This window comes from Poecile atricapillus, chromosome 2 (genome assembly GCF_030490865.1).
Source record: "Poecile atricapillus isolate bPoeAtr1 chromosome 2, bPoeAtr1.hap1, whole genome shotgun sequence".
Classification (NCBI taxonomy): Eukaryota; Metazoa; Chordata; class Aves; order Passeriformes; family Paridae; genus Poecile; species Poecile atricapillus.
Genome location: NC_081250.1, coordinates 18036430 through 18178785, shown reverse-complemented (window position 1 = coordinate 18178785; position 142356 = coordinate 18036430). Strand labels below are relative to the sequence as shown.

At 42.0% G+C, this 142356-nt stretch overlaps 4 protein-coding genes across 8 annotated transcripts; 3 read left to right on the top strand and 1 right to left on the bottom strand.

Moving 5' to 3' along the window:
- The first annotated feature begins 31819 nt into the window (after window positions 1-31819).
- On the top strand, window positions 31820-83300 carry ARMC3 (armadillo repeat containing 3). The gene is made up of 18 exons (XM_058831048.1): window positions 31820-31867; window positions 39223-39340; window positions 41349-41474; window positions 42544-42612; window positions 42941-43116; window positions 44446-44640; window positions 45086-45269; window positions 50511-50663; window positions 50790-50895; window positions 63381-63630; window positions 64789-64925; window positions 68273-68441; window positions 69316-69416; window positions 73596-73664; window positions 75028-75177; window positions 78833-79036; window positions 81447-81609; window positions 83100-83300. The coding sequence occupies exons 1-18, from the start codon at window positions 31820-31822 to the stop codon at window positions 83298-83300; spliced, it is 2619 nt and encodes an 872-aa protein (XP_058687031.1).
- Window positions 83301-95493: 12193 nt separating this feature from the next.
- On the top strand, window positions 95494-110454 carry MSRB2 (methionine sulfoxide reductase B2). Of its 5 annotated transcripts, none has more exons than XR_009277027.1 (8): window positions 95494-95716; window positions 95795-95972; window positions 96954-97060; window positions 98008-98084; window positions 101997-102144; window positions 104624-104679; window positions 106721-106888; window positions 110102-110454. XR_009277027.1 is itself a non-coding variant. In XM_058833565.1 (7 exons), exons 2-7 carry the CDS (start codon window positions 95864-95866, stop codon window positions 106737-106739), a joined length of 516 nt encoding a protein of 171 aa, XP_058689548.1. In that variant the 5' UTR covers window positions 95494-95716; window positions 95795-95863; the 3' UTR covers window positions 106740-107540. The 5 variants fall into 5 exon arrangements, 2 of the variants coding, with proteins under 2 accessions (XP_058689548.1, XP_058689547.1); XR_009277026.1 differs by lacking the exon at window positions 110102-110454 and adding an exon at window positions 108321-109426; XR_009277025.1 differs by lacking the exon at window positions 110102-110454 and adding an exon at window positions 108316-109426.
- Window positions 110455-127435: 16981 nt separating this feature from the next.
- On the bottom strand, window positions 127436-128071 carry LOC131575274 (cuticle collagen 2C-like). The gene has a single exon (XM_058830466.1). It carries the CDS (start codon window positions 128069-128071, stop codon window positions 127436-127438), a length of 636 nt encoding a protein of 211 aa, XP_058686449.1.
- PTF1A (pancreas associated transcription factor 1a) lies at window positions 127934-129948 on the top strand. The gene is made up of 2 exons (XM_058832386.1): window positions 127934-128694; window positions 128810-129948. Exons 1-2 carry the CDS (start codon window positions 128070-128072, stop codon window positions 129010-129012), a joined length of 828 nt encoding a protein of 275 aa, XP_058688369.1. The 5' UTR covers window positions 127934-128069; the 3' UTR covers window positions 129013-129948.
- Window positions 129949-142356: the final 12408 nt, after the last annotated feature.

The window sequence follows — 142356 nt, the reverse complement described above, 5'->3', positions numbered from 1 at the left end:
TATTTTCAGGCATATTTGCACCACATTTGTAGTGGTTTAGACTCCACCAGCCTCCCACTTGCCTCTTGGTTGTTCTTGTTGGATTTTTTTGGTTCATACTTTCCTATTCCACCATGCTTTTCTGGCTCATTTTCTTTGTTCTCAAATGGGATACATGCCTGGGAAATCATACTAGCACAGGGCAAGCTTGCAGTCACTCTACAAGTTCCCTAGTAAAATGCTCTCAGCTCTCAGTACTTCTTAACCCAGAACTACGTGTTTCATTATTTATTGTGTGTATCAATGGATTTCACATGGGAAAGGATCAGCTTCAAGTTCAGCTTCACTTCTTCTGAAGTATATCTCAATATAAAGAAAGTTCAGCCTCGTCTCTGAGTTCTCAGGTAGTAAAGATGTTCTTGTGAAGTCTTGGCAATCCTGGGAGCTGTCAGACACGTGATTACCCTAAGGAAAGTGGAATCTGCACATTTTTCAAAATGCAAATTTCTCTACTGAACATGAGCAATCTGTGAGTTTATAAGAATTTACAAATCTTATAAGAAGGGAGAATTGACTGGCTGAGTCTTTTTTTTCTATGCAAGATGGACCTTTTTAGCCAAAATTGCTGGGGATGTGCAAAGCTACAAGTAATAGGGGAGAAAAAATCTATGACAGAAAAAAAATAACTGTAACAGAAAGTATCAGCTGACCATGACAACTGTGCTGCTCTGCCCTGCCTCACAGTCATCTGCTGACCTATTGGGCACAACACTCATAGCACAATGAATTAAGTATTTGAAATGTTTTTTACACATTTGCTATAGACAAAACTAACATTGTACCACCATACTAGGAACACATATTACCCTACTTCCTTCTCTTAACACTAAGTGTTGGATATATGCAACAGCTTGACTTTCCCTGCCCTCCCCTGTGATCTCTGCTCTTTCTGCCCTAGTCACTCAAAGCTCAGGAATGATGCAGGTCTCATTCACTGGGGACTTCAAGCTCTTGCCTCGAGCTCATCCTTCAGCTTGAAATGTGAGAGGCACGCTCGAGTCTTAGATCTGGTCATAGCAGTTTTTGTATCTTGGCCACTTCGGTTGATGTTTCATGCATGAGAGGCTGCATCTCACTCTGCATTCCTACAAAGTATCATTTGCTGAGCCTGGGGCTAATATGAAATCAGCCTTGAAAGCAAGGAGGAGCAGATCCAGCAATCCTCATCTCCATCAGGAGACACTTTATGTACTGCCACTGTAGACCAGAAAAGTAGACAGGGACAGAGATGTGTTTTGATGCTGATGTCATGAAGCAGCATAATATTTGGGAAAAGTATCACAGATAATAACTTTTAACTTTAATAGTACATTTTTGGTAAGGGGGGAGTTTCAATAATGGTTTTCATTACAAATTTTGCAATCTGTTCTTCCGTCATTTTGAAGATCTTTTTTTGGGCACCACAGTATAAAGCTATTAAAAAGTATCCAAAGGAGAGCCATGGTGAAGGGTCTGTAGGGGAAGCTTTATGAGGAGTGGCTGAGATCCCTTGGTCTGTTCAGCCTGGAGATGAGGAGACTGAGGGGAGACCTCATTGTGGTCTTCAACTTCCTCACAAGAAGAGGAGGGCCAGACACTCATCTCTTCACTCTTGTGACCAGTGACAGAATGTGAAGGAGTGGCCTGAAGCTGAGTCAGGGGAGGCTTAGGTTGGATATCAGGAAATGTTCTTCACCCAGAGGGTGGCTGAGCACTGGAACAGCTCCCCAGGGAAGTGGTCACAGCACCAGCCTGACAGAGTTGCAAAAGTCTTTGGACGTTGCTCTCAGGTCCATGGTGTGATACTTTGACTGCCCTGTGCAGGGCCAGAAGTTGGACTCAATAATCCTAATAGCTCTCTTCCAACTCAGCATATTCTATGATTCTGTGATTCTATGTTCTCATCCGTCACATCCCTGCAATATCTTAATCTTTTTGTAAAGCCTTGTCATTTCAACAAGGTCTACTTCCATGAGTATACCCCTTATTGCTCTTTATTGCAACATGCATATCAAAGCCAGGCAGCTAACAGAACACTGTACTTGCTTTTAGCCTTCCTCCTATACACACAATTGCATGTAGAGAAACAATCATCTAAGGTGTCTACTTCTATAGAAGCCTGTACAGCCAACTAGTACACAGAAAGCTTTAAGCTATGTTAATGTCTCTGACAGTCTTCAGGATGTATGGTTATTACAATGGAAAATCAAAATATACTAAATTAGTACCAGTGTGAAATACTGTTTTTCATCCATGGTCTGATAATATTTTATTTCACTAAAAAAAAAAAATAAATAATAAAACCACACCAAAGATTAAGCCAAATTCAACCAACAGCTTAGTGGATCTCAACTTCAAACTTACAGTCACTAGTGTTCTACTGAGGTAGCATATGGCCCATAGCTTTAATCTTGTTTGATATTAGCAGTTAGCTAATACAATTCTCCATATGAAAATATTTTGCTTACATTAATACAAATATGTTAAGTAAAGAGAAAGACAAATGGTAATGCAAGTAAGTTAGCAGAATTTGGTAAAAATATTAAGCAGAACATTTGTTCCTCAGATTTGAACAGTGATAACTTACCACATTTATGAATAATTCTTTACATTTTTTATCACTTTCTGCCCCAGCAGCTAAATTAGTTTTACAACTATTAATTGAATTGTCTAACTTCACTATGCACTGGGTGATAGAAAGGATTATTAGCTCCACTTTACAGATAAGGAAACTGAGACAGGGAGAGGAAACAATTAACTGGAGATCACACAGGGAATCAGTCAGATAAATCCCAGATCTCTCCATCCAATGCATTAAGCACCGAACATTGCTACTTTTCTGCACAAACAGCCATCAGAAATGAGACACATTTCAAAGAGAAACAATTAAAGCAACATTTCATCAAAGATAAAAGCTTCTGAAATTCATCCTATGCTGGTGATCCCAAATGTTGTTCTCTTTTGTCTCTGTCACATTGTTTTAAGTGCAGCTTATCCCCTCCTTCCTTGCTCCCTGCACCATCAGGTCAGGATGTGCAGCACATGCACTCCCATCTCTCCTGTAGCCCCCCTGCAAATATCTGCCCTACCTACATACTGCACACTGCTGTGTATGCACATAAACACTATTTCTGCTGTACAAAAGCTGTTTCCAAGTACAAAAGCTGATCATTCCTTAGCACTCTGGTACATGAAACACGTCCACCTCTCCAAAAAGACAGTCTCTATGCAGATAGGACATTTTTTCTATTAAGACATTAATGGGCAAGTTTAAAAGCAAGTTGTGCCAGTTTAAATTCTCTGAGAGGCTGAGGAGTGAGGGGTAACAAACAAACAAGCAAACAAATAAATAACAATATACCTTATATGTCAGAGATTTGCTTGGCCTGACCTCACTCACACTCTGGGTGTCCAGGAGAGCTCTGGCATTGTGCAGCACTAGACAATTTCAGCTATCACTACTCTGAAAAAGGTACCTGATTAAATTAATTAAAGTGGTGTTTATTAGCTGACAGACATTAATAAGCAAGCTGGTTAAACACTTGCCACAATGTATCAATCAACAGATTAGAATTTTCTTTGTTTACTGTAAGACTACTTGTCTTTGTTATAATTACCTTAGTACTTAGGCCTAATCCTGAAATTCCATAAAACAACAGATATGTTGCCATTAATTTACACAGGAAAAACACCTGGACCTCTATAAAAACTATTTATAAAGCACTGTATGTAAGCAAATCAGGTGTCTATATGGTTATGCTTTTGAAGAACTTCACTTTCTGGCTTTAGCATTTCTATGCATACTCTTGTCCCAAATTAATACTTGTACAAAAATTCTTTGCTCCATTCCTAACAGACTGAATGAGGTATAATGACTTTCTTTTAATGGCTCAGGTCTATGCCACTATAGAAGAAAACAGAATTATTACATAGCAAACATTAGGGCAGGTATGTAGATTTAGATCAAACAAAACAAAATACTTCAAGAGATAGAATTAAGTATTCAAAAAATCTTGTTTGAGCTACAGCATTTTTGAAAACCATACTTAAGTTTTGTTGTGCAAGGTTGTAAAATAAAGCTTCCAAATAGCAGCACTGATCAAAAATCATTGTGTTTTTAAAACAGTTCTTAATGACTGCTAATTTAGTGTGGAAATAGCCTTCTAAAATGTTCAAAATTAAAATAAAAATATGTTTGTCTGGATTGGTTTCAGTGGAATCACTGGGAATATGATCTGATGAACAACTTTCTTAGTACTTGAAGATTAAGCTTCAAAAAACTATCTGGAAATAAAGAAAATGCAATTAGATAAAATTAGAATGACTTACTAATCATTACTGACACTACAGCAGTTGTCTTTGCCTATCACTTCCCATAATTATAAATAGTTTTCTACTGGATTGTCCTAATGTCTCATACAAGGCTCAGAACATGAACACATTCTAATTTACCTATGACATTACTTAGCTAAAAAGTATAATGCATTACATTTTAATATTTGGTCTAGATACATAAAAAAGTCTTTATTTTGCTTGTGAGGTGAGTATTACACTTATTGACTCATAATTATTCTTGGGACTGGTTATATTTTGTTGGAACAAACTATATGATGTGTAAAGAATGCTAGATGAATACTTAAAGCCAAAGTGAGTGTGGTTTATAGTAAGACTTTTTCAGTCTATCTAAGAAAAAGAATTTGTACTTAAAGACTTTAAAGACCTTTGTCTTCTTCATAACAGCTATAATAGTCCTTATACTCAAAGCCACCTGTTTAGACTTCAGCTGTAGGCCATTACACACCTGTGACCTTCTCCCACCAGGAGGCACTGACCCTGTTCTTTCAGGGTAGAAGGGGCTCAGAAACCCAGGAAGTTCTTCTACTTCCAGTTATTGTACAGAGGGAAAAATTTATGGTGTATGATCTCATTAAATGCCTAGGGCATTTAGTGTCAAGGCACTGGCTTGTCACGTCTGCACACAGATTAATTTTCAGACCCATCTTCAGAAATACTTCTTATCCTTGCCTCCCAAGTCCCAGTGCAGAGGCTTGGTCTGCTTCAGTTCCATTTTAGATGCCAAGAAGAATTGAATGTTCTGCCACAAAATCCAGGCTTCAGCTGCATCTCTATTAGTGCTGTGTTTTGAGGCATTTCAATTACTGCATACTGGTGCAGTTGACAGAACAGTGTTTACACTACCTCGGTTTTCTTTCAGGGATGTCTAACCTGATGGTGGTGCCCCACATGGCCACCAGTTTCACTTCAGCTGTGATGGGGACACTTGTAACAGTTCTTGCTGCTTCAGAGCACGATGACATTGCAGTGAGTCAGTTCCATCACAAGTGTGTGTTTGAAGCAGACCTTCTGGCTGCCCCACTCTTTGACTGCACTACAGAGGAGTCTCAGAGAGACTAAAATGGATTCCTTGTAGGTGAAACTAAACTAGAGAATGTAACTCAGTTTCACCTAGGGCACTGCAGCTATTAATGGACATTCAGTGTATAAGATCAGATGAGATCGAATTTGAAATACACTCTCTGAAACACACAGACTGTGGTCCTCAGCAGCAGCTACCTCCCTCTGCAGGCCTACTCTTCTTGCAGTACACAATCTGCTAACCTAAACACAGCCTCAGAGTTTCAAATCATCATGTGTGGCCATGATGACTGTGGGGGTTTGGCAGTCCAACTTCAAACTGCTGCACAGTAAAACCCCTGGTCTGCACATCATGTAGATGTACAGGCCTCAGAACTGTTCAACTCTTCCTTTTATTGCACCAAATTACTTGATGTGGACATCATAGAGAGCTCTTTGCCATTTGGCAGTAGCCTCTGTCATGCCAAGCAGAGGACAGGTATTTTAGGTCTGTGAAAAAAATATATGCAGTTTTATCACAATTTTTGCACCTGAAAATTTACGCTTATCTCTCTGTTGCTTTAACAATATGGCACTACTGACAGTAAGGTTGCAAGTAGGGAGAGGTGGGAGACCTGCCATCATAGAGACCTGAAACGGGTTGACGAGATTGGTTTTCATATCTCTGCTTAGTTAAGACTAAAATTCCATCATGCAGCTTTTACTGATGGTTTATTTAAATCCTGCAAATGCAGTTTTATTTTATTAATGTACTGTATATCAGATTAAATTTTGCATGTTTTTTTTTTTTTAGCTTTGTATATCACCCAGAATTAAAAGTAGGAGCCATTGAAATATAAATAAATACATAAGTGAAGTCAAATCTACCATAATTCTGCTGGTCTGATTCTGACTTTATGCTAGCGTTAATCAGAACTAAAACAACTGAAAAAAAATTCAGAGTGATGTACTTCCAGAGCTGGTACTAGTGCACAGAATCACAGAATCAGAAGGTTGTCATCTAGCAACACAGCAACTTCTGCTGTTGCAGATTGCAAATACTAAACTAAGAAGGAAATCATGATGAAGCCTAAAATTACTCTGATGCAAAACCCAAGAGAGATGCTCCATGATATTTGTCAAAAGGGAACATGAAAGATTCAACCAAGTATTATTGGTCAGTATTTAAAAAGTGGAAATGAAGGTTTCCACATACCTCTGACTTCTGCCTTGTAATTTCAGTCTGCAATAGAAACAATGTACAATAGAAAATAAATTCTGACAGAACTACAGACAAAGACCAAGGCTGCTTTTGATTAAGTTACATCAGGGATCTGCACCATCTGTTTTGTATTGAAAAAGAATAATATTTTAAGGCACATTTATTTCAATATACTAAGCATCTTAAGAGCTCACATAGTCCTTTAAAATACATATTGAAAATAAAGTCCAACAGTGGAAACTGAGGGTCCTCAGCACCTTTCAAGAGACATTCAACAATATCACAATAGCACTGTAAATGGAAAACAAGCCTAATATATATGATTCTTTCCTGAATCCTGTAAAAATAAACACCATTAGGTATACTGTGCTACTTACATATTTTACATTCATATACTGTAAGTTACAAAGAATAATCTCCAGTCATAATATTTACAGATAAAGTTGTTATACCATTATATGGAGAACTTTATAAAACAAAATGGACCTACTGAATTTTCATACACTAAACTTCAGATAAACTGGATTTAAAATACATAAGGATTTCTATTTTTTCACTGGATATGAAATTCACTGTTTTTGGTTTGCATAACTTTTCTCTTATTATTCCGATTTTACAAAGTCCCTGCATTGTATGCCTTGGTGAATTCCCTAACTTCAGGTTTGTTAGCAAAAAAAAAAAAATTTATGAACCACCACATATTATCCTTGAGCACTAGAGTTACAGATTCCCTTGTACAATTTTGGCAACTCACCCATGCTAGGACAACTCTCTGCTGTCTTTTTAAATGAGTTATCCAACATCATGGTAGATATCAAAAGGCCCTAATGGGATCTGGGGTTTTTTTAATGCCTCTCAGAAACTGGAGTTACAAAGACCACTTGTCTGCAGCTTCCCTGTTTCCAGGCTCTGGCTGTCAGGGCAGCGGCAGGGCTGATGCCGTAGGGGCTGCATGAGCAGCAGCACAGCCGCCTGGCTCACAGAATGGAGTGGGCCCCTCTGTTTGACATTCATGTCCAGTTTTGGCAACCACAGTACAAGAACAGCACAAGCACACTGGACCAAGTCCTGCAGACAGGCACCACGATATTTAAGGGACCACAAACGCAACATACAAGAAGATGCTGAGGTATCTGTGTTTCTTTCAGACTGGAGAAGAGATGACTAAGTGGGAATCCTGTTTCTGCTTTCAACTGCCTAACTGGGTTTACAGAAAAGATGAAACCAGACTCTTTTCAGAGCTGAACAAGGAAAAGGCGACAGTCAGGTTGCAATAAAGGGAATTCTGAGTTGATACAGAAAAAAATTCCTCTGTGAGAGTACTCAAGGACTGGAACAGGTTGCCCAGAAAGAACAGGAGTCCATCCTTGAAGATACCTAGACTTCAGCAGGACTACCCACCGCAACTTGAAAGCCAATTCTCCTTTGAGCAAGGGGCTGTATGTGGTGACCTCCAGTAGTCCTCTCCAACTGAATTCTAAGCCTATGTGCATGGTTTGCTACTCCTACCACAGTAATACATCTCATATCTAGCTTCTATATCTGCATCTATACACTAAATCTGTCATCTAGATCCTCATAATCCTGCATCCTGATTAATTCAAAACTGCTGCTTTCAGGCCATCTGTTATACATATTCCTTCCTCCCCACCCCCTCCTTTGAGTATAGGCAAGATACAGTGGTTATGATATTCCCTAACCACAACTCTGACATTGCTGCATTTTTGTGTCTCATCACAGCATTGCTTATCTCCCCCCACAGTACAGCAGATTTGCTTGCCCATTTGTCAGATTCTGCCACTGGGTTCTGCCTATGCTGGCAGATCTGCATGGCAAATCGTAGGCTGTGCCAGTCCACTGAACTGGTGCATGAATGCCTTCCAGCCTTCCACATTCTTCTGCACAGAGTTCAATTCCTGTGATTTTTTTGAGAAGCTGCTAGATGATGCGTAACTAGAAGGGTCGCAGTGTTTGCCAGTATCTTTCTTTAAAATGATGTGATATAGATCAGAAGATTAGGAAATATGCAGAATGTGCTATGTTAGAAATTAAATTCAATTAAATAATTACATGGGTCTAGATAACAATATAAATAATCACAGCAGTTTTTCAAAATATCTGAGTTCCCACAGATATGGGTCCTGTTCGGCAAGAGTCTAGGTAACAACAATAAAAATACTGCAAAAGCTCTTAATTAATCTAACTTCATTTTCAGTCCAGTATTATTTAGGCATTTTGATGGCTGGGTTCTTGGAGAAGACCGTAGGATGTTATGCTCTATATAAATACATAATTCTGCAAAATAAAGTCCATCACAAAGGTCTGATCCACATACTTGTACATAGGCTCCTGGTGATCTCTGAGATGTCTTAGTTTCTTGCAAACCCACCATAGCCTCTGCCTGGGTACTATAGAGAGAGAACTAATCATACACTACATGTGACAGCTACCTGAGGACTCCTGAGATCCTCTGGGATGTCTGAAAAGATATGGAGTACCTTCAAGTAAAGGTAACTAAATTGGAGGCCCTAGTCCCCAGTTCGTATGTAACTTGTAAAATAATAGAATAACAACGGAAACAATTCTACAAAATACACTAAAATTATTAAAAGAAAATTGTAAGAACTCAAATGGAAAAAAAAAATCACCATCAGGTATTCAGTTTCAAATGTTGGGTGCATCAGCACTTGGCATGCTGGAATGGAAAGTACTTTTAGAGCTGATGAGTCTGGTCCCTGCCATCATTGACACAACCCATAATCCTCTCCAGACCCACAGGTTTTATCCTTGAGCACGTATCACCTGCTCTGCCAACTAACAGCCAAAGCTGGTAATCAGTTATAAACCCTAGATACATGTGATACAAATAAGGGTTATATTTTCCTGGAAAGATCTACATTTTGATGGTTTCTCACACTCTTTCCATTCTTTTGGAGTGAGTTTAGACCATGATTTTAAAGAACTGCCAAGATGGTTATTAAGCTGCAAGTTATAGAATACCTGTCTCCAACTATCTGGCTACAATGTTCTTAGACAAAGTGGAAGTACTTGCTAGAGAACAGCCCTGCATTTTTCATGTCTTTAGGATAAAAACTACAAATAATGATATCTCCTTTTGTACAGTCTTTGTCCATTTTGGACAGACAATCAGCTGTCTAAAAACTGATGTTTGGTTTATATTATTCCATATAAAAAGAGAAGAAATAAATTCAGGACAGATCAACACAGAAAAACAAAATCCTTATTTTCAAAATGGTCTGGCAAACAACCTTCAGTAAGGAAAGATTAATAATGCAACTAATAAATTAGGATTTTACCAAACTCTCTGCCTAATGGGAAGTCAGAAATGTTTGTGGCTGGACCTCAAACTACACAGTCAACAGAGCACAAACCGGACTGGGCAGTCCAGACTGAAGAGAGCACTGACTGGAACTGAGATGTGGATTTGATACTCTTCACAAAGGAAGGGAGCACTGCTAACTTCCCATATTTTTGGTCATGTTTTTGCTTGAAACTCTTCACTGGAAAGTTCAAAATAATGTAGAGGAGGAGGACTACAAACTTAGCATTTCAAAAAATTAAAGGTAGTGTTCATCAAAACTATAGAAAGCATTGTCCACTACGAGGTCCTAGACCATAAATAACTGCATGACTCTGTGACTATAACTATGGGAAAAATCTTTAATAGTACTGTCTACATTGGTCAAAATATTTGCATAATAAATTCACTGAAATACTCCTGAATGCATCCACATAATCATTATTCAGCACAATATATTAATTACAGATTGAATTTGACAGCTATGACCAGTAACATAAAAGCATTCTGACATGAAGTGTAACCTCTCATTTTACTTATAGTAAAGGATTCTTTTCTGGATATAGGTAACTTGTTATAACAGTCTCTATCTTTTTTGGGGATATTATTAACATATTCTCTCCTTCCTTAGCAGAGAAATTGAAAATATCTCATGGTATTCATTTTCTTGCTGTATGTTTCTTCTGGTATAATAAGCACAATGTGGCTACAGCCTTCTATCTCTTTTATCTAAAAGATGTGAGTGAATGTACAAGATGCTAGACTGTGGTAATCACATCCATTACATAACTGAACTTAGGCTTCAGACCTGCCAAGTATTTCACACTGCTTGCAGGGCTTCTGCAGTTGGCTCCTGCCTGGCCTTCTCTTGCAGCTGGGGATCCAACACACACATGTATTCAGCACTTACACAGATCCTTTGATTGGCTACATGAGATCATGGAGCAAGAATGAAGCTGTCGCAAGCCCATGCCATCTTAATGGAGACCTTCTACTCACAGAGGTCCTGCTAGGGGATGTGGTCTCTGGGTGCATCTCAGTTTTCCAGCTGCATGTTAGCCCATCACTCAGTGCTGCCTCTGTGCCCTGGCCTCACAAAGCATTCTCACAGGTACTGAAATAAGTAGTACTGAAAGCACCGATATCTGATACCATGCAGTGCACAGAACTTGCAGTTTGTTATGAAGCAGACAGTGCAATAAATCCCTCTGTATTATATTTAGTAATGGTATCATTTGTGTCATTCAGGAAAGTGATCTGGATAGTTTTGTAAAACCCCATGGCTTTGAATAAATCACTTCCAGAGTGAAGTATTTGACTGATGAGACACTAACTGTCCTACAGCGAGAAAATTATTCAGGCTGGGAAGATGACAGGTTCAGAGCCTGAAAAACAATAAGCCATAGAGAGGCTGGAAAGAACAACGTACAAAAGACCAAAGGGCAATTGTCACTATCCCTGAGTAATGACCATAACAACAGGTGCTAAAACATACAATACAACTATGTAGTACTAGCCAATTTCTAAACTGGCAGAAAGCTCAATAGCCAAGTGAAACCCTTTTATAAGCAAGAGAGTCTCATTAGCACAATGAAAAGGACAAATGAAAATGACTAGGTTTTGTCTGCAATACGCATTACAGTTGCCTGCAACATGAAAGAGCTTCCTGTTTTCTGCTTATATTTGATCATCCTAAGCCATGGCTAATATAATGGTTGCTAAATGGAAAATAAGTAGAATCTGTTGTTAAAATTGTCTATGACCTTAAAATGGTTATATTTTCCCCCCATCTTTCTTTCCAATGAGATCTCTGTCTTACCAAATACAATATATAACTAGTCCAATTTTCCTTCTCGAAGATGTTTATTCTTTCTTATCTAGCCTGCCTGTCATATCTTATTATAATTTACAGAAATCTGAAATACACTGTTCTGATAAACCTGTCAGAATAATAAGGGGAACACATATAGTTAATCATTGTGATAGGGTCTCCATATTATTCTGGGAAAGATAGAACTGAATATTATGAATAATGTTAAATGTAATTTATATGAATATATAAACCCTTACCAGTGGTTTCAACTTTCTAATAAGCTTGAAATTTATCAGATACTAATTGCTGATAAGCATGACTCATTATGATTTACTATCACAGATTTACTATTTGTGACAGTGAAGTAAGATAACAGACATAGGCACAGAGTATTCTTGAAAACTTAAAAAAAGTTGTAGCTATCTATAAGTCTGCCTTATATAATATAAAATACTTGTTCTAAAGGATGTCAGTATGTCTGTGTTGGTCTTCAGTAAATATGTTACTCTCAGCTTTTTTTTTAATATAGCATGCAACCAGGCTGAGGTAGCTAGAGATAAGGATTGGCATCAAGTTGTCATTTGGGGAAATACTGCATCTAGATTCTTCAGGTCCAGTCAGGGAGAACTGAAGGGAGATTTATCTTCTCCCGTAAATTGCTAATGACTTCAACATTGAATTCACGAGTTCTGGGAACAGAAAATATAAACCCCAGAGAATGACTTTTTTTGTTTGAAAGGCACATTAGCTGTAATCCTAAGCATATGACCCTTCCCCCTGCACAAATATAGGAAAATCCAACAGAACAAGCAAAACCATTCTTTGATTTATTTCTCTGACTGCTCATGCTCTAGCTTTGTCATCAAGCAATCCATTTCAGCCTCCTCTGTGCACCTCACATCTCTTCTCATTTTGCTGTTTTTCACTGCAGCTCTTCTTGCTGCTACTCCCTCCTAAGTCACACACAAATAGATTTAGTCATGAACATTTAATGGCAAAGGCCTTTGAAAATGATAGAACTAAATTATTTTTGTCTAGTTGATAGCTTGCAGCACCAAACGAAACAGAATCATTAAATGGTTCAATGGACTAAGATCAAAGGGAAACACCTGTAAGCAAAATCTTCCATTATCCTTTCACTGTCAAAAGTAATTGTTGCTAATTGAACAAGTTTGTTTAATTGTAATATAGCTCAAGAGACCATATCCTGAGCTGCTGGAAACAGATCTGGTTCTGCTGAAGTCAGCTCTGCTAATCTATAGCAACAGAGGAACTGTCACAAGGAAACAGTTAACCCATTGCTTAACTGCGTGGGCTGCATTTGCAATCAAAAATGTCTCAAAAGTTGGGCTGAACAAGAAAAAAATGATCACGTTATCAAATGATCAATTTGATGTGAGAAGCTATTTAATACACACTGGTATCAGTAGAATAAAAAATGTCCAATAGAATTTTATGCAGGCCAGATTTAAGATATGCCAGCAGGTCTGCAAGCAGACATCAGCCACCATTTGGTAAACGCTTTTAAAATGTGATTTCTCTTTGCAAGCAAGCAAGCTTCTCTCCTACCTGCTCAGTTTAACACACTGCCACAATAAACCAGGAAGCAATGAAAAGCAGTGCTAGTGTACAGATTTAGAAGTTAAGAAAGCAAATAATCGTAAATCCAGCACATCTTCAAATCAGTCATCTTTATAAAAAGAACTCAAAAAAAAATTTAAAAAGGGGAATGCTTCTGAGTACCCTGGTTTGAGCGTGCTCAGCTTCATGTGTCTTGTGTCAGGAACTAAAACCCACAAACTCTCTGACTTGCATCTTTCCCCTTCTCACTCCTGCTTTAATTCTGCAAGACAGTTCCTGAATGTGAATGGTGTAAAGAACAAGATTCTGGGGTACCACAAAGACAGACCTTGCTCCATCTGGGTACACTAATCATAAGGAAGGCAACAAAACACAATTATATATCTAAAAGCCTTTTCCAATACCATTACTCTCTGCAGTAGAAACCATATCTTCAAGACTGAACTTCCCAAGCTCTTTAGATAGTTTCTGCTCTGCTCTATAAATGAGCCATGTAAGGCAACTTACTTTGAATTATTGCTGTTCTAGACAACAGTGATTTTGCAAAACCACACAGCGTTTAGCCCTAGTCCAATTTATGCACAGGAAAAGGTGCATTAATACGTATTTACTCAGAAATTAGGAACGGGCGAGTACGAAAACTGTAATTCTTCTTGCAAAAAAGAAACTCCCTTGAAAAGGGAGTGCAAGATCCAATGACACCTAACTGAACACAGGAAAAGCAGAAGACAAAGGAGGGCTGTGTTGCATGAAATGTTACTTAGTATATTATTCAATATTCTAAACTAAATGCAGCTCTGAAACAATTCTGTGCAGAAATCCTTCCAAAACCCCTAAATGCACCCTAACAAACACCTAAAATGACTGGACTGACGACCAGCTCTTTAACATCCAGAAATATGGAGCATTTTGGTAGTCTGGCAATATGCCAAGGTAATTTTCAACACAAAAAATGCCAAACCAAGAACTGGATAGTAACCGACATGGGAAATGTGTGAAATTCAAATTAATTTTAAGTAGAAATAAAAGTCTCATTTATTTCCATGCGGTTCAAAATCTCTGACTAAAGCACGGTTTATTTTGGTTTTTGTGCTCCACTTAGTCTAGCATTTTTAGGAGCAAAAATATAAGAAGACTGTGGCTGATAGATCTAGACCTATAACTAGATCTAACTGAAAATGTGAACGACACTATTCTGACAGTAAGGCCTGGCACTGCAACCAGGCCTCAGAGACAGCAGTGCTGGCTCCTTCCACGTTACCATGGGTTCATTAAGCAGTTGGCCAGCGAGATGCTGGATTCTCATGTCTGGTGTGAGACTGGCAAAAGCAATCCAAAACAAGCGTTTGTAGGGTGTGGGAACAAATAGGTATGCTGAATCTTATGAAAGTTCCCCTAACTGACTGTGGTGAGAAAAGGGAAGAAACAAGCTTGAAGAAATTAAGATATCCCTAAATACATGTATCTGACTTTTTGCAATAGTAACAGGCTATTGACGTACTCTCACAATTTAACATCAGAAATGACAACAGAGAGACATATCCTAGGTAAAAGTAAAGAATGTAATAAATAATAATTTAAAGTAATATATACACTGACAACTTAAAATATTTTAAATAATATTGGGTTCATTTCTGAACCCATTTTCTAGACATAAAGGGAATTTCCAGTTAAAAAACCAAAACAACACAATGGGACTTTCATCCAAACTAGCATCTTTCTCAGGAAAATTTATTTTTATGACTCATGTGCATAACCTCAAGCTTTAAAATGTTTGTTTCTTTTCTGTTTTCCAAACTGAAAAAAGCAAACCCTATACAGGGAATTTTCTTCCTCTCAGCTGCAGCAATATTTTGCCTTAAGATTTTAAAAGTTGCACAGTAAGAAAAAGTGAAGTGCAGCTGTAATTGTGTACTTTGTGCTGTTTTTTGAGTTTGAGAGAGTTATGTAAATTACAGAGTAGATTAATAAGAGGAACTGAAGAAAAGTAAAAAAATTGCTCAATTTCCCCTATGAATCTGAAAGAAATGGAGAAAAAGAAAGGGGCCAAACCCTGAAATTCTGATATTCTATATCAATAATTATAAGAGCAAAGACTTTCATAAAAAATAATTTTTATTTTGAATGCTGCAGTATTGAATCAACTTAAAAATATTCATTAAACTATCTTCTATATTTTGTGACTCTAGCCTTCAAATGCAAGATAAGAACAGAGTTATCATTCCTTGCTGAAACATAGCCTTTGGCAAGGCTTCAGAGGATTGGTGCTGCTACAATAATGGAAACAATGCAGCACAATTTGTCCTGGGGACACTACAGAATATTTCTTCTTTGAAGAATGAAGCTGTACATTGAAATTTGGGCAAGAAAAGTCTTGGGTTTTTTAAACACAATCTGTATATTTCTTCATTGGCACAGGAGATTGTGGTCCCTGAGAACAGCTGATATCAAACAATCTGTCCAGGATGACACTTAACAGTATCCCTGAGAAATGATTCAGTTTAGCCTTTAAAAGGATCTATGTCTTGGGAAAACAAGTTTAAAATATATTTGCTAAGAGATGTGAAAATATTTAGGCAGAATTATCTGATCTATGTTAGATATGAGGTCAAAATTTTCTTCAGTTTCTTCCCTTCCTTCAGTCATTCCTTGCAGTCATCCTGCAAGTCTGATAATATCTACAGTTTTCAAATACCACTTTAGATAAAAACCATACTTACATATGTTCATTTATTTTAGTTGACAGTGGTCTCTGCTGACCTACATTTTTTTTAAAAAACAAAAAATGTGACAGTTATGGTGATATAAAACACAATCTCATTTTCTTGGGATACATATGCCCAGAGAAACAAGTGTGCCACATATTGATTTCCCAGGTACTACTCAAGCAACCCCTTTCTGATTTTGTAATGTTTACATGCTACAGCAAAAATTTTTGAGGACCTTAATGAATTTAATATCAAAACACTGTCTGTGATGAGAACTTCAGAAGTCCCCAGTCTCATAGGCAGAAATTCACCCATAGAAATACTAAAGTATTTGGTAATTTCTGTTAAATAACTAAATTGGTTAGATTTTCTGCAGTTTATTCAGGATTACACAGAATGTGTCTGTATTGAGACTGCGGTCTCAACTCCTGCAGTGAAGTGAAAGCTTAAAGCTTTCACTGCTGAGCCACCTGTCCCCTTCTGAGAGTCTCAAGCTATTAAGTACACACATACACAGGCACTGACATGACCAGCACTAGGTACAAGCTGTGGCTGCAGGTCATCAGTTTCTAAATGATAGTGCTACTATCCTTAGCTAGGTGCTAAAAGTGATAATTCATTAATTGCATTTTATTGTTTTATTGAAAAGAATACAACTACATTGGGGGAACATTTTTCAATAATCCTATACCATACACTTGTTCTGGCAGAGTGCCTATGAAAATTGAAGACTTACAAATCTCACTTGCAAATCAAAAGAAGGAAAGGTTTGTTCTCCATTGTGATTTTTTTTTCCCTCTAGAGAAAGAGGTCCATTTACATTGAGTATTTTAATGTGTGAAGTAATACAGAAAACTGAAATGCCAAGATGATGTGTTGTAAATTCATCACTCCTTAAGCCAGCTGCTTCTTGTCAGAAAAGAAAAGTTCCTTTTAAGTGTCTTTTGAGACTGATATAAAACAAGTTATATGACAACACTGTTTGTACTGTATGTCATCAGGTATTTCTTAAAGCATAAATTACGAATGATATTTTTTTAAAAAAAGAATTATTTCCTACAAGCAATCCAGCAAATAGTAATTCTGCTTCTGATGTTTCAGGAAATGAGAAATTACTCCCCCAGTGGCACTTCCAGTAAAAGCAGAAAGATAATTTCCAACACTTCAACATGCAAATTTCCAACACTTAAATTCAACAAGTGCTTTGATTTGGCAGTAGCTTATTCATTTAAATCCCTTTTGAAATTAAATATTTAAAATGTTTTAAAATGTTGTTCCCCAAAATTCTTTCAAATATGTTTCTAATTCCTACTTGATTATTTTTTTTAAAAAAAGCTTTAAATTAATAAAACTGATTGGTCTCTTCATAGGACAGCATACAAATTCTACAGTGGCTTTATCAACAATTTAGTCACAAAATTTCATTAAATTGTGTAGTTAATTAGTTCTTGTAGTTATAAGTCTTTTTTCACTTTATTAGGTATTGAGTCTCTAGGAAGTTATTTTATTTCATAATCTCCTGTCTTTAATACAATATGTATTATTTTGGTTTGTGTATTTTTTAGTGTTAGAATAAATTATATTTCAATTAAACATTGAGTTCAAGAAGTGTTTGGACAATGCTCTTAGGCCCATGTTGTTTTTCTTGGGGCTGTCTTGTGCAGGGCCAAGAGTTGGACTTAATGATCCTTGTGAATACCTTCCAACTCAGAATATTCTGTTATTCAGTGGATTCTGTCATTTCTGACCATTTGTCTGTTGTGAGTTTTCATGACATTTTGTAGCTGTTCTCATTTGTTCTCTCCCTTTGCTTCCTTATTAGTAAGCTGTCACTGACACATTCAGAATATTTTCACAAAATTAAATTTAAAAATATTTTTCTGGATATATTTGTATAATTTTTCCGAATTACAGGTAAAAATGCTGCAATTCTGTGTCTGTATTTGATTGCCAGTTCTTATGGCAAATACAGATGAAAGTAAAGAGTCTTCATTCTGTCTCTGCAAGCTCTACTTTCTCCTGGTCATCTGCTGTAGTCCATCTTCCTTTCTGTTTCACAAAACAGATTCACACTCTTCACAAAATTTGTGAAAAGTCATGGCTACCAGTCTGAGACTACCTATGTGTTTCCTACCTGTAGAAGACACTTTAGTCTTTAAGGACAACTGGGCCCATTGTTCCATGTGAGTGTATTGAAATGCAGGGTGAACACGTCCCTCTTCTTTCACATGGACTCTGCATCATTGTATATCTGTGATCGTTCATATGAAATAAGGAAAATATCTAACCAACTAGCAGTTGGCCAGAATTATGTTTGAAATAGCAGTAAGAAATACCATTATTGATGACAAGAAAAAGACAAGCTTTCCCAGTAATGGATATTGTTGTGTTTGGGATAAGGAGATTCCAAGCAGCAACTAAATGGGGTGCTTGATCACCGTAGCTCCACACCCTCAGCAGGATGCAGGACAGAATTAGAAAAAGAGAAGTGAGAAAAAAACAAATGGCTCAAGATAAAGACTGCTTAATAATAAAGAAAAAGTTTTAAAAACCCCCAATGATCTGCAAAGACTTAGCACCTCCCACCAGCAGGTAAGTGCCCAGCCAGTTCCCAAGCAACAACTACCTCGAGAAGACCACCCTCCAGCTTTATTGCTGAGCCTAATGTGATCAGGCATAAAATCACCCTTCGGTCAGTCGGGGTCAGCTCTCCCAGCTGTGTTCCTGTCCCAAACTCCTGCTCACCCCCTGCCAACCCCTGGCAGGGCAGCGTGAGAAACAGAGGTAGCCTTGACAAGCGCTGACTAGCAAGAGTGTTATTAACACAGTTCTGGTTACAAACCTACAACATGGCAACACACAAGCTGCTATGAAGAAAAGTATCTGCAGCCCAGCCACACCCAGCACAGAGTTAAACGCAGATTTTTGCCTTTATATTAATTTACATTAATCTCTTACATTTATAGCACCTACCCGTCACTGTGGTGTCTGACTGTTTAAAGTCCATGAAGAAGTTAGGGAAGCTGGTGACTTCACCAAAAGTTTTGTCCTTCCTTTCCTGCCTGGGTGAGACTCTACTAACCATTGCAAGCTTGAGAAATCCACTGGTCAGGCTTTATGGAAAGTCAGTCAGTCAGTCAGTCTCAAAGTTTGTGAAAACAAACTGTGATTTCTTCTGTCTCTAGTGGTACCAGTCAATATAAACTGTTCTTGACTTGTCATCGCAGTCACTTTCCAGGGAAGATGATTATAAATCTCCATGGATTTTCTATAGGAGTTATGATGTTAAAAATGGAGGAAGATGCCTTCACATGTCTTACCTATGGCTGAAAATTGCGCACTGGCTCTTCTGTTATGATGGTATTCATTTGTTATAGTGTGAGGCCAGGACATGTTTCTGTCATGATCTCAACAGAATAACATGGCTTATAAAAATAGAATTAAATTCATACTTGCAATGTAACATTGTGAGAAATCTGAGGACAAAGCAATGATATTTGTGATTAAAAGGAATCACAGGAGAGAGAAGATAGAAGCTGTTATTTCTTTACCTATTACTACCTGACTTTGAGGCCCCAAAATGATTATATTTGCCTGTTTTCTGTTACTCCTGCAGCTACTGATAGCAATTATGCTGCATTTCAAGTAGAAAATGTTATTTGATTTCAGAATTCAGTTTAGGGTTCCTTCCAAAACAGCCCTGGCTGGCAAAAGAGAACATTGGAATGAATTATTATTCAGATGTTAATACAATTCTCCACATGGCGCCTCTTCCTCCATCACCAGCCCAGAGCTGAGAAGAGAAGAGGTTGCTCCTCGGGCCCTGGTGTGCCTCTGTGCTGATGTTCTGCGCACAGGGCTCTGACAGAGGTTTGCCTGTGCTGTGGAGAGGCATGGGAGAGTTTTTATCTATTTTACCCATTTCTCCTGAAAACTGTTGGCTTCCACTTTTTTGTTGTTTTTTGTTCGGGTTTTTTGTTTTGTTGGGTTGGTTTTGGTTTTTTTTTTTTCCCCTTAATGCTCTGAACACAGTGAAACATGATTGAGAAAAATCACAGAAGGAAGGTGTTGAACATAGCAAGTTGCAATTTTCAGACAGACTGTACGCTTTTGTTAATTTTCAGAAACTGAGTCTTTGGGTGAGGAAGTAGCCTTTTCCTTTAGTCTGCAGAGGTAACTGATTCCTTTTCCCGTCATTACCCATCAACATTCCCGTCAGGGCCCATCAACATTAACCACTTGAAATTTCCCTCAAAGCAGCGTCACCAGCACTTCGGGAGTCGGCATGCACTGTGCAGAAATGGATTATACGCGTGTATCACGGAGAAACGCTCCCCCGAAGACTTCTGGGAATTCACATGAAACGCTCGAAGCCGTTGCCCAGGGACAACTGGGAGGGGGGAGGGAAGGAGGCGCGGGGGCGGCGGGCGCGGCCTCCCTCAGGCGCGGCCTCCCTCAGGCGCGGCCGCCGCCGTCTCCCGGCAACGGCGAAACAGCGGCGCGGGCGGCGCTGCGCGATCGCCCCCGGGCGGCGCGGGGGCTGCGCTCCGCCTGCTGCGGGGCAAGGGCGGGGGGCGACGGCGGATCTGAGGGAAACTGGGCCCGGGGCAGTGAGCACAAATCGCCGGGTACGGCCCCGGGTCGCGGCGGTGCTGGGGCGGCATCGGCGGTATCGGGCGGGTGGTGCGTTAGCGGCCGGAGCCCTCGGGCCGTGCCCCGGCTCCCGGTGGGTCTGGCTCCTCGGCGCTTGTCAGCGAACTGAGGGCCACGTGTCTGTAGACTTTCAAAGTAAGTTAAAGTTTTAAAAGAATGGTTTTTTTTAGCTGTATCGTCCTTCCAGGTACAAGAAGAGAACTTAGAGCAAGCGTGGAGCAAGACTACTTAAGATGGCATGTAGTGACAGAAGCAGGGGGAATGGGTTTCAATTGGAAGAGTAGGTTTAGATTAGATATTGGGAAAAAAAAAACCTTTTACTGTGAGGGTGGTGAGGCACTGGCACAAATTGCCCAGGAAAGTTGTGGATGCCCCATCCCTGGAGTTGTTCAAGGCCGGTTTGAGTGGAGCTCTGAGAAACCTGGCCTAGTTGAAAGTGTGCCCTGCCCATGGCAGCGGGATTGGAACTAGATGATTTTCAAGATCACCTTCCAACCATCATTCTAAGGTTCTATAATTTTTAAAGGCATACCTTGAAGATTCCTCCAACCACAACGAAAAAGCTCACTAAAAACCTACTGTCTGTGTGGTACGGGTAGCTACCCCTTTAAGAAAAGCAGTGACAATCGCAAGATTTATATTAAAATTGCAGTGTTTAGTAACAGCTGAAGTGTATCACTGTGAACTTGAATAAAATTTAAACCCAGACAGAGAGTATCCTGCACTGAAGGGCTCCTCACACTATTTCATACTATAAACTGAGAGTTTAGGAATTGGTGTCAGCAATAGGTGGACATATTCAGCAGATAACTGTACCAGTATTTTTAGATGTAAACTGGGAAACAAGAATCTGCAGTAAGGAAAGACCTGCCATAAGGAAACTTAGATGGTAGAGAAAAAATAATTTTATTTAAAAATCTAGAGATAATATGGAAAAAGAAAAAAAAGTTCACTTTGTTGAGATGTGGAATTTTTGTGTGACAGTAACATGAAAGGTATGAAATCTAAAATTCTATGGATTGGAGATAAGAATAAGAAGAAATCCAACTGGACACAGATTTTTTTTTCTGAAAGAACATTAACTGGTGATTAGGCTTTTAGGGGGAAAACTTTACCTTATTTATTAATATTTCAAGGGTTTTGGGACTTTTGTAGACAGGAATTTCAAAGCAAAATATAGATCAGCTGGTAGAGAAGCACTGTCTGTAGTACAGGACTCTTAAAATCTTTTTGGTTATCTGAAATTATCATCTATAAGAGATAGTCTGATACTTCTGCAGAGTAAAGCCTTCTGCTTTCTATTGTTCATTGACAGTGAGCAAGATCACTTTCACATTTATTGATGGAAGCAACATTTCTTTTTTTTAACTTCCTTTCACTTTTGTGATTTTTATCATGTTGCCATTTTCTGATTGTCTAATATTCCTCTAACACAATGAATGCCAATATGGGCTTATATGTCCACTGGTGTCCTTACATTTGCAAATCTACTACCTGCATATTTGTCTTAAACAGCAACAAATGTATTTTTTTTTACTTTTTTTTTTTTTTTTTACTGTTAGCATAATAAAACCTGGTAAATGAGCAGTTAAAATTAAACAATAGGCTACCCTTGCAGACATAATCATCAAAATCATGAACGTGATAGTAACACATCTGAGATATTTCCCGTGTTGACAAAGAAGATATATAACTTTGTACAATACAGGAGAGGCTTCATCTGGGATGTTCAGCAGAGGTCATCCATGTTTTCAAAAGGATTTAAAAAACGCTTATGAGGATAATCTTTCTGAAGCAAAAATTCAGAAAAGGAAACAGCCAATACATGTCTTTGAAGAGAAAATTATTAATAGAAGCAGTTTCCATATTCTTATATTCTTACCGGGTCTTGGAAAAGTAAGGGCTAAACTTAGAGTTTATCTCATTTCCTGGGGTTCTACTTATGTTGTCGTGTTCTTTACTCATAATTCATGTGTGTGTGTGTGTGTGTTTTGTGGTTGCTGTCTTTTTTTTTGAAATTGAGTCCCCTTTACAGCCTGCAGAAACTCTTTCGTTGCCTTTGCTATGTCGCATCATAGCTGTTTTTCAGAACCTATTTATACGGTTTAAAATATCTTCATTTTCTGAAAAATACTTCATACTTTTCAACGATACTTTAGTTAGCCAGACAGTGACATATGGCCGTGTCTTCTTGCTCTTTTGCTTGTATATGCATAAACTACATATTTGCAGTGGTAAACTTTTTTACCAAGAAAGGAAAGAAAAAAGGATTTCAGTATGTGCAGTGTGAGAAATTCTTTGACTGAGGTTGCAGTTTTGCATCCTTACAATAGACAGACTATTATATATGTAATATAAATATATATGAAAAATATATTATTACAGATAATATATTATATATATATCATGAATTGAAATAGATATGAGGCTAAACATTCATTTAGTGTTCCATTTAGGATTTTTATTTGTTAAAAGCCTGACTATTCTACAAAATTTTACTGTAAGATATAACAATTACAATGTTTTACAATTTTTATTGAAACATTGTTCAATGAATAACGTGCTTCTTTCTAAAGCAATCTGAACACTTCAGTCAACATCATGTGTCTTCAGAAAGTTTGTGAGTCCCCTTTTTTGAACATCTTTTTATGTAGATAAGTCTTTAAACATTCTGGTTCCATTTAGATACATATTTCTGTAGTTATTTAAATTAAAAGAGGCCCTGCAGAAAGATTGTGACTACTTAGAGGACTGGATAATTAGCAGACATGTGAAATTTAACAAGGTCAAGTGTCAGGGATGGGACAGCTCTGGATGTATGCACAGGAAGGGACGTGGGGATCCTGCTCCATGGCAAGTTGAACATGAGCCAGCAGTGCTCTGGCAGCCAGGAGGGCCAGCCCTGTCCTGGGGGTCATCAGGCACAGCTGGGCAAAGGAGGGGATTGTCCCTCTCTGCTCTGAGCTGGGACAGCCTCACCTTGAGTGCTGGGGGCGGTTCTGGGTGCTACAATATAAAAAAGACATTAAACTGTTAGTGTCCAAAGGAGGGCCATGAAGATGGTGAAGGGTCTGGAGTGGAAGCCATGTGAGAAGCAGCTGAGGTCACTGCTCTAATTCAGCCTGAAGGAGACCAAGAGAAACAGCACCCCAACCACCCCTGCCACGGAGAAGTGGAGGGTCAGACACTGATCTCTTCTCTGTGCTGACCAGTGACAAGACCTGAGGAAATGGCATCAAGGTGTGTCAAGGAAGACTTAGATTGGATATTAGGAAAAGTTTTGTCACCCAGAGGGTGGTTGGGCACTGGAACAGCTCCCCAGGGAAGTGGTCATAGCACCAAGCCTGATAGAGTTCAAGAAGCATTTGAACAACACTCTCAGGCACAGGATGCGACTTTTGGGGATGGTCCTGTGCAGGGCCAGGAGTTGGACTGAATGATCCCGATGGGTCCCTTCCAACTCAGAATATTCTGTGAGTCTATGTGGAAAATAAGGAATAATTTTCTGGAGGAAAGTAGAATTCTTTAGGTTGACAAATTGAAAACTGAGGGGGATACATTTGTTTACCTTCAGATAGAGGAAGGACATGATCAGAGGGCTGGAACACCTGTTCTATGCAATCAGGCTGAGAGAGTTGTTGGTTTTCAGCCTGGAGAAGAGAAGGCTCTGGGGAGACCTTAGGGCACTTTCCTGTACCTAAAATGGGCTCACAAGAGAGCTGGAGAGGGACTTTTAATGAGGGCGTGTAGGGATAGGGCATGGGGGAATGGCTTTAAACTATAAAAGGGTTTATGTTAGACAGTCACTCAGAGGGTGGTGAGGCATTTGAACAAGTTGTGGATCCATCACTGGAAGTGTTCAAGGCCTGGCTGGATGGGGGTTTGAGCAGCTTTGTCTAGTGGAAGATGTCCTTGCCCATGGCAGTGGGGTTGGAATTAGATGATCTTTAAGGGCCCTTCCAACCAAACCATTCTAGGATTCTAAACGTACTCTGATTCTATATATGTAAATATATGTGGAATTTATGTACTATACAGCATGTATAAAATATGGTAAATATATGTTGTATAGTATAAATATGTGCTATAAAGAGTGTTTTCATACATGCCAGCAAAGAAAGTAATTTAACTAATTGAACAACTTTTTTTAAACAACTTTTTAATGAGAAAGGTGGGAAAAAATATCTGTGGTTTTTAAGACATATGCGATAGGTGGGATTAACATGATGCAGTGGCTGTGATGGGGAGGGGGATAAATCTACTCATTCAGAATGTCCCTTTCCCCCTATGTCCCTGTGAAACTGACAGGAGGAAGCATTCATTTTAATTCATGTAAATTTTCACAGCTGGCTACAATCTTAGGAGTGTCTTTAATTTTTTACTAGTACTTCTTCCTAAGTCAGACCATCTTTGCCTTCTGAATGGGAAGTGTCCTGCTATTATAGCTCAGATAATGGTTGTGTAATTACTATCTCTCATTTGGTTTAGATAAAGTCAATTTTTCTTTAGTCTGTTTGTCATGAGAGAAGGGATTTCACTATGCATCTCAGACATTTAGAATGATACATGAAAACCTCCTCGATTCAGCTTGTCACAGTTTGGGTTCTCCAAGGATAGATCTGGTCTCCAAGGTCTGATGTTATTTAATATGTTCATTATAATTTAGAAATTAGCAATAACGTAGAGAAATAAAATATTCTGGTGAGATTAAAATAATTTTGTTACAACCAAAGAAAACTTGTAGAAACTTCTGAGAGCTCTTCTGGAGTTGGGTGAACAGGTAACACCATGACAAATAAAATTCATTGTTGATGAAAGCAGTATAATTTATACTGTCAGGAATACTTGGAACATTATACTCCTCAGTAGTAAATCTAAATTAATTGTGATCGACTGAGAAAATGAACTGTTTACCATATGTGGATAACTTAGTGAAAATCTTCACTGAGGAAACTGGGTAAAAATAAATACCCTGAAAGTTACAATGTCACTCGAGTAAGTCAGTAGTCTTCTAGAATTGATTACGGTATTTCTCGTTAGGTACGTCATATCTGAGATGGCTTTAACAGTCACAGACGGACTCTGAGACAGGAAACATTCATGTCTGGAAAAGCTGTATGGAAAAAGATAATTAAGACAGCTTAGAAAGGAGGTAAATCAGAATGTACAGTCACTTATAAAAGAAGGTGAAAAAGATCACGTCAAGGCATCTGTTAACTAAAGTTGTAATATAAGAACGAAGGATTATTGCATTGAATTGAATAACATACTTAAACTATTCACATATTTTTAAATCTAACTAGTTCTTTATATAGTACACTTGACAATTGGACCTGTGCTGTAGCAGCCTGACTACGAATGAAGAGTAAAAGGATTAGGCATTTACATGGACAGTAAAAATAGCTACTATTGTTAGGAAGAACATAAAAACTTTAGGAGATCTAAACCTTGGTACTTTAGGGAAATAGGGACCCTGTAACAGATGGAAGAAATCTGACTTTTGGGATTAGTTTCATGCATTTATCAGAAACATTTGTCTGTTGTCATTCTGGAGGCTGGACACTGATCAACCATGTGGAAGACTGTTCTTATTCACAGAATCACAGAGTGGGACAGGTTGGAAGAGACCACAGTGGTCATCTTGTCCAACCTCCCTGCTGAAGCAGTGCCATCCCAGAGCACACGGTACAGGATTGCATCCAGATGGTTCTTGAATCTCTCCAATGAGGGAGTCTCCACACCCTCTCTGGACAATCTGTCCCAGTACTTGATCAGCTGCAGAGTAAAGAAGTTATTCAGGTGGAACTTCCTCATCATTTTTTTGACAAATATACACATGCACACAGATAAAACAGTGAGCAAATTCAAAGGCCTTGGCTTAATTGTTCTCTCATATAATGTATTATTTTCATATGGCACATTTATCTGTATCTGTAGGAACTGAATATTAAATTGGACCTGCTATCTCATTTTAACTCTCTTATTATATGAAGCCAAGTTTTTTAATAGTGTAGTAAATAGTCACTGTCATGACAACACAGGGAAAGAGGAGTCTGTTGATCCATATTTAAGGAGTTGAGCAGAAAAAAAGATGAAAGAAGAATTTAGGAGAATGAAAGCAGTTTCAAGACTCTTCCACATTGTTCTCTTAATTAAGATGAAGCTATCTGAGAATGATGAGGATATTTAAGCTGGTATACAGAGGACATATCGGTTTATGGACTCAAGAAAGGAGTGAGATTGTATGCTGATGATATGATTATCTTTTGATTCCATTGGAAGGCAGCAGTACTAGAATGTCCATACAAAAATCAATTTAAATAATCAGTGATAATGACTGATTTATAGGCAATTTTCACTGTTATCACAAGAAAAAAATAGTTTCTCTGAGACAAAAATAAACAGCTAGACTTCACTTAAACATGCTCAACTAAATTGACATATGTAATTATCACCTGTAAGGCAAAAAGAATCTCACTTGTGCTTAATTTTCAGTAACAACCTGAAAATCGTGGCTAGGTTTAGTAATACGGATTGAGACTGTCTTAAAGTATTGGACTATTAATTTGAAAAGTGGATCATATAATAAAAAACTGGTTAGAAGCTATTTCTAAATCCTTCTCTTTGCACTGCTTTTCCACAGGGGTAATTGCTCTCAGAAGAGACCTTTGATTCCTTGACTAAGAGGTAAGTTCCACAGCTGGCTGTGCCTTTGACTTAGTTCTGTTCTTCAGAGTCTCAGCTCTCGCAGTATATGCAGGGTCCTAGCTTATTGCATCTTTTATTTAAGGATTTAGAAAACAGAAGATGCAAATGGAACAGGTAGTGTTTTCTAAATGCATTGTCTGATTTAAACCCAGGAAATACTATATTTTTTAAATGTATGCAATAGGACTCTAATAGGTTAAAGGAAGTATTTGTAAGATTTCAGTATTTCAAATAGAAGAACAATCAGAAAGCTTTCCTCATATTTCAAAGTACGATTTATAGATTCTTTCTTTGTTAAAGCTCACTTGCTAGCCATCATCTCATTTTTTTAAAAAAAAAGTGTAGTGACTAGAAATAAGTGGGTATCTCAGATTTGCAATCTAAGAAGCTATTCACACTGAGAAAAGCAACTATTCACATTAAAGCATGACAGTAAAAATAAGTACAGGGATCAGGGCCATCATTATCTTATGATCTAGTACTTAGAGTCTGCTCCTCTGAGCAGGCGTCTGCAGCAACTCTTTCAAAAACTAAATAAATTTCCCATATTTTATTAGACATGGCAGAGATGGCAGTTCCTGATAAAATAGTTAAGAAGTTTGAGGTTTCCACTTTCAACCAAAAAATCCGCATTTGTGACCTTGCGCGAAATAGTTTTCCATTCACAGGCAGAATGTTCTGGTCATAGAGATATTTATTACTGGAGATGTGCCTGTTCCTGCAACCATTGCAAAAAAGACAAGGTGGCCGTGGTTTTTTTGTATGCCTGGTTCTCCTAGTTCAGTCTGCTATGATAGTGTCTGCCAGACCTAGCCTGGCACATGGATTCATGTGGAGAAATGGGGTAATAAACTTAGCTCACAAAATTTGATATCAATGTAAATACATAAGCTAACAACTCCAGACTCTGGTCTTGGTCCAAGGAAAATGTAGTTATTTTCAAGGTGCTCTTCCATCTAAGATACCTCCTTTAGGATGCATCTGCCTTAAGAGCTATTGAATATGCTGACTAGATCTCCATCAATTATCAAGCAGAGTGATTAACTTTAGTGCTGATACTTACTTTAGTTTAATGGACACTACTCATAGATTCCGGATGTGGGTTTAATTTAGGATGCTCACACTAGAGTGGTTCTGGTCCTGTGGGAAAGCTGGAGGTCCTAATGAATTTCAGAGTGAAACAAGGAAGTGCCTACTGAGCTAAGGCACTAAGAATAGCCAGAGCAGAGGGAGAGCTTTGGGGATTGTGGTTTTGGAATGAGGATTTAGTTAGACATAATGACTGTCCTGCTGCTTGAGAGACAACACCTGATTGCACCACTGCACTAAAACTGGGTTGGAGGAAAGTAAAGCAGGCTAGTTTGTCTACCACTGAGGCAATAAATTCCAGATGAAGGACAGGAAGTAGCAAAGAATGATAACTTCATGGATTGCTTGGCTATGTATTGGCTACATCTGTTAGGTCAAAGTACTTTATTACCTCTACCTCTACATGATTTAAAACAATCAACCCTTTAATCTCAAAAAAACATATGTAGGAAAGACATGCTCCTATGATTCTAGAAATGTGCAGGACTTGAAGTAGAGGATATTACTCAAATAAGAATATTATTTTGTCTTAAAGATTTAGAAACATAGAAGCATTTAGTTTGGAAAAGACCTTTAAGATCAACAAGTCCAACTGTTAACCTAACACTGCCCAGCCCACTACTAAGCCATGTCCCTAAGCACCAAATATCTTAAATATCTATAGGACTAGTGGCTTAAGCAGTTCCCTGAGCAGCTTATTCCAATGCTTGACAACCCTTTTGATGAAGAAATATTTCCTAATATCCAATCTAAACCTCCCCTGGCACAACTTGAGGCGATTTCCTCTTGCTGTATTGCTTGTTATGTGGAAGAAGAGACCAGACTCCACCTCGGTACACCCTCCTTTCAGGCAGTTGCAAAGAGCAGTAAGGTCTCCCTGAGTCTCCTCCAGTCTCCTCCTTAACCCATTCAAGCCATGAGCAGCCAGTTTGTCCAGGAATTAATTAATCTAATTATGTGTAATTACTGGTGAATGATTTTAATTTTTAATATAAGTTTTTCAGTTTGACATTAAGCCAGTATTTGATAGATCCAAAAATCTAAGCCCTGCTACAATTATTTTCCAAATTCTAAATATTTAGATTGGTAAACTAGGAGTCAGAAATGGGCATACTGTAAGCCTACTGAGAAAAAGACAGCATGCAGTTATCTGGGAGAGAAAGGGATTTGAATAAAGCTCTTTTATGGGTCAGCAGCTTTTCAATACCTGTACACATTGATTATCTGTGATAATTACAGTTCAATGCAGAAGACACATTTTTAATTATCTGTAAGCCAAAGAATTCCATGTTCATAATTCCCTCAAGTCAGAGAATGACCACTGAATACAGAGAGCTTTATGGAAACAAAGCTTGCACCAACAGTTGATGGCAGAATATTTTGAAATCTAGATTAGTAACTGCAACAAAGAAATAGACTGAGGGGCATAACCCACGGTAAAGTAATTGACCCATTCTCTCTGCTTGTTGCTACAAGTCACGCTGCTTTTTTAATGAAATTTTTTAAGGAACCAAATATTTCTGAACAATTAGAAATATGTAAAAGTTTCTTAAAAATATGCTAAGAAGTTGAATGTATTTGTACCAAGTGAAGAAATATTTGCCATTAAAAAAAAGCCTTAGTTATTCTTGGTGATGAAATATATATAATTTGAATCTGAGAACATTAATTATATAACTTTATAAATAATTTTACATTAATTAACTTTTAAAATTAGTTGGTTTAAACCTAATTAAACTCACTCAGAATTAAAATTGCCTTTTATGACTGCAGCTTAATTTATATCTGAAATGAATTGAGCTGAACTGAATGATTCTGAATAAGTGTCTGTATCTCTATACCAGGATTTAGCATAGTTTAAATAATCCAGATTTCCTGAATGTCCATCTAAATCTGATTCTTGCATGTGCGCATGATTCTTACTTTGTACAATGACTGCATAAATCAGACGGTAGTATGTCCGTCACACTTGTTGAATATACTGTCAGTAATTTGTCCTTATGCTTTTTCTTATATAAATTAATTTGTCTCTGGCCAAAGCTGTGCTTTCTGAAACACTGAATTTGTGTGTGTGAGATTCATATGTGTGTGTGTACAGATGCACAAGGGTAAAGCAGGTTGGAGCTGAAAAATTTTTGGCTGTATGGATCTCCCTCTCAAAACTGTAATTAGTGACCTGCCTATAAAGTTTTAAATTTCAAATCTGTTTTTGGGATGTGCTTATCAACTACTTTCATTAGTGCTGTGTTACAATTTATTTGTAGAGACTGGTAGAGGAGTAGTACCTAGAAAATTCAAGGAAAAGATCCAAATTTTTGTTGAACACAACAAGCAATAGCCTTGACTTTTGTAACCAGCCAGGCTACAGCCCATGTTGCACTAGGAAATAATCTCTTATACCAGAGGTAGGTTCTCAGTAAACTCTGGTTGAGGGTGAATGTGTGGTCTCCTTTTGAGAACTAACCAAGGAATTAACAAGAGGTCCTCACAGTGCACGTTTCAGTTTTACACAGTGTTAAAACAAACATAAGCTTGGCATAACTTGGGTTATATTCTATGCATAACTAGTGCTAGTGGCTCATGTTGCCCTTTACTTTTGTCTGTACCTTAACTGGAAGACTCTGCTGAAGTTTTGCAAGCCACATGAAATTAGGTCCACATGAGGTATTATATCCATATGCTTCAGAAGCTGCTCTTAGATGCAGCTGAGGAGGTCTTCTTGGTTATGTGCATGTGTGCTAATACAAAAAAGAAAAAGTAGTAAGACAAGCTGGACTTTGTCTAAATGAATGTAACTATTTTAAATCAATGGAATTTATACTGTGCAGAACCATTTCTTAATACTTGCAGACCTGAATTTGTCTCCTGTGAAATATGCACAGAGAATTCAAATTGTATTTGAACAATGTTTTCAAGGTAGAACTCATTTGTACATTCTGCAGTTGTATGGAATGTTTGCCAACATAGAATGTATAGACAAACATGGGGAAATACCCTAAAAGGACTTTCAAGTTCATATATGATTTATAGATGCAGATAAAACTAATTTACAGAAAGATATGTTCTATGTATTTGTACCACATTACAATCCGAGCTTGTGATGTCTCAGACCATTTTAGCTGTGTATGTTGCTGACATATGTATTTTACCAAATGTGTACAAATGTTAGAAAGAGGGACTACTTTCTGTATAGAATTCCCACGTCAAAAGAAATTTTCAGACTGATTAGGTGGGTCAAATGAATAAGAAACTCTGCCTTACAAGCTTTGCTAAGTCACTAGTAAACTGGTTCCTAAAAGAGAAGGGAGTTTGTTTGCCTGCTTTTATTTTTTGTTTGTTTGTTTGTTTTTAGAATGGGTAAAAAAGTAAAGAAGGAAGCAGAGCCTCCACCCAAGGATGTGGTAAGTTTATAAACTGCTATGTGCTATAAAATAAACATTACACAATTGCAGGCCCAGCTCTACCATCCTAACATAGTTCCTCATTCTCCTGGTTTACCCGCATTATTCTAAAAATGGCTTTTAAAGATGACTCTGTTTCTGCTTTTCTTGGACAGCATACAAACCAGAGTGACTGGGCATGTGTAGTTCTTTGTGGAGATTGTTGTCTTTGGCAAGCATTGCAAACAGTTATGTATGAAACAATCCAGGCTTCTTTTTATTTGAAGAACAGTGTTAGCTTTCTCTTCGTAAAAATCAAAGGAGAAAGAAGAACAACCTGAAATCTGCCTGTCTTTTCAACTGTGAAGACATTCTCTTTCCTTAAGGATGGAGAGTCAAAAGCCTAGATGGATTTGCAGTTTTTTACTGAATACAAAATTTGACAAATATTGTGAATAGTACTACATACTCTGTCTCTTTTGCAAATATATACAGTCTTAAGAGGCAGTTTTGGCTTTTCTGTTATCATTTGGAAGTACAGTGAAAAGTACAAGAGCTGAAGCCAAATATAGAATAATGGTGATAGTGAGATTTTTTTTTTCAAAAGTTGGAGGTTAAAGGTCTGACCCTAGCACACTTTTGAAGAGTTTCTATAAATTCCCAAGGTATGAAGAGGCCCCCAAAAAGATAATTGTTCAAAACTTCTTTAAAGTTTGTTTTCTTCAGAAAGAAGTAGAGGAAATACAGGAACATTGAAAAGAGTACAGTATAAATTCTGTGTCAAATAATAACCACATTAATAAAAATGAGGACCTCAATGAGTCTCACAGAGGAAGTCCCACTCCCTCAATGAGTCCCACTAAATTCAAAGTTCAGTACGCTGTTTTAAAATAAAACCAATGGAATTGTGTGTAAAAAGTTGCAGTACTGTAAGAGCTTTTTCACAGGTCACAGAAAAGTTAATAAGCAAAAACTACATTGCAATTTCAATATTAAATAAGCATAAATAGTTTTGATTAAGACAGTAATATCCAATAGCCATGATGTCACTGAGACATAGCTGTTGACATCAGTTTTACCCAACTGTTCTGTGGAAAGATGAATATTACAAATATAATTCATAACCTTCAATCAATAATAAATTCTTATGAAAGGAAATTACAGAAACCCTCATCTTCTATCTGTATTAAATAACCTAGAAAACCAGGAGTCACAAAGAAAGTGTATGTGGATAAACCTAATTAAAACAGGCCTGAAGAATTAAAACTAAGTATATTTGCAGCCTAAGAAAAAGTTTGAAAGGCATGACATCACATTTTAGTCATACAGATGAGCTTGAACTAATAAAAGTTGACTTCTTCAGTAACTAGCTAGAAAATCAGTTGATGCAGCGCCACAATTTCAATATGGAAAATATATAGTTAAACTTTCTAGAGAAAATGGTGGTACAGCATACTAGGTACTACAGTAACCTGTGAATACACAGAAAATGTTAGTAAAACTATCAAAAAGAAAGAATTGGAAAGAGTGAATTCCAGATGGCATCTATAGCTTTTGGCTTAGTTTTTACCCTTATTGTACTTCAGGCTAGCATTTCTATTCTGACAGTCATAGCAGGAGAAATGTTACATATCAAGACAGTATTAAACATGAAAATAGATCATTGTAACTATTAATGAAGAAAATCTTACCATAATGAGAATTTTGTTAATAATGATTGTGTAAAGTTAAATCTGAAAACTTCACATTTCACCTGGGTATTTCAGATGGCAGGAAATGAGATGCAGACAAAATAAAAGATATATTAGCTATTATCTTGTGATTGATAATCTGTTTATGAAAATGTCAAGTCCAAGAAAAGAAGCCTTGAGATAATGTAGGCAGGGGTTATAAAAGAAGGCCTTTGTGCATGTGGAATGCTCTGAGAATATATGGTACTGCAGATGACCACTAATTTTTTATAGATTTCTAGGAACAGGTGGGAAACACATCTCTTAGCCTAGCAACTGCTTATATGTTTCAGAAAGTATTCCTGAGGACTCTGTTTTCACCGCCTTTCATAATTTGTCTTTTACTATTCTCTGTTCAGAGAACTGGTCTCCAAGAGGAAAAACATTGGTTTGAGCCTCTATCTCTATCATATGAATGACCTAAGACAGTAATTCAGGCAGATAAAATATGCTAGCTTTGACATAGATTGATAGGAACTTTTCACATGATATCTGCATTAAGTTTGGTCTAGACATCATTATTATTTGATTATCAGCTAGGTCATGGACATTGAAAGGGGAGCCTAAGATTATCCCTAGAGAAAATACTGAAGTGTTATCACTTAAGGAAAGCTGTGGATACCTCAGTATTTTTGAAAATGGCTTCATTCACAAGACTTATGTTAAAAAAAAAGTGTCATATATTAATTGGCACTGTCAGCTCCTGAAATCATCTCCACATAAATGCCTTCTTTTGATTAATGCCTATATATTAATTTACTTGACTTTAGTGAGGCTTTTAATACTGCCTCTTGGAACATCCTCATAGGTAAACTGGTTAAGTACAGACAAGATAAACAGACAATGTAAATGAACCAAAAGGTAGCTGAACTGACAGGCTCAGAGGGTTGTGATCAGCAGCATGAGATCCTGTTAGAGATCAGGCACTGGTGTTGTGTGTGCTTCGTGGGTTGATCCTGGAGCAGATACTGTTCAACCTCTTCCTCAGTGACCTGAATGATGGGACAGAGTGTACCCCCAGCAAGTTTCCAGAAGATATGAAATTAAGAGGGGTGAATGACAGTCCAGATGGTTGTGCAGCCATTCAGGGGGATCTCAACAATTTCCTAGAGAAATAGGAAATTGGGAATTTAATTAAGTTCAATAAAGGGAAATGGCGAAGTCCTGCACCTGGGGGAAGAATATCCGGTACAGACTGGGGGATGGCCAGCTGGAAAGCAGCTTTACAGGAAAGAACCTGGTGATTCTGGTGGATATGCTCCAGCAATGTGAACTTGGGACACAGAAAGCTAACAAAATCCGGGGCATTAGGCAGAGTGTTGCCAGCAACTTGAGAGGGGGGACTCTTGCCTTTCACACAGTGTTGGTGAAGTGTGAACTCCACACTTGGAGTGCAGTGTCCTGTTCTGCATTCTCTGGTGCAACAGAGACAAGGCCTTACTGGAACAAAGTCTTGGAGCATTTGTCGTAGGAGGAGAGACTGACAGTTGGGACTGCTTAGTCTTGAGAGAAGGCTTGGAGGGGTCTTATCAGTGCAAAAATTGCTGATGGGAAGAAGTAAAGAAATCAGGCCAGGCTCTTCTCAGTGGTACTCCGTGAAAAGATGAGAGGCATTTGGCACAAATGGAAATGCAGGAGATTTCCATTTAAGCATAAGAAAAAGAAATCCTCTTTTACTGTAACAATGATAGAACATGGCATAGGTTGTCCAGGGAGTTTGTGGGGTCTCCATCCTTGGGGATACTCAAAATCAGACTGTGCAGTAGCCCTGAGCTCTAGATCACCCTGCTCTGAACAGAGAAGTTGGACCAGATCGTCTTTGGAGGTGCCTTCTAATATCAACTATTTGTGATTCAGTGGAATATCTTGGGTTTTATTGTTAATACAGGAGATCAGACACTCACAGAACTGAAATAATGAGCATTTCCAGTTATCTACTGAATCTATTTTTCTAGGTAAAGTAAAAGAGATTAAGAATAGCAAAGATTAGGAAAAGCAAAGATTAGGAAAAGCAAAGATATCTGTAGTGCTTCTGAAGACTCTATGAGAGATGAAAGATTAAAACTGACCTTAAAATTTAAAGGATTAAAAAAACCCCCAGCATGATTAAACAATGGAATAATAGCAGATAAATGCATCCTTCAAAAGGAGGGATTTTCATCCAAATGGGAAAACAAAAAAATGGTTCCACTCCTAAATGAGACATAAAAGCACCATGCCACCCTGCATCAAAATATTTTGGGAGAGAACTAGCAAAAATAAAAAAAAAAACTAGCAGTAAAGCTTTTTCAAATTGACTACCTGCAAGAAGCTTCTTAGGGGGGACACTATTAGGTGATTGCAGGCATGAAAGAAAAGTGAAATTACTTATTTTTATGTCAAAAGACAAAGCAATGTGATAATCACTAAAATAAATGTGATAAAATTGCCCAAGTAGGAATAATGTTTGCCCAGGTCCTGTGCTAAATGAAAAATAGCTAACATCTGAAAATGTGGTACTGGAAGAATAGATTGTAGAAAATTTCATTTTCAAAAGGAAATATAGCAGTAATTACATGAAGTTTATCTTCTGTGCTGTGCTAATTGGTAGAAATAGTTCTTGAAAAAAACTGAATCAATCCCATGGATAAATATGATAGTAATGGGGAAGAATCAATAGTGCCTGTATAGAAGGAAGTTTGAGCTATGAAACCTACTTAAGTTCTCTGGAGGAGTCAGTGAGCAAGTGGGTAGTAGTGTTCTGATTGATACAGTTACTTAGCTTTTTCAAAAGTTTTCAGAACAGGCTTTTCACTCACGTAAACATGACCAGGCAAAAATAAATTCCTCTCCTAGCAGTAATGTCTGGTTATAAAATAGGAAGCAAAGATGAGAAAACAAGTTAGTGTTCAGATTTCATAATGGAGAGAAGTTGCCAGTCATGGGGTTTTTATTCTGCATACAGTGTATCAGAATTATTCATCCAGTGTATCAGAATTAATGTGGATATTTTAATGAAAATGGCATCCAGTTCCTAAGTAGGAGAAAGTGAATAAGTGAAAAATTTCAAATTCCAAAAATAAAAGACAAAACATCATGTTACTAGCAAATGCTTTATACATGCATATGAATGCCATTAACAGTTCTGGTGTTTCCATCTCAAAAAAGTACAACTGAACTATAGAAAGAACGAAGAATGAACTAAGAAAGACAGGAAGAACAGACAGGATGGCCTCTATTCTAGGAAAGATCAAAGGGAATAGATTCTTCATTCCCAGAAGGAATCACTGTGAAGAGGAATATCATAGAAACTTATGAAATTATGAATATACAGGGAAGGCAAATGAGTGTCATTTATTTCACTTTTTCTTATAGTGGATGAACTGTGGAGGATAAATAAAATTATCACGTGGTATTCTTAAAAAGAAGAAAAAGCACAGTTATTTTATGACTCTAACTGTGAGACTTGTGTCTCAGATTATTAAGGGTGTTAAAATACAGATGGCTTCAAAAATTAGGTAGCAAGTTTTTCTTGGACTTTTTGAACACAGAGATAAAATCACCAGGCTCTCCAGTTCTCTAGGTTACAGAGCTGATATCTGAGAGGGAACATAAGTAAAATTTTATGGGATAAATACAATTACTTGTAAACATGGGAAATGCAGAAAATGGAGCCATGTAATTGTGACTTTGGTATTACAACAATGTATAAATAACTGAGATTTGAAACTCTTATTTCATCTTTCATTTCTTATTGAACTTCGTCTGATATCAGTATTGGTGTTTATTTTTCTTTGAAGAACTATTAGCCTTTTCTAAAACTTGGAGATTTATCCCATCACCAAGTGGATCAAACTCAGGAGCTATGTCTATGTTTAAATAATAGCACTTACTTGAGGATCATGTTCTGTCTATGCAAAGACCCAAATGTGCAAAAGTAGAGAAGTGTGAAAAAGCTAAAGGGACTTTCAGTCACCTCTAAATTCTCCCCTAGGCAGAATGAGCTGTGATAAGCTGAATTGTTTTGCCTCATTACAATCCAAAAATAAAATACCTATAAATAATTCCATTATTTTAGGTCCATCCTTAAGACGTAACTTGCACCTCTATGCTATTATCTGATTTAATTCCTGTTGCGGAATCATTATCAGGCAAAATGATTTATGGTACAGTAAGGTGATTGTATTTTTTTAGAAAGGGGCTTTGTTCCATAACTTGGCCCATGCCTTTGGTTTGTCACAGCAAGCATGAAATTGGACAGTTTTTTTCAGATTTTAGACTTGATAGAAGCTAGGTACACCAGTTAAGCACATTAAGCTGGCTACTTCTTAATGGAACTTGTATGTTGACCTTGCTGCCTGCTAAATTGTGTGATCTCTCTCATGGAATGTCACTTAGATTTAAAAACCTATCAAAAACATGAGTTTAAAAGTGTTGGTACTAGTATCATATTTAGCCTTATTTTCGAGCAAGTCAGAGAAGGGAGAAGAAAAAAATCCTTCTCTGTGTTCATTTTTCTTCTAGCACACTCATAATGTTTTTTAAGATTTGCTCCCCATAATTTTTTTGCTTGACAACTGATTTGTATGTATCTTCATACCTTGATTGTTACATGTGCCTGTGATGTAGCTATTAGAAGTTTCTTAAATGAAGTAAAACAAATAATTGACATTTGTAATTATATATGTATATACATTGCAATAATTTTTCAATTAATTTGTATTGCTATCTTATAATTTGCTATATTTTAAAGATTAATATGTTGTTTTTGAGAAACTGCATAACTCCAGTATGCAGTAGTTTCTGTATGTAACACAGATACTGTATAGGCCTGAAGTGTGAGGATTTGAGACAGTTTTTCCATACTAACCAATTACTTTAAATCCAAGGAAGCTTAAACCTTTTTAATGAGTAGAATTTTCAGAATACCTTGAGTCTTCTTAAGAAACAAAAGGCTGTTTTAGAATATTCCCATGCTCAAGTGATGTTAGTCCTAAGGAGTCTATTAAGAGGGTGAAAACTGTCTGATTTGTTGGAAGATTTCTTTCCGCATGAAAGAGCTCAGAAATGGAAATGAAACCTTTGTATCATTTCTAGCTGGGTGAGCCGGAATTATATCTTGGAAATACTTCATCTAGTACAGGATCATGGTGAGCTGGTGACCTGAGTTGACAAAGACACAGAAAATGTTCTTTTATTTTTAAAGCAGCCACAAAGTGATATTGCTACAGAATAACCAAATCCTCTTCCTTGTGCACCCCCTGAGTCCATGGATTCTGTGTGCAGCTGTTCAAAAGAAACTTCTCATGTCTGGTTCTGAAGTCTCAGAACGCTCTTACATGTATAACAACTACATAGTTTGTTACCTTCAAAAGTTTCTAGATTTGCAGGGAAGCATGAAGATTTTCCCAAAATCTTTGTATGTGATGATATCATGGTTATATTTGTTTGGAAGTCAATTATTCTTTCTAATTTTTAAACAAAGTCTCTAATTGTTATTAAAAAATTGGACTTTTACAAGGAAACAGCAATTCATTAATATTTCTAATTCAGTGTAGATATCAAACAAGATTTTATTTTTAATGAAATGTGGGAGTAGCTCACAGGAAGAGTCAGTATAAATTAAACTTTTCTTTCCCTTTTTTTTTTTTTTTGTTTTGTTTTTAGTTTGATCCTTTATTGATTGAAAGCAAAACACCAGCAACAGTTGTGCTAATGCTTAGTTCTCCTGAAAATGAAGTTTTGGCCAAAGCATGTGATGCCCTATATAAATTTGCATCAAAAGGTTAGTCCTTCTGCAATGTAATATATAATATGTATAATGTTTTGCATTGCTTAGATTTTGATGGTAGTCCACAATTCTTTAGTTTCCAAGCATTGAAATTTTAGTTTCTCCTCAAAGGTGTCTGTTGAAGTTTTGGGGGATTTTCTGAAATATCTGTCTAACCTGTACATGTAGTAATAAATAAGTCTTGTAATTTGCATGAAGGAAACTCTTATCATTTTGTTGGAGAATTTTATATTCACTGTTTAATAGAGTTTGTTTTAATATAACATAGATATGGTTTTTTATGAGCAACAGATCTACCATTGGGAAAGAATTCTTTTTTATGTTACAGTTTGAAACTTCTGTACCAGTGTAGTTATTTAAAGCTTCAGTTTTTGATTAAAAGAACTTAGCTTTATTCTGTTATTTTTATACAAAGTAGTTGTGTCGGTATTTCTGTGCAGGTGATTCATTGGAGACTGCTCAGCCTCCTTTATCAAGCTTATTTCTGTATGAGTTGGGAATCTAACAAGTCTCCAAGATTCCAAATCTTCCAGAAGTCTCTGTGTAATCTATAGCTAAACATCATGTTCAAGGTACTCAGGAGACAAACAACTGTATAACAAAGGCTTGAATTTATGTAGGACATAATTTCCTAAGTTGTCTCCTACTTATTCCATGTTATTTGATATTGGTCACTCAAATTGGTATACACTTGTAGTATTCTTGCTCTGATTAATCTGGTTTAATTTTAATTTACATTTAATTTATGTTTTCTTTAAAAATGATGCATTTATATGCTGATTATTTTGCTGATGTAAATTACCACATTGCTGAAGTTGTGAGAGAAGAGCTGAAGTCTTTGATGGTTGGCTAGGGGTCACTGGGTTCTGAAAGATGTTTAGGTTCTGCTTAATATGGCAAGCTTGGCTGAGGGCATGAGATCAAGCTCTGAATATGTGAAGAGAGACTGTGGACTGCTGGGAGACAGCTATGAACCATAAGCTCTTGCTGGCTCTTTCACTCATGTCCACAGTAAAATAAAATAGAAAAATCCTCCACACTGCAGGAAGATAGACGTTTATGTCTTTTATGTTTATACTTAAAGAATTATCTTTTAAATTATTGCAGGTAGGTATTCCTGTAATCTTCCAGAAGACTAGACTGTAACTTTGCAGTGTGGCACAAGAGGAGTTGTCTTCAGTTAATTAATTGCAGTTAATCTGTGTTTTTGAAGTGCTGCTAGTAAATTAAGTCCCATCCCTGAATAAAAAATACTTCCTCCCTTTTAATAATGTCTTTGCCTGAAAATTAGCATAGATCTCCAGTTTCCTCTCACATAGCTCATTTTTAGCTGGGAAGGGCAGGCATGGTTCATTAGAAAATGAATTATAAAGTTGTTGTGGGAACTGAGAATGGGAGTAGGACTGGGATTTTGTTGCTTGGGGTTTGTGTGTGTTTTGTGTGGGCAGGAACAGAAGGCTGTAGTCACACTAAACTCCTCTGTTCTTTGCGTGCCCAGCACCTATTCAGCTACAAAGCTCTTCATTCTTAGGTGGTAGAAATCTCAGGTAGGAATTAATGATACAAATCCTGGTAGTTGCTTCCCTTGAGGGATAGTAAAGATCCACAGAATTAGTGGACTGTTATTTTGAGGAAAATTAAATTGGGAGGCAAAAAAAGAGGAAAAAAAAATCATTCATCTGATACTGTTCACCTATACTTTGCTAAGGAGAAAGCATTCCTTTTTACTTCCACTGCAGTCTCCAACAAATGAGTGGAGTGTCCAACAGACAGATGTGTCCTTTGCTTTAAAAATGTGAATTAATCTGAGATACTATTAATCCTTGAAACTATTTGACACATATTTATTCAGGGTGTAAATTAGATGATCTCCTAAGGGCCTGTCAGGCCTCTGCTCTTTGATTCTACTGTCCAATGAAAGATTGGTAGTGGTTTTACCTTGATTCATTAGAACTGTGAAGTTGCTCCTTTTTCTTGGGCTTTTAACCCAGTTCCTTTTCAGGTGATGAAAACAAAGTGACACTTCTTGGTCTTGGAGCACTGGAACAGCTGTATAAACTCCTCTCACACGAAGATCCACTTGTACGCAGAAATGCCGTCATGGTATTTGGCATCATGGCTTCTAATCGTAAGAGTCTCAAGGTTTTACTATTTTTCAGTGTGTGGTCATCAAAACAATAGGTTGATCATGTGAAAAAATCCTATATTAATGGCCCAGAATACAGAGTAAGTGATGTAAGGTTGAGTTTCAGTGGCTGTTATTTACAGTTCTTTATAGACCTATATCTGATTAATGTAATTAAACTGGCCTTAATTTGGTGAATGCTTTACCCAGTTGTCTTCCATGAGGATATCCAAACCACACTCTCTTTTCATTGACTCCTACCTTCTTGTCATGCTGCACTGGACCTTACCCTCTTAGATTACTTTTAATTTGGCATTAGCATATCATCAGTGGTCCTGAACAAACATGGATTTGAATTAACAAATATCTCCCATTTATATTCATATTTAATTGTTTTTTTTTTAAAGTAAATTAAACTCATACCTTTTTTTTCTTACATTTCAACATATTGAATATGTTGATAATAACAACGCAGCCCTGTAGGATTGCGTGAAGTCTGCCCCAAAGAATATTACTTGATTTTTCTATCCAAGGGTTGAGGTTTAGCTGGTTTGCCATTGACAACATTAAAAATGCAATCTGAATGTCTTTACTGTGATTTTTGTAAGACCTGTGTAATTCATGTTTTCCATTTGCTGTGTGGGCTGGCATTAGCATAAAATTGCAAAGTGATGGCTTGAAAACTAAATAACAGAAGGATTGCTTCTAATTTGATAATTTTAAACACAAATACTTTTAACTATTGGGGTATGACTTCTTTGGCAACCAAAGTAGTGCAATATTTAATCAAAACCTGCTAGATGCAAGTATTTTTAGTAAAGTTTCAATGAAATATAGAGGAACTTCACATGTATCAAATGTCAAATAAAGTCATCTGCTACTTGAAAGTCTCTGCTTTTTTTTCTGGGCCCATTATGATCTTGGTCTAACTTTAGTTGTGTGTCTTTCCCAGTCATCTTTTTGTCACTCAGGGAGTAACCATAAGTACATTTTGCTTGGAGCAGATTCTGTTTCTTTACCAAACCAATATTGCCAAACAAAATACTTCATATTTGTGTTTACTTCATTGTAGATGATGTCAAGAAATTACTGAGGGAACTGGATGTCACAAATTCACTTATATCACATCTAGCGCCAGAAGGTACCTTACAGTGTTCATTCCTTGTGCAGAAGTACAGTCAGAAATAATTTATAATTGCCATTTTATCAGACAGTTTAATAAAATCTACGCTGTAATATGTGATTTTTCCTAGTGCCTGTTAAATAGGTAAATGGTTTTATAGGTAGCTCTGTAGCTCATTGAGTAGTGTTTTATGTTGTACAGATGGAACAAGATGTTTATGGGCACATCCAGTATGGTTAACAGCTATTATTTATTGACTTCAAATAATGCTTTAAACTACTGGATTAGTGAAAATATTCTGTGCTGAATAAAACTTATTCAAAATGTTTCTTTTTTTTCCCCACAGAAGATGTAGTTATCCATGAGTTTGCAACTCTTTGTCTAGCATATATGGCTGTTGAATATACTACTAAAGTAAAAATATTTGAGCAAGGTGGGTTAGAACCACTTATCAGACTTCTAGGTAGCCTTGATCCTGATGTTAAGAAGAATTCGCTTGAGTGTATCTACCTTTTGGTACAGGTAAAGTTTGCTCTTGTTTGCTGTCTTAAATTACAGAGGCAGATAAGCATTTGCACCTCCACCCCTGACATTTTGTGTGGGGTTAGTAATTTTCAAATATTTGTTTCCTTTACTCCACAGTGTTCATCAATGTTCTAGAAACAGAGTCCTTGCATCTGAGTCCCTGAATGTTAAATTAGTTATGAATGTAGCTGTTTTTTAATTCTGTTGAACTTAATGCAGTGGTTTGTGCTGTACTGCAGTAAAAGTAAAATCAGTATGAGCTTCAGATTTCTAAAACTAAATAGTAATTTGCCTTCTTAGTTGAAAAATGTTAATCTTAGTAATGAGAGTTGTAATCTGTCTATCCAAAAGGTTGGAATTATCCTGTAAATTAAAGAACTAGCAATTGCATTGTTTCTTGTTTTGACCAGCAAGTCCATAGCACAATTTTGAACATCTTTTTAATGATAGGTGAATGCTGTCAACAGCTACTTTCCATACTGGGAGGAATAGATTCGTTGTTGGCTACTCTCACTAATGTCATCCATATGCTGCTTAGCAAAAGAATGGTGCATTTGTATGGCAGTTCTCTCCCATGGCTTAAGCGAATCAATTCAGTAATGAATTTAGTTTATAACTCTATCTCTTTTGGGGCATCAGAGCATGTCTATTCAGAATCACATTTTACTCTTTCTCCTTTTTTACTATCTCGCTGTCTTTGTTGCAGGGTATATCTGGATAACTGCACCTGGTGCTTGCTTATATTGATAAGGATAATTGCATGCTGCACATGTGCAATAGGCTATTTAAAAGCAAATTGTAATTTATTTATTTATTTTCTTTTTTAATATAATCAACTACTGTCTTTTTATTAAGCTTCACATTCACTGTTTAAAGTTGAAATTTTAAATTGTCATTTTATAATTACTGAAACAAAAGAAGGTATAACCAGGCAACCAGAGCAGAGTGCAAAAAACTGTTTTCCTCCCACTGATATAAATAAAAATGGTGAAACTAAATTTAAAAAACTTTCTCAAAGAAACACTTATGTTGAGGCAAACATGGTAAAATCAAGAGTGAATAGGCTTCTTTATACAGATTTTGTAGTGTGTACTTCAGTCATGCAAAAAAATCCCTAGAATTTAAGGTTCCTGGGGCTTGATTATATTCAGTTAAATTCTTAGTTTAAAAGAAAGAAATCTGCAGAACTGGAAGCTCTGGAATATTGACTAATTTTTTAATGTCTGAAATAATGTCTGATATTTTATGTTCTTTCACTGAAGTGAGAAATTGATATATTGTTATATTTTCTACCACTAACATCTTTCTTTGAATATTTTACTGCAGGATTTTCAAAACCGTGCTGCAGTTTGTGAACTGAATATAATTCCACCCTTGCTGGGACTACTGGAATCTGAATATCCTGTCATTCAGTTGTTGGCCCTTCAAACCTTAGAAGTAATTAGCAAAGAGAGAGAAACCAGGATATTACTGGGAGAAAATAAGGGATTAGATTGCCTTCTGAAGATACTGGAAAACAATGTACGGTTTACTTGCCTTAAAATTTTTTTTGTTCTTGGTGCTGATGTTTGTATGACTAATGAAAAATACTATTTATTTTATGGAAGAGACATGTAAGAACAAAGAGTTACTTGGAGGGAACTATGATAGAAATAGGATAAGCTAGGATATCTAGCTTACTAAGAAAAGAAGCAAAGACATTTCCCAAAGTGTCTATTATTCAGTTTTTGAATTGAGTTTACTTTATATAATGGCTTTAGACACAATTTCCTATCATTGTTTATGTTACTATGAGACTCAGTTTAGTGCTTTTTGAGTTCAAGTATCAAAATGAGAAGTAGAATGCATAGAGATATCAGTGAAGTTTTTAAGTTTTAAGGTCACAGGCCCTTTCTGAGTACCTGACTAACCCGCTTTGATGTAAATTAAAGACTTTTTTGGCTTTTTTATTTTTAATTTTTATTAGGAACTCAGTGATCTACATGTTGAAGCTCTTGCTGTGTTGGGAAATTGCCTCGAAGATGTGCATATTCTGCAACAGATTCAGCTGACAGGAGGCCTTAAAAAACTACTTTCATTTTTAGAAGTCTCTACTGTTCCTGATATTCAGAAGAATGCAGCAAAGGCAATTACCAAGGCAGCTTATGACTGTATGTGACTCTTCAATAATCCATGGCCATGTGTGGTGGTTTTACCATGAAATTGTTTATGAAGTAAATTTTTATCCAGAATGAGGCCATCTTCTCTGGTTGATGGTAGTACTTGTGCTGAGGAAAGCACTAGCAAGAATTAATTACAGTGATGAGTCTTGCCAATCAGAGCAGCAATTGGAGATTATATATATATATTTGAAAATGTTACAGTTTTATGTCAGTTTGTTTTTAATTTATTTTTATTGTTTGAATATATTCTTGAAAAATGCTGTCCTCAAAGGAAAATGGAGCTTTGAAAATATTATCCTTGTCTTTTGTTTAGCGATGCCAGCTGACTGCCATCTTAAGCCACCTTTGCTGGCACTGTTTCTGCCTCTATCTGTTAAGACTTCATTGCAAGCTGACTTCCTTTTGCATTCAACTGCTTGTCTAAATGTCAGGCAATTTCAAATACAAATTCCTTTAACAGAAGCATGAAAGGAAACCTTTCAAATGGCTTGCAGATTAATATTCCCAGGGGAGTTAAATAGTTTCATTGTAATCTTTTTATAATTATTCATCCTATAGTTCTTTTTTATATACTTTTTTTTTAATTCACCAAGGAATTCTGAATTAGGCAGAACATGCTCATCATTTATGCCCACAAGGATCCTCTTTTAATCAAACTACATTTGAAATTCCTTCCATACATTGGCTACTGAGTTGCAACATGTGCCAAGTAGTGTTGTGTCGCAAAATGCAATGTAACTAATAATGTACTTCTGACTATATATTTTTGTTCTGTCAAGGGATTTTCATGACAGTAGAATTCAAATATTTCATTCATAATTCTGGCACCTTGTAGTTGAATCATGGCTTTATGTGTATTTTTAAAATAATGTCATTTCATTTAATCCACGGGTAAAATAATATCTCCTTTCTGTCATATTTCAGACCTCCTTTCATCTCTCCCTGTGTTATCTTTCTGATTATTTTCTCACCTAGTTTGATTTTCTGAATATTTGTAATTATTTGGATTGAAAATGATACACAGTGTCCGAGTATTCTGTGGGGTTTTCTGTGCTTTTGTCATTATCTGTTGGAAGCTTGGCAAGTCACTGAAAATTGTTTTCATTAATGTTCAGGTATCAAAGACAGGAAGGGACCTTCTTATGTCAGTATTTTCTTTCTGTATTTTCATGTGTTGTTATTTTATTATGCTACTTAGGACTGTCAGTATCATTTTTATAGTCCTGTGACAGGCTTGTAAGTTGTATGCTAAGCAGATTTATATTTGCTCCTACTGCTTTCTACTGCATCTTACTCCTTTATCATATTTATTTTCTAATAAGCATAGCCTTCTTTTCCTCTTTCACACTTTTTTTCAGTTTTTGTGGCCTAATATTTTAGCAGCTGTTAGTAGAAGCATGTCTGATCGCATTTTTAAAGCACAGTTGCAAGAACCACACATAATATATTACAGTACTGCCTATGATCTTATATCATGGGATGTTACCGTCAGTGAAGATGCATCTTCTTGTCATGCTTCTTTACAAATGGAGTCAATGAGGTTTCATTATAAAGGTTTGCTCTCTTCTTCAGTCTATGACAGTTAGTATGGATGCAGCAAGCTGGGAAAATACATCAAAAGAAGATTTAAAATATTTGCTTTCAAGCTGTAGAATTTTGGTGACACCCAGTTAGACAAAAGGAAACTTGTCCTGGTGCAGTGGAGAACACAGTCCAGTAAACTTGCTGCTCAATGTACCCCCCAAAATACTGAAATTTTCAGCTACATAAAGATACTGGAATAAAGTCAGCCTTGCAGTGCAAAGAAAAGGGTACACTATAAGAAATAACTCAAGTGCAAAAATAAAACAGAAATATTTTCAGTTTTTGTTCGTTTGATTAGATTTTTGTTGTAAGCATACTAAGCAGCCTATCCAAAATGCAACACTGTATACTATACTAGTACTTGCCTTTATGTGAATCCAGTATAATACAACACAGCTCTTAGTTCTGTAGTGGCTTTTTCATTAAATTTGCAATAGCTAATTTTTCAGGTTTGATAATCATGGTTGCAATTTACCAACATTTCCTGTATACTTGGGGAAAAAAAATACTGCTTTTCATTGGAATGGAAAACCTACTTCTGCTATGACAGAGCATGTATCTAGCTGTTTTTTTAATCCTGGCAGCTGAGTATACAGCAGTATCTGGTTTTGAAATTATTATTTTTGACAGATGGAATTTGGTTTTGGATTGTTTTTTTTTTCCTGATAGATGTGATCATAGCAAGCAGTTTTGTTTTATGTCCCTTTCAACCCTTTGGAAAGGGACTCCTGTAACTTGGTGTTGTTGTTATAAGATATATTTATCCCTTAAGAGTTATTCTCAGTATCAGAATAAATTACATGGTATAAACATGATATTCAACTTTAAATAGCATCTCTAGGATGCTGCTCTGCTTAAGTGCATTAAAATGGATCATATTTCTATACATTATCATTATGCTTTTGTCCCTGAATTTATTTTTTTTTGTTCTGTAACATAATTTTAAATTTAATATATGAATTTATTGATGATTTTGTTTTGTATGCTCAGAATTGCAGTGGTGAATTATACTGTGATTCCTGCCTTGTCCACCCAATAATGCAGTCATTTCAGAATGCTAAATATAATCTAGTGCTATAAATTATTGAATGTCTATGAGTGGATTATCTGGACTGTTGATTAAAGAGAGCCTGATTTTCCCCTGACAATGCCAGAAATACCAGCAACAACAAAATGCTGTGGGGTTTATGTGGAGAAAGTGATGATCACACTTGCTCTGCCAAACTTCTGGTTTGAAGCTCTCCACATTCTTTCTGTGTATCTCAATGCATCTCATGCTCAAAGGGAAGCACACTAAACATGCTCTGTAGCCTGATTAACAAATGCACTTAGTAATACAGGTCTTTGTTTATCTGCATTATCTCAAGATCAGTGGGAGATAGTGATACTATTTAACATTAACTTTTTTCATTTGAAATTGGTATAAATAATTCCATAAGGTGCTGATAGTGCAAATAGTAATCAGTAGAATTCAGATTATGATTTTGGGGTAAGAAGGGGAAATAGGAATATACATTGAAAAATAAAGGTTGTCTCACCATGAGGTCAGTGCATGAAAATCTGGACAGAATGGTTGATACTCCAAACTCTTTTAGTCATGTGTGCTTGATTTTCCTTCATATTAAATCAATGTATTCAAATTACTTAGGGGTCAAGAAATTAATCACTATAAAAATGGTGTTGGCACTGACATATGAAGTACTTCAGTATAAATTATGCTTTTCAGTTGTGCAGTCTTTCTAGTCTGTAGTAAAGCACATAAAGGAAACAACTCATGCACATTAGAGAGAGGATCAGCAGAACATGTTCATCCCTTAAATAGAACTGGCACCTGGATATTGAAATATTAATAATTTTCATTGATCTGGCTACCTAAATATACATGCATACTCTTTATCATAAGTTCAAATTCAAGATCTGTTTTTCCACATTATTATAAAATTATTTTTCTGTTTAAAGTATTTTCAATTACTATTTTCAGTCATTAAAATTATTTATTTATATTATTATTTCATATAGGCATACTTTATCTTTAAAATAAGTGCTTACCCATCATCATAGCTGCTTTTAAAAGCAAAAATAATTTTTAAGAACATCTGTAAACAAATAACTTGCTGTACAATAAACAAGTTACTGAGGCATGAAGAACCTCTAGAGGTCATTATTAGGGATTATGGGCTCCCTTGACAAGCAACAGGCCAGCAAAATACTTGATAACTTGTCAAAATAGTCTCTCATTCCATCTGAGGCCTTCGCTTGAGAGCTGGCTGATTGCATCAAGGTTGTGGCCAAAGTTCTGCTGACACTTAAAATCTTCTCTGTTTTATTTATTGCATCTTTGTTTTGTGATTTCGTTTGCATATCTGAGGATTCTAAAAAAGTTTAAAACTGAGCTGAAGAGGAGAAATTGACTGCACTTGTCTCACCTCCGTGCTTTGAGTCATTGCTGCTTTTTTACATTTTTGATCAAACGTGCTTTTCATTGACTTTGCAGACTTGTATTTTTTTACTTTCATTCACTACGGATTCAGATTTATCTAAAAGAATACTTAAAATATTTTTCCCTTTAATTTTTTTTTATTTTATTTGAGGGACAACAATCCAAACAAGGGAATGATCCCTTAGAACAGTAGCAAACACTGGTAAAATTTCTAAATATTTTGAAGTCCCACTGACTTCTCAGTTCCTAAAATTCTTTAATACATTTCAAAATTCTACTATGTAGATATAACTTCCAGCATTTAATTAGTCTGGTTTAAATTATGCATATGGTTAAATGTTTATTGACTCTCATCGTTGTAGAGTTTCTGTGCTGTCCAGTGCCCTTCTGCATGAGAAAGTTTCTTTCAGAGATCTTTGTAAGAAGCCCCTGCATTTTGGATCTCACCAGTTTTGGGCTGAGGGAGTTTATCAGTTTATTGGTATCTACATACAGATGTCTGTAGATACTTTGTGGGTGCTGTGTGTTACCTGTGCAGAGGAAGGAGCATCTCTGTCCTTCTGCAGCTGCTGCCAGTGCAGTGTAGGCCAGCAGTGAACATTGTGCTAGACAACAAAATTCAAATTCTCTGCAAAGTGGGTGTTAATGAAGAACTGCAAGCTGTGCAGAATTTAAAACTTTATTTGTAATGCTCCTTGACTTTTTTTGGCTATTGTAATACGTTGGGTGATACTTCACCAAGTTCAATTGTACATTTACTTCAATTTTATGCATTTGGACTTCGTTAGCAGAAACTGAAGTTCAGCATGATCCTCAGTAAGTATGATCTATTCCATTTGAAAAGCTGTTTCCATCAAGCCTGTAAGCATTCTGTGGTTTTAAAGTCTTGCAGAGAACAAACTTTGCATTCTGTTGGGCTATGTATGTTTATACTGTGTTTAATAGTCATTATTTGGGCTTGGTTCGGAGTTCAATGAAGCCTAATCCAGGAGTTGGATTTGGATGATCCTTGTGGGTCCTTTCCAACTCAGGATGTTCTATAATGGGATTTGGCTCAGGTCCTTTGTGCACATTTCTTAATGGCTGGTGTTTCTTAAATGCTGTTACCAAAATATTTCCAACAACTAAATGAAATCAAATTCATGTCCTTTCACTGATTTGGAAAACAAATGCAGATTAATGCTATTGTTATTTCTCATTTAAAGCTGAAATACGAAAAATCTTACATTGGGAAGAGGTCGAGAAATTTCTCCTAAGCCTTTTGGATACTAACAATGATGAAGTTAAAGTTGCTGCTTCCCAAGCCATTTCTGCCATGTGTGATAATATAGACAGTAAATGTGTCCTTGGATTCCAGGGTAAGTAAGATGGGAAAAGATGAAATGTGAATTTGTGTTTTTTTCTGTTTATAAGGAGAATGTTACAATTTTGCAGACTGCCATGGTTTATTTAAATGTTCATATATACAATTATTTCTTTCAAAGGGATTCCCCAGCTAGTACAGTTGCTAAGCAGTGATAATGAAGAGGTAAAAGAAGCTGCAGTGACAGCATTAACTAATTTGACAACAGCCAGTCCTAGAAATGCAAGGTGAGTCTACAATAATGAAATTATTATTTAAAATTCTAATCCGAAGTGATAATATTTTGATTTTTAAAGAATACCTCATCTTTTCCGTATCCTGCAAGTGAGGGCTGTTTCAATTTGACTATAAGGCACCTCTTGGTGCTTATGAGTCACCTGGAATAGCTTAGTTCTCATCAGTGTTACAAGAGTTGTGCTGTCTCTAGTAAGGTTAGCTTCATCAAGGAAAGCTATGAAGCAGATGTAATGAAAGCAGAGGTATAAATCATGTTTTGAAGAGAACATATGAACAAAATATGCCTTATAATCTAAAGCATTTGATGGGGAGTTCTTTTTTTAAATCCAAAATCATTGATATATTTTAAAACTTGATGGTTCATAAAACCTTTTTGACTTATCTAAATTCATTCTTTGATGGAGATTGATCTCCTGAATATTGACATTGTTTTGCTCTTCCTTTTTTTTCTATTATTTCCCAAGCAATAACGAATGCTTATAGTGCATTCTCTGAAAGAAGTGTACCTTCAGAATCCAAAATTTCTAACAAGGGTAACGATTATTAGCTCATTGTATGTTCCAAAAGAATTGTATCAACTAAATTCTACTGTCAGCTGCAGCATTCTTTTATGTTGACTCTATTAGAAGGTCCTGTTCAGGGACAAGTAACAGAGTATGTGATGTATACAAGCAATCACATGTAACTTACAAACAAACAAACAAAAAATCCTTAAAAGTTTCCTGGAATATACTTAAAGAAGTTGTAATCAAGTCACAGGCATTCTTTGAAGTGAAAAAGTAAAATAGTTCACAAAATAAATTGTTTCAATTTCTTGATTCAGCTCTAATAGTCACTAGTATTCACTTAATGTTACCAGATGGAGCAATAATTTGACACAAGAGAATAATACTCTGTTCATAGATTCACATAGTACATTTTTTTTTGTCTGATATTCTGCTCTCCTCATGTGCTGGACTCTTCAGTTAGTGTCAGTGGGATTCACACACACATAAAACGAGCACAGTGCTGGAGTCCAGAGGTCAAACTTTCAGCTCCACTACAGCTGGTTTTCGTAGTGCAGCCCTTTGAGGTTTCACATTGTGAATAGGAGATCTCTGGAGAGTTTTGAGTTGGTATAGCAGCTTATGCCAACTCATTCCATTTCTTTTGCTAAGGAGATAGTCAGGACATTGTTTAACTCAACTGCTGGAACAATTCTCTGAGACCTCAGGCAGGGAAATAGCTGTCTCTGTTCCTCTGCGTTATAATGAAGTCCGTATTTGTTTCTTGCTGGGTAGAGTCAGGAAATTGTAAAGGTGGCTTACATACACTTCTCTCTCCTCGCAATCCAGCTTCAAGTACGATGTGGAAGCACCAGATAATCTAATCAGAGGTCTTCTGTGAAAATCAGGAAGCAATAATTTACATTAAATATGTATATTGGATGAATTCCATGTGACTATATAATTACTTCAAAGCTTCATTTCTAAATCAAAACCATTAATAAGTCATAGAAGGGTCTGAGTGTGACTGGGATCTATAAATGAATATATAGTGTTGAACCCTTAGCTGATACAAATTGGTATAGTTCCAGCTCGCTGACTGACTATCAGGCCCATATTTATTTTACATTCGCATAATAGGAAAAAAAACAGTTTGGAGAAAATTCATTCCAGATTGAGTTACCATAATCATATTTCATACTAGAATGTTTCATTTGTATGTCCTGTAGACCACTAAAAATAAGTGTATAAATAATGAAGATGCTGATGCACTTTTATAATAATGTAACTTGGCCGTGTAATTATGTTGACAATATTCTGATCTCAAATGCAACTGATGAGACTAGTACCTTTTTATCAGTTATGTATTAGATTCTTGTTAAAAACCCTCCAGGAATATAAAATCAGAAAGGTAGTGGCAGCAGGTGGAACTTATGTGGCAAGAACAAAATGGGTCCAGTGATGGGGAAGACTACTTGCTCTAAATGCTTTCACTTTTTACTGGCCAGTCAAATATTCAACTTTTTTGTACTCATATGCATGTGTTCTGCTGTATTTCGTTTCATGAGCATTTTTCTATGTTATATTGATTGAAGGATGTGTACCTTGTCCTTTTATTTGGTACAGTATATATTTGAGGATATAAAATGAATACAAGCCACTCCTATTTTTTCTGGAGATGTGTTGTTCTTGTTAGGAATATCAAAGTGCTGACAGCTTTTCATATAATACAGAAAAAAATACAATTTAAAGCAATTGTGTAATTAAAACTCCCACCACAGGTAGCTCAGAAAGATAAAGTCTTCCATTGATTAATAGCACAAGAACAGCATAGGCAATGGGCAATACTACCCCCCACTAATGTATATTAACCTTGACCTTTAGGTGCTTCCCCACAGCAATGAAAGGCTAGTTCTATACCCCTACCCAATCAATCCTTTGTTTCTCAACTGAGACAGCTAATAAAGGTGTCAAATATGGTGGAGGTTTGGTAATTAGAACACCTGTTCACGATAAACAGGACAGAGACCAGCTTGTCACAAGTCCTCAAGCAACCACGATTTGGCAAAAATAAATAAATTAATGAATGACTCTGCTTCCCACAGTATTTTAACCAAAAATCTAGAGCAGAAGAGGACTGTATATAAGTGGTTTGAGTTTTCAGGTTTACTGCAGAACATGGATTTTCAATAGGATCTCTAGCAGAACACAGAGCAAATAATATAAATAACTTCCAAAATATTTCAATATTTAAGTTTTTGCTGCAGAGCTGATGTTGTGTCCCACTTCACTAGCACATAGGAAAAAATACAGTGGTCAAATACCTCATTAGTTTAAAGACTGACACCTTCACCCTGCTTTTATAAGAATTTTGCCCTAAGGACAGAGTTTTAATGCTGATCAATATGAATGATAAATCCTTGTAAACTTGTTAATAATTAGACTCAGTAAAAATAAAATTAAAAAGTACATTGCAGTTTAAAATCCCATGTGCTTATTCTAACATGTTATGTTACTATGTGTGCATAGCTCCAAGGTCATCCTTGATGTACATGTCAGAATTTGTTTCTGTGGTCTGCTTCTGGAAAAAAAGAATTTTGTTCAGCTGGGTATTTGCATCCATCTTTTCTATCACAATATTTTTAAATCCAGAGCAATAGCTTGCTTTATTGAAAACTGTATACAGTTATTTGGACAGTAGAATGCCATTTAAAGGATCTCTGAAGCTCTCTGGTTTTGCTGTGTCCAGGCAGCAGGCAGTGTGGGCGCAGTCACCTCAGTAATGGATGTGAGGCACAAATGGAACAATTGCACACGAACAAAGAATCAGCAGCGTCATCTGTTGGGCAGGAAAATAAGTGATTCTGTGCCACGCATCTAATCCTGGAACAAATGACTTACCTCAGCCTCTGCCTATTTTTTCTCATTTAAAGTATAATCAATTATTTTCACTTTTCATGTATTTAGGATGAGGTAATCATGTTAAATATAAGTGTAATATTAGAAGTAGCACATAGAAATAAGCTCTCACGTATACCAGTTAGTCAGACATTAATTTGACCAGGTCTTTTCTTCGGTATTGTCGTAGCACAAATGCCATTTCTAATAGCTGCCTTCATAAATCTGGCAGTGTCTGAATTCTGGACGTCTAATGGATTTGCCACTAAAGTAAAACATATGCTCTGGAATTTAGAACTTTGGACTTGACATGAAAACTAATTAATAGCCTCAATAATATTTGTCCTAAATTGTTTATTTTAAGTGCAAAATTTATAGCATTCAGTTAGAATTTGGTGTGGGGGAAGAAGGAAAAGGATGTTTTTTCTTCCTCTGTACCAAGGGCTGCAGGAAGTTGTGGTATGTGACAGACTTATGACAGAATAGTTCTCCTGGGGGTTTATAATAAGTATCATGTGACAGAATTCTGTTTTATATCTGGATTCAAGATACTAAAGTATCATCCCAAAATTTACAAAGTCAGCAAGATTTATATTATTTAATTTTCTAATTCTTAAATCCTTCACAGGAAACAGAGAACCTGTCTGAATTTGCAAAGGTTATATCCATATAGGCAGTTCCAGGCATTAGTGCAGAATCTGAACATATGCTTTCTCTAATGTATCAAGATTGTCAAGATTTGAGATTAGTTTGGGATAAGAGGAGAGGCTGGGAACTCATTGGTTATGGACAGTGCCCAGTGAGGAGAAAGTGAGTTGTTCCCTTGACTTTAGTGGGTGTTATAGCTATTATTCCAAACTGAAATTCATACACTGATCAAATGACTCAAAATACATCTTCAATCTGTTTCACCTGTAGAGAGGTGTCTTACCTTTTTAAACTGTAATTTTCAGTACACAACAGATTTGTCTTTTTTTTAAATTGTTTATAAAACAAGTATGGCTGTCAGGGAATAAATTTGAAGAATATCCAGTTTTTCTTACATTCCAAATATTGTTATTATTAGGTAGTGATTACTACCATTAGGTATTAAAATCACTAGGTAGTAATCTTCCGTGTTAGAAAATGGGAAACTTAGTAATGGGTTTTTCTACTTCAAGACTGTAGATGGAACCTAATTCACATAAATATTAAAGTGCCAATATTATGTATGGTAATACATTTGCGTGAATATATGTGTTAATTTATGGGAGCAGGAGCACAAATTTCTAAAACAAGAACTACATTTAATAACATAAAAATGTGATGATCCACTGTAGGTTTGTCTTTTTTTGTGGTTTGATATTTCTTTGTGACATAAGTTTGTTTTTCTGAAGGAGGAAATCAACAATAGAATGCTGGTTATATTGTGTAGATGTAATATGTTTTAATACTGACCCCTAGTGACAGAATTATATTTTTGAGCTAATGTGCTGCAAGGTAAAGGGATGTTTTTGGAGTTTTGTGGGTTATGCTGTTACTTTTTTACATTAACATCTACATGTCTACACCCTGTAAAATACAGTTATCTCATGCCACTAACAGGTTCCTCTTTTTCCTTTCTCTTACTGTATATCCATATTGTGGGAGGTACTGTATTATAAAAAAAGGAAAAAAAACCCAAACAACAAAGTCATTACCCACTACCTAAGAGCTCACAAGCTTTTTCTTGCAAGTTACATCTTAACTTCCATTGGAAACTGCAAAATGTTTTATGACAAATTTCTCCCTTGGCAGAAAAGCTGAAAAGTTCTGTGTCTGGGATGTCACTCAGAAATGGGCTCCCACTAAGACTTTAACATCACATCAGATGACTGATACACAACCAACAGACATGTGCCCTGCTGGCAGTTCAAAAAAATATTTCATACAGCCAGCTGTTGTATTTTTCTCTTAGACTGGGAAGGTATGGCTGTATGGGAAAGTCCTTCTGTAGGCTCAGGCACTGTAACTGTTTTCTTCCCAGTACGGTTCTTCTTTCACAAAAAAAAAAAAAATAGGTTAAGCATTCTCCTGCATTTTTTTTTATTTCTGTTTTTTAACTTTGGGATTATATTCAAGACAAAGGAAAATACAGAGCATTTATCTCTATGTAACACAGATCTCATGTCACCACATCTTAAAGTACATGGAAACCTAAGTAGGTCCAAAATAGTTTCAGACAGAACACTTCTGATCTGGGATGACAATAACTGCATAGAAATTTTACTCCTTGTAGATACAGCAGAATCTTGTGGCCTGATTGTACACCCCTTCTTTCAAAGCCTTGCAGTATGATCACTGTTTATCTTAGCTGTGGATGGCTGGAATTTCACTCAAGAGCATGTTTGTTGTCACCTGTAACTTCCCATGATAGATTTCTGTGGGATCAGGTGAAAACTTTTTCTTCCTGGATGGATACTCCTAAGCCTGGGAAAGAAAACTTTCTTTTGTGTAGTAGCACAAGTACCATGATTACTCTTGAGTGTGTATCCTTGCGATGTCATTCAGTGACATGCACTGAGATAAATTATGCTTTTTATGAATTAAAAGTGGCAAGGGTTATTTTACATATTAGTAATATTTCAGACAAATTATCAGTGCTTTTGCGTGCACATTTTCTTTGTAGTAGATTTCTAACCTAAATTATTTATGTTTTAACTTAATTGAGTATAGTGTGAAGTTGTTTCTTTTAAGTGTCTTTAAGGAAATTTCAGTATTATGACTGACCATGCAAATTAATTCTGCCCTGCTGTGAATTTAACTTGTGCACTGACTATGGCACATTGTCCACTTGGACTGTCATCTGGTAAAAATAAGTTTTCACAAGTAACCTTAACATTTGGACATACGACGTTAGTAATTTTATCATAACATAGTAGTATGTGTGTATTTTCTCAGAGATGTAATTTAAAGAAAGAAAGCTAAAAGCAAAATTTTCTGTACTCTAAATCATTGTAAGAGCTTGAGCTTGTAGAAAGGCAGAACAGACTGCTGCCATTTGAGATATGTTCACAGTTGTCCAGAAAAGAGTTAGCCAGAAGTGAAAGCTCAAGTTCACAATCCAAAGTACTGTGTATAGAGACTGACTTGGCACAGCTCTTTTATCCTTCCTCAGCTGCTGCTTCCAAAGATGAAGAACAACCACGGTCTCTCTCCTCCCTGTGTTCAGAGGAATTGTGAGGACCCTAATTCTTTCCTTCCACCTCCCTGAAGGCTTCTCTGACAGCATATGCATGTTCCCTCTTACTTTGCTTTTGTAACAGTGTGGATTCCAGACTCTGAATATTTGTGCCTAGTTGCTGATTTGCACATGCTCTGCTTCTTGGGTCAGAAAAAAGAGAGACGGAGATTGTTTTGTTTTCATGAGCTCATCCTGGCTGAAGGTACATGGGATCTTTTAGGAGCAAAAGAGTTCCTATTGTTGAATTTCAAGCCTTCCACATAATATTGGAAATACCAGAAATTCTTTACAAAAGGTTGGAAATAGTATTATAACTGAAAGTCTCAGGCATCATGAACAGATAATTCATTACCAATGCTCCTTTAATATTTTAAATTAGGTATACTTTAGTTTTTGAACTGAGATCTGTAACTTCATCAGATGAGTTGAATGATAGACATTAGATCTCTGTGAATTGCCGAATGAAGGTCAGGTATTACAGTCTCTGCTAACCCAGACAGTTTAACGTTTTATTACATCAAGACTGTGGGGTTTATTGAGTTTTGGTTTTGTTGCAGTTTTAACAAGGTACTCGTCATTAGAAAATAGGAATAGAGGGTTCAGTTCCTGAAATGAAAAATTAATATGGTTTGTTGATATCAATATTTTTGTTGGAGCACAAAGGGCTCCCAGATTGTTGATCAGAGTCTCTTGTGCTAGATTCCCTTACTCAGAATAAACATACTGACATTAATTTCCCTTGTATAGTGAAGAAAACAGAAGTAATATTAGTCTTTAAATGAAATACGAGTGATTATTTACAACAGGCAATTGCTTTTGAAAATAATTAAATGACGAAGTGAAATTTTTGGTAAGTGCAGAAGACATTTATTGATATGATTATTCTGATGGCATAACAAGGCTAATGAAGAATACTAATACATTTAAGGAATTAAAAAGAGGATATATCTTGAGGCTTTTTCAAACTTCTGGTTATGATATTTTTTCTCAGACAGAAATTGCATAAGAGAGCTGGATCAAAAATGCCTTGTGTGAAAAAGAAGTCATGCGATTTAACACAGATAGAGTTGATTTTAAAAAATGTGTGTAATTAGATGCATAATTCTTATGCATAATTTACATGTAATTATGTATGAAAATGAGCTATGCACAGGCATAAATGGCTAGCTAAGCACCTCACACACAATCACAGTAATTTTGCACAGAAATTAAACATGCAGTTGCAAACACATTTGAAGAAAATGAAGTCCAGTGAGGAGGAAAAATTTGAATTTTTTCTGAGCAGAAATTGTGTTAAATCCTCAGTCAGAAAGGGGGGAGTAAACAGCATAGAAGTGAATAAAAATATAATTGAATATAAGCCAGTTTATGTTCAGTCATGGCAGAAGAAACAAAACCAAACATACTTTACCATTTTTATGAAGTGTCAGTCTCACTAGTGTAAATTTAGTACAATCCTGAGTAAACAGTGGTGTCAAGCTGTACCACTGCTCTTCTCCTCTATCTCCCCTCCCCCGGAGGTTGTTTAGGTTGGGGGTTTGAGGAGCAATCTCAGTGTTTTCTGGCAGCTCTTTGAACATTCTTCGTTGCTTTCTCCCTTAGGCTAGACTTTCTCTTCAGGAGGAAAAGCTAGCTGGACCATTCACGATGCTCTAAGTAAATAATCCAATATTTTTCTTGCTATGGCTAGAATGTTTGGTCACAGACCAGAGCTTTTATGCTCCTGTGATGCCAACAAAGAGGCGGTTCTTGCTGCAGAGTGCTTATAGTACTAAAAATAAAATAAAGTATAGAACCCCCACAGGATTTTTATCAGATTTTTACTGCTGATTGTTTTCACAACACACTCCCAATATCTGAGCTTTCCTATCGCACCCCAGACAACTAAAGCAACAAAATACTCACTTCAGTGACATTCATACACATCTCCAAAATGTCTGTTAAAAAAAAGTTTGTATTGTGAAGTTTTTGGTAATGATTTTATTGTCAGCTTTTAATTTATTTTTGCAGTAAAAGCAGTAAAGAAAATGTTTGTTTTTCCCCAGTCTCTCAGCAGTATTCTTTGAGTCTTGAATTATCTTTTAGAGAATTTTCAAGCAAATGTCTTAACATTACAATGTATATTTAAAATTAATAAATTAAATATTTATTATATGACTTTTTAATACTTGTCTTCCTAATGATAGTTGAAAAAATATTTTAGCTATTCTTGAATACAGTAATTTGAATCCAGTTGTAATCAGAATTTTACTGTTTCACTAAAGAGCATGCTTGGGGTCCTTATTGTACCTGAACTGTGTGTACCTTAATTAAGGTAAATGGCTAACCTGTTAGGTTAGGTTAGCCATTCTAAGGATCATGATATATGCTTATAATTCATAACATTTTAATTATTTAACTTTGATTTAAGCTCTGCAATTGCTACACCTGTCTTGTCTCTTTTTTTTTTTCTTCCTGTTTGTAGTTCAGATAGGCAGGTTCCACTTTTGAGGAAAAAAAGGTGACATGGCAAATGCAAGGTCCTTTTTTTCTTCTTCTCTCGTTGTTGTTTTCTTTCCCTTTCCCTTCCTTTTTTCTTCTTGTTTAGGAAAGTATGTATTTTGAATATATACAAAACATAGAGGCAAAAAACTGTGAATTTATTTAATTTATTCCTTTTCTACATCTTTTCAGCTAAACCAAGGCTCACTTCTTCCCTGAGGGTATAGTTTTGTAGTGGAAGCACTGATAAATTGCACAGTCTCAGTAGGATGTGTCTGAAGGACAGTGTTCTGGAGGCAGGGAGAGTCTAGTGCTCCTCTGCATTAAGCAAACAGAGAGCTGGTAAAAGCATTCTCTGACTTTTGTTGCCTCATAATAAAAAAAATTACACAGTGCATATTTCTGCCCAAGATAAAAGGGAGCAAGGACCTCCATACTTAGTGTTGTAGTATTTCAGCACCTTAAATTTAACCATATTCGTTCTCTCAGCTCCCTTCTGAGGTCAGGTTGTGTGGCCCAGGGTGACAGTGCTATTTCTGTGTTCTCAGAGGCTTGTGGAGTAGGAGTGATGTGAACTATGGATTCCCCATTCCTCCTTCCATGTGCTTCTCTGTAACCAGGACACAGAACAGGCCTCAGGTGTTCACACCCTCTTGAAAACTTATTCTAAAAGGTATTGGTTACTTTCAACTCCTGGTGCCAGCCATTGTCACTTTGAACAAATTCTTTTTGCCTTGTGCTCAGTTGTGCTACTTGATTAAACTATATGCATGAAACTGGGATTCAAAACGAGTCTGTGCAGAAATAGAGCACAGGATAGAAATAAATATGTATGATCTTCTAAATCAGTGGTTCTCAACCCTTTTGAAGTTGAGTGGCACTTGAGAAAATTGGCTGTGCTCTGTACCTTGCTGAGGTCAGCTCTGAACACATGAGGAGCCGTCACCTTGCTCTTTTGTTAAGTGCTTGTGTACTTGCTGGTTTTATGGAAATTATAGTAAATCTGCTTATGATGTGATTGGCTACGTCATTCAGTGCTGTGTATCATTCTGTAGCCAGTCTGTTAGGGACTATAGGTTTACTAGGAGCTCCTGTGGGAGAATATGTGTATTCTTGGGTGTAGTGTAGGAATAGTAAGTCCTGTACTTAGTGCAGAAATATTGGATATACTACACCTGTAAGATGCAGTGATGCATTTTATGAGTAGTGAATCTGTCCCATAAATCCTGGAATTTCTGTGTGTTCATTGTGAAGGAGAAACTGCTTGATTTTGGTTTTTGTTTTTTTCCTTCCTGGGTGAAATGTGTGTGTACGCACTGCATGATGCAGTAAATCTGATAGCTCATGGACACACCTCACTGTGTGCAGCTGTGTGTGTATGGTGAGTCTCACCTCAGCTGTGCCAGCAGGTACCTCATGGCATTGTTACATGTGTTGTTAATGTGATGTTTTCCAGCAAGTTTGTGATACATGTGGTGTACAGCTCATTCTTACATGTGCAATCAGCATGTCCAGAATTTCTTCACATACAGCAGCCTGGATAGTTACAACAGTCCTGAAGCTGAAAATTTGGATAAAATTTTCATGAGCAAGATAAGACAATATTAACCAACGAAGTATACTGGATTTACCTAATTAAAAAACCCAAAACAACCACAAGAAAAAAAGCCACCCAAAAATTAAAATATTTTCAGCTCTTCTTCATCTGGTCAAGGAGGAAAAGGAAAGGAGGACACACAAAGGGAAATCCAGCTACTTGAAGGAAGACAGAGGAGTGCAGTGTGGGACATGTGAAAATATGGGATTTACTTTCTGAATAGAGAGTGCTTGCACTAAAGCAACTGGTCTCCAGGAGGGATAATTAGGCAATACCAAACTGACCCTGTATCTTAATGCTGCGCCTTCAGTCCCTGGATTGCTGCTTTTTCCCTGGTTTTCTGAACAAGTAACTGTTGTCTGCCTGCCAGATACTGTTAGATCCATGCTCCAGCACTGCTTGTGAGCAGCCACTGCCTTGCACCTGAGGTAGAGATGAGAGTAACAAACACCATTAAGCTCTGCTCCAGCATTCATTCCAGTTATGTTCAGGAGCTTCTATATCCCCCTCTCTGACCATGCAGAGATACTTGCACTAAGATGAATTCACAGTAAGACCTATATCATGTTGCCCATGTATTGGGATTATTTTAATGATTTTTTTTTTATTATTAGTAGCTCAGGTTGGCATATATTCTACTTTTTGTTCTCTTTGCATAAAGGTGTGACTGTCAACGTTCATCATGGTTTTCTTGTTTGTTATCAATGCCAACAGTCTTTGGTAGTATAGTGATTTATATGTGGTACTTAGCTTGGTTTATTTTGTAACTGTGAAAGTTATCCAAATATTAGTAAAATTTTGGTAAGGTACTGTTACAGTAAAAAATTTTCACATAAAGATGTATTTTATTACTGTTTTCAGAGAAATTTAGCAAAACTTATAAAAACTATTAAACTTTTTTTGAAGAGTTTTTTTATGGTTTGATCTAGACAACGTATTAATAGAGGGTATAAAAAGCAGTTGCAATGAGAATTCCACTTGCCGTATGTGCAAGCCCATTGCTAACAATATTGCCAACTTTTATTTAACGAACAGATGAGCCTTAAGTAAAATTATATATCCTCTAGTGGTGCAGCTCCTTACACCTTTGCTGTCCTGTGCTCAGAGTTGCTATTTCATTAATAATGCTTCCTCAGATGGTTTATTTTCCTTGACTGTTCTCCAACATAAATCTATGAGATTCTCCTTAGAAAAAAATCCCAACCATCTTCCAATGTTATTTGAAATAACATTAATATGTATTGAAATAACAACAAAATAAGGTTATTTTCCATGTCTATCTTAGGACTTGGCCACATGACCATTTGTTCCAGCACTGCTGAGGGGCAGCACCCTTCAGCCACGGATGCAATGTCATCTGGTAACAGAGGGAATATGTAAACTGGATCTGCTGTTCATAGACTAGTTGATCTGGATAGTCTGTTCACTATAATCCTCATTACAAGTGCTAGAATGTTTATGGGGAGAGGTGATAATAGGCTGCAGAATCATTTGCCTGGAACTAAAGATACAGAAATTCTGCATCTTTGAAAATATGCAGGATTTAATTGACTTGATCAATACCTCAGAGAGAATCCATGTCTTTTTAAATTAAAGAATCCAGAAGTTTGTGACTTGGTTTGTCTGCTTGAGGTTATGCCTCTTGAACTATGAGTCACATAGAAATCACACACACACACATACGTACAGATACCTGCATTTGTATAAATGTAAACCTTGAATTGTAATACTAGTTTAGTTGGTAAAAACAGCATACTAAGAAGAAAAAATGGTCCTAAAATAACAATTTTTCCCCTTTTTTCATCTTGCTAGTATTGTTGCTGAGGCTGAAGGAATCAAGCCATTAATGAACACCTTGAATGCCCAGAGAGATGGAGCCATTTCCAATGCCATTGCAGTGCTAACAAATCTGTCCCTGCAAGAGCCATCCCGCGTCAATATCCAGAGCCAGTGTATCATGAATGCCCTTGTGGGGCCTCTGCGCTCAACCAACAGCCAAGTGCAGAGCAAAGCAGCGTTTGCTGTGGCTGCCTTTGGTTGTGATGCTGATGCACGAACTGAGGTAAAACTACTCTTTAAGGCTGTGATTATTGATAATGTTTCTAGATCTGAGGTGGGGGTTATATTAACCAGGAATCTGTTGTGTCTGACCTAGAAGTCCTGAGCTTTCTAGGTAGTTACTTATTTTTGTGATACTTGTTCTGCTGAATTTAGCTCAGTATTTTAGGAGATTTTGGAAAGGGTTTTCTTTAGCTTGAATTTTCACTTCTGTGTTTGCTTGCACCAAATGAATGCTTTGGAGCTTTTCAGTGACTTTAATGAGCTTTAACCAGTGCTGTACTATATCTTGGTCTGTATATTTAGGAGCATTAAACATCAAGGTTTCTTTCAGCTGCAATTGTCGGCTGAACTTTGAAGATGAGAAGTTCAGTCCTCTTTACTCTCCCTCAGTGTTCTGTTGCCCATTTTCAAGGCCTGAACAGCAATGTCTGACCTTGATTAATGAGATACTGGATGTGCATGGAGTAAATATATTTCAGACAAAACTCAAAATGTAATTAATCCTTTGATCAGTGACATCCTGCAAGTTGAACTCTTTGCTGTTTATGAATTGGTCATAGTGTTTTCTTCTCATAAATAAGAATAATGCTATGTGCATTCATATATCATAAGCTGGGGTTTTCTCATGGGTCAAGGCTATTAATTAGGACATGAATAAGGGGCATAGATAATTAATCTACCTCTTTCAGTGTCCTTAAAATGTCTTTCTCTTCGAAAATCCAAATGAGCAATATTTCCTCCAGCATGTATAGGAAAGATACTGTAGCACACAAGAGAATAGGATGTTAATAAGATTGTCATACATACAATACAAATTCAAATGTATTGTGATGTAAATTAGTTGCTAGGAGGCACCAGAACACAGAAAAAGCTGTGTAACTCTCTGTGGCAGTCTTGGGTTGCATAGTCTCTTTGGGTTCCACACCGCAGCCTAATAACTGAAAAGCAGGGCAGAGCCAGAAGGGATGTCTGCCTTGTACCACTCTAAAGCTCCAACCTATGCAGAGTTCACAGAAACACAGAATCCCCATAAATGACCTTTTTTTCAGCCCAGTGTATCTTTTCTACAAAACCTGGATGTTTTGGGAGAATTTCACAGGCTGTTCTTGCTGGGATAGATGAAATATGTAAGTGGCAATGTTTTCACTTTTTTTGATAGTTAAGAAATGCAGGAGGGCTGGGACCACTCATTGAATTGCTGCATTCTAAGAATGAAGAAGTCAGAAGAAATGCCTGTTGGGCTGTTATGGTCTGTGGAAGTGATGAACTAACTGCTGTTGAACTATGCAGGCTAGGGTGAGTAGAAATAATATCAAAAGACAAAAGAAATTTTTTTGATGAGAGAAGTCAATTTAAGTCAATCTTTACATATTTATAGCAGAATTACAAAGCTTTCTGATACTACTTCCTTAAACTACTTTTGCACCACATATGTTACAGATGAAATGGTATTGATTTTAAGGAACAGGATCTTCTGACAAAATATTAGCCTGTAGAGAGTACTGTCTAGAATTTTAAATTTTTTTTTTTTCCGTGACTGAATTAGGCTTTATATTGAAGATAACTTACATCAGTCAATATTAGGGACTACAGTGCCCCATACATTTGAAACTGAAGTAAAGGCTTCAGACTAAGTTTAATATGCAGTAAATTGTGCTTGCTACATACAGACTAGATTAGATTTACATGCTCTGGTCAACTGCAGGTATGATGAAGTGTCACAGAAAAGTGGCTCTGTTTTATTCTTTCTTAGGAACTCCAGTTCCATGTATTAATAGCTGAATTACAAAAGCTGGTTTAGGTTATAAGAATTATGGCACGGGTCTCCTCAGACAAGACAACTCTTTTAGCCACTGTTAAATTAAAATAAATGTAATTGCCCTGCTCCCTCTGCTGGGCACTTCTCTGGTGACTGTGCAGATACTTTAAATCCATCTACGAGGGAGTTTCTGAGACTCTCCAAAATTCAGATCAGGAGGAGACCTCAAGGTGATATTATTCATCTATCCTAGCATAAGACTGAATAAGGTACACTGACATATTTTTGCTTGGAAAATTACTGATCCTGAGAGAGTTTCACAACTTTCTGAGGTAACCTGTTCCAGTGCTGGAATATCCTTACACTTAGAAGGGGTTTCTCAGTATTAAATAGCCCTTAAAAGAAATCATGTTGTCCTGCATTCAGTGGAATTGAATAACCACTTTTTATAGAAATTTGAGTTTAACTCACTGAATTTTCTCATTTTTCATGTCCCTCTCTGTTTCCTTTTCATGACAAAGTAAAAATGTTAGACAAGTTTTGTTTGTATCATTTCATCACACATCTCTGAATTTCTCTAATTTTTTATGCCATTTTGAAGTATCATCTCCCAGCCTGGATTAAGTACTTCAGGTGAGGTCGTACCACCATCAAATAAAGCTCAGTAGTTTTTTTCTCTGTCTTGCATATGGCACTGTTCTAATCTAATCCTTTTTTGTGACATTATCAAAGCAGGACTCTAATTTATGCATGCTTCAAGTCTGACAGCATATTATTGATAATAATACATTAAGCATAGTTTTTCAAGTAGTCAGGCACTGCTTCGTGTTATTTTCATGGAGATCATATTTTCCTGACTTGCTCATGAGTGTCCAAGTAGGAATAAATGAAAAGACTTACAAAAGTCAAAATGTATCTCAAATTTAGCTCATATCTCACATCTACTTCTTCTGCCTATATGTTAAGTCAATTAGCCTATTGCAGCAAGGGCTAGACTGACTTTTCATGATTGATTCTTGACAAATACATAATGGCTATTTCTCATTTCTTGTTGCTTGCCAACTGATGGTTTAATAATTTGATAGGGTGTTCTTCAGACACTGAAATTTGGCTGAATGATCTCTATTATAATTTCCGTGTTCATAGTTTTTCAAAACTAGATAGTATCTTTGCCCTTCTCCACTCTTCAGCCATCTAGCCTAGAATTTTCCAAATCAATTATAATTAGTTCCAATGTTGCTTTTGCGAATTCATAGAGTGTATGAGTTAAGTGTCCTTAGGGACTGCTAACCTTGTCTCCTCAAACTTATCCTAGACATTTTAAGACTACTGTTTCTACTTCCTTGTTAATATTATTGCCAGGCATCTCCTTGAAACCTTTCTATGAAAACTGAAGCAAAAAAAGGCACCAGAAACTTCAGTCTTTTCTGTGCCATCTGTTGTGAGTTTTCCTTCCACATTGAGTAAGAGACCTACATTTTCCTCTCTGACTTGTAGCATATGAAACATTTCTTTTTGTTTCAGTCCCTGATTAGTTGTGTCTTACTTGGCCTGTCATTTTTCAGGATTGTCCCTTACTTTTTCTATTCTGTTGGAAGTGTCAGTGTTTCCATTTCTGTTTGATTCCTGGCTTTTTTTTTTTTTCTCATCTCTTCATGAGATTTTTGGTGCAGCTGTTTTATTTGTCTGGTTTTGGCTTATTTTTCTTCCAAAAGAGGGTAATGTGCCATTGTGCCTGTAATGTCATTTGATTTAGACCCTGCTGTACACATTAGCCTTTATTCATTTTCCCCTTTCAAACTGTTCCCTGTGTTACTTGCTGCTTATCTGCAATATGCTGTAGACATACAGCCTGAACTGCTCTTCCACTCTCTTCTCCCACTGCTCTCTTCAGTAAGAAATGGATGTCATTTGCCTTGCCTGAAAAGCTTGTTCTCTGGAATTCATCTGAATTCCTCTCTTCAGAAGTCTACATTGTAGATGTCCAGAGCTGAGGTTCCCTGCGTAGTTCACAGAAATATATATATATATATATATTGTGTATATATAAAATTGATTCCTTGGGATGTGAAGAATATCTGCATGTGTGCATGTGTGCATAGTCACGCACACACAGATAGGAATTTGAATATATACTCTTACACACGCAGTATGCAATATTCTCCTGATTCAGTTTCTTGTATTTTCTTAGTGAGGTTTTCCTAAGCTTTTCAGGTCAAAAGTTGTCAATTTGTGGGTTTCAGCACCAGAAAAAGCTTAGGGAAATTAATGCCTGTCCTCCCATGTCCCCGCATTACTATTTGTTTCTATCTCCATGCTGCAAAAATCCTGCTATTCTGGTGGTGTTGATACAACTCCTTGTTTTTCCGTGCTTGTTCATGTTTAGCAAATATCTGCCAGCTGTGCTCCCCCAAACACAGTAACAGTCCTAGACCAGAAGGATTCACACATTGCATAATGCACAACTGGATCTGCAAATTGCCTTGCAGCTGAAAAGAGAGAGAAAAAGGAGAGGTTTCCTGGACTGTATCATATAGTTTGCTCTGATCGTTATTCCTTTTACATCTTTTTTTCTCCAAAGTTCTGTACGGTGCATAACATCCTTCTGGATAAAAGGTTGTGGCATCCTGTCTGCATTTCTTTAGGTAGCGTTTTAACTACCTAAAGGAATTGCTTTTGCTTTTGAGCACTGCACGATGTTTTCCTTCCCTAGAGAAGGAATTCTGTGCAGCACAGCCACTCTTTTCTGGCCCGGAGGGCACAGGATCAGCACTTGGAAGTTAATCTATCTTGGCCTTGGTAATGCTGAAAACTAACTCTGAGATGTATAATAACATTTAATTAGTATTTAATGATGAATTAGCTTTTGTATTTTATTTATCAGGGCTTTAGACATCCTAGAAGAAATTAATCAGTCAACAAAGCGTAAAAATAAGTTTAGTGAAGCTGCTCTGGAAAAGCTGCTTGATAACAATCTTTCCCAAAAGTACAGCCGGATGGGATATTTATCATCAAGTAATATCATTACTAATGGATTCTATGATTGTGGTCAGGTAAGCTATTCTAAACAAATTACTGTATTTAGAAAGAGTAAAATTTTCCTCTTAATTTAGAAAAAGTACTGTAGCAACAGCCAAAATCTAGCTACAGCAAATACTTTGTTTTCTTGTCCTGAAATTTCACAGCTGTTATACAGATTTCTTTTGATTGTCTTTCTTAATGGATGAAATCATCGTAATGATATTCTCTAGTTGTGATCTTCCCAATCCTATCTGAACTTCAGACCTTTCCAGATCCTTTATCAAACTTTAGTTTTTCTGGTCTCTTTCCCTGCACTATACTTAATGCTAACTTGACATTGTATGACCTATGGACGTTTTGTTGGTTTATTTTTACATAAGGAAGCAAAGAGTTCATATTTTCACCCTGGTCATAACTCTTTCTCTCACAAAAGAAGTGTTTGTATATAAGGACTGACTCCAGTATCACTTACTAGTGCTGTGATCAATTTAAATATAAGGAGGACTTTTCAAAATACCCAGATGAATTAGAAATACCAGTCTTACTGACAATCAGTGAAATACCTGCTCTTAAAGCACTTGGTTGCTTTTGAAAATTCCATCCTGTGTTGTAAAGCCTTCAGAGGCAGGAACATTTCCTTATTCTGGAACTGTTTGGAATGCTTCTAACCAATAACTACAAGCTAAAATATTTGTAAATAATCTTTTCTAAGAAAAATTGATGAAGAAAATGTAAACTAGTAAGAAAATTATTTCAGTTATTTTGACTGGCTTTACAAGCTGTTACACAGTCTTTGGTTTAAGATTAGGAATTTTAAATTACTGTTTAGGTACCTTTTAAATATATTTTTTCTCTGCATCTTTAACTGAACAGAGCACCTTACATTTTATGCTAATTTTCTTGCAGATAAAACATGGAGAGAAATTTTTGTCTTTGGAAGAACTAAGCAAGCAAGAGCTTACTGACCGTCGGGCAATAATCTTCATTAATGCTAAACCCCAAGAAAGGTGAGTCATGTTAGATCTACTAGCATTTGTTGTAATAGCTCATCTTTTTAATGGTTTTCACTGCTTCCAGTACAAACTTCATTCTATTTATCTATCTCTCTGTCTGACTGTCTGTCTATCCACATGCACATATATAAAAACAGAGACATCTATTTTCTTCCCAGCACAGTGCTTTTATGCCCTAGGAGGCAAAACATTTGTATTTTATAAAATAATAATTTAGAAAATAGCTTATTCAATTGAGTTGCTTTATTTATTTTAGCCTTGAAGATTCATTCATTTAATACTTTGATTCCTGATGATGAGACACTCAATGTTTTATTAGTTATAACAAAACTTGTCAACTGCTGTAATAATTATGTCATCTGAGCTGAACGTCAACATTTGACAAAAAAACCCTATGATTTGATGGTCCTCTTATACAGCCAAATGCATGGAATTGTAAGCACATCATTCCAAGGGGTGGGACAAAGCCAAGCATTAAGCTCTTAGGCTTGATAAAGAACCTGTGTCCATTTCTTCTCTGTTTAAGTTGAAGCCAGCCTAACAAATCTTCCTAGATTTGAACACAGGAAGTTGGTATTTGGCTTGTTTAACTGGGAGCCGTTTCCTGTAAACAGTCTCACAGATCAAAGATCGCTCTACCAATATTTTGCAAGTCCAAAAATTTCTTCTCTGCCAACACATCACATATTTGGGTTACAGTATCATTAACTTCCCTTTTAAGCTTGTATATGATACCATAAAGATGTCTGGGAATATCTATGACAAATAGACTTCCATGCTCTTTGTTGATCCCTAGAGCTGTCCTTAACTATCAGGTCTTCATTCTTTGACTTTGATACAGATTCTTGCTTTTGCACATTGGCAGCAGCCTTATTCCCCAGTTACTTTTGCATTCACCATTGAGCATTCACTGATCTCAGAAGGAAAAAAGCTGTGGCACAGGAACTGGCAGGGCTCATTGGCAGAGCTTTAAACGAGCCTGGAAGAAGGGGAAAAGGGACAAAGCCAGGCTGGCCAGTGATATGGGATGGGATGGGATGGGATGGGATGGGATGGGATGGGATGGGATGGGATGGGATGGGATGGGATGGGATGGGATGGGATGGGATGGGATGGGATGTCAAAACCTGAGGAAAGGAGCACTAATGGGATCCCTCAATCTGCCTCAGGAGGTGCTGGCTACAGTGTGCCACACCTGAAATGTTTCTACACTAATGTGCCCTCATGAGGGACAAACAATGGGAATCCAGGCTTTGGCCCAGTCCCAGAGATTTGACATTGCTGGCATAAGTGGAACCTGGTGGGATGGATCCTGTGACTGGAATGCCCTGTGGGATGGTTACAGGCTCTTCAGGAGGGACAGGCAGGGCAGGAGAGGTGGAGGGGTGGCACTCTATGGAACAGAAGGAGTAGAATGTATAGAGCTCACAGCTGGCAATGGCACAGTTGAGAGCCTCTGGGTAAGAATCAAGGGACAAACAAATAATGCAGATGCCATCATGGGAGTCCCCTATAGACCTCCTGGCCAGGACAATGATAAAATGAAAGAAAAAAGCAATTCTTTGAGGAACTGAGGGACTCCTCCAAGTCAACTGCCCTTGTCCTTATGGGAGACTTCAACTTGGCAGAAATTAACTGGGAGCATCACACACCTGGTAGAACCCAGGCCAGAATATTCCTAAAAATCTGAATGACAACTTTATGGAATAGGCTTGGAAAAATGCCCTTCTTGTTCTACTCCTTGTCAACAGGGTGGATCTTGTGAGCAGGTGGAGATTGGTGGCCATATTGGCCACAGGGAAGCAATCAAGTTTAAAATCTTTGTTAACAGAAGGAAAAACCTCAGCTCTGGACCTGAGGAAAGCAGACCTCAGACTCCTCAAGGAATAGTGAGTAAGATTGTCTGGGAACATGTTTTTGCAGATGCTGGCATCTGTCAGTGTTGGTCATTCTTTAAACATCACCTCCTAAGGGCACAGGAGCAGGCAGTTCCCAAATATCAGAAGTCAAGCAGGTGAGGCAGAAGGCCACCTTGGCAGAACAGGAATCTTCTCTTAGAAATAAGGCAAAAAAGGAAAGTGTATGCCCAGTGGAAGCAAGGCCAGGTGACATGGGAAAAACACAGAACCACTGCTGGCCACTGTAGGGAGAAAATCTGTGTGGCCAAAGCTCAGCTGGAGTTGAAGCCAGCCAGAGCTGTGGGGAACAATAAAAAGAGTTTTTTCAAATATACCAATGGCAACTGGCAATGTAGAAACAGCATTGTCCCATCACAGGATGAAGATGGTCTCCTCACAAACAGGGACAGAGACAAGGCAGAGGTGTTTAACACATTCTTTGCCTCTTTCTTCAACATGATGATGGGCCAAGGGTGCCCTGAGCTGGAGTACTGTGACTGTGAGAATGATCAACTCCCAGTCAAACTTGAAATTGTGCAGGATCTGCTGCTCCAGCTGGATTCTTACAAATCTATAGAGCCTGGTGGGATTCATTCAGGAATTCTTAAAGAGCTGGATGATGTTATTGCACAATCTCTCTAGATGATATTTAAGCAGTCTTGGGAATACAGAGAAGTCCCAGCTGAGTGGAAGCTGGTGAATGTCCTGGTTTTCAAGCAGTGGATGAAGGAGGATCCCAGAAACTACAGGCCTGTTAATTTCACTTCACCAGTGCCTAGTAAACTTAAGGAGGAGATTATTGTAGGAGGTATTGAAAAACATCTGAAAGACAATGCAGTCATTGGTCACAGCCAGCATGGCTTCATGAGAGGAAAGTCCTGCTCATCAAATCTGATTTCCTTTTGTGACAAAGTAACCCAAGTGGTTGATCAAGGGGAGCCAGCTGATACAATGAGATTTTTGTGTTTCAGTAAAGCTTTCAATGCTGTCTCTCATGATGTCCTTCTGCACAAGATGTCCAGCTCACAGCTGGATAAACACATCATGTGATGGGTGAGCAGCTGGCTCATGGGTTGGGCACAAAGGGTGACAGTGAATGGGGTGACCTCAGACTGGGGACCTGTCACTAGTGGGGTTCCACAGGTCTCCATCCTTGGCCCTTCAACATCTTCATAAATGACTTGGACCCACTTGGAAGGGACACTCAGCAATTTTGCAGATGATACAAAACTGGCAGGAACTGTTCACTCCCTCAAAAGCAGAAAGGCCCTGCAGAGATACCTCAACAGGTCGGAGGGCTGGGCAATCACCAACCACATGAAGCTCAACAAGGGAAAGCGTCAGATTCTGTACCTGGGATGGGGCAACCCTGGATGTACAGACAGACCAGGGAATGAGAGGCTGGAGAGCATTGCCATAGAAAGGGACCTGATCAGTGGCAAGTTGCACATGAGCCAGCAGTGCCCTGGCAGCCAGGAGGGCCAGCTCTGTCCTGGGGGGCACCAGGCACAGCATGGCCAGCAGGGCACGGGGGGGAATTGTCCCATTCTGCTCTGCAGTGGGACAGCTTCACCTCGAGTGCTGGGGGTGGTTCTGGGTGCCACAATGTAAGAAAATATTAAACTATTGGACAGCATTTAAGGGGGGCCATGAGGATAGTGAAGGGCCTTTAGGGGAAGCTGTGTGAGGAGTGGCTCAGGTCACTTCGTCTGTTCAACCTGAAAAAAACAGACTGAGGGGAGACCTCATGGCAATCTACAACTTCCTCATGAGAGGAATAAGAGGGTCAGACACTGATCTCTTCACTCTTGTGACCAGTGACAGGACTCGAGAGAATGGCCTGAGGTTGTGTCAGAGGAGGTTTAGGTTGGATATTTGGAAAAGATTCTTCCCCCAGAGGGTGGCTGAGCACTGGAACAGCTCCTCAGGGAAGTGCTCACAGCACCAAGCATAACAGAGTTCAAGAAGGATTTGGACAATGCTCTCAGGCATATGACATGACTCTTGGGGATGGTGCTGTGCAAAGCCAGGATCTGGATATGATCATCTTGATGGGTCCCTTTCAAATCAGCATATTCTGTCATTCTATGATTCCATACTTCATTTTTGATCCCTGAATTATTGTCTGGTTTATTAGTAGTTATGTTATTTCTTTCAATTAAATACCACATATGAGTATATTTATTGTCTTTTAAAATCCAAATTCCATTTTCATAGCTTCACATGCACTACTAACTCTGCAAATAACATGCAAAAATATCTTATTCTATTTCAGTGTTGTAGTAGAGAATGTACAAGATGAATCATCGTCTGCTTCAGGAGCAAGCAGCAAAGAAAAAGCAAGGTATGGTTCTCAGATTTATTAGTTGTCAATGTTCTGTTGTTGCTCTAACACTAGAAATAGAAGTCTGACTGAAAATAGCGACAGTTTCTGAATGGAGTACAAATACCTAAACACAACATTAAATATATTTTTGGAGTCTTTCTTTCACCTCCTATTTGCAGCAATATTTTGTCCTCTCTTCTCATGCTGTATTTGAACAGCTCACACTTATTCGCTCTTTTTTTCCTTCATTATCCCTTGGAAGCAGTGAAATACTGTTATTTTACAACTCTGACAACCAAGACACAGGAGAATTACAGTAGAAATTCTTTCTCAGTTTAGAACCTAAACCCATGAAATGTTCCTACACTGCCTACATGTCTCCTTATTTCTGATTAAATCTCTTCCAGTGCAGTTGACAGATAATTAAAAGCTGAGAAGGGTGTGCTCAGAGCTGTCCTGATTTTTAGGCAACTAGCCTAAAAATGCTTCACTCTTACAGTGCTTGTCCTGATCCATATGATACACTAGCTAGAGTGCTGCAGTCTGCCTCTTCATACCAAATAGATCATCTACTCTTGTAGTGGAAAATGAATTTCCTTCTTTTACAGAAAGAGGATTTGAGTCTGTCCCTCACACCTGCAGATAGCTGATCACAAGATATTTGGGGGTTAGCAGTCTCTTTGTAGTTTGTTGTAGCTGATTACTAACAATGGGGTGTAATGAACAAGGCTTTTTACTTGAGCTGTTAACTCTCCTTATTCTCGACAAGATCAGGCTTCTAGTCTTTGTCTAAAATAAAATACTTAACTTGTCATTTGTTCCTGTGGAAGGAAACTGAGCCATGGTCTCACAGCTGTCCTTCCTGTAAAACAGCAGCCTAATCATGACCACAGCAGTGCCTTCTGGAGAAGGCAGGTGTACATGCCTGATTCCAGGGGAATCCAAAAGCACTTCAAATAGAGTCTCTTTGCCACCAATGGAATGGTCTCTAAACCTTGATAGGAATGTGGTACAACCTGCAACTGTCCTTGGCTTTTCTCTTAGTCAGCTTAGTGAGCTGACCATTTATCATACTGGTTTCTGTGGCCCCCAGTCCTGAGTCCCTAATTTTCCTTCCTTTATGGTAAAAGAAGCTTTGGCAATGGCTAAGGGCTGTGAGTTCTAGTCAGTGACAGACATTACAAAATGCAGGCTTGGAAAAAAAAGAGGAATGGTGTGTCTGTTGTAGGAGCTGATGTACTGTGGTTCTGATTTTTATGTTGGAGCTCAGTCATGAACTGTGATGCCCTACTGTCTGTACAGGTGTTTTATTGACAGGCATAATGGCTGATTTCTGACACTGCTTGTATATTTCTGTGTATGTTTTTTATCTGCACTTGAGAAATGAAATGTGCAGTAAGAAAATCAAGACAAAAATGAAACCTGCTTTTGATCTCAATAGTTCAGTGGTATCTTCAATAGAGGAAAAACAGAAGTTACCTGGACAATGGTGTTCACTCAGCAAAAGCCGCACTAGGGAAGAAGGCTTGAAGTATTATACTTTGGGTTATATTTGAATATGTTTGAATTATATTAACTTATTTAGAACAGACATGCAAATTATTGACAGATAATAGCTACTGACTGTGAATGTTTGAGGTTTTGAGTTAAATCAGGACCCTGAAACTGTCAGACTAGTCTATCCAAAAGTTACTGGCTTACAAGGCAGACATCCCCATTTGACTAGTTATTTGGACTGCAAGCACTTCTGAAATTCAGTTTAAATTATTTTATAGTAGATACCTGAAATGGATAGTATGAGTTGCATTGTGGAAGGTTCCTGTTTCAGGGTGCACCAGAGTAGATACAGCAGCCTGAGTGCCTTAGGAGGCCTGTCCCAGCTTCTGCTCCCTTGCAGGTCCTCCTGCTGCCCCACATGTCCTGCTCATGACCCACTGTGCCCATGCCAGTTTACTCAAAGAGAGCAGAGGCAAGGGAGATACTGAGCCCCAGTTATGTTTTCTCTGCACCAGTGGAGAGTTCCTTCACCTTGGAAGATGCCCTATAGTCATAGGCCATTTTGTATAGTCTCAGGAGCTGGGAGACCTGTTCTTACAAGATAATATATTTGTTTATTACAGTGTGTGATGAGGATACACTTGGATATTGCTTTTTAATGTAATTTATGTCAATTACAGTGTAAATAACTGCTCTGTTTGCAATAACTCTTTTGAAAAGCAAAAAAATTTTCTTTAGGAAAAAACAAATACCTGCCTCAATTTCTTAGAGTAAACCTTGCAGGGGTACAAGGACTCCTTTCTTCAAGTGTGAAATAATTGCTTTTGAATGTCATGATCAAGTTGTATGATTTATAACCCCATTGTCATTCATTTTGAATCCATAATTCATACATCATTATTATTATTAATTTGTGAGATATATGGGAGTTACTTGAAGGTCAGTAGCTGACTCCAAGTCTCAAACATGCTTAGACTTTTTCCTACATATTTTTTTCCTTTGATCATATGTTTCTGTTCATCATTATTTTGCAAAGTACTACTGAACACTGTTTAAAGCCATTGTTTTGAAAAAGTGATACTACTTTGTATAAACCATAGTTGAAAGGCAAGAGAAAGGGCAGCTGTAATTGTCTGCTGGAAATGTTTGAATTAGATGTGAGGAAGTGCCTAGCTGATAGTTTCACATATATTTTCATTGACAGCAACATTTTTAATCAGGCAGTTTCATATCTGATATACACATTGACTAGGCTAAAATATTGTATTCAATGTAGACTAATAAATATGTAATTATTCCATCCTATGTTTCAGTACTGCATTTAAGGAAATACTTCCCAATGCTCAGTTGTTCCTTTTCAAAAGAGAACCAGGGCATTTAAGCTATGCAAAATGGGAAAGAAAACAGGCATCATGGCTGCTTTTTGATGGTAGAATATTGTATTGGCTGTCTTCTTCCTCTGGCTGATGCTCTGGTGACCTGTTGGACTGTTCTACTAAAGTTGCAAAGAATCAGAAACAGCTTGGAGACTATTAAAGTGCCATGAGCTCTCCTTTGCAATATTCCTCTGCTTTCACAGCAAGTAGTCTCACTACTCGAAGACAGCTCTGAGAAATGAGAGTGATTTTTTTTCTGATGTCACAATTCCCGCTGGCAAGAAAATGGGGATTAAAAAAAGAGCGCAGGAAAAAAGACAGTAGAAGTCTCCTGTAGTGGTTACCAGTTATTTTATAGCACTGAGCTGTAAGACAGCAGCTCTACAGTTCCTTATGAGATAAGGATTGGACAGATATGATGAAGAGTTGAGGAGTAAGGTAGAGACAAGTGTGGAAGACAACCTTAAATCAGCTATTCCACCAAGGAACAGAACATAGTCATACCAGAGAGAAATAAGCAGCAGCAAAAAACCCAAACAAATCACGGTTCAATCCCATCTCTCTCAGGTTTTTTGTTCCTGAAAATTGGAAAGGAGGATAGTAAGTGTGATTCTAGAGTAATTTGAATAGACAGGAATAGAAACAAATTCTCCTATAGCACTGTAATTTAATGGTGCCCTTCTCATGGAGAAAAGAAAGTACTGAGAGTATAGAAAGAAAGAAGGGGGAAAAGGGCAAAAGGTGAAGAAACAAGAATTATAACATTTGTAAATGTTGTTCTTTTGAAAACCTTCTAAACTGGACACCAGAGAGTTGGGAATAATGCTGGGTATTTTTAAACATGGTATTTTTAACCATAATGTATAAATGTATAAATGGATGAGTAAATAGCTATTTAATCTAGCATTATAAGGTTCTCTGGCTATAGTTAGATAAGTCAAACTAGATAAAGAAAACTGTTTGTCTGCTTTTTTTCCAAGTGTAAGTGTAATTAATAACCAGAACAGTTTATTTAAGAGGTTGGTGAATTTTCTATAATTTAAGATTAAATCTTAATTGGTTATCCTTCTAAAATAATGTGCTTTGTGACACCTATGAGAAGGGCTTTTTGCGAATATGGTAAATCTCAATAGGTTAAAGAAAAGTTTGCAAAGTATTCTGAAGACAAATTGCTTGAATTCAACTACTGATAATGGTCTGTGCCCTTTTGCTTTGTTCAGTGCCTTCCATCTTAAGAGTGCTATTCATAGTATAAATTTTAAGAATAATTTGAAGAGCATGCAATAATGATAGTGTGTCCTGGAACCATGTACTCTAGTGGTCCTTTATTTCTTTTTTTTCTTTTTCCTTCCAAGATCATCGAAAGTATTACAGATTTTAAAAAATAAGCCAGAACTGTTAAATGAAGGAAAGAACTTTTGTTGTATTTCACATCAAAAATTTTCAGGATTTATGCTGAAAAAAAGCCATAATGCTTACAAAACACCAGTTTCATGTGTTTCCACAAATGAAAGGTCCTAAACTGTCTGATTGTATAGCCCTTAATAATACTTCTGGTAAGATACTGATTTTACAGTTGCTGCATAACTTGGGTAATGCACAGTATTTAATTTGAGCAGAACAGTCATTTCATTTATACTTCTGCTGGGTGCTTAAGATGCCTGTTTAGGATCATAGTAATTTTTCAGATCCTGAGCATTAGTAAAATATGAAGCATGTGCAATGAAAAAGAGTAAGCAAAACCAGACTTGTTGCAAAATCTTTCTCTGACAAGCCATGCTGTAGTTTGCATAATGCTTGAAGTACCTGAACTTGCAAGTGCAGAGGCTGTCTTTTGGAATGTCCTGCCAAGATTTCAGCTGTGCTTTTGATACCATTTTCCCCTTTATTTGAAGACCAGGTTTTAATCAAGTAAAAACTCACTGGAGTTCGTGAGTTCATATCCATACAGAACTAAACCATAACTAAAAATATGTCCTATATGTATATAGTAGGTAAGTAAGTGTCTTCTTGTCTATATAATCCATATGTGGGAAAGGCATATCAGAGCCATTAACTAAAAATAAAATGAGAATTGACAACAACGTTAATATGGCGTTGATCCTTACCACCTCCTGAGGACATGTTCCACAACTGTTCTCTACAGCTTTGTAGATTTTGGATATTTGTTATCAAGAGAAAAGATGTCTTCTACCTTCCACCTCTCCCTAGTCAATTTGTCAAATGTCCTGTTGGAGAACTAATGTATTTGAATTTGAACTTTAGAGATTACAATATTCTAGATAAGTGTATAATTTTTTTTTTCTGTGTAAGAAAAGGGAAGGGGAAAAAAGAGGAGGAAAAACCAAAAGAAGATATTGAAGTTGCGGTTGCACATACAGTCCAGCAGGAAATAAATCCAGAAAATTCCCATTGGCTACCACCACCTGACTTCATTTTAATGGATTACATTAATGATGCTTCCAAAACAATTCTACCACTAACTTCTACTCGGGAACAGGTTGTGGCTCTTGCACAGTGAGTACCAAATCTTATTTCCATAAGCTGAATTGTTAAAATAACTGTTTTCTTACCCAAGGTCAGCTATTTCAAAATAGTTATTTTCCCATGTTTAAGTGGAATCCAAATCAGCTTTGACCCAGAATGTTGACATATTTAGATTTTAAGCTTATTGTTTCTAATTTTGTTGCAATTAATTTAATGTATTTTAAAATAAAGTATCACTTGCAACAAAAGAGTATCAATTTCTCATTTAAAAAATATTCTTATAGATAATTTCGGGTTCTTTTCCACATTTATACATCTGTACTGATTCTTTCCAGTGAACACATCATCCTCATATAGCAACTACATCATGAAGGAGCCCCAGAGACCCAGGTTTTGCAAAGCCTAAAAGCATCGTTAGAACCCAAATCTAATAGTCTACATGGCTGCAAGATGTATCATGTCTGTTTTTTCTCCTACCATCTTTCCTGCCTACTTGGTTTTGGAACCCCTTGGGACAGAAACTCTGTGTTTTGTATTCTATAGAGCTAAAAGCGTAAGACAAGTCTTCTAACATAGCTTTTAAGTGCTCTTGCAATTAATATCCTGATGATTTAATAGTGATAGAATATTTTAATAGTGCATGTACAGACTGTTGGTATCAATGTGTGATTCATTCATTACACTGACTACTCAGCCTGGGCACCAATCAAGCAGTGTGTCTGTTTTCATCTTCTCCATAGTTTAACCTTTGTATCTTAGCAGTTTCCAGACTGCCTCCTGAATCTGGAGAGTTTGGTGTCAGATCCCACTTACTCTCACGAAAAATTTGTTACTTTTACTAACTCTCATTTTTAATGAAGTCATCTAATGTGATATGAGGAATGAATTTTCCATTGATTGCAGAATTTGACAGGACAGATATTCATCATTAACTATCCAACTGTGTATAAATCATGATGCCTTCCTCAAGGTGGAATCCATAAAATTCTCTTTTAAACCCGCTCTTCTAACACACCAGTGAAATAATTGCAGACACACAACCCAGTGAAATCATGGGAAATTTAAGTAGAATGTTTTCTGTGGGGATTTTTCTGTCTGTGTTCCATTTCAGGCAGCTGCCTGAATAGCGTGTGTTGAATAGGGACTGGGGGAGAAGGCAGCTGCAGCATCCCTCAGCAGCTTGGCAGCCTGGCTGGAGTTCCTCTTGTGCTCATTGGGGTGGGGGTCAGGCTGGATGAGGGGACATCAGTAATGCTGGATGTCTCCTTTGGAACAAACACAGCACCTTTGTGTGGTGGTGAGCAAGCTGGCTGAGACAGCACTGCTCTCTTTAATGAGGGATGGCCATGGGCACACACAGCACAAGGACTCACACACACACTGCCTTAAGCCCCACACTTTGTTATTACCAGCTTCAAGATACCCTGTCTGACAGACTTGGTGATGGCTCCCTGTGCCCATGCCTATGCTATCGCAACCTCAACTCTAAATTTTTAGAAATGAGGCCTTGGAGGTTGCCTTGCTTATGCTGGGCAGAGGAATATATTCACTGCTTCTGCAGAGGAGGGGATGCAGGTTTTAGTTCCCTGTCTGAAGCAATGGCTCGTGATTTTCATGTCAGCTCTGCAACATCTTGTCCAGAGTGAGAGACCTCAATAACATTTGTGTTTGTGGCTGACACACTAAGGGGAACAAAGGTCTTTGCATAGAGTGACCCTGCACAGGAGATATGAAGGGGTGTGTGTGTGTATTGGGAGACTTAGAAATCACAGCTTGGTCCTGTGTGTGTGCACAGTCCCTCAGAAGAAATGCTTTTTGCAGAGCTTACACTGACAGCAAGTTCTGATCCATTTCTGTTTCTGAGCCATGTGTTCTAATGGATAAATACAGCTCACCCCCAAAATACTGGCTTCAGTATAAGAAAGCACATGTAGAAGATAAGTACCTTCAATGAATTCAGCTACTTTACTATGTTGGGATCATTACCTATGGTTTTTTGTCATACATCTTCTCATGCCTTTATTACTATTTCAAACAAATGCTAGATCTGGGGACTATAATATGTAACTCACCTCATCTGTCACCTGTAAACATGAACATCAGCTTCTGTAATTACTTCCTCAGTAATTACACTGCTATTGATGACTTTTTCTGAGGACTTTGTGCCTATACTACACCTCTCCAGAATCTTTGCTTTTGCACCTTGGTTTAGGTTTATGACAAATATGAATGACCTGAGTTAAGATTATCTGTATTTAAAAGACCATATTTAAAATACCAGTTACTGAATTAAAAAAATTAATAAAGCAGACATAGAAAAAGTATTGCAGTCTTAAAGGTCATTCACTTCTTGCTTCTATACATTTCATTGTGCTACATTTTTGCAATAAATACAGGAGGAATTATAGATGTAATTGATCCTGGTATGCATTTGGAACAGGTTTGTTGCAGACAAGATGGGTGGCTCTGTTGGAAGAGAGCAACTACATAACTTCTTCTGGGAACTCGACATGAGTAAAATAGAATTCGAACTGAAAAGCAACGTTGTGCCTATCGGGAAAATCAAAAGAGGGACGTTCTATCACAGAGCCTTACTTTTCAAGGTACATTATAATTTATTTTGCAACATAACATATTGTTCTTAAATGGATAATAAAAAGTATATTTTCATGAGTATAATACAGTATTTATATTCCATGTAAAATTTTTTGTATACAGTTTCATAATTTTTCAACAGCAAAGTTGATTTCCCAGTGAATGAAAGCCAGCATCGCTTCCTTCTGTAAACATTCTTGTTGTTATTAAATTGTCTTAAGTGATATCAGCAGAATATTTGATAAATGGCAAAAAGCCAAACTATTTGATTTGGAGTCAAAACATTTTACATTTTCTGTAAACTGTAAAATATTGAATTATGCAGCTTCCTTCTTTTTCCATGCTACAAATGTAAACTTGTTGGGACAATTTTTATTTGGTGTCTTTCCAGTATTCTGTCATTGTATATAACAGCTTCTATGTTCAAACTTCTTAGAAAGAAACTGGGTTTCTTTCTGTTCTAAAAGAAACTCGGAAGTTTTATTTCTTCTTTCTACATATGAAGATGTATGGTGCATCCTGTCCTATCCTTTTTCCTTGGCTGGATTTTTTATCTTTCTTGAATGGAAAGAAATGGAGAAACAAGGGCCTAGCACATTAAGCAGGAAGGACCTAGGAAAGAGTACACAGTAGAAAGAGTACGACCCAAAATTTATGGTATCCATAGGGAGAGAAAGTTTCCAACTTATTTTATGACATTCTGAGGGCGTGAATTAATTATGCTCCACTGTCCTAAGAAACTTTCGTAGGGACAGGTCATCTCTCTTAAAGTCACTCTAAGCAATGGATATCCATGTCCATTTTTAACAAGTTAAAAATCTTCCAGGATTTTATTCCTTCACAGCAGATGTGTGTTGAAAAAGCAGTTTGGTAGCTGGAAACCATTATAGGTCTGTCTGTGATAGTGCAGCCCAGAGGAGAGGCAGGTGTTTCATCTAGCAGACACTTGCCTTGCATTTCATTGCTTCCCACATTTCCAGGGCTGAAAAGCAAGGAGTGTGCTTTGGAGTGAAGCAACAGTTCTAAACTTACACTGATAAAAATGTTCCATTTTTACACTTAATATTTCATACTAGTTACATGTGTGCAGTGTGCCGACACCTTGTTGCTTGAATAGACTTCAAAATATTATTCAGAAGTTAAGTCTTCCAAGTAGGAAAAAACCCATTTCTGGGTACTGTGGGTGTTGCACTTAATTTGAGATCTGAAGGACTGGCTGATAAACAAATGTATCAGTGTTTGAAAAGAGTTTAAATGAATGTTTTTCATGTTGTGAATAGAATATGCAAGAAATAATGTTTTAAAGCCTATACTTTCTATGCAAAACCAACAACAAATGTTTGAACTTTGGAACACTTGAGAAGTTTATGAAATCTGCTTCAAGAAAGCTCTAGGCCTTGTAGTTTTTTTTTTTTGTTTTTAAGCATCACTGGGCCTTGCTGTATATCACAGAAGCTGCATGAATGAACTGTGATTAACTTTTTTCTTTCTTTTTTAGGTGATAGCAGACAGAATTGGCATTGGCTGTAGTTTAGTTCGTGGCAAGTATAACAGAGCTTGGAATGAAGTTAAATTGGTTGAACACTCTCCTAAAGGGCTTCTGCTTCCTCCTCAAGAGTATATTGTAGATCTAATGTTTGAACCAGGCTGTTTGCTAAAACAAGGAAGTGCAAAGGCTGATCAATACAAACGCATTTAATCATCTTGATGACTTTCACCAAAATAAATATTTTCAATATATTTTCAGTGCTGTATTTATGAAACATGAGGGGGTTCATATCCAACTATCAAAAAGAAGTGTATCTGGTATGTTGTCTTAAAAGTTTAATTAAATGTGGTTTTGGTATCTAGCTTCTGTGCTTAGAAACTTTGTTAACTTTTTTGTACTATTTTAAGACTAAATTGCAAAACTACAGATTAAAATTTGGTAATCAATAATATCTGGTGTGTGCTAACATTACAAAGCTTATTAAATAGGTTAAATTCCAATACAACATCTTCTTATTATTTTTTTGTAATTTTCCTTCAAATTCCATGCACATTTATAGGAATTTGATGTCCATAAAGCAAGAAAATGTGACATCTGATGAAATGACACCTAAAAGCAACTGGACAATTTTTGTGTGAAATAACCCCAGAACTGAGAACTAGAACTACAAGAACAGTATACTTTCAGCCTCTGTAGAAAAGAAATCCTATTTATATTTCTTAGAACTTGGCAAAGTTAATATTTACATATATTAGGATATTCTGGATTAAAGTAAATACTGTTTGTCCAGGCACAGGAAAGATGGATGATTGACAAGTTAGTGCTTGTGATCTGTTTAAGTTCTTTATTTTTGACTTGAAGATAAAATAGACTCCGAGAAGGCAGTGGATTTAGACAGGGAATTTGTATTTCTTGCAGCCTTGGTTAACGTGGTGTTGCTGAAGAGTGGCAGTGCTTTTAAGAGAGGTAAAATACTCGCTAGAACACTCTGGTAAACACTTCCTGGTGAAGCTGTCAGGAATGTACTGGAGTATTTCAAAGAGCACCACTATCAATTGAGTTTACTGTGGAAAACTGAGAGAATGTACTGTGCAGCAGTTAGGCCAGTGCAGGCAACGTTGTACAGAACTGAATTTCAGAAGACCAGAACACCTACAACATGGCATTTACTTCCTGCCTACCAAAAATGTGATTAAAAAATTTGAGGTCTGTGTTCTTTTAGTTTTAATGTTTGTATAAGCACAGTCACTTGCCTTGACTGCTTTGGGTTGAGGAAGAGGTTTGTATCTGTTGTATTCATTACTGCTCATGAGCATGATCCCACCACTCCCTCTCTTTCCTCCTCTGACATGCAGCATGATTTCCTGGTAGCCCTTAGGGGAACATTTTATCTTCATGTTGTAAATTCACTTATATGGCTTCATGTTCATTTTTTTTTTTGCCTTATGTTCAACAGTCCTCTAGACATCAGAATGAAAAAGAAATCTGGAAACAAAATGCAGGATGTGCTGGCAGAACTGAGAGAAGGGTGAGGATGTGTTTCTTATCATTGCTATGTAGCAGGTAGGAGACTGATGGAAAGTCATATACTCTCACTGACAGGTATGATTTGGTATAGAAACCCACAACTTTGAAAGTCCAGTAAATTGAAGTAAAATAGGAATTAATTTCCTGCTAGCTATCATTTTGTATAGTTTTATTACATTGGAATTTCATTATTTTGTATTGGAACCATAATGTTAAGGTATGACTTACTGTGCTTGAGGAGGTCTTGAAAAGAAAGCAATTTCTGTTGTCTCTATATGAATCTATAAATCTATATAAAAAAAAATAGACAAAATGCAGTTTTTCAAAATAAAAACTGGGAAATTTTTAGACATAAAAGTTTACTTTACATAGACCTATCCAAAATTATCTGAACAAATAAAACCAAATACTATACCCTGCATTGTAAAATTCAGAATTTTCTGATCCAGAAATGTAGGATCCAAAAATGTTTTATGTCTTTCACCGTTTTGAACTTTTTACTCTCTTGAGTTCTGTCACTTCAAAATTGTAATGCACTTTGATGTCAGAATTAAGATCTAGGTAGAATATAAACAGTTCAATCTAAAATTGTTACTTTGAAAACTACACTTTATTTGTCAACTAAGTCAAGAGATGCCACACTTTTTTATTTGATGTTAATTGGGGACCTGTAGTTGTGTCCATGGCCAGGTGAAGAATTCCCACACCCTTGATAAGAGCCACTTGGCTCACGCTCATTCCAGAACTGAATCAGAAAACAAAATGTTTAAACATTTCTACAGGGCTCAGCTGGGTGAATATTCCCAGGACGTGCCCAGCACACACCATTTGGCTTGGGCTGTGCCTGTGGGAATTGATTGCCTACCATCATTTAAGGAGCAGATGGGGAAGGGCTCATATTTCCTTTTACATAATAGTTCACTGGGCAGATCAGTCACACAGAAGGAGTCAGGCTTGATGCCTTCCTAGGCACGAACAAAACAGTCTGCAGCCACCTCATTTCAGGATCTGTTCTGGCCACTAAGCAATCTGCATCCCTTTTTGAAGATCTGCTGTCATGTAGAAAAGAATGCAGGATTAATAGACTACAGAAACAGAAAAGTCGAGCAACCTCTTCAGGTTAATATTTGGGAGTAGCAATCAGGCTTTTCCTTTGGGAAAAAGTAGTGTGGGTCTCCAGTACCTACTTCCAGAAACGTTCTTATATTTTAATGCCTAGACATGTAGATTTCTATTGTAAAATGTAGAAACTGTGCCCTACCTAGGACAAGATCCTCATAATTAGGTGCTCTCCTGCAAGGTGAAAAGCTTAAACAAAGGTAAGAGCTGAGACAAGGTTCATTCCTCCACAGCTGTAACCACCAGGCAGTGACACAAAAATGGGCCTCGTGGCCAGCAGCTCTGCAGAATGAAAACCAAATGAGAAGTGCTCAGCCTCTTGAAAGAGAGGGTATGTAGATAGTTATCCCAGGACAGTGATGGGGGCTGAAGATCCTGATTTGAATGAGGCACCTCCAAGTCATCCTCACTGTGGTGTCTGTGCTTCTGAGAGAGGCTGGCGTGAAGACTCTTTCCTCCTGTTCATGGAAACTGCCCAACTTAGACTCTGCAGAAATGATGAAGTGCCCTGCTCTGCTTCCTTCATGGTCTCTTCCAAGGCATCTGCAAGTGAGACACCACACATGCACACCCTGCTGCCCCCACTACTCATTGAAAAGAATTTTGGTTTTGATTTGGCATTGAAAAGCACAATGATTAATACATAGCATATATTACTACATATAATATTAACAATATTATATATAACAATATATAATATAACATCTGTGTATTGAGAAATACAAATCTGAACTGTGTTGATAAAAGGTCAGGTATGATTCCTACCTGTCTGATGAATGTGAGTCAGTAAAGCAGCAGATCAAACTGATGGTGGTATCAATAGGATTTCAAGTTCCAGTGGAGGTTTTGGTATGAGAGAGTCTAACGCTTTGGCCTTGCAAACCTCTGCTTTTGCCTGTTCTGTGTATCTGGGACCATTATGACTAAGGGAATAATTCCAGGCTCTGCAGGTGAGTTTTTGGCTGACACCTGTTTCTGAGGGGTGCTTCTGGTAAACACCTTGCTGCAGAAGTGGACTCTTTTCCCCCAGCAGGTGCAGAGGCAGTACAGATTGCAGGCAGCAGTAGTACCAGCTCTTCCATGTTTCTCTTCTATTGCCCTTGATCCCTGAGCATAGGAGCACTGTTATAACAAGAACTTATACTTGTTTTATCTTTATGCTAGCAGGGAACAACTACAGTGCAATTTATAGATTTGGGACATTCCAAATAGTTCCTTCTAAACGAGAGCATTGGCAGGACATCACTCCCTCAAACCATGCACTCATATGCACATGAAATTGAAATGAACTTTTCCTTCAGGAAATCTCTATTGCTGGTTAACTCTGGATCCTGAGAAGAATCCAGAGCTCTCGGAACAAATTACTATTTATGTTCAGATCCAAGTGGAACTTTTTTCTGTTACTTTTCTCACTAAACTTGTCTCCAGGGAAAAACAAGTCTTTTATTAGTAAACATGGGCTTTGAATGGTGACATATTATTTCATCTACAGCTTCTTTGCATGGATCTGCACCTCTTCTACTACATGATTCATTTCTCTGTAAATCCAGCTCATTATCGACACAGAGTGTCAGAATGGAAACTGCAGAGGCAGTAGACGTTTACTGGCCAGCATGTCAACTTAGCTGATAGAAAAGTACACTAAAACATTTATCATATTCTTAGCCCCCTTGCTGGTTTATGCAAGGGTCTTCCAACAACTCTTTGGGACTACCTATTTTCCTTCAGAAGACTGAAAAAGAAGAAGAAGAAGAAAAAAATTCCCCGTGTAATTAAAAGCCCAAACATATTGTAACAAAGTAGAAAAAAGCGGAAGAATGGACAGACAGGCTCAAGCCAGTCTATGCAAGAAATTAACTCTGACAATGGTCAGTATAGAAAAGGTAAAGAGCATGGCTCAAATACATTTTTACATTTCCAGAGTACTCTGCTGGGTTCAGCACTTCACAGCTGAGGGGACTTCTGTGTGTCTAGGGATTTAATGACACATTTACACAGAGATGAAAACACATAGCACAGATATGCCTGTACAACCACCCACTGGCACATCCAATACACAAACCCTCTAACTCTACAGCTATGTCACTGTACCTCCTCTGCATCCAGGCATCTGTAGCTCTTCCCAAGTGGCACAGAGGGTAACAACCAAAGGACTGTGCTCTAGCACTGGCTGTGGCCTTTGCAATATAACTGTGTCTATGGGACATGATGTTTCAGTTCACCAGAGCTGCTACCACAGCAGATCTTTGTAGATGAATTAACAGATTTTTAGCCCTCTTAATAAGCTTATTATTTTTCCCTTATACAAACACCATCTCTGACACTGAAAGATATCAGAAATAGTGGAGTAACTTTTTCTGGCCCTCCTTGTCCACTGTCACCCAGGCAGAATTTAAAATTCATGTACAGGTAGAGTATGCACAGGAATGAGCAAAACACAGTGGGGGAGAGAGATACACATATACACACACATAAATGCCTTTGACCTATAAAAATATTATTTGTAGGACATGGAAGAAATTGGAGTATTGGAGACACAAGGAGCTAGTAAAAGCTTTTCTTTCATGAAGAGTGAACTTACTTGCATGGTAATGAACTAGCTAGTTCTTCCAGCTCATTGATATTTCACTGATATGCTAAGATGCTATCTATGGAAACCTTGTACAAAACATAATTGAAGCCAGTTCCTACTTGAAGTTGGATAGATGTTGGGGGAAATAACAGCAAGATGAGAAGAACAATCATACCAAAGTAAGCAGCAGATCCTGTTTCTCATGCAGCCCTTTGCCCAGGCTATACCCACCTACTCAAATGCAGTCCACATCCAGCTCTCCTTATACTGATCCTACCCTGCAAGTGAGCACAGCAGACCAAACGCTTGGGGTCCACAGGATCTCTTGGTTTATTTTAGAATAGGAGACAAAAAAAGCTCTTCAGCAAGAGCTGTTCACTGCTGGTTTTCACTCTCCCACCCACCCTGCATGAAAGTAACAAAACCTTCCCTGGGCTCCATGGTGTGTAGTATCTTTCCTTTTTGTGGTGCCAGTGTTGTGCAAGTTTGCTGTAAAACACGGTGCCAAATCCTTGTGAAGCAGAAACTGCTCCAAAGTCACTTCGTTCTTTTGTTGGAGGAGAGGTTGAGCTAACCACCCAACCAGAGACCTCAGTGCCTGCTGCTCCCACAGCTTACAGTCTTGCTGTTCCCCATTTCTTTGTTGCTTTCTCTTGCTGTTTCCAGGAGACACCCCTAGATTGTCTTACTGTGTCTGATACTCATCTCTTGTGTTTTCTCATCTACATCCTGTTGTGATTTAACATCAGCCATCAGCCCCACACAGCCTCTCATGCACTCCTCCCCCCATAAGTGGGGTGAGACAATCAGAAAATTCAGTTTAATAGGTAAAACAAAAGCTGCACATGCAAGGAACGCAATGCTAGGAATTCATTCACCACTTCCCATGGCCAGGCAGGTATTCAGCCATTCCCAGGAGAACAGGGCTCTATCACGTGTTAACAGTGACTCGGTAAGACAAACAGAACGACAGAATCACAGAAACAATTGGGCTGGAAAACACCTCTGAGATCACTGGTTCACTTTGACCCGACACTGCCAAGTCAGTTAGACCATGGTTCTAAGTACCATGTCCGGTCTTTTCTAAATACCTACAGGGAATGGACTTCCACCAACACCATAAAGGACAATAATTCTGAATAATGTCCTCCCCCTTCCTTCTTCCCCAAGTTTTATATATGGAGCACGATGCTATATGTTCTGGAATATCCCTCTGGTCACTTGGGGTCAGTGTCCTGACCTCTCACAGGTTCTTGTGCAACCCCAGCCCACTCACAGGTGGAGTAAGGAGCAGAAAAAGCCTTAGTGCTGTGTAAGAGCTCCTCAGCAGTAACAAACACATCCCCATGTTATCAACAATGTTTCCAGCACAAAATCAAAACACAGCCCCATACCAGCTACTGTGAAGTAAATTAACTATCTCATTCAAAATCAGCACACCTTTTTCTATAGATCAGCAGTGCTTCCTAGTTATAAGAAGGATTTGAACAAAAACCCCCACACCATAGCATGTTTTTAATTCCTTTTTAGTATGATCTTCTCTGAATAAGGTGCTTTTAGTGACACAGTCTGAAAGAAGATTCCTTAAAGGCCAGATGTCAAAAAGATATTAAAGAGTCAAAAGGCTTTTCAAAATGTCAAGTCATTAGTTTTAATTGGCATTAGGGAACATATTATGAAAGACTGGAGGTCTGCTCAGTGTCCTAAGATATAACAGATGTTGGTAATGATATCTAATTTCCAAAGTTGGAGAATTCTCTGACAAATGGGCACTCATAAGACACAGTTTATCTGTGGTAGATCATACAGGAGAGTCACGTGCTGTGAGTGCCAGTTTCTTTTCATTACACTATGTTTTCTGCAGACTTCTAATATAAGTGAATCTAATCCTAGATCCACCTGCTATTAATGGGTACTGCATTACTAAAGAGAGAACTAGGTGACTAAATGCTGGCTCCTAGGTATAAATATGTGCAAAAAAGTCAGGGACTGTAAGCCCAAGTATTGGGCTATTCAGGTACTAAATTTCTTCAGGAACTCCCAATGACAAGACAATATCAGGGGCTTGGACTTTGCAGCACTGGGCCAAATTTAATGTTGGGTCTAAGTAGCTCGCTGTAGTTTCCACAACCCAAGAGTTGTATGGCGTGTGATACACGTCTAAAACACAAATAACATGAAATGCAGGATGGGCTCAGGATGTGTTCCGTGTGCCGAGGATCACACTGGTCCAATGCTCAGGGTGCCTTCTTCAGAGCAAAACCTCTGGTCGGAAATCTGGAGTTATTTACACAGACATTAGTCTAGCATTTGTTACTGTGGGATAGAGGAGGGATGGGAGTCACAATCAGAGACTGGTTTGAGTTGGGAAGGGTCCTAAAGATCATCTCATTCCAATCCCCACGGTGGGCAAGGACACCTTCCAGTAGACCAAGTTGTCCCAAGCCCCATCCAGCCTGACCCTGAACACTTCCAGGCATGGGACATCCACAGCTTCTCAGGGGAACCTGTTCCAGTGCCCCTGAGACTGGGACTGCTACTGATTCAGTGTATTGTTGCCACTTGCTGTGTATTTGTTGACCACAGAAATTCAGTAGTAAAGAGTAGCACAGTTTTCATACTGAAACACTGCTGAACCTGAGGTATGGTGGGAAGGTATCTTTGCTTGGCACTCAGAAATTAAAGCAATTCACTAACAAATGGGCTAGCAATACCTGCCTACCAGTATTTTTTCTTGCCAGATGAATGGCAGTACGGTGTAGAAATAAGAGGTCCATGTGAAACCTAGAGCCTGCTCTGATCCTTTCTACCCTCATCCTGCATAGTAAATATGGACAAAAACATTTACCACAGCTGCACTGACTCAGTACACTCTGCCTTTTAAAAAGCTCCTCACCTAAGATTCCCACATAATTAGGTTATCCCTGTAAATCTGGAGAAGTTTTTGCTCAGCTCAGAGTTGCTCAGATAGATCCTGTTCCAATGGGAGCAGGGTGTGCTGGGCCAGACTGCCACCAGGCACTTCATTTCTATGAAATGGAAAACGAGCTCATGCCTTGAGAACAGAATGCTAGTTTTTCTAACAAAAGTAAATCTTTGGTGGCTCACCTAAGAGAGAAGGAAAGACGATTCATAACTTCACTTACATGAATCGCAGATTTAAAAACACATCTAAGATGAATGAGTGGGAATAAAACTTGTTCTAGTGAGCCCTATTCCTCAGTAATTCCCATTTGCTAGGAAAAAGGCAAGCTCTCTTATCAGCTGAGTCACTCTATGGAAGAGAGCCATTTTCCCAGAGTGTGAATTATGCCCTACTCAAATAATTTATATTTTACCTTTTTACAATGCAATAATGAATTAGCTTTTTCTGTATTTGTAATGAGAGAATAGAACAGATGGTCAGGGCTTAGTTCAGGGTGATAAATCCATTAAGATAACCTACAGAAAGTTGCTGCTATGGCAGTTGCATATAGTGTTCATTCAATTTTCTGTTCAGGCTTTGGGTACTGTGTGGAAGAACCATCAAAGTTCTTCACTACCTTGGGATAAAAGGGATAAGAAATCACACACAAATTTGTGGAATGTATTGTTACTGTCTGTATCACTCAAGGAACTTGAATGGTATGTTATGGGGGATTCATAGGGCAACGCAGGGAAATAATCTGGATTTGTTACTTCCCAATAGGTGCCCCTGAAGATACACATACTCCATATCAGACTGCATGTCTACTTTTAGTTGAACCAATGGCTCAGTTGCAGAGTTGAGTTTTCTATCAAGAAGTGATTGCAAACTATCCATTTAACTTAGAATTCATGCCTTCACTTGTTATGCAAGAAAATTCTCAAAGCATTTAGAATTCTAGAATAATTTATACTGGACAGGACCTATGGAGGGCATTTGGTCTAATCCAGCTCAAAGCATTTGTCACAGTGGACCAAACCTGTAGGTCACTTCTAACTGGAGCTATTCTATTCAGTCCTATTCTGTTCAAATTCCACCCTTAGAATCCAAGAGAAGGCTCCCACTTAAGCTAGTCCACAAATAAGACCTATTTCCAAAAACAAAGGTTAGAATAATCAAGTGTCCTATAGCTTATGATTAGCAAAAAGAGAATTAAACCATAAAGCAAACACAGCGAGAAGTAGTGTGTTTGTTATTTCTAATGATGTCTGACATGAATCACATCAGGCTGCTCCATAAATGAATCTAAATGGAATCCATAGATCAGCTTCAGGGAGATCTGCATTCAGTCTGTGTGTATCTCTGGAAACCAGCAGTACCCTTTTCAAAGGTCCTTTGACAGTTCTGCTTCTAATAAATTTTGCCAAAATCCCTTTCTGTCACTGGAATTCAGCATCAGAGCACTACCACATATCTTCAGATAATGCTTCCATTCCATTTCCACTTTCCAGTGGAAATGCTCCATATAACAAGGGCTCATTGTTTCATCATACCTGAGTGTCTAGAGACTGGCTGTGGAGCTATTTCAAGTCTATTAAAGAAGAGAGAAGACTCTGCTGAGGAAGGATGTGAGGTTCCTGCAGTGTCTCCTACAAAAGTATTGAGGGTTTCCATGGAAAAAACAGAGCCCCCCATGGATACAACCCACCACTGAAGCCTTTATGCCAAACCCCTGTTCTTCACTCCCCAGGCACCTGAGAACACAGCACCCCTAGGTACAAGAGGTCCAAGACAAATTGTTGCATGGTGAGCTCCCACGTTTCAGTGGAACCTCCCCATAGGAGGGGACATACCATAGGGCTGACAAATTGAGTAGAGGAAAACCAATTACATGAAAATGCTTACAAACTAAAACCAACACCATTTCAGTGTTCTCTTCCATACATGATAATGTCAAGGGGCTTTATTAATAGAAGCTGTGTAAGCAGAGGTTTGAATTTGAACAGGATTTTTTCACTTCTGCACCTCGTTGCTTCCTGGCTGACTGCTCAGTGTAGGCATTACGTGATGCTCTGCTAGTCCCCACAGCCAACAGTCAAGACAGAGCCTGAGCTGGAGCCCAAAGAAATACCAGCAGGATAGTCTGGACTGTGACTGCTTCCCTCTTCCCTCCTGCTCTCGCCTACACATGTGATGCTGCTGCTGCCTCGGCACAGAGCCACACTATGGGAGGAGCTGAGGAGCCTCTCCCCATCTACTCGTGTCTAAGGGGACACTGTGCCTTGGATGAGTGACCCTTCCCTGGATGCAGCTTGTGTACATGCTGGACACAGGTGACGTTTTTAACAATAAATCTGCTGAATTACAACTCAGGGAGAATTTATGTGAAAATTTACATAATGTAGGTAGGGGAGATTTTTAAATGCTTCCCCTTGTGCATAAGGGAGGAAAAAAAAATAGGAGGAAAATTAAGTAACAGCTTAATTGGCTTTCAAAACAGTCTATGGGGATAAAGGCAGGCCGGATGTCTGCCTAGCTACACGGCTTGGTGTGTGCTGTAACCATGGGAGGCAACATTACAGGCATGACAGGACAATGATTTGGTTTTTCAGCACTGAAGATCTGAAAAATGAATTACCTCCAGCTGGGGGGGTTGTTTTCCACTTGGGGAAGACCTGTCATGCTGGTTTGGATGACTGCAGGTCAGGCTTCTGTTGCAGGGGAAAATGGAGGATTTTCTGCTGCTCTGCCATGCAGCACCTGAAATGTGGATCACAGCTGTTGGGATGAATGGGATCTGCCTCTTCCACCACTCCCCTCATTTAAATCAAGGAGTGGCTTGTAGTGAGTTGGGTAACTGAGAGGATGATAAGGCTTGGGCTGATGAGCCTGATGCCTTGTGCTCCTCTACTCCCACTACCCCCCAGGCACCTGCTTCCCTTCTTCAGAACCTGAGGAAAGTGGTGCAGCAGCAGACCTGTATTGGTTGAGTTCCCACTGCCTTAAGACTGCTGTATTTTGGGATGGTACCAGTAACAGACACCTGCAAGAAAGATACTGACAGTTCATTTTTATTTAATTTTGTCTTTTAAAAAAGCACCAGTTAAATCAATGTCAATCACATGAAAACCTGCAAGTTTCAGGACTAACCACTTTCTCTCACCCTCCTTCATTTCTCAGAAAATTCAGGGAGAACTCTATTGATTACCTGTCCTCCTCAGGAGCAAACACCATCTGAACAAGGTTAAGACCAGGAATGTAGGAGAAATGCCTCTTTTCTACAGCTGAACTGGTGACAGAAGCCAGGAGTGACACCATCACCTGCTATCACTTTCTAGTCCTAAGCCACTTGCCAGAACTGGGGAAGTGTCAGATTGGGTCTCTCCTCACCAAAGGCTCCCTAACATGTTCCAACTCCCTCCTAAACCATGACTGATATAAGATGCCATAGGGGTAAGCTAGAAAGTGTTAGGAAACATCACAGGATCATCAGTTCCCGAAATGGCTGAACATGGAAAAATGTTGAACCTCTGCCTATAGCATGGATGCTGCCTTCTGCCAGCACCAAAGTGGAGTGGCAAAGCCCTCTCCTCCCTGCCAGCAGTACTGCTCTCCTAATGAGTCACAGTCCTGAGGACTCACAGGCATCACACCCCAGGATTTTTATCCAGGTAGTCTGGCTTCACTCCACTGAGTCTTATTACACAGGACAAAGCCATAAATCAGCTGTGTGCCTTGCTCCCCCTGCCACTGCAGACAGTGTTTGAACCACACAGGAGCCTTGCTGATATCTATCCTTTGGTGCAATACTCTGTGGATCCGAGCAGAGGCAGTGATTACAGCCATGGTACTGATCAGATGCTGTGTTGGATGTCCTCAGCTACCATGGAACTCACTGTCTTAGGCATAAGGATGGTTCAATACAAATGTATATATACAGGGCTGATCACACAAGACTATTTTTTGGTTTAATTTTAGAACTGGGCTAGAAGAATTAGATTAAAAGAAAGTAAATTTGAATTAAACATCATTATTAGCTTTGTTATCCAATGTAATCAAAAAACTTCCTTCCACATCCTTCTGAAATGATGAGCTAATTCCAAATCAGAATTGGAAGAAAAACAAACAGTAGCATTAAGGCTTAACCTGGGAAAGTAACTCGTGTTCAGGTCTACCTTTTAAGGGTGGGCTGCCAAACTAACACGCGTATCCTATTACAGGTATATTTATAGGCCAAGCCAAGGCAGCTGTGACTGCAAATCACCCCATGAAAACAGGAAACCCTCAGCTGGCACAGCCCCTTCTCCATTCCTCGATCAACAGCGCTGAGAGCAATGCCTGTAATGCGCGTCTAGGACAGCAAGAGCGCTTTTACATGCAAATACCAGACCCGTTCTCCTTAAAAACAGCCTGGAATGGCTGTAAGCAAATATCTCAACAGGACTTTGTTATATTTACGGCTGCAGTGAGTGCTCATTTTTAAGCTGGTCTCTTTGCCTCTCGGTAAGAAGTGATTGAAACCTTTACCTGCAAATGCTGCATCGGCATTTAAGCGGGTGCTTTATTCATTGCCTTTATGAGGTCTGATTCTTTAGGTGGAACGGAGGGATTACACAAGGCCGGCGTCTTTCCCGGGCCCGCCCTGCCGCAATGGCGGCCCGTCCGCTCGGGAGGATGCTCGGGAGCTGCCGCCTGCTCCCCCTGCTCCGCTCCCCGCTGCCGAGCGCCGGCTGCGCCCGCGCTGCGCACAGAGGCACAGGTACCTGCCGCCGGGGGGAGAGGGCATCCCCGTGCTCGCCGTCTTCTGGCCAGTTAGGAAGGACTGCATTAGCATGCTGTAGGGTTTTGTCTTAAGCTGGCAGGTTAAGCTCTAGGTATTTTTGGTTAAACTATAATTTTCAAATTCATTTCCCCCTGCTCCTCCCCCGCCCGGTCTCACTTCTACCTTGCAAGAGATGAATGCAGGCAAGCATTCATTCCTCAGGAGTTGATTGTTTTTCAAGGATCCTGTGCTGATAGGAGACAGGCTAGGAGGTAGCTCCCCACCTCAGATTTTTTGATTGGGAACATACTAAGCTATTTTACTTGCTGTTTTTCAGCCAGTCTATTAATTCTTTACCAATCCCATACCACCATAAGTGGTTTTGGTGTGTACAGGCTCACAGGATATGTTGCTGAAGGTTTGTTGGTTGCACCACAATGGGTGACTTCTGCTCTGCTCTTGTGTGTCCTTCACTTAACTATATCCCCATTTCTCTTGGGTTGTAGGTGTTGCTTTCTTCCAGTCCACCTTCTTAACATCACTTGTCACTGGGGCCTGTGGAAGTTGCCAATGTTCTACAGCCCACAGATGAACATTACTTCTAGTTTCTGAGGGTTTCCGAGAGGTTTACTAAGCCTTTTAGTGATCCCCAGGGAAGAAGAAGGAGCCCTGGCAGACCAGCAGTTATCCTGTGCCAAGGCAGAGGGCTGCGCTGGGGGAGTGGGTGGTACCTTGGGTCATAGGTGCCTGTTTCCTTTACAAGCCTTCCCAAGTGGTTTGCTGGAGCTGCTCTCTGGATGTAGCACATCAAATGGAAAGCAGATGCAAAGTCCTGCGCTTGCCCCTGCTCATGTCCCTGAACTGCCCTCTGTGCTTCATCTGTACCCATAGAAACTTTGGGAGGACTGAGATCATGATGGAAAGCATCAATGGAATCTAAGCTATCTTACTAAATTATATTTCCATATCTAATTGAAGACCCTGGCCCCCTCACTAAACAAGCTAAAGCAGCTGCTGCTACAGACTGGAAAAAAAAATTGACTCCGGAGCAATTCTATGTTACACGAGAAAAAGGAACTGAACCGGTGAGTGAAAGTGCTAATGCTATCCAAGAGTGAGCCATCTCCTCTGACTGCTGGGCACAGAAAAAAACTGCCTTGGGGAGCTGTCACCACTCAGTTTCTTCACAGGATTTCCCCTGCCTTCCTGTGGATGAAAGTTAGACTCAACATACGGAACAGGATGGATTTTGTTCTGACCCAGACTGTTTTGCAGATGAAAAAACGTTCTGCATTCTTTTCATATTTTATTGGGTTTTTTCCTGGGATACATTGCTGCCAGATCAACTGTTTGTGTGGTAGGAGTAGAGGCCCCTCCAGAGGACAGGGAGATCATATTTTTATCCTTTTTATGACCATATATAGATTATCCATGTAAATCTTGAACATAGCAGTTCCTTCAGGAGATGGGCTCTCCCTCAGGTACCAGATCACCCACCCACGTTTCCTCCTTCTGTGAAGGAAGCCAGGTAGCATTGTGGGTGGAGTGTTGGTTGTCCCTAGCCCAGAGCCAGGACTTCTGCACATGGAGAGCATGTACCATGTGAACTGTGCCCAAATTCATGTCTGTAAAATAAGGATCCCATACCAGACCATGCAGGAAGGAGGAGAGCCCCTTTGTAAAGCCATTTTAAAGTTGTGGCAGTCCATAGCAGAGCCCTGGCCTTTGGGATCCTGCACATTTCACCAGTTTCTTGGAGGTCACGACTCTGTTCCTGGTACCTGGATGATTTATGCATCTGACTGGTCTCAAAGTCTGTGGGAGTAGGGGGTAGTCTTCACTACTAATCCAAAGGCAAACTCCCCTTCATTTCTTTGGGCTGCTAATGTTTGTTCTTCAAAGCCCCCCTGCAAAGCCTCCTTTTTATGGTTTTTCTCCTGTTTTGAATCTGATTCCTACATGCTTCTTCCAGATGGTGAGCTTTTAAAGACCTGCATTATTAACTGCTCTTTTTTCCTTCCTATTTTAAAAGCCTTTCAGTGGGATTTATCTGAATAACACAGAATCAGGAATATACTGCTGCGTGTGCTGCAATGCCCCCCTCTTCAGGTAACATCCTCTGGATTTCACAGCATCTTTAACATGTACTGATTGTGGCAGGAAGGGCAATGTCTTTTTATGAATGGCATGGAAAATGTTGGTTAGAAGAACCATCCCCTTGTGCCCAGGTGCTGTGTGTAAGTCTTCCAGGGTGCCTGTGGTAACACAGATACATGGTATGCCTTTTCCTTGAGCTGATGAGGATTGCCAGTGGCCAGCACACAGCTGTTACACTGCAGTCTGCCTGTTTCTCCTGAGACTTCTTTCTGGTTGATAATAATTCTCTGTTTAAAAGGTCCTTAAGCCACAATCTGCTGCAAAATACATGTATTTATGCATGAGTATCATTGTGTTTGCTCTGTTCTTGTGCTCTTTCATACTTGTCTTCTGCCACTCATGCTGCTGGGCTGGAGAGACCTTGGTCTGCCTTTGTCTACAGTTGTGATGTTTTTATTGCTGGGTCCCTCACACTACAGCTGAGACCTTCTCTTCACCCCCACCCCTTCCTTGTTCCCTAAATTAAATTCCACTATTCTTGCCTTTTTGTTTACATCTACTTTTTAAAGCTTGGCTGCAAATGATTGCACAGTTAACCTCTGTGCTCTTTACAATACTATATATTTTGCAACTTCATTAACATCTAAGTAAAAGGAAATAGAGTGCCTTGGAGTTGAATGTGCAGAGGGTGTTCTGTTCTCTGTAACTGAACCAGGAAGGACAGTTTCTCATATTTTTGGTCTAGAAAATAGCCCTTATTTATTCCCAACTGAGAATGAAATGTAGCTGATTTAAAGGATGAATCACAGATCAGAACTTCACATGGGATGCTACAGATCAAGAGATCTGGATAGTAAGAAAGGAGAGGGAAATGCAATGGATGTGTTGAAAATAAACCTAAACTAAGTAATTAAATTATAATTGTGTAAATTACAATTAGTTTTTCTTTGGTCAAGTGCAGAAAACTACTGTTATGCAAACATGGATTTGCTTAAATGTATACTTTCCTGTAGAGGTTTGCTATGAACAGTTCTAAATAAATTCATTTGTGATGTTAGCTCAGCACTACAAAATATCCTGAAGATAAATATAAAACCTAAAAACACCTCTGGAAAATTCAGGTAAATTAGAGAAATTGTAAATTAATAAACTGTGGAAGAGTTCCTTCCATTCCTTCAGATTTCCCTTCAATTTCAGCATCATTGATATTGACATGCCAACATGAAGGGAGACAAGCACTAGAGGGAATTGCTTCTGTTGTTAAACTAGTAACAAAATAGCAGTATAACCAGTCAGGCTGCCCTTTGCACTATTCAGCTCCCAGAGAATATAAGCACTTTTCTTTGCAGCACAAGATAATGCTAAGCTTCACAGGCCAAAAAAGCCAAGCTTTCAGTAAAAAAAAAATAAATAAAAGCCTTGTAAGAAAATTGGGAACTATTAAATGTGAGAAATCATCTGAAAATATATTTTCCATGCAGGTATTATTCTGTTGAGAACACAAGCAATGAGGGGGAGAAATGGTATTGGATGAGAGGAGAGATTCATCCATCATATTTATTTCCTAGTGCATTAATTTTTATTTTTTTTTTTCAAATGCATTAGCTCATTAGCTACAGGTAAACATGAGCTGTTTCTTCCCTTCTTTGAAACATATGTGTATACATTTGTACCAGAATTTATTACCTTCTGCTACCAAATATACATTTGAAAGAGCTGGAAATACATGGAACAAACCCCTAACCTTTATAGATAGCAAATTGTGGTGCTTTAATGAAATCTCAAACCTTCATCAAACCATAAACCTACAGCTGAGATTCATACAACAAAAAGCACTTTTTAGAATTATCTGGATTCCATCCAGGATGACTGAAATAGGGATCAAAGTAAATGGCATGTGCTGGAGGAATGGTGTGTCGAGGTCTAATCTAATGCATATGTTTAGGGAAAGTCCATTTATCCATAAATTAAGTGGTGAAATACTTCAAAGGACAAATATGAACTTGAACAGCAATATTTTTGGGTACTAAAATGTTTCTATTAGAGAATCTAAGTGACATTACTGTTAATAAAACCACACAGAGACCATTTCTGTTAAGAGCCAGTTTAACAGCTCAAAAGACTTTTCCTTTAGCAGTGGAAAACATCTAAAATAAGTATTGTGAGCAGTATGGAAGAGACAGTCTTTCACGGTCAGTTTCAAAACCACCATAGTGTTAAAGACCTTCCTTGACTCTATGGGTTTTCAAAGACTATATTTGTATCTATGTGTGAATAAACATAACGATTCCTGTATCCAAAAAAAAAAAAAAATAAAAAAAATAGAGTTTTGATAGAAAAGAAACAGAACAGATGTATGTCAGGGAAGCTCAGGACTCATGTATGACTCCCCCCCGGTCATTCTTGAGGACTCTGTGGCTGATAGGGACGGTGTTTATGTGGTTTTGTGGCAGGGAAAACAGGGAGCCTTTGGCTGGAAAGAAACAGGAGCCCTATGGACCTTGATGTACAAACACAGAGTCTGCAAACTGCATTTGCTTCAGAGCAGGCTACTCCTCTGCTGTGTCCTATTTCTCTCCAGTTTTACGGAGAGGAGGGGAAGGAGAGCATTTCTCATGGCTATTTGTGCATTGATGTAAATGACTAAGCAACAGCCCACACGAAAACTAGCCTTTGGTCATTATGTGCTAGCAAATCCTCTTTTATTTCCACTGCTGTGTTACTCAATGACAGCCCCGTACAGATGATTATAAAAATGCTGACTTATGCACTGTTCTTTGAGTTGGATTTTTTAAGCTTTGTTCAGTTTGTTTATCTTTCTAAATGACTCTGCAATTAAGATTTTCAGATTTTTCTTCACCGTGTGAATAACCCACCAATATATACATGATATATATTACATACATTGTTTTAAATTCTGTCCTAACTAAGGTTTCAATTTGTATGAAGAGCAAGAGCTGCTAGTGGTGCTGATGTCTCCATCCACCACTAGATGCCAGTAAGAGCATTGGGTTTGTGAAACTGTGAAAAAAACATGAGAAATTGTCAGGAAATGGTTGTGGTGAGTCTCCAGACCGCTTATCTGAGAAGTATGTGAACCTATAAATCATATAATTTCTTGTTCTAACTCATGCTAGGTTCCTCTTTGATAAGAGAAGGTTCATATTGTTGTCAAATCTTGCACAATTTTAAACAGGAGGGATTATCTCATTTCTGTACCAAATCCCTAAAACATCTTCTGATCATATTTACCAGTACACTCCAGGTTTTAATACGTAACTGAACAGTGTTGGTCACCCTGGATGTTAACAGGAGGCACCCACAAGCTGACAGTATGTTGTGCTGTTTCTTATGGCTGCAATTTTCTCTCGGGAAAGGTAGATCTTTGTGCTGTGAAGATTTGTCATTGGTTGATTGATGGTTTGAGCAAGGCCCTGTTTGATTTTCCAAACCAGCTTGATGGCTGACTGCAAGACAAAGCCTCTATCATCATCAGGCACGAGCCTGGTCTGGTGGGCCAGCCCAGCCTTTGTCCATTCTTTATTTCTTCTTGTAAACTCTTTTCAGTGAGATTGCTGGATTGCAACTCTGTAGGTGTAATTCAGCTAAACACTATAGCATAATGTTAGTATAACATAATTGTCAGAAAAAACCCCTAAACTTTTCTAAGCTTTATAAAATACTAAACTGTCATTGAAATAGAAACAGTGAAGCAAAATTTCCTGTTATGAGCTGATTGAGAATTCTCTTTGGAAAAGAGTTTCCAGCAGTTTGATGCCAATGAGAAAACTTCTACTGTTCCAAATATTTTTAATATTGGTACAACACAGGACTGAGGCAATTGAGCCAATATTCTTAATAGAAGGAGACTCTTTTGTAACATCTCTGTTATTAATTAACAAGAAGATCTGGTTTCCACTATAGCTCAGAGAAGAAGTACAATTCTGGGACTGGATGGCCATCTTTTTCTGAGGCTTATGGTACTTGTGATGGAGATGAAAGTAATACCAATATCCTGAGACGACCAGATAACTCACTGGGGCTAACTAGAACTGAAGTCATCTGCAAACAGGTATGTTTATTTTGTAGATGATACACAAAGATGCAAAGCAGATATGTTCTCTTTGTGCTCATGAATGAATCTGCCTAAATGCAGCAGTAAGAATTACAGTATTACTGGAGCCATTGTTTCTCAGTCTGGGTTGAAGAAAAGTATGTGACTGGGGAAAGCAATGTGTATGTATAGCCAAAGGCTTTAGTTCAGACAGAAAATTTACTCAAGGTATGCTGCAAGGTGTGACAAGAGATGGTAGAAGAAACTCTGGAATAGGGTCCATACATTTGGCCCGTCACAGGGACAGTTCTTCCTCATTCAGTCTTGCTAAATATTTGCTGTAGATGTTAAAATATGCAGAGGTTGAGACACCAGCCGTTAAAGCCATTTGCAGCCATTACTATTTGCCCTGCTGGGTGGTGGCTGTGCCCTGCATCTCCACAGCTATTTTCTGTGGATTCCTTTGGCTTCACAGAAGCCACTCTTCTATTTTTTCTTGCTATTTTGACTCCCTCAGTCATCTCTTCTAGACTAGAAACGTCCAGTTCCTTTTTATGCAGTGCTTTTTAGTGTGCTCATCATTCTGTTGCTTTGTTCTGCATTCTTCCCAGTTGACCCTTTTCCTTCTTGAAGTAGATTGCAAGGTTGGACATAGCACTGCAGCTGGCCTAGCCTACAGCAGGGGTTAGAGGCTGTTCAGGTGTGTTAAAAATGGTGTTCCTGTTCTTACAGCTTTACCTTTACACAGACCATATTACACAGGCACACATTTATTTACCTGCTGTAATACCCAGGTTCTTTTTCTAAAGAACTGCCACCCTTAACCATTTCTTCCCAAATCTGTTTCTTACTTTTGTTAAGGTATAAAAGTATGTGATTGAATTTAATGAATTGTATCTTGAATTTGGGTTTTTTAATGTATGCGTGTGTCTTTTTGTAAACTGTTAAGATTGTTAATGCTGTCCTTCAGTGTGCTTGCAACAGGCTTAGGCACATCTGCAAACGTAACAGGAATTTGCTGCATTATCTTGGAAGAGTTCACATTTGCAGCCATATGCAGCAAGCACCTTCAAGAACCCCAGCTGAAGGCCTTCCAATTTTATAATGTCACTGATAGCTATACTGTGTCTGATTTTTTCACCTTAGTAGTTTGAGAGGGGAATACTCAGTTGATCTGTGAGAATGACCTACAGTGACTTATTAATTATTTTGAAATTTTCATGATATATTGAGTTGTCCAATACTCTCATTTATTTCCTATACTTGCTGGCACCTTTGTTTCCCTTCTGGGGTCTACTTCTGGGATCTGCTTGTTTGGGGGCAGATACTTGCCCACTGACAAGATCTGATTCCTTGTCACTCCCAAGGACTCTCTCACTCACACAACTCAACAGTGATTTAATAATGAAAGTTTCTTAATTCAGGATAACACAGTAGGTACCAGCATAATGTTGGTCCATAATCTCAGTGGTAATAATGCAATGACAATGGTTTCTGGTCACCAGCAGTGCTCCCCCAGGGCTCAGGGCTGGCACCACTTCTGTTCAGTATCTTCAGCAATGATCCACGTGAGGGGATCCAGGGCCCCCTCAGTCAGTCTGCAGACACACTGAGTTGGGTGGGAGTGCTGACCTGCTGGAGGGCAGGAAGGCTCTGCAGGGGATCTGGACAGGCTGCATTGATGGGCAGAGGCCAGAGGTCTGAGGTTCAACAAGGCCATGTCCCCGTGCCTGGTCCTGCCCTTGGCTCACAACAACCCCTGCAGTGCTACAGGCTGGGGCAGAGTCGCTGCAAAGATGCAAGTTGGGAAAGGACTTGGGGGTGCTGCTCAACAGCAGCTGAACATCAGCCAGCAGTGCCCAGGTGGCCAAGAGGCCAATGGCATCCTGGCCTGGATCAGCAACAGTGTGGCCAGCAGGACCAGGGCAGTGACCATCCCCCTGTACTCGGCACTGGTGAGGTCACACCTGGAGTTCTGTGTTCAGTTCTGGGCCCCTCAGTTCAGGAAGGACATTGAGGTACTGGAGAGAGTCCAGAGAAGGGCAATGGAGGTGGTGAAGGGTCTGGAGCACAAATCTGATGAGGAGCAGCTGAGGGAGCTGGGGGAGTTTAGCCTGGAGAAAAGAAGGCTCACGGGTGACCTTTTCACTCTCTGTAACTGCCTGACAGGAGGGTGCAGCCAGGTGGGGGTTGTCCTCCCAAGCAGCTGGAGACAGGACGAGAGGACGGGATATCAGGCTGTACCAGGGAGGTTCAGGCTGGACATCAGCAGGAATTTCCTTATGAGGAGGGTTGTTAAGCATTGGAATGGACTGCTGAGGGAGGTGGTGAAGTCACCTTCCCTGGAAGCGTCCAAGAAACAACTGGATATGGCAGTTAGTGCCATAGTGGTGGTCAGTCAAAGATGGGCTCTATGAATGAGAGGTCTTTTGTAGCCTAAATGATTTTGTTATACTGTAGCAATACAATAATAAAATGGTAATAATTTCTGTTGCAGTGTGATGCCCATCTAGGCCATGTGTTTGATGATGGACCCAAACCTTCTGGGCAGAGGTTCTGTATCAACAGCATTTCATTAAACTTCAAATCAGGCTCTGGGCAGTGAGAAGTGGCTTTCTCTGGCTTGCAGAACGTTCTTTCTCTGCTCATACAGCATGCTTGTGAAAAACTCAAATTTTAGTAATTATGCTGTAGTAGCTTTGTTTTCCAGCTGTTATCATTGTTGATAAAATACATATTTTTGTTGTAACTCTTTGGCAGTCTGTCTTTTCATAGTTACCATGGCATGTTGATCTGCTTATTGTATTTTTTTAATTAAAAAGAATAAATCTGTGCAGTAGTTCACATTCACAGGTATCATCATTAACTGTAGGAGGCTGCTGAAATGAGGTGCTCTCCTGAACCTGACTGCCTATTCTGAGCAGTAGTTGTGGTATTCAGGAACACAGATGTACATGGCTGATCATGGCAAAGCTTATACTTCTGTAAAATCATCATAACCTTCTAAAGAGAAGCAAAAATAACATGAATCTTCAAATAAGGTCTGAGGGGTCTTTTTCCCCCTGATGTGAGAGACCTTTAGCTGAGCCAAGTGACTTTTCTGTGAACCCATAAAAGCAAAGTCCTGAAGGAGGACCTAATTAAAACTATTTCAGGCAATGGAACCAGTGGAGAGATGGAGTCTTTCTTCTTTTAAATCAATTATTTTGATTCTGTGTCCAATGGCAGAGTTGAAATAGGGTTTGCTCCAGAAACATCTCTTATAGCAATTATATGATAATAATGTAATGATTTGTGTAATATTTTCAGACTTCTGTTATCACTTGTGTATTTCAGAATCAAAAAATAAAATTACTATGGAACTTCCTGTATATGGGGGAAATAAATCAGTATCAAAAACCAGGCTTGGTAAAGCATTGCTTTTGATGCCTTGTCTGTTCTTCCTTGTACAAGTTTGTAAATACTTTTGCATTCTCTTAAGAGCTGTCATTACGGTTTGCCCTAACAGCAAAATATATCCTGTCTGTTAAATTGAGCTTTCCTTCCTTCAGAATTTTTTCCAGAGAAAATAATCTCTGACTCAGAACATCAGCCTTACTAAACTGGCTGGGTTTAAATGCTTCCCTGCTGAGAGTTACTAGGCAACATCTCATTTGGCTTTACCTATAACAGCCTGTTTCCACTCTCCCCACTTTAGTTGCCCCAGTGATAAAAAGGGTGTGTTCATTTACTAGTGTAGTCTTAAAGCTGTTTAATGTCTTCAGAAAATGGACCTCTACTGCACTGAATTTACTTCTGCTCCTTCTGTCTTGGAGCTCTGTGGTTTTTCATTCTCTTCCGCTTTCTACAAGGGAACTCTACAATTCCCTGACATCATAACGCTACAAATCCAAATCTACAATAATCGCTACAGCCAACTTAAACCAGAATGGCACAAAACCCACCAGAGGTGTGAAGCAGCACAAGTGAAGCCAACACCTGGTGCTTCTGTTTTTATGTAGTGCCACAGCAGGTGACAGTCCCATTGCCATCAGAGGTGTCTGTTAACAGCACTAACATGCTGCATGTGCTTCATCATGCTCTGCCTGTCAGCATTGCCCTTGCAACCTGTATCACCTGCTGTATTTTCTGTCTGCTCTGACCAGGCTGTGCATGCCCAACCTACTCAGGTCTCTGCTGTTAAGAGTCTTCACAGGTTGTAAAGAAATCACTGCCTTTGCAGTATCTGAATTCATGTGCCCCCTTATCCTGATATACTTTCATCCATTGTTTTTTTGTATGTTTGTTTGTCTTAAAATCTATTGCACAACTACTGAAAAGGTTATTTGACCTTTAAAGGCATTCTTTAATCAGGCAGCCTTCTTTCCTTGTGTTTCCTAGCAGGAGAGGATTCTCTCAGAAAGGGGGAAGGTGTTCCTGTGAGGACTCTGGTATTCAGTTAAGTGCTGGTGGGAGAAGCCAAGCACCTGCCTTAAGAAGAGTGACTTTTGGCTGGGATACCAATGGAAGTGCTCCTCACTTCTGCAAGTTGCCTAAAGTAGAACAAAACTGGCTGCTTTATTTGAAAATACCTGTTTCTTTTTCCCGTCCCCAGAGATCCCAGGTCTCACTGACACCTTTTATTAATGAAAGTGCCATACAAACAAAACAGACCATGAGGCTGACAAAACAAGTATCCACACAGACCTCTGTGCAAACCACACACAGTTTAGTAGCTTGGATGGATAGACATGGTTGGTGGAGATCAGGCCTTAGTAAACTGGTAAGTTAGTCCTTACTACTTACTACTTAATTACTACTCAGAAGGAGCTTGCCAGAGCAGAGAGCACGTTTATTTCACACCTCCAAAGATCATTGTATGTAACTGGATGCTTGGGGTAAGCAGCAGATTGTGCCTCCTCACTCATAGAGCAGGATGACCTGAGGAAAGAGTCCTGGAAGGCCCAGTTCAGCTTGTGCAATGTTACTGATACATAATCACGTGAGCAGATCCATAGCGCCAAGAACAGCACCTGACCTGCGCTGCACTGGTATATCACCAAGCAAACACTGAGGAGGGAACCAGACACTGAGATAAGCAGCCTTGTTTGCTTTGTATGAAATAGGGGAAAAGGGGAAAATTTGACTACGTGTGTAAAATCATAGTGGCACATCACCTTTCAGTGTGATGTAAACTGTTGGACATTTGGGATCTCTGACCAAAATCCCTTTGGGGCAGTGCATTTCATTAACTTCTGTGTCTGTGGTACCAACCACACCAGGACAGATCCCAGCTAAAGGCCCAAAGTATTATGAAAAATAAAGATGAATAATAATGGAAGGCGGTATCCAGGAGTATCATAGGCTACAAGAATTTCCTCAGATATCTGCAATTACTTTGTTCCATCATAGTAAATAAAGAGAAGTTGCTTTTCTGAGTGGAATATACTCTGCCAGGCAACCGGAGATTTATGTTCCATTCTTCATATCTGAGGAGTTTCTACCATGATTATTTAATTAACTAGTTTCAATGGTGCTACTTTTTATCCCATTGTTTTTAAATAGCCTTTTTATAAATCCTAATTGAGGTTTCTACATAATTCTTAAGAGATTTTTTACATCTTGAATAAACAATTTAATGACTTTCTTAGATCTCTTCAAGGCAAGTAACTATTCCCACTTCTGATGAGGGAAGACTTGATGAGAAAAATTTAACTGGCTTGCTCAAGACTTCAAATTAAATTTGCAGCCAAGCCAAAATTTGACTGCATGACTCATGATAGCATCCATTATCTTCAGACCCTACTTTTTCAAAACTTGTCTTGGTAATTGATTGTTTATGGGGGAGAGGGTATAAATTGCCAAAAAAAGGAGGTAAACTTAGCATATGTTTTCCAGCTATGGTATTAAAACCAAATCTAAGCCAACACAGGCAACTTGGCTCATAAAGAGCAATACTTGACCTCTTTCTCAGAGCAAATGTGGTAATGGTTTGGTTAGAAATTATAGAAAAGGAAAGAGAGAAAATAGGAAAGAAGGAGCAGGTTATTCTTATATTAGTAGAAACCTCACTCAGAAGAAAATCAGGATGGGCAGAAAACATAATGCTCATTTTTTTAGCCATGTATCCACAGAATTGTAGTGATGCTCTTTTCTGTTGCACCATGCTGCAAATCACTTGGACTCTTTTTTATGCTTGTGTTTGGTCAGAACAGGAAAAGAAGAGAGAGTATTGTCTGTGAAAATACAAGATTTTTGCCACCCCTAAACACCTCCAGCATGAGGTGGCTCAGGAGATGGCCTGCTTGAGAAGAAACTGGAAGTCTCAGCTTGAGTTTTTCTTCTTTTCTGAGCATTTAGATAATACTCCTAAGCATGTTCGTGTTTTCTGGTTGTAAACCTTGGCCCAAATGTGTAGAAGAAATAAGTCCTGTCACCACATGACTCTACTGCCTCCTCTTTCACTTTATGATGTTTTGCACTGGGCAGCGAAGTGTTTTAAACTATACTCGGGTGCCTGCCCCACCTCCTGCCATACCCGAGTGATGAGCTGATGGTAACACTATGCTCACAGCATGTCGTGTACTGCTCAGCACCCGTCACCCTCATGGATTTCACAGCTCTTCACACACAAATGATGCCTCGCCCCAGCCCTTTGAGGTAGTGGTGAGCCACAGTCACAGAGCTGGAAGCTGAGGGACAGCTGCGGGAAGTGACTCGCCCACAGTCCCCTGGGGCAGGGCAGGGAAATCTGATTACAGAAAGGGTTCTCAAAAGCTCTGCAAGTGTGAGCTGCTGCCAAAATTCACAAAGGCAAAGCAGTTTAAAAGCAAAGCGCTTTATTGAAGAAGTGCCCAGATTTTTTCAAGACTAAAAGAATTTGTCTCAAGGCAGGTGTGTCCATGGGGACTGGTTTTAGTAGCACTGAGGAATTTGTGTGGAAGAGATTGGCAGCTTGCCACAGGGCAGAAGAAAGAGAAATGCATGCCCATTATTGCACTCCCTTTTACTCTCTTCTCTTTTGTTGTGGTGGGGTTTTTTTGTGTGGTTTTTTTTTTACTGCTCTGTGGTATCCTTCCTCGCTCCTCCTCCCTGGGCTTTGGCTTTGACTATTCTCACCCTTACCTTGTGCCCGAACCCTCCTAGCTCCATACTCAGTTCTCTCTTCTTGGTGCCCGAGAGGGGAGCAAGCACACGGTCCTGCAGCCACCTCCGAGTCAGCATCTCCCTGCCTGTGCGGGAGGGGACTGCGGGATCCGGCCGGCAGCTCCGGGGCTGCATCCCCTGCGGGCTCCGGGGTTTGATTCCCTGCAGGCTCCGGGGCTGCATCCCCTGAGGGCTCCGGGGCTGGATCCCCTGCGGGCTCCGGGGTTTGATTCCCTGCAGGCTCCGGGGCTGCATCCCCTGCGGGCTCCGGGGCTGGATGCCCTGCGGGCTCCGGGGTTTGATTCCCTGCAGGCTCCGGGGCTGGATCCCCTGCGGGCTCCGGGGTTTGATCCCCTTCGGGCTCCGGGTCTGGATCCCCTACGGGCTCCGGGGTTTGATTCCCTGCGGGCTCCGGGGCTGCATCCCCTGCCAGAGCAAACGTCGTCTGTGCTCATTCTGCTCGCCTGCTTTGCACACCCAGTTTGACAACACTTACGAAGCGACTTCCAGAAAAACTCCCCAGTGGAAGAGGAGCTGCCACAGAAATCAGGAAAAAGATGGTAATAAAGTCATAAGGAATTCTTGCACAGCCTGCTTAACTCAGGAAACAAAGGCTGTGCTGCCCTGTTGTACTACTGATGCATGAGATGTAGCGATGTGGACCACAGCCAGATCATCTTTGTTCAGGTGTCATTTGTGGAAGATCAAAAGATGGATCCAGACATCTTGTAATAGCAGGAAAAGGAACTGGCAAGAACAGCAACTGTTGCCCAACTTCTAAGAGGCAAAGGCAACACAGAGGAAAGGTGCTGGAGTCAGGGACAACAAGAATTCATGTTTTCCTTTTCAGAGGAGTCAGCACTGAAGGATGACGTCAAAGCTGGTGGATATCAGCTGAAGAACAGTTTGTGAGCTCTTAGAAATGGGAAGGCTGACATCAATCCTCCCTGGTGTGAAATTCTCTTGGGGATGGTTCTGACAGAGACAACAATAAAATTCAACAACAGAATGTCAACAGACAGGGGATGCCTATGCATTTTCTGGAATTACTGAAGGAGAAAGCCTTGTGAAGGGCAGGATATAAGCAGTGCTAGAAGCAGGTGCTCATGCTTGGGAAGTTCAGGAGACTGACCTCACTGTTAATCAGAATACCAGGTGCAAAATGAACCCGCATACGTTCACTGCCCCAAGAATGACCCTATCTCAATCCAGAAAATGTTCCCTCCCTATTTCAGGCTTTACATTTTACCTCTTAGTCCTGGGCCTCTCCTGAATGCACTTGGGTATTCACGCTTGGATCCATTATGAACAAAGATTGTTAAACCTTGTCATGTACAATATGTCTAGCTGGAGTTTCCTTAGGCCCCCAGAGAAGGAAAAAAGGGGCCTCCATGACACTTCTCCTTGGCAATAGCTCAAATAGCCTCTGCCTCTGGGCTTAGTCTGTAAGAAGCACATTTTCCAAAACTGGATCACATGTAACTTTCTATGACCTTGTAGCCCTCACTTAAGTTTTATGAATGAATCTCTATTAAAAGCGGGGGGTAAATGTTTTTTCTTTGTCCCTCTTACAGTTTACAAATTTGTCTTCTCCTATAGCCAGCTGTTAAAAGATTGGTTCTGCCCCTGCTTTCACCTTTCCTGTTTTATCAGCTGAGACGTCAAACTGAGGGCCTGACCACTTGGTGGTTAAAGATCCATGGCTTTTTTTTGTAAGGCAGTGGCCTGGCCAACTCTAAATGCTGCCTTGTCTTGCAGTTTAAGTTACCCTCTCATACCCTAAATCATGAGGCATCGTTGCCTTGAGCAGTGAGCAGCTTCTCTCTCCTAATTCAGGGATGACAGCAGTTAAGCAATAGGTGAAAGAAATTGTGTTTTTCTAGTGTGTAAGCACTGCTGAGAGGCTTGATTCTTTTAGCTCTTGGAAATTTTTTGACATACACAGATAAAAAGGGCTGTAGAAATACTTATGGTGGCTTAGTGTTTTGATCCTGTTTCTATTTTTACTTCTATTACCCTTGTTCCAATTTATCTTTTCTGCAAAATTTCACCTTCTTGCTCTACACCTGTCTCAAGAATAGCCAGAAATTGCCAATTGATAAACGTTGCCTTAGTGGAGGAAGCAGATGAACTTCTCCAGAGGCAATAAAACTTCTCCACTCCACCCATACCACAATATGTAAGAAAGTCCCTTAAGCACCTCTCCACAGATAACTACAGATGATCAGAAGTGTACAGCTGTGCTCGTGGCAGCTTCCCAGCCTGTGGCAACCACTGCAAGGACCTGTCCCTATCTGCCATCAGAACCACTCTTCTGGATGGAGAAAGGCAAACAAAGATATTTGATGGAACCATGGCAGGGTGAGGGGGGCAGCCTGTGTGTGCTGTGGAGATGTGACAGAGACAGGATGATGAGATTGGGATGATGAGATTGGATTATGAGATTCTTCCACAGCAGGAAGACCTCACGGGGTGAGGTGTGGTAGAGGGAGTAGGTGGGAATATGAGGTGGAGGGTGTAGTATGAGGGGGGTGACATTCTGTCTGAGAAAGGTAACAGATTGGAATTTTGGGATCCTGCTCTGTGGAAGTGTGGCTTATCCTTGGGTGGTTTTGGAGAGAGATGGACAATGACTACTCAGAGTCAGCTCAAATAAATCTAATATTCCAAAGTGTTTTGCCGATTTTCCCTCGAAACTCATTGCGACTCAAATGACTGCAGTGACCTCTAGGGTACATTGGCTTTCAAACATGCTGCAACATTCAATCACCTCGAAAAAACAGCTTCCCCCAAACATATTCTATGGACCTACTTTCTCTTCTAAGAGCAGCTTGTGCCACTGCCAGGCTCAAAGTCCTTCTTCACAAAAAGCCCTACACAGGGCATATAGAGAAGAGAGGTTTGTTATCTCCAGTTTGCTGGTGCATCAAAGGAAGTTGCAGATGGTCTGCATGAATCTGATCCAATACTCTTTGAAGTCAATGAAACCCCTTCCCTCGACCTCTCATTCAGTTCTCTCACAGCTCCTTATGCAAATCATAGTCTATTTTCTGTGTCTCTCCAACAAAACCAACGTGTTCCTCCCAAGCATATCCCTTTGTGGAACCTGATAGCAAACCTTTCAAAATTCTTGGTGCTCTCTTTTTCTGATGAAGCGTGACTTGAAAGTAGATTGGTGCTATCCAAAGCAGGGGGGAAGAAGTAAGCCCCAACCCTACAGATCTGTTTAAGTACTGCTTACTGACAGCTAATCACTGACTGCAGCAGGACTGCTCACCTGGGTAACAGCCAGGAGGAATAGGCCTCAGAGAGGAACCTGATGAAAATCAGACACAATGCCAATGAATGCAGGCCGCTTGATGAAGAAGGTTGTCAGGAAGCCAAACCGGAAAGTGCTGTCCAAGCCCAAAATGAAATTGTCTGCATTTGCTACGAACAAACAAAAAAAAACCAAACTGATGGATGGAAGGAAGGAGTGCGTAAGTCCTAGAAAACTCAGGAGGAAAATGTTGAAAAATTAGGCCAAAATTCACAGTGGAGTCTAAAACCAAAAACCATGCAGCCCTAATTATGATGCCTGGGATACAATCCTAATGCTTTGTGCCTTACAAGATAGTCCTCACGTATTCATGTGCCAACTGCCCCCGCCCCCCCTTAACAATTAAAAATCCGGGATACGGATTAAAGCGATAGCAGGTGGCAATCTAATTACTATCAATCTTACATCTGAATCTCTCATTTGTCATATAAGCCCAGCAACAGCTGGCTCTCAACCCTAGTTATCCTCGTGGCTGTTACAACAGGTTCAAAGAAGGTACGGAGGGATGGTCCCTCATCTGCACGCTACCGCGGAGCGAGGGGAGCAGGGGGTGTCCAGGTGCTGTGACGAGACGGAGGGAGCACCAGTTAAGCCCTTTACTCTTCACTGGAGTGGTTGGCAGCCCCACTGAATGTGAGTGCGGGCCTCTGAATGTGAGAGCATCGCCCAGCCGGGCTGCGGCCGCAGGCGGACAGCTCACGGGGCAGCGGCACAGCAAATGAAAGGCCATTCTCAGCTAGAGCTAGGGAGAGAGCAAACTTGTGTTTTTCAGGGTTGTTTCAGTCGCATCGCGGTGTTCCAGGCGGTGGAGCCGTCCCAGCGCCGCTCCCGGCCGGCTCCGAGCGGCGTCACGAGGTGGCGGCAGAGCCCCGAGGCTCCCGCTCCCGGCCGGCTTTTCCCATGGGGAGTCTGGAGAGCTGGCCTGGAAAAAACTGGAATAAACTATTGTGTTGTGAGTTTTGGGGATGCCTATGTTCACACTTAACGGAAGTTTGGTCTGTTTTTACAGTCAGGTACATCATAGTTTCCTTCTGAACAGGTCACACTTCCATCCCGGACCGCAATCCAGGCACAAACTTATTTATAGTCTTGAGAACTCTGTGTGGCATTTGCCTCTGGAATTAAAAAGCAGAGGCTGGTCGTGCCACCGGCATCTTTTCCGTTTGCATTTGGTGAGAGACATAATATTTTAAATGTAGAGGAGCAAATCTTGGGTAGGGAAGGAGAAGAAGGAAAAAAAGATGGTGACTCCAGGCACAGGGCAGGGGAGAAAGGGAATGAGGTACCCACTGAAGTGATGTGGCATGGACAGGGGTTTCAGCAGGTAGCTGGAATGAGCGAAGGAAGAGATTGGGGTTGTATAATTGTAGAATGGTTTGGGTTGGAAAGGACCTAAAGGATCCAACCCTCCTGTCATGGGCAGGAACACCTTTTACTACACCAGGTAGCTCTGAGCTCCATTCAGCCTTGTACACATCAAGAGATGGGGCATCCACAACTTCTCTGGGAAACCTTTTCCAGTGCCTACTGTCTTTACAGTAAATAATTTCTTCATAAAGTCTAAACTAAACCTACTGTCAACTTAAAGCCATTCTCTCTTGTCCTAACACTACATGCCATTGTAAATAGTCTCTCTCCATTTTTCTTGTAGGCTCCTTCAGGTACTGGAAGGTCACAATAAAGTCAACCTTCTCTTTTCCAGCCTGAACAATCCAAATTTTCTTAGCCTTTCCTCACAGGAGAAGTGTTCCATCCCACTAAAAGACTTCATGGCCTCCTCTGGACTTGCTCCAACAGGTCCATGTCCTGCCTGCACTGGGGACTCCAGAACTGGATGCAGCACTGCAGGTGGGGTCTCACAGAGGGGCATAGAGGGCCAGAATCGCGTCCCTTGACCAGCTGTCCACGCTGCTTTTAATGCAGCCCAGGACACATTTGGCTTTCTGGGCTGTGAGTGCACGTGGCTGGGTCATGTCCAGCCTCTCACCCAGCAACACCCCCAAGCCCTCTGGGCAGGGCTGTCCTCACTCTGTCCATCCCCAGCCTGTCTTGACACTGTGCATAACAGCATCTCTGAGGACTCCTTAGAGTGTGTAACCTGGATGTGTCTTGTAGCTCAAGCTATTGTTACTAACGCGACCGTTCAAAGAAATCACCAGGTAAACTCCATTTGCATCTGATAACAATAAAGAATTGGCAATGTTATAATCAAAAGTACACCTTAAAATGTGTTATTGTCTCTTGGCTGCTCTTCCTAAACAATTGCAGTCCCCAGAGATCCAAAATAAAGGGAAGCAGCATCTCTGCCCTCTAAAGAGAGGACAATCTGGTGTATGAAACACCAGGCAGAAGCCCTGGGAATGCAGCTGAGCCGTGAAGACCTATGGAGGATTTGCAACGAATGCTGGCATGGCAGAAAGAGGGCACTGAATTCACACGCATTGCCCTAAGCCTTTGTGTGCCAGTGCGCAGGGCCAGCTCTCACTGCCCAGTCCCACAGCCATAATTAAGGGATTCCCACTCGCCATGAACAGGTGCAGCCCCACCCAAACAACGAGGCTGCAGACAAAAGACTACAAATAAGGCCTAAATCCCTCTACTGTACATTGCAGTGGTGAGGGGGGACAGGTGGCCTAGGGTAATTCAGGTTCAGTCCCCATGCTGCGGTGGGAAATTGCAGCAGCTCATTTGGATCTGATAAGTCCTTGCTGGCTCTGTTTATTGGGAAGCCGATGCAGGCATGGATTAAATCAAACAGCCTGTAAGATACTGGCAATGGAACTTTTCCTACAGGTTTCTGACAGCTTGCAAATAAAGGCACAGATGATGGAGAAGCTGCTTTCTCAAGCTATCCTTTTCTCACACATATTCCATGTCATTTATTCATTCATTCATTAAGCTATAATTGATCATAAAGACTTTGTGTATCAGATGAGCCTGACTGTATGCATGCAGGACATTTGCAGTGCTCACACAACTTTGGGAATAGCTATGTCCAGAAGAGGTTTTGAGAGAAAAAAAAAAAAAAAAAAAAATATATATATATATATATAAAGATATGTCCTCTGATGTGATACTGTTTTCCAAATTGATTGCATATTGTTATGTTAGGCATGTCTTCCCACCTGTATCCTGTCTGTAGATTTGGAAGGAGGTGTTACCCCAGCTCATGCAAATTTCCAGCTTCACAGTCTGTACTACTGAATGCATCTGCCTTGGGTGCATGTGGCTCTGTTACCACAGATCAGAGTGCCCTGCAAGCTTTCCACTGGTTATCCTCACCTGAGAGTGAGTGAAAGGCTGTTTTCTGCATTTAATAGGTAGGGCTGAGCTATAAAACCCTGGATTCCTCTGAATCAACAAAAACACCCAACCTAAAGTTTAAACAGTGCAGGTTCTCTTCATAGTTGTTAAAGACCTATAAGCATGTAAAGATGGTCTAGAGGTAATTTGAAGTAATTAGCTTCCTACATGGCGTATCTTCAGTAGTGCTGTAAAATCAGCCAGACTAAGTATGAATCAGACTGAATGAGAGGTGCTTGAGTGCTTCAAAACCTCTGCTAGGCTTTTGAATCATTTAAATGGCAGCATGCCTTGAGAAACCTGTAGCTGCCTAAATATTAGTCCTTTAACTTGCAGGTAAATTGTTTCAGTTCCTTCTGTTGCCAGTGAACCAAGAGTGGCATCTTCAATGGCCACCAGACTCCACCTTCCCTCCTGAAGGTGGTTTGTTGCATCCATTTTTCCCCTTGACTATTAATGAACACCTTATACTTAGGGGGAAAGTTACTTGAACATAGAGGCAGATGTCCTATCCCGTTCTGAATGTTCTGGGGTATCCCACATTCATAGCCTGCATGAAAGTTCCAGCTGAGCCCCCAGAAAGGTACAGGTCTCCTGTTCATTGTGTGTCAAATCTGCAAGCCCCAAGTTTTGGACACTATGTAGTACTTTACACAGTACTAGCCCATGTATGTCATTGCTCTGTGTGAGGGACTGAATCCCTCTCCTAATTAGTGTCCAGCTCTTGACTGGATGAAGTTAATGAGGACTCACACCCTAAGTGACTTGCTTGAGCACATTGATGCCCAAGGCATGTGTTTACAAGCCTAAAAAAGAGCAAAGAGGGTCCTGGGAAGTATAAATCCATCAGCGTAACCACGATAATGAGAGTCAATTATTAATCAATTTGTAAGCACATAAGTGATAAGAAGGCAGTAAAACATATCGGCATGGATTAATCAACATATCACTTCAAATTAATTCACTGTCCTTATTTGAAGAACTAATTAGCCCAGTGTGTAAAACATAGATGTAATATATGTCAACTCTGTTAGTGTCCAAAGCCTTTACTCTTCTTATAAACAAAACCATTTAATGAGATGTAAATAAATTAGGGATTGGAATGAGCTTATAATATTTAAATCATACAAAAGTGCTCATCCACAGTTCACTGTTGAAGCTGGATGTGCCAAGTGGAGTGCTGCAGGTGTCTGTTGCATCTCCAATGTTTTCAACAATAAATAGGCTACAGGGAAAGAGAGTGCTGAGAGCAATGGCTGAGAGAGGTTGATTTGGAGAACAGGATTGGGACTCACATTGATCTTCACAGATTGGAGAGCTTGCCTGAAATCAATAAACTGCACTGTAATAAGACAAGAACAAAATGCAATCTTGGGAGAAAAGATGGATCAAATGCATGATTCGTGAAATGAAGAATAACTGCAAAACCAGCACAAACTGATAAGGCAGCAGAGGTGCAGGAATGGATCAGCTGGCTGTTGTGAACTATGCACTAGGCAAAATGCAGATGCAGAAAAACAAATGTCTTTTTGAGGGTCCACTAACAGCAGTGTTTTGGGTAAAACACTGAGGTAATTATTCTGCTCTACTTGGCACTGGTGAGGCTTAGCCTAAGTACAGTGTCCACTGGACACTACACTTGAAGAACTGCTACAGGGAAATTAGCAGCAAACACCATAAAAATATTAATATGTTTAAAAAGTGCACACTTGAAGGGATATGGATTTGCTTAGTCTCAGGAAAAGATAATTCACAGGAGACATGAAAACAATCCTTGTTGTGAGAAAGTTTTTCACAGAGTGGAATGAACAATGTTCTCCCATGCCTCCTGGAAGTGAGCGCAGGAGAAGAGCTACCAGACTAAGTAAAACAGTACTTTCAATGTCTGGACAACTTCCAAAGGAAATGCATCTCCTTGTGTAGATGTTTTTCATGTCCCTGACTGGGTTAATAATTTGCCACAAAGATAAAAGCCTCAGGGCTAATGGATGCAGAGATGTGGTTTTGCAATGCCTAAGTTGTAGGTGCTGGGCACACAGCCCCAAGGCTCCTGGTCTAGTGAGAGGCAGGTGATCAACAAACAACAAAGAATGTAGGGGAGGACCAGTAGGACCAGTAGGGAGCCAAAAAATGTCTAAATCTGGGCTGGACAAAACCATAACTGCATTTAGAAGTGGGGGTTGAGGGATCTGCAGCAGAAATCATTTCCTGCAACTGAAAAACTATGGCAGGCCAGACATTCTTGTCAAAAGTCATCAAGATAATTTTAACATCATATTACAGCCAAGACTACTCAACAAAACATCGACCATGTAGAGTATTTCCTTGTGAAGTACTTGTGAGGCTAGATGATAGCTGATGGGAGATTCCTGAGGAACGTGGACTCTTAAGTTGCTTTTAAGCCTTCAGTTTTGCCTGCATCTCTAAGCTTTATCTCTTTCCAAGACAGGGATCATTAATTTAAAACTCAGCTCTACTAAATAGTACCTAATACTTCTAATAAAATTATTTTAGTTTTAAAAGCCATTAGACAAGTTCATGGAAGGGAGAGAGAGGGAAATGCATCAAGAGCTCTTAGACACATGGATCTATGCCATGGCCCAGGATATTAATCTCATTTCTCTTATGAACAAAACATAAAATTTTTCAGGAAGAAATGTAGAACAAAAGAAAGATTGAAATCAGTATTTGTTAGTTATGGAGCAGGAAAGGCATCACAGCATGGATGGGGCTTAAAAAATCATCATCAGAAGCCTAGGACAGTGAGTATCAAAGAGACAAAGAAGGAAAGAAATCCAGTCTTAAGAGGTCACACTTTAGGGACGTGTGTTAAGAACATGTGCTATTGCTGTGTCTTGATAGTCCTTGCCAGGAAGAGGAGGAAAAAGACCTTGGGTAACTAGTTAATGACAAAGTGGTCATGAGCTGCTGAAGGAACATGGCCATGAAAAAGGTAAATACAACCCTTGCAGTACAAAGTGAGGGATTTTGGCAGAAAGGGAAATGCTGACATCAGTCTCCAAGGAGCTGTGAGAATTCTCCTGAACAGCTGTATACCATTACAGTTCTGGTTATTCCAGATTAATTTGTACGGAGAAAAGGGTAGGGAAAAGTGATAAAGAAAGGGGGAGCCCAATCCTGAGCTTGCTTTTCTTGCCCTGGCAAAGTGAGAGCTGAAAAGGAATGTGTGTATATAGACCTAAGGGAAAGCCCCATGGAGATTTAGATCTTTCATGGGAACCAACACTCACACCAGAACAGATGGGCACCAGGGAGGAAGAATTCAATGGAGGAAGATAGAAAATTAATGGAGTCTCTAACCAACAAAAAGGATTAACGTCTGGAAAGCTTTGTTTCCGTTTAATCTAGAGCTGGTTTTATTTATGGAAGAGATGATATAACACAGGTGCTTAACAGAATGAAGAAATGCTCTGTTATCCATTGGGATAGGACTCTTAGTTATTGGAAATTGTCTGGAATAAAAAATTGAAGCCAAGCCACAGCGCCTCCTGCCAGCTGGTGCTGGGGAGCCTTACCGCCCTTGTTACATCGCGAAGCAAGTCGCTAGCGTTCGTTCCATCAGCTGTGGAACGAACTGTGTTCGCTGTGTTTCAGCGAACCCTTTCGCACTTGTGGGGACACTCTTGGGTAGTGTTTCAAATCAGCGATCCTGCGTCAGAGCGCTGCTGTCAGGACCGGGTCTCAAGGAATCATTTCCCCTTCTCTTGAGTGGTTTTTGTGTCTCGGAAGATAAGAAACTCCTTATCAAACCTGCGTTTTACATACTGCTTTCCTCCAGTGGCCCTGTTTATACATTCCCCGCCGGGAACGGGAGGGACCCCACACAGCCCGCACTGCAGGGCGCGGGCAGAGGGCACCGGGGACAGTTCTACCGGGGGCTGTGGGCAGCCCGGGGGGCCGGCCCCTGCTCCCAGCCTGCCCACGCCTTCTGAGGCGGTCACGGCCCCTGAGAGGAGCCCGTTCCCTGCGGGGACCGGTTGGGTTTGTTGCGGTCTCATTCCGCTGCGCTGCACTAAAGGAGTCACTGCGTCCCCGTTCTGCAAAACCAGCACCCGCCCGACATCCCCCACCCTGCACAGTGGCTGCCTTTTCCTCCGGCTTCCCCGTGCCTGGCAGGGCAGCCCCGGCTGGCCCCGCAGGCTGGGCACGGCCGCCCCGCTCGCACCTGAGCAGCTCCCGCAGGAAGCGCCGGGCAGCAGCCGCCGCCCTGCCTCCTCCTCGAGCCCGGCCATCTCCCTTTATGCAAATGATATTAACTTTTAGCCCTTCTATTGACGGGTCAATTTAGAAGCTGATGGAACAGTAAATTGTTGGGGGAAACGTAGGCAGCTTTGTGCTTTGCAAAGCAGGTGCCTGGCGGTTTTAGTCAAGGATTGGTAAATTTACAAGAGCGCAGTGAACGTGCCCTTCCCGGGCTATTGTGAAATTCAGGGGCGAACAAAGGAGAACGTGAATATTCACACAGCCTCCTTTCAGTGTGTGGCATTGCTTCGCAATTTTAAAGCGCCGCGCTTTTTTGTTGTTGTTGTTTTGTCTAAGAAAAAAACTACCAACACTCCTCCCCCCCGAATCAGAAAGTACCTGTTTGCGTTTTAAAGAACATGGAAATCATCCGTGAGCAACCATATAATTTGATTTGCTAAGCAATCTGCGAGGCGATTGCACATCATTTATAATGTTCATTGAGCATTTTGCTTAATTGTGTCTCTTTTTGTAAAGGAAGCACAGCCCCCTCCCGGCTGCGGCCGGCACAAGTGGCCAGATTCCCATGGACCCGCAGACAACCGCCGGCCCCGCGCGGGGTTTTTCCCAAGAGGAGCCGTCTGTGGGGCGAGAATGGGGCTCAGGTACGAGCTCGCTGTCTGAAACCCCTCTGCTCACAGCCCGCGGCTCCGGCAGGTGCTGCCCGTCCAGGCTGGCGGGTGCCAGCTCGCTTCTGGCCGGGGCGGTGCGTCCCGCGGGCGGCGAGCCCCGGGATCCACAGGCGCGGGACGGGCCCGGCGGCAGCGGTGCCGGGAAGGGCTTATTCCCCTTGCCAGAAGACCTGAAACCGGCACCAGAAGGGAAGACGTTTCATGCACGACCTCGCTGCTGTCCGCCCCATCCCGTTCCCCTACGTGCTTTGCCTCAGTCGGTCGCGCCTCGGCACACCGGGGAACCTGCGCGCAGGCCGGCAGCGCGGCCAGAGGCCGTCGGTCCCCTCGGGGCAGGGAGGTACCGACCGGGGAACGGCGTTCAGCGGGACTGGGACGAGCCCCTCGCAGCCGGCGACCCCCCGCCTTTCGGGCCCCTGCAGGGAGCGGCAGGAGAAGCCGAGCAGGTCTCGGTGGGAGCGCGGCTGGGGCTGGCAGCTCCTCTGCTCTCCGGCCGAGGGAAGCCGGCAGCGGCCCCGCCGCTCGCCCGCACCTTTTGCCTGCCGCGGCCGCCCAGCCGCACCATATAATTTGATTTTCCCCCGTGCCCGCAGATCGATTGCAGCTCATTTGATACATTCAGCGGTTCCTCGGGACGTGGAGGGGGGAGAAGGGCGGGCCGGGGGAGCCGGCAGCACAAGTGTTGGGATTCCCATGGGCTGTGCCTGCTCTCCAGCTTGCCGCACTGGCACCCCGGCCCGAGCGGCCGAAGGAGGGGGGTTTGCAGACACGGTGACCTCCGCGATCTCGGTTTGAAAGAGCCTGAAAGGCGGCCCGCTATGGTGCATTAGGAGCCCAGCGCCCAGGTAGCGGCCCGGAGGGGAGGGCGCGCAGCCGGGCCGACCCCGGCTGCAGGTGCCGCCTCCTCCGCCGGGCGGGCGAGGGCCCGGGGCCGCCCCGCCGCCTTTGTGGGGCCGCCGTCCCGCCGCGCCGCGCTCGCCCCGGTAGCGCCGCCGAGGGGGGAGAGCTTTTCCCCGCCTTATTTATGGGCTTCACGTGGTGGAGGGGGAAGGGGTGGGCTCGCCGCGGCCTGTTCTGCTCCCTCCGCACCCCTCGGGCCAGTCCCTGCTCCGGGAAAGCCGCCCGCCTCCCGGGCACCTGCCTCCGGGGATGCTTGGGCTACAAAGGCCGGCGGTGCTGTGGGATGGTGAGGTTCTGCTGGCCCGCGGGAAGCAAATGAGCTCCCGCAGACGCCTCTGCAAAGTGGTTTTGGGTCTCCAACACATGACAGCTCAGACCTGCCTGATGCCTGCTGGCGTGCGGGACTCCGAGCCTCATTTTCAGACCAGGAAAGTTGTGAAAAAGTTTATTGCCATAAAAAACACAATGCCCCAAGGTGGTACCGAACAAAGTTTGATTTCAATTGTGCTTTCAGTGGTAAAAAATTCCTAGAAGTTCCTCAGTAAAGTGCCACTTTGTATCGTGAGTTGCAGTAGGGCTTTTTTTTTTTTTTTTTCCTTCTCACAACACCTTTGCTGGCAAATATCATTGGCACAGATACTGGGCAAACTCTGGCGCGTCTTTTGAAATATTCCTGCTTCCTTTCTCCATCAAACATTACAACTCTGAATTAGTGTAGCACACCAAGGAATCCCAGCAGGTGAGGTACTGAGTTTTATAATCTGGAGGAAAAAAGGGATCACGCTCAGAATTTGCTCCACTGAGACTTTATGGACTCCAGACTTCTTGTTTAACCAAACACTGATGGTGTGGGTATGATGATTTGAGAAGAATATTGGGTAGAGCCTACATGGATGAAGGTGGAACTCTCCTGACTCGTCTTCCCATGCCTGTGGTATGAACCCCTTGAAGGGTATTGAATCAACAACAGAAGTCAGGAAAATTATGCGGGTAATATAGGAATAAGAGTTGGATGGGAAAGCAAACACACCTGGGCACTTCTGGGGATCTGGGGGTTTGCCTCAGTTTTAGCAAACAGGATTCGTTATTTTGGAATACCACATGAGCTTGGAGCTACTTCACACGACTCTGGACAAAAAGGCGGTGTGGATCTCGCCCCTCACCTGTCTCTCCCCTTCACCTCGGACTGCTGCCCCTTTAACGCCACCTGTTATCCTTTTTCCATTTCCCAGCTGTTGGGTGAAACGTGGCAGAAAGTGGAAGCCGGAGCACTTGTGGGTTGGGGCGGCCCGGAGGCAGCGGGGGCCCGGCAGCTCCTTCCCCCACGGCCCGCGGGGGCTCCGGCTGCGCGGAAAGGACGAGCGCTGCCGCTTCTCGCCTTGCGGCTCGTCCCGCGGGGGAGGGGCTGAGGAACAACGCGCGGTGCCGTGTTCCTGCGTGGAACAGGAGCCAGCGGAGACGCTACCGCCGCTGAGACGGCCAGGATACGGGTGTGCCAAGGTGCTCGTGGGGATCGGGGCAGAGCCCTGGGAGGTGCAAAGCCCGCCAGGACCCGAACCCTCGGGCTCGGCCCGACGTGCTGGAGCACTCAGTGAGCCGGGACTGGCATCCTGTCACGCAAAGTGCAGAGCATAGCCGGAGGCCGTGCGCTTTGCAGCCCCTCCGGGGCGAACTGCTGTCCCCGCTTCCCGTCCCAGTTCCGGGTCCAGGACACCTCGAGGGGAAACATCGCTACCAGCGGGAAGTGATTGGTGGCGGCGGGCCAAGCGCTCTTCTTGCCCTAGAGAAGAACCTCTGTGGACTCTCAGTGGTGCTGGGGGCCCCGCCCACGGATGAGATCTGTGCCGTCTTCTCGAGCCAGGGTCGGGCCCAATCTCTTGATAAGGGCTTGCTTTGCGGGGCCGGGGCGTGCACAGGGCCACGCAGAGCCAGGGCAGAGCGCGCTCCGGGTCCCTTCAATGCAAGGTTCGCGCCTTCTCCTTATTGTCCCCGCGGCTTTGCGTGGTCCCGCGGAGGGTCGGGAGTGAGTGCTGGTGGGCCAGACTCCTCAGGCAGCCCTGCTTGGCCCCAAGTCCCGCCTTATCCCTGCACCTTTGGCGAGTCCTGGTTCCCGTGAAGGTGGCTGCCAGCTAGGCTTGTCGTGTGGTCATTGACTCTGAGGGCAAGGCGACGCGCCTTTTGGCGTGTGGCTCACTGCCACCCACACCCTTCCCCCTCCCCTTAGCACTTGTTACTGCCCTCGGTGAATAGAAGACGAACTGTCAAGCGCTGTTCATACATTTTCATGGAGAGTGGTGCAAGGTGTCCTTCCCGAGAGCAGAACGGGGCCAGGTGAGACATCCGTGCTGGACAAATATGGAAAGAAGGGAGTTTGCGACACAGGCGGCAGTGGCCCAAGTGCGGTGCCACGGACCAGGCTCCGTTTGTACACGTTTCTGTTTTTTGCACATTTCCCTCTGTATTATCTTAAGCAACCCGAGAGGAACCTTTCCGCACCTCAGGCGGTTCCGTCGAGGACGGTACTCATCTCCCAAAGGCAAATGTACAAAATTGGAATTACTCAACTTTAAAGCCATCACTGCAGCAGGGGCGAGGGCTGAGTTCGGCATAGCGAGGAAGTCGCTTCTGTCGGGTGTCGCATCGAGCGCTGAGGAGCCGGGGAGCGATGTGCCATTGCCTGCGCACCCCAGAGCAGAGGTAGACCGCTAGCCGTGCCTGTCGTGGGGTTCTCCTTGTATCCCTTTCCTCCCTGGGGCACTGCTCCCAAATTTTCCAACCATCTGCTAGGTCTGACCTGTTTCACGGCAAGCTCTGAGCCCCCAACAGTTTGGAAACGGTGAATTCTCAAAATATCCCTCCGCTTCCCTTTGCAACGCGCTCCCTTCGCCATCAGTCCTGACGGAGCTGCCTCTCAAGGACAGACAGACGGCACAGACTGACTTCCCAGACTACCTGCCTGAGTTTTGTGGCCCGGTGGTGTCGTGCCATCTCTACAGTGAGACACTTACATCCGAATGCTGCAGGGCTCGCCCCGGCTGCTCGGTACTACCGTGCGCCAGAGCTGAACCGGCACCGGCCGCCCTGGGAAAGGGGGAAAGACTGGCATGGTAAATGAACTGGGCTATCCAGAACTGGGAACATCTTGTGCTTGGGTCAACAGGAGAGATCCTCTTCTCCTCTTTCTTACCCCTTAAGACTTCGGTTAAGGCTGTCAGGAAGATGCTTTGCCACTGTATTAACGAGAGGTACCCTGGCGCCTTGTCACACTCTCGAGGACAGGGACACACCGCGGCCAAAATGCTGCCCTAGGAGAAGGTTGGTGGCAGAGGTTTTGGGGGAAAGAGCCTATTTGGCGATGTTACTCCCCTTCAGGATTTGGAAGCACTTAGCCTGCCTGACCTAGGGAAACACTGCAAGGCGGGCTATGAATGTGTGCAGGTGGGTCTGCGCGTCTCGAGCGGGAGCAGTGGTGTCACGGGCTGCTCGACATGGTTTGCTCATCGGCTTTCAGGTGTCCGACTCCAGCCAGAATGTGGCAGGAGCAAAGACTCACCACGCCATGGGTGATGACTCCTTGGGCATGCAAGGGAGGGAGCAGATCCAGCTCTGTGGCCAGGAAATTCCCCCGAAATCACCTCAGTATTGCTAGGGGTTTGCTTTCTTCATTTTCCGTGTGTTTTGCGATGTGACATGGATTTGAGAGGGATGCACGGTATGTGTTAGATTTATACTTGTGCTTCTGGCTATGGTGCTCCACCCGTAGCAGTCATTCCCTAGCTGCACTCAAGTCCATTTGCTGTTGAAAAAGGAGATTCTTTTGCGTTGCACGGGGCCAAAGTGGGGAAAGACCAGGCTCTCATTCAGGTGTGTCCCAGCGGAACAAGAGGGACCGCGAGCTGAGCCCCTGTTCCCCGGGTCTGCACAGGCCTGGAGCCCGGGCTGCTGGACGTGACATGGAACAGGGGCGCGGGGACTGCCCCTCAGCAGAGCAGTGCAGCTGTGGGACCGGCTGTGGATGAGCTGGAGGCTCCTGGGGGGCCGTGGGGCAGCCGGGGTGGCCGTGGGCTCTCCCGGACTCTCCAGCCCCCACAGCAGCCTCAAGGGCTGGGCACGACAGGTCCCTGCCCTCCCACCAGCGCCTCACACCCAGCTGCCGTGGGGTGGTCAAGCATTTAACCCAGCCAGCGCTGAGGAGGGCAAGGGAGGGACAGGGATGACTGCAGTGAAAGGGGGCAGCGCGACCCCCGGGAAGCCCCGGGGCGGGGAAGGGAATACATCTCTGTTCGTGCGGTGCCGAAGCTGTGCTTGTTCTCCCAGGTGGGTCTTTCGGCTCAACGGGACAGCTTTGCTTGGGAAGAATGACCCGAGGGCGATCGAAGCCTCTGCCAAGCTGCGGCTGGGAATGCCGAGGGGCCTCCCGGCCTCCGTGCTCAGTGCCCCTCGGAGCGGTCCCCACCAGGCGCCGTCGGGCAGCGAGCTGGGCAGAAGCCAGTCGTGTGCCCTGGCAGCACGGAATGCCAGCAGCAGCTCTGAGCGGTACGAACAAGATCACAGCCCAGGGAACCGAGCGAAGGGATTATTGCCCGCACTCGACGCTCGTGAGACAGCATCTAAGACTTGCGGGAGGTTTTGGGACATCCGGTGCAGAAAACAATCAAGAGGGCCGAAGGGCTGACGAAGCAGAGGAAGCTGGAGCAGCTGCCTGGGGCAGGAACGCTTCCCTGGAGCGGGGCTGGCTCAGCCTGGGGTAGAGGCAGTGTCGGGGACAGCTCGCAGCTCTGCGGAGATGGGCACCCAGAAGCCTGGCTCTTGACAGTGGTGCGTGGTGAGAGATTGAGGGATGGCGGGTGTGAATGGAAACAGGAGACCGGACGCACTCATCCCAGTCTCCTCCGAGGTCTCCGGTTCCGCAACGCGGGTGGATGTGAGCAGTGAACCGCATTGCCATTACATCGCCCCTCTAACGGGACACTCCCTTAGCTTCCCCTTTCAGGGACGGTGGGAGCAGTCCCACGGCCACGCGTGGACGCGTTCCTGACCTCGCTCAGAGGTCTCTGCCCTCCCTTCTCGTTTTTTTCGCGTGGTCCGTCTGTAGGCGGAACTTTCCAAGAAGTGGTTCTTGCAAAGCTCTTTGTTCCCTCCCGTGACTCACGCGTTTCCCTGCCGTTATCACGGCGATGTCAGCGGCTTTGAAGTCGAGTCATTTATTACCTTCCCGGAGCTGGCCCTGTCTTGATCTGCTGATAGACCCGGGTACGTTTCCACGCGGAGTTTGATCTCTGCCAGCGCTGGTGGCACGGTGGAAAGTCACTTTCGATAAACCTCGACAGACTCTGCCGGACTAACTATTGCAGCGCTAATGACAGAGATAATCCTCTCCTAATCTGGCGGGTAATCCATTTCACTCCAGTGAGAATTTTTAAGGCTTTAATCAGTGAGAGTCTGTTAGGGAATTATTAACAGAACCTCCGCCGAGCGAGATCGTCCAGAGAGGGGCAATGGGAGTGGGAAAAAGGAGAACGCAACGGGGCCCGATGAGGTCAAAATCGATGCACGGCCGAGCGCAAGAGCTGACTTGATGTATTTTGATGTTGCGATAGAATTGTCCTCAGTTCGAACGCCAAGAAAAAACCCGCGCCATCGATTCCCCCTATGCCCGCTCTGACAGCGGCTCTGCTGGCGGCGGGGACTGGCGGTCCCGGGAGAACGGCAAAAACGCTGGGGATAAGATGCGCAGGGGTGACGCTTCCCGGTGCCGAGAGGGAGGTTATGTGAAAGCCAAGAGGCGCGTTTCGGTAGCGGTTCGCGGGAAGAGGTGCCGAGGCCATCCGGGGCCCCTCGCCCGACGTGCGGGCCCCGTCGGTGCGAGCGGCTGCGGCGGTGCCGGGCGGTGCGGGGCAGTGCCGGGCGGTGCGGGGCAGTGCCGGGCGGTGCCGGACTGTGCCGGGCGGTGCCGGACTGTGCCGGGCGGTGCCGAGGGGTGCCGGGCTGTGCCGGGCCGTGCCGCGGGGGCTCCGTCGGGTCCGTGCCGCTCCCCCCGCCCCGGTGCGGGGCGCCGCCCCCGGCCGCGCGCGGTGTCCCCCGGCGGGCGGCCCGGCCCCCCCGGCGCGCCCTGATTGGCTGGCGGCGGCGGCCGGCGGCACGCGCCCGGGGATGTCGTTATAAGACCCCTCGCGTGCCGGCCCGCGGCGCCAGCGGCTCCGGCCCCTCCCCGGAGAGCGGCGGCGCGGCCCGGCCTCCCGCCACACAGCGGCGGGCAGGGCAGGGCAGGGCAGGGCGGGGGAGGCGGCCCCGCCACCGCCGGGGCGGCTCGGCCAGCGGGCCGGCGACAGCGGCTGCGGGCGCGTCCCGGCGGGGCTGCCCCCCTGCCCCGTCCCGTCCGCGCCGGGACCGGGGGCAGCATGGAGACTGTGTTGCTGGAGCACTTCCCCGGGGGGCTGGACTCCTTCTCCTCGCCCCCCTACTTTGACGAGGAGGACTTTTTCTCCGAGCCGCCCCCGCGGGACGTGCTGGCCGCGGACGGGCTGCTGGAGCCGGACGTGGATTTCCTCAGCCGGCAGCTGCAGGAGTACTACCGCGACGGCGGCGACCCCGAGGGCGGCTACCGCTGCCCGGCGCCGGCCGCCGCCTTCCCGCCGTCTCCCGCCTCGCCCGGCTTCGCCTACGAATGCTGCGGGGCGGCGGGCGCGGCGCTGCTGTCCCCCGGGGGGCGGCTTCAGGCGCTGGGCTCGGCCAAGCGGCGGCGGCGGGTGCGCTCCGAGGCGGAGCTGCAGCAGCTCCGGCAGGCCGCCAACGTGCGGGAGCGGCGGCGGATGCAGTCCATCAACGACGCCTTCGAGGGGCTGCGCTCGCACATCCCCACTCTGCCCTACGAGAAGCGCCTCTCCAAGGTGGACACGCTGCGCCTGGCCATCGGCTACATCAACTTCCTCAGCGAACTGGTGCAGTCCGACCTGCCGCTGCGCAGCTCCAGCAGCGAGAGCCCCAGCCAGCCCAAGAAAATCATCATCTGCCACCGCGGCACAAGTAAGTGGTGGGCCGGCACGGCACGGTACGTCCCGGCGCGGCCCGGCACCGCGCTCCGCAGGAATGCCGGCCCCGGCAATAACCCCCTGCCTTCCTTTTCCCTCCTGCCCTCCAGGATCTCCCTCCCCGAGCGACCCCGACTACGGACTCCCCCCTCTGGCCGGTCACTCGCTGTCGTGGACTGATGAAAAGCAGCTCAAGGAACAAAACATCATCCGGACAGCCAAAGTGTGGACCCCCGAGGACCCGCGGAAGGTGAACAACAAACCCTCCGTCAACGACATAGAGAACGAGCCCCCCTTCGACTACGTGGCGTGAGGCGCCGCGCGGGTGGTCCCCGCCCCCTCCCGCTCTGTACATGCTGTATGTAGAGACCTATATTGTAAATGTAATTTAAGATTCAGACTCTAAGGGCAATCAACTTTATTTATGTATTTATTACGGAGTAGTGATAATGAGGTAGAATAGTCTGTTTTGAATATATAATTTATATAATTTATCTTGATTTTTTTTTTTAAGATATGCAATAGGTTTTTTCCACCAGCACCTTTTTTTTTTTTTTTTTTTTTTTTTTTTTAATGGGGGAAATATGCCAGAAGCCGTGAAAATAATTTATTGCCGCACGTGGACTCTCCTTGTGTTTTGTTAATAATAAACGCGAATTGTACGTTGTGGAGCAGTATATTTGTTGGTAGCGGCTTCCGAGAGCCCCACCACATCCCGAGGAAGCCTTGCAATGAACGCCTATACCAGTCTCCAGGCGGGGTGAGCCCCGAGACCCAGTGGCACCCTAGGCCCAGATGCTGGCCCCACTGCCCCATCGCCGGCTCGGGCTGCTCTTATAGCGTCGGGGGGACGGGGACGGGCGGGGACACACTTTCGCCTTCTCTCCACCCCTTTTGACGTCCTCTCCTGAAGTGCTTCCAACTGATGTCTTTGTCTATCTCTAGAAGGTCCCCTCCTTTCAATGTCCCAGCGCTGCTTGTGGTTTCCAGCTGGAAGATCCGAGCCCCCAAACACAAATCTTGAGAGGGTGTGTGCGTCCCCCGCCTTGTGTCCCTGACCCCGCCGCCATGGGAATGGGCGCGCTATCCGGAGCTGTACAAAGCTGTTCTGAAAGTTGCCGGGGAGGGAAGGATGAGGCTGGGGACCGGGCAGGCTTGGGGCTCTGCCGGCTGCCCCTAGTCTTCCGCAGTTCTTCCCCCGGCCGCGCCTGGGAAACAGTCCCCACGCTCCTCCTGGGGTTGCCGCTGGGGCGGGGGGGACAGGGGGATGGCAAAGCCATCGTGCAACTGGTGGTAGAACCGCTCTGGTAGCTCCAGCTCAGCGTGCCTGGCTGCGGAAGGGACGGCTGGGCTGCACCTGCCCGGGGCCGAGGGGTGGGGGCGGCAGGGGCCGGTCGGGCCGGGGGCTGCAAGTGCTCCCTGCGGGAGCGGGGGGGCGGCCCGGGGCTGGGGCGGGGGGCTCGGCCGGACGCCGCAGGTGCTGATTTTCCCGTGGCACCCGCGGCTCAGCCCCGACGGCTCAGCCCCCGGCAGAGTCCCAGATGCCCAGCCCGGCCCGCGGCCGGAGCAGAGCTGTCCCCGCGCGGTGCCCAGGCGGATGGGAACGGCCCGGGTGAGCCAAGTTATAATTACAACTCATCATTTACTGTACGTCGCTCCCTCTCCTTTTTTTTTTTTTTTTCCTCCCCAAAAACTACCGCGAAGTGGGAGCAATATGTTGCATACATGCTAATTGCATTAACCTAGTTAAACACATTTAGTTCCCTAGCGCGGATGGCATGGATCTATTCCAATAGCAATTAGAGGAGCTACTTACACACACAAACACGCCGAGGCTGGGCTGGGGCGGGGGTTTGGTGGGGGGGGTCATTGCTTATTAATTTGGTCAGTTTTCGTGAGATTCCGGGCTGCGGCGGGGCTGACCCGCTGCAAGCCTCGCCCCGTCCGTCGGCAGGCGGGCGGCACCGGTGTCATTGAACTTAAACGGCGCTCTTTGAGAGAAAAAGAGCCGACCTATAATTCGATCTTGTCCTGTATTAGGACCTCATTAAACACAGAAAGTCGCTTTTTCACAAATGCTTCCATCAGGCATGTAATCTCATTACACTCATTAGAAAGTCAAATGTTAGTCGGACTTCAGTTTAATTATAAGTTATGGAAGTGTTGTACCGTTTCCTTCTGTGTATAGCCTCGTTCGTCTCAATTGGCTTTGGTGATGCGATCCCCCACAATTAAAACACTACAATCATTGTTATGTGGCACCTTTTCTTTGGCGTGCCACTTTTTTGTGATTCAATGCTTCAACACATCCTTTAGTATGGTGCAGATGAAGCGGAAGAGCCGCCTTCGCATGTAAAGCACCAGGGTCTCTATCTTGTCACTCTCCCGTCTTGACTTGGCAAGTCCCTTTAAACGCAATCTTCAAAGAGACTGACAGCTCCTTTTGACTGACTCATCATCCATTCACCCCAGCGCCGCGCTCCTGCGACAAAATCCGCCGCACAGGGCAGGAGGGAACCGCCTGTGCAGGTCCCCCGGCCCGGCGGGACCCGGCGGCTCCCGCAACGCCGGCTCGCAGCTTTTTCGGCAGCTTTGGGGGGTTTGCTGGTGGGGACCACGGCTCGCCCCGGTATGGAGCAGAGTGGGGAAGGCGTGACTGACAGCCACGCAACCCCGGTTCTCAACCGCCTGTTCCCTCCTCCCCGCGGCCGGGAGCTGCACCCTCTAGCGCTGCCCCCCGAGGGCAGCGGCTCCCCGCCTCCCTGCCCTGCTCCCAGAGTCCCCGCTCTGCTCCTGAAGCCCCGCGCCGGCTCCCGTGGGGCCACCCCTCCGCGCCAGCACTGCCCCGACGGCGGCCCGGGGAGGCGGGGGAGGCCCGCCCGGGAGCCGGGACTGTCCCGCCTCCCTCGGCCGCTGCCCGCAGCCCCGCGGGAGCTGGAAAGCAGGGGAGAAGAGAACAAAAGCGGGGGTGAAACCCCCAGCCCCGCTTGGGGTAAGAGGGAGTGTTGAAGGCACTTGCAGGCAGTTCGTTTCCCGCAGTCTCACAGGAGGGAGGTGCGGGTTCTAGGTGTGCGGGCTGACTCTGTGCTTCCGGAACCAGCATCACTCGTGATGCCCCAGGTGTAAAGACGACTTAATTACCGAAACCGTCGATCCTCTGTAAGAAACAAAACAAAACAAAAACCCTAAAGCCCAACAACAAAAAAACCCACCCCAACCTGAAAAACCAAAACAACAAACAAAACCCAAAAAACAACAAGCCCCCCACCCAAAGGAAGGGGAGCATCAGACCACTCCTCTGCACAGCCAGCAAAGGGATGGGAAGGCGTGCGTGACTTCTCGGCAGAGCTGTGCGCAGGCAGGGGCTGCCGTGGGCACTGTGAACCTGTCCCGCCGCGGTTCCCAGGGCCTCTCATCTGCCGGCAGTCGGGTGAGCGCCCTGCGAGGCGCGGGGCGTGAAGCCTCCCGAGCCCGGGATCTCATCCCTCTTTCATTCACGCATCTCTCGCTGGCACCGAGTACCAGCTGCGAGGTCGAACAAACACCAGTTGAGTGTCCCCTGGTAAACCTCCCGCTTTCCAAAGCATCCCGCAGCCGGTGGGAATGGTCCTAAATAACTCCACAACAAACCGCGCTGCCGAGACCTGGAAGCGTGGGCGGGAGGCGATTCCCACGACGGGGCCGGGGTCTGGCCAACAGGTGCTCGGGTTTGGCGGAGGGCGCCGGGGGAGCCCGGGGAGGCAGAGGCTCCGCTGCCAGAAAGCAGCCTGCTCCGGCGCCTCCGGCTTTACATGGCGTGGAAGCCGCAAACAATCGCAATGATATCTTTATTGCTAGGTTCATGTCCTGGGCTATAACATATCAATCCCTGTCGTGGTTCTCTCGGATGCACCTGGTATTTCAAACTTGTTCTTTTTGTGCTTCTGGGTCCTGGACTGCAGCTGCCTAAAGCGAGCAAAGAGAGAGGCCCTTACAATGTGTCCAAGACGTGTTGGCATGGTTTGCTTGTCTTTAATGTACCATTAACTATTGTCTTTACACAATATGGGAACTGTAAAGCATGACATGTGTTATAATAAAACACATTTTCAACGATACACTTGGACTCGGCGCTGGGATGCAAGCAAACAAACAGGCCCAAATCTTGTTTTGTCTCCCTCGCTAAGCCTACTGGCAATTAAACTTAAGACCACTGCTTTCCCCTGATCAGCCAATTAAATTTTATGTCTCCTAATTTTTCACATAGAAAAAAAGTCTCGGTGCCGGCCCCTAAAGACATTGATTTTCTTGCTATCACCTGGCGCTCAGACCTTAGTTCCATTTATCAAGAAGGGAAACGTCAGGCGTTGCATAAAGTGACTCTGTTACCATAAGGCTCTCACCATCCTGCCCTATTGTTTTCCCTTGTTAATAACTCATTACCAGGATTTAACAAATCAACCATTACATATGTTTTGTGTCTCCATATTTTGATCCGTACGATTAAGCAGATGTTACGATTGAAAATTGAAAAGTCCAAGGCTACTCTCGTCTGAAAGAAAGAGGGCAGCCTCAAACAACGAGCTAACAATGAGATTCAGAAGATCTTCAGAAAAACATTTACGACCAATAAACAGACTCCAACCTGCTCCATTTCAACCATTGTGCGCCTTAGGGGAATAATTAAGTTGAATAGGAAGAGGTCCGCGGGGTTTTCAATGCCAAGCCCACAGGTGCGGGGTGGCACGATGAATGATCCGCCTGATTTTTGCCAGGCTCAAGAGCCCTTCTCCTGGCCGGGCGAGCAGATACGAAATATTGTCATTTCTTTTAATTCACAGCGTTACTCTCAGGGCGAACAAAGGGGCGGGGAATGAATGGCTCCGGCTGCAGGCAAGGCGCGCCCGGCCGCCGCTGGCCTCTCCGGAGACCGCCCGGCGGGGACGAGCGCGCCGCCGCCGCCGCGCCCGGGGCCCGTCCCGGCGGGCTCGGGGGGGTGTCCGTGCCCCCCGCGCCACCGCGCGCCCCCCGCGCCGCTCCCCTGGCGCGGCCGCCCCGGCCCCGCGCCGCCCCCGCGCCCCGCGCCGCCGCGCGCCTCGCCGCGGGCCGGACCCCGCGCGGGCGCACGTGCGCCCCGCCGCTCCCCGCGCCGCCGCCGCGGCCGGGAGGGGGCGGGCGGGGCGGCCCCGGGCCGGGGGCGGCTCCCAGCCGCAGCCCCCGGTGAGGGCCCGCCGCCGTCGGGGCTCCGGCGAGCGGCAGCGGGCGGCGGCAGCGGGGCTCTCCCGCCCGCCGGCCGGCGTTGCGCATGGAGGTCTCCAAGAGGGGGCCCGTCTGCCGGGCGCCCCCGCGGGCGAGGGCGGCGCCGCCCCTGTGCGGTGGCCGCGCCGGGGGCGGCCCCGGGGGGCGCCCCGCGAGGAGCCGGCGCGTCGCGCCCCGGGGCCACCTCTGGCGGCGGCCACGCCTGAAGGAGCGGGGCTCCCCCCCGGGCGGCCCCTGGGGCGGCGGCGCCGGCTCCGGAGGCAGCGCTCCACTCTGCGTCTGCGGGCGCAGTACCCGACCGGGCGGCCGGGAGCCGGCACCCGGGGGACCCACGGGAGCGCCCGCCCCCTGCCCGCCCCGGTCCCCGCGTCCCCAGCCTCCGCCTGCCGCCCCGGGTCGGCGCGGACCCCCGCTTTCCCCGTGCACCTGCTCTGCGCAACCCGGAACGCCGAGCGGCTTGGAGAAGGCAGGGGAGGCCCGGTCCCGCCGCGTCAGCTCCGCTATGGCGCCCCGGAGGACAGCACCGGGGTGCCAAGAGGCTCTTCCCGGCCCTGCCCGGCCCCGCCCGGACGGACCACGGCCGCCGCGGCCCCCCTGATCCTCGCCGCCCCGGGATTTCCACTTGGAGCGGCGCGGACCGAGTGTCCGGCCCCGCCGGGCGGAGGCTGTCCGCTCCCCGAGGACTGGCAACGCGGCGGGGTCTCACGGGCGGGAGCGTCCGCCGCCAGCGCCCCGACGGGGCAGCGAGCCCTCTGCCGTCCCGGGGGGCGGTGAGAGGACCGGGAGGAGGGGACTCCTCGGCGGAGGAGCCCCGCATCCCTCGGGCGGATGAAGGCGGCTTCCCGTTCTGGGAGATACCTCCCCCGAGCGCCTCGACGGCTGCATAGGCCTCCGAGTTCACCGGGGGCCGGCACCGATTCAGAGCGGCCGCTCACGGCCCCCGCCTCCCGCGCTCCGGCCCTGGGCACAAAGATGTTCCGGGCAAGAGCCACGGCTCGGACCCGGGCGGACGGCTCCCCGGAGGATGGTGGGCGGGGACACCCCCGGGCGAGGTGGGCACCCGCGACGGCGCCGACCCCCACTCGGGCGGTACCACGGGGAGCTGCCCCTTGCCGCTGAAGCGAGAAGCGGCTCGAGGCGCTTTGTGGCCAGTGGGGAGAGCCCCTGTAGTCTCAGCGCGGCTCGGAGAGCCTCTCTCGTGCCTGACGGTCACCGGTGGACTCGGAATGGCAGTTTTGGGAAATGGGGGAAAACGCGGTGCCTTCGGGACGTGTCTGGAACGATCGTGCCCGCCGGCGTGGGGAACACGGGGTCGGGGATGCGCGGAGCACTGTGGCCCCCCCCTCGGCGGAGCGCAGCCCCCGACACTGACCTTCCCGCGGGGGGGACCGGGACGCGCCTTTCACGGAATTAGCCTCACAGACGTCTCGCTATAACTTTCGTTCCCCGCCACCGCCCGGACACACCGCACCCGCTCCGCAGCCAGCCCGTCCCGTCCCCGACGGCTCTCCCCGTGCCCTGCCCCTGACAATGTGTGAAATGCATCACTGTCACCGGGCGCGGGTGACAGATGAGGCGAAGGCGCGGACCCTTCGCCAAGGTCAAGTTGAAGATGCCGGTGGCGGTGCGGTCGCCGCCGGCTGAAGCTGAACAAGGCCCTCGCGGGGGCCTTTTCCGGCGTTATATTTCTACCTCCCCCGCTTCTCCTTTGCCAGCGCTTTCTCCGGGGACCTGCGGGGCCGAGACGCGGTCCCAGGGACTGGGGTGCTGCTCGGTGCTGAGCGAGGGGGGCTGCTGGTGGCGCGGAATGCCGGAGCTCCGGGCTCTGGGGGTCCGGGGCGAGCCCGGCCGGGCCGTGCTGGGCCGGGGCGCGGAGCTCCGGTTGCGGTCACAAGCGCGGTCACCGCCTTGAAATAAACAGCAAAACGCTTCGGGGTGAGTTTTACTCCGCGTTCAGCGAAAGTTTTCCAAACGGAGTCTGGTTAAACAAACACTTCGCCCTGCTCCCGGCTCCCTCTCTCCCTAGCCCTGTGATGATTGATATTTTTTATTCAGCCAACTTTTATTTACCTTGCAAAAATGTTGGGGACAAATGTGATAAATTACAGATATGCAAATTTCTTTGAATGGCGTTGTAAGTGTGTCTCGCTGGAGCTGAATAAGTCCTTGCAAGTCGGTCTGCGCGCACTCAGGACCCCAGGGAGCTGATCAAAGCACCCTTTCTCTTTCATCCCCAGTATTCTCCTCCAAACTATTTCGATACAATATGTTTCCATGATGCACTTAATGTGCTAGGGACACAGAACTCATTACAACCTAGCTAGTTCTGCCGACCCCTTTGTTCAGAGGCATAAAGTTAAAAAAAAGGAGGGGTGGAGGGGAGGGGGGGAGCGCTGCTAGTTGCCAGCTTTCTGAAATGTTAAAGCATGCGTCATTTTTCACCAGGTCTCGTCTTGATATCCTCAAAAGACAAACTATGAAACCGGCCTCAGCCCTTTCTGGCATTAATTACGCTGCTGTCCAGCCGATCTGTTTTTCCTATTATATGCATTTCTCAGCAGGGATTTTTTTTTTTTTTTTTTTTTTTTAAATTTGCAAGACTAATGCAGCTGCAAGTCGAAGTATGAATACGTTGTATCGGTATAGAAAAAAAAAAAAAAGGCCGAAAAAGATGTCAAAGTCAATGCTGATGTTTTTCTTGCTTGTCCCACGTTTGAGACAGTGGCTTTGGCAAAGAGTTTTAAACACCCCTGTTATGTTAACTGGTTTTTCCTCGAATTATAAACTTCTTAGAAGGGAAAAATTTCAGCTGGAGGCTGCTGAAAGCAGGTTACTCGTTTTACCGATGTGCCCAACAAATCCTTTTTTCGCCGGAGAAACGCTTCAAAGTATTTGGGGAAATCACTGAAAATTAGATGCCCCGAGTTCAGGGCGATCCATTTCAAACCCATGGCGAGGTGGCGGCTGTTTGGGGAAATGACTCCAGCGGGATGACAGTAAGAAATAAACTCTATTTCAGTGGATGGCGCGTTTGTTTACGGGGTTGATTGGTTGACGGAAATGGCTGGCAGCCAGTTCTGGGAAAGATTCCAGACCTGACTCCGATTAACCCTCTCTGGTGAAACTCTGCTGGAAACCAACTCACCAGCAATTGCCATTAATCTACTTACTAATTAAGCCAATTCATTTCTAAAGGAGAAAAATTCCTTTCTTTGGCCAAACTGATGGGAGGAAATTTGAAAGAAGCGCCAAACTGTGTAACTGTAATTCAGCCAAGGACTGCTAAAACAAGGTGTTGATATATAGCTGGAGATTTAAAACAAGTTTCTAGGGCAACAATCCTTTGGAGACGGTGGTATATAGTGCATAGTAGATGAAGCTCGAATAATGGTGGACTGCAGTGTGCAATTGTACGGACATTGGTTGGAACCAGGACTGCTTTTCCCAATTAAGCCGCTCAAGGCTTTTACTCCTAATAATTTATCTGTCCCGTTTTAACGTTACAGCCTTGGGTGACAGCTACAAAGAGCATCTGTGCCGGACCCAGTGAACGTGGCCATAGAATCATAGAAAATTCTGTATTGGAAGGGACCCACAAAGGTCAAAGAAGTCCAACTCCTGCCTCTGAACAGAGCAACACCAAAATTCACATCATGTGCCTGAGACCATTGTCCAAACGCTTCTTGAACTCTCGCAGGTTTGGTGGCGTGACCACTTCCTTGGCTATGGGACTTGACATCCAACTTTCGCGTGGTGTCGGGGAGGACACTCCGTCTCCCCTCGTCCCAGGGTCCGGATGAGCCCAAGAAGACACAGGGACACGCTCTGCCCTCGCAGTGCTCTGTGCCCGCCGGGGTCTGCCAGGGGTTCTCAGGGCACCGTGGAGTCCCGCGGCGCCGCTCCAAGGCTCTCAGCGGTGCTGAGGTGTCACCTTTTAGGCGAGCAACATTTAGCTCGGTCTGGGCCAGGGAAGAGGGGGCCCAGGGTGACCCGGGCAGTGGCCGAGGCCGCGGTGAGCTGGCCCGGAGGGCGGGGTGCTCTTTTCAGAGCAAGCAACCACCGCTTGCGCTGCTGGTAGCAGAGCACCCGCAAGGTGAGGTGAGGAATAGAGGTCGTGAGGGAGAGCTTCACCCTTCGACTCGGCGCCTGCAGGAGAAGGAGCAGCCCCCGGCTCCCTGCCCTGTTTGTCAGCCCTGCAGGCAGCATCCCCTGCCCGCCCCCACCCTCGGGCAGGCACAGTCAAGGGCACCCGCTGTCCCGGGCAGGCCCGGGGCGCCTTCACCCTTCGCTTTTGCCTCTGGAACATCCGTGTCCCCCGCCATTCTCTCCCCCGCACCTTTCTCTGTCCTGCACCGCTCGCAGAGCAGCCCCGCCACTGCCTCCCGTCTGGTCCCTTCTGTGTCCCCGGCGTCGGGGAGCGCCGACATTCCCGAGGCAGTGCTGAGGGTGTGCGGTGTATGACAGGCACGGAGCGGGGAAGGGAAGGTGCCCAGCCCCAGGTCACCGTGCTCCTCCAGACCCGCGCCCCCCGTGCCCCCAACCCCCGGGCTGGGCGCATTAAGAGCGCAGCCCCCGGGGAGTTCGGCGTGAGAGACGACACACTGAAGGAAGGATAGCTTTAAATTAGTGCAACCGACCCTTCGTTTTTCGTTACTGTTGTGTTTCGTTTGCTTTGGTTTTCTTTCTTTTCAGGTGCGGGGAATTGCAAGAGGAACAAATTAAGCCTTCGGCGGCCGTCCCCGGACAAGGCGGCGGTGGTCAAAGCGCTCGGCGGGAGGTAGGAGGATGCTGAGCCCTGGACATGAACAAACCACCCTCCCAGAAAGCAGTAGCCTCGTGTCACTGCACGAAAATGACAAGATCTCATGAAATACACGGTACCACCAAGTGATGACAGCAGAACTATAGACTCGAGCTGGAGAGGAATGGGGAAACATTTCCTTCAGCAGCTGATGACAAATCTTAGCAGGTGCTGTAGGTAGTGCGCTGTGCCTTCTTACCTCAAGCAAACACTCAACTTCTTCATTTAATTCTCTCTCTGAGATCATAAAAAATAGGATGCAATATCCTAAAAAGACTAATGACATTTCACAGGTAATGCAATTTAGAAAGAAACACTTCCATGTTTTCTTTTCCAACAATGTGCATTTTTGTAAACTGCTATAAATTGCAATTCAAAAGCCCTGATCTCGCCATCCCCAATCATTTTTTATACTGATCAAATGAATGCAGATACTCCCATTTGGGAGGGGCGACATGACATTTCACTTGGCAGTTCTAAACAGGTCACAGACCTTTCACAGACCCTAAGGCAGTGGGAGGGAGCTCTTTACGAAACCGTGTAACCAAATCAAACCAATGGTTACCCCTTTTCAATACCATTGGAATGGTTTGCACAATGCTATTCACATAGCAGCAGAGAAACTGAAAGGATGGTCATCCAATGGAAATTTCTTTTCTTTTGTTTAAACTTGTGGAGCTCCAAAAAAAAAAAAAAAAAAAAAGGAAAACAATTACTTTTTGTATGACAAAAAAGCTAAACACTTCTACGTACAGCCATACGTGTACACCAGGGCCTTCAGTGCGCCTGGATGTTTATACAGATATAGTCACACATCTGTGTGTGGGGATGTACATTTATTGGAGATGTTGCTTTGTTTGAAGCCATAGGCACAAAGACACAACATGGCTGCCCTGGAGATGACCTATTGCTTTCAAGTTGCTTGAACACATCAGAATTTCTATTGTTGAGGTTGATTAATTGAAACTGATAAGTTACCATGAATAAAGATTGTTTTTCTGTTTAATGTGGTGGGCCTGATTTGGTAAATGCTTCATTCATGTAGCCTTGCAGTGCAGCATATGGGCAAGATTCATTCAGTATCGCAAACATATACAATTTATTATGCCTGTATGGTCACAACCAAAAGGCCTTTCTATTTTAATGACAAACTTTGAATGAAAAATTCCATTTAAAGAGTCACTAACATTAAGTGCGGCTTTGTAATTTATTCCTGTTGCCGGCTGCCGGGGAATGGAGCCCTTGGAAAAGCGAAGGCACAGTGGGCAGGGCCAGCTCCAGGGCCAAGCAGCCGCCTCTCGAAGGCCTTGCTGCCCCATGCGTGTGGAGGAGCTCCTCGTGTCCCACACCACTGATAAACTCATCTCTGTGGTGTCGTGTGGAGGAGCTCCTCGTGTCCCACACCACTGATAAACTCATCTCTGTGGTGTCGTGTGGAGGAGCTCCTCGTGTCCCACACCACTGATAAACTCATCTCTGTGGTGTCGTGTGGAGGAGCTCCTCGTGTCTCACACCACTGATAAACTCATCTCTGTGGTGTTGTGTGGAGGAGCTCCTCGTGTCTCACACCACTGATAAACTCATCTCTGTGGTGTTGTGTGGAGGAGCTCCTCGTATCTCACACCACTGATAAACTCATCGCCGTTGTGTCGAGGCACCAGCTCTGCCGCTGCCTCCCGCGCTGCGCTGGACGGGGCAGACAGGGGACCCGCCATGGCCTCCAGCGCCTCCTCTCTGGCCAAAACTGCCCGTGGGCCCATGAACGCCTCTGCCCGGAGCTCAGGTGTCCACCTGGGCCTGCCCACGCCACTGGAGGAGCCGCACGCCGAGGGCCGTGGTGCCCTCCCTGCCCCCGCTCGGGCGTCTCCACGGCACAGGTGGGCGGGCGGAGGCTCGGCGGAGGCTCCGCATCCCCACGGAGCACACCCCAGCCCCAGGGTGCCAGGGAGGGCAGTGGGATGTCCGTGGGTGCCCTTGTGTCCCCCTGGGTGTTCTCCCTGGCTGTGGCTGCCACCGCGGGGGCCGTGACATGGAAAAGGCATTGGAGAAACAAAATGCTCCATCTGCAGTAGATGGGCTCGTCCAGGAGTTGAGTTGATACTCAAGAATGAAGTCAAGCCCCACTATACCTTTCTCATTCCCCATCTCTTGCTGGCTAACCACTGGTCTAAAAGTTTTCAACACAGGCAATTCTCAGCCTTGACCTCACTTCTGCTTAAAAAGCCAGTCTCATTTTCTGCATGATCCATTCCCAAGTGAAACAGGTCAAAACAGAAACAAAGCCTCTCCCAACAAGGGAAAAAATATCAAACTTGAAGTGAAAGACAGGAATTACTGTGTGGTGCAAATCACTACATTTCAGTCCATGTGTAGGGGGTTAGGTCCTGTTCCTGTCTGTTTGAGGGGATTTGGAAAGCAACATTTCACAAAACCAGCATGTTTGTCAGACAAAGTAGAGGTTCTGCAATATCACAAATAAGCAATTAATTATGGGGGTGAAATTTATGAAAAATCCCTTGAAAGAGCCCTTTCAAGCATTTTTTTAAAAATATGACCTCTTAACCCCTTCCTTCTCGATTGACAGAGTAATTTGAAACAAAGACAATGTAATCTATCAAAATAAGTTGTGTTACTTCTGTAAATCAGATATTTATGTTTGAGCTTTCTCCTACTGACAAGCTGTAAAGGCCTACTGTTATCCCAAGGCTTTATCTCTGAGATTCTTGTCTTTTCTGCTCATTAAGGGTCTGTCTGTAGATTACAGAGTCAATAGATGCAAACACCAGACTGTGAGAAAACTCTCCCTGAGTACATAAAAATCAACAGCACTGGATGCTATACAATGAAAAGCATAGATGTTTGTAGGTGTTCAGTTTTATCATCTTTAAACAAGGAAGAGAGTAAATATTGTGGTGAAACTTCACCTTCCAATGTTGCACACTTCCTTCTGCCATTCCTAAAGGTGGATCTCCCTGCAGCATCATTTAAAAATGGCAGTGTAGGTTTAAATGATAGTTTACAACTGTTTTGAGTTTTCTACCCATAGCTACAGTGCTGGTTATGAACCCAGATAGCAGGTAATAGTCATGATGACTTCACACCTAGTTTTATGGATTATCCTGTAAAGGCATGTAGTGGAGCTCTTTCACACCACTAAAAGACTGAAGGATCTTGGACCCTGAACTGGCTCTTTCAGTTGTTGAGAAGTGCTTTGAGGGGCATATTTTCAGTATTTCCTGCGCTATTGAGTCCAAGTTACTCTATGCACTTTATTTTTTAAAATATTGCAATGTGTGCATTCTGGATATTCTTTTGTGCTCGCATGTTAAAATGAGACTAAAGTAAAAAATATCCACAGACCAAACTCTCAGCTTCAACCCAAACCACATGAAGGGGAAATTATCTATGAGAAAGCTGAAGCACAGAGCCTGATGGATTTTGCCAAGCTATTAATAATCGAATATGACTGTCAATAACACACTTTAAACATCCACAGGTGGTGTTTGGGGCCACCCTAAAATCTGGCAAAACCCCAAGGTGATTTCCCAGGCTTGCTGTGAGTAGCAGCAGCTCTGCAGCGGGCACAGCTCGAGGGGAGCCGGCTGCCCACCCAGGGAT

Excerpts from the sequence above, each read along its gene's own strand:
- PTF1A (XM_058832386.1), top strand. The coding sequence starts at position 128,070 with ATGGAGACTGTGTTGCTGGAGCACTTCCCCGGGGGGCTGGACTCCTTC. Across the intron at positions 128,695-128,809 it reads CATCTGCCACCGCGGCACAA|GATCTCCCTCCCCGAGCGAC; the intron begins GTAAGTGGTGGG and ends CCTGCCCTCCAG.
- ARMC3 (XM_058831048.1), top strand. The coding sequence starts at position 31,820 with ATGGGTAAAAAAGTAAAGAAGGAAGCAGAGCCTCCACCCAAGGATGTG. Across the intron at positions 31,868-39,222 it reads AGCCTCCACCCAAGGATGTG|TTTGATCCTTTATTGATTGA; the intron begins GTAAGTTTATAA and ends TTTTGTTTTTAG. Across the intron at positions 64,926-68,272 it reads GTTGAACTATGCAGGCTAGG|GGCTTTAGACATCCTAGAAG; the intron begins GTGAGTAGAAAT and ends TTTATTTATCAG.
- LOC131575274 (XM_058830466.1), bottom strand. The coding sequence starts at position 128,071 with ATGCTGCCCCCGGTCCCGGCGCGGACGGGACGGGGCAGGGGGGCAGCC.
- MSRB2 (XM_058833564.1), top strand. The coding sequence starts at position 95,864 with ATGGCGGCCCGTCCGCTCGGGAGGATGCTCGGGAGCTGCCGCCTGCTC. Across the intron at positions 95,973-96,953 it reads CGCTGCGCACAGAGGCACAG|ACCCTGGCCCCCTCACTAAA; the intron begins GTACCTGCCGCC and ends ATCTAATTGAAG. Across the intron at positions 97,061-98,007 it reads GAGAAAAAGGAACTGAACCG|CCTTTCAGTGGGATTTATCT; the intron begins GTGAGTGAAAGT and ends CTATTTTAAAAG.